The sequence below is a fragment of the Callorhinus ursinus genome, unplaced genomic scaffold (assembly GCF_003265705.2).
Source record: "Callorhinus ursinus isolate GAN/ISIS: 27379988/994484 unplaced genomic scaffold, GSC_fseal_2.0 scaffold72, whole genome shotgun sequence".
Taxonomy (NCBI): Eukaryota; Metazoa; Chordata; class Mammalia; order Carnivora; family Otariidae; genus Callorhinus; species Callorhinus ursinus.
The window spans coordinates 81335-198592 of record NW_027397134.1 but is presented as its reverse complement, the minus strand read 5'-3'; the positions used below and the strand labels follow the sequence as shown (position 1 = coordinate 198592).

Sequence of the window (117258 nt, the reverse complement as noted above, 5' to 3'; positions counted from 1 at the left end):
CACGCTCAAATCCTTTTTTTTTAGGCAGCAAGCAGTATTTTGGTAAAATAATCACATTTACTTTATAATTATCTTCTGTTTATATGCAAATGATACTGGCCTCCCGTGGTTAGACGTCTAAAAAGTGAGTTGGTTTAAAGAAAACTAGTAGAGCTCCCATCGTGCAGGTGGTGTGCAGACATGGTCAGAATCAGAAAGGCCAACTGCAGGTGCCCTGGGTTGGAAATGCTATTACAGAATGTGCGAGAAAAGTTGGCGGTGGATGAGTCTGCTGTCTCCCAGACTTCAGAGTATCAGAAATTGGAAGGGCCTCTTCCCAGCGTCCTTGACTGCACCCCCCTCCTCCCCTGGCTCCTGGGACCTCAGGCCTGGGAAGGAAGGACAGCAGGGGGAAGAAGGAAGGGGGCACCAGATGCAGGAATGCCTGCCAGGCATCCCGAAATGGGATGGTGAGGGCCTCCCAAACTCTTTGCACACGAGATATGCTTCTCAATTGCCTCACGGCCCCCACCACAGGCCGAAGGGCAAGCTCTCGGTGAAAACCCAATGGGCATGGTGGCTGAAGTACGGCATAAGGAGCAGCAGAGGAGCTGGAAGGGCCCGGCCACTGTGGGCTTGTTGTGAGAGACAGCATCATCCGATAGAAACCGGGGGTTTCTACCGTGAAACATGCTCTCGGCTACAAGGGGAGAGAGGGAACCCTGGGGAGGAGGCGGGGGACAGAGGAGAAAGAACCAAGGAGGGCTAGGAGGAGGAAAAGATGGCGGAGTCCAGCCACATCTCTGCGTCCACAAACAGAGAAGCAGAGAGCACTTCTCCATCCCGCCACCGAGTCGTTAAAACGGGTCCCGGTGATCCAAGACTCGTTCTTTTCACATCTACGCAAAGCTCAAATGCACGCATTTAGGACAGTCTTGACAACAGCAGCAGTACTCTCTTAAGATTTCTTTTCCTGTAACATACATCACCAATGACCGGAAGTGAAGTTGGCGGTGTGCCCGTGACCAGGCATTTGTGCACCTGGGCCTGGGGGTGCCGGGCAGCGGGCTGCAAGCCATAGTGGGGGTGCTCCAGAAAGACAGCCATATGTACCAAGTGATGGCTGGAGTTGGGGAAATGAGACGAGGGGCTCTAAAGCCCGCTCAGAACATCAGGACTCGTCTTTGCTCTCAGAAACGTCCCCCAGGATGGAGCAGGGTTTCCCGCTAAGAAAGCCCCCATCTGCGTTGGCAAAGGACAAATCCCCACCTGCCCACTGCTGTGTGGCTTCAGACTTACCCCTGCTGGCAGTCTTCTGAGAACGTGGTGACCAGGCTTCCCCAGGCTGCAAACTCAGGCTCTACTTTGCTGGCTTATTTGGAAACCTAACTTTTTCTATATAAAACCTGCAGTTTTGATGGGTGCTCATTAGACTGAATCAAGTTTTGCTTCTGCAGCTGAAAGTTAGTTGTTTCCCTTGGCCCATGTTTAGAGGCTGCGAGGGGTGGACATCCATGAGAGGTCCCCGTTGCTTGATGGCTAAGGTTCTAAATGGTAGCCCCGAGGGGGGACTGTGGATGTCAAGGGGGTCAAGCTGCTCGTCTATGGGAGGGAACGTCAGGCATGAGAGACGAGCTCTCTCAGCAGGTGCCAACGAGGAGGTATTGACCCCGAGTCAAATGGCTGACCATCTGGGGACCCCTCCTGTGCACTGGATCTTAGGGGATCCCCCACCTTTGAATCTGCACTCAGCCACGTGACTTACCCTGAGCCACAGAACGTAGAACAAATGCTTTCATGCCAATTCCAAGCTGAGGTCTCAAAAGGTCTTGCACACTTCTGCCTGCTCTCTTGAAGACTGCCACCATGGCCACATACACAAGCCTGAGCTGGCCTGCCAGGGGATGAGAGACACGTGGCCCAGTTTCCCCCAGTTTCCTGGCTGACAGCCAGCCAACCATCAGAAGCGGAGTCGCCTTGGTGGCCATCAGCGGACCACAGACACGTGAAGAAGTCCACCTCAGACCAGAAGACCCTCTCAGCCCATGCGGTCAACCCACAGAACTGCAAGCTAAATAAATGGCAGTGCAAGGCCACTGAGCTTTGGGGTGCTTTGTTATGCAGCATTACTCATGCTGACAGCTAACCGATACAAGGGAGCGAGAAGTGTTTCGCCTGCCTTGAACCTCCTGGGGAAAGACCAGGCAGCTACCATGAGACTCGGTCTCCGTCTGGGTCTGGGTCACTGGGGTGGGGTTGGGAGGACACAGTCTTCCACAGCGAATATCTCTCTCCTTCGTGTTAAAAAAAATTCCTGCAGCTCAGAAATGAAAAAATAACCCATATCCACACATTTCTCTGTTTATATGTATTTTCTCTCTATATAGACACAACTCTTCAGGAAACAGTTACAAGAAAAAGAGGAGGGCACTCCATAGACAGAACGACTTCCCACACACTCAATTTCCAGGACACAAGGACGCACACAATGTACAGAGACCGAAAAAAGCACAGTAAAGCCGAATAAATAGGAGTTGTTCCAAATCACAACCACGGACACTTCTCTGGAACACCACGAGAGAGAAAGCGGAGAAGGGACTGTGTGCTATACTCTGTGACTGGTCTGGCGAGAAAATAAATAAGAATCGGAAGGTCTAGGACCTGGGTCTTGCTCAAACAATGTCCTCTGTAACGAACAGCTGAGTGACTGGATAGCCTTTGATCCGGAGGGGGCTTTTGCACATTTCCTGCCCCCAGCCCCCCGTCTTGGGAAGGCAGGGGACCAGAGCAGGGAGATGCAATTGTCGTGGAGCATACTCTTCGGAGGCAAGGGTCATTTAGGTCTCGTCCGTCCTGCTCAAGGGGCCCCCGCATCAGGGACTGCAGCGGGTGGATGCAGCTGAAGGCACTGGGGCCAAGGGATTAGCCTTCACAAGCACGCAGGGCAGCGATTCCTCCCCCTCCTGGTTTGCTCAGGACAGAGGACTAATGTACTCTCTCTCTGAAAGCTTCCATGTGCTTTGAGTCTCCTCCCCTCTCCAAAATCCTCCCTGCCATTCCGGGGAGGAGCCTTCCAAACGGACGCTATTTCTCCCACGTCCCGTGCATTCTCAGAAGAGGGTTGGCAGGACCGCTCGAGCAGAAGGACAGGTAGGCAGGGCGAACCAGCTAGATCAGGGTCTGTCTGTGATTGGCAACCCTCTGTGTGAAGACACGGAGGGGACCATTCCCAGACTTAGCCATGACCCTGGCGCCAGGTCAGCGGCATGTTTTCCAAGGGAAACACATGCCCCAGGCTTACCCTGGCTGACCTCAGTCTCCGCTGGCCGACCTCTGCCTTCCTTTTCCTCCTTTGTCCTGAGCGAGCCAAGGCACCTAGAGAAAAGCCAGCCTCCCTGACTTCTCTAGAAGAGGCTTTCGCCAACACATACCTTCCAAACTTCTGGACCACCAGACCCCACGTGCAGAAGGAGAGGTGAGGTCTTCCCCAGGAAGGGAATAAAGGGACATGTACTCTGCCCTGTGGGGGGGGGGAGGGGGGGGGCCCGGGGGGGGGGACCCCAAGTAGCCTCAGGCTGTCTCACACCTACAGACATTTCTCATGCTCCATCACCCTTCCAGGGAGAGGCCTTTCTTGAAAAGAAGAAAATTAGTCTCTCCTGGGGTCAGGAGAAAAAAAATGAGAGAATACAACAAACGGCATCCAGCCCCTGAAAGGGATGTGCACTCCCGTGTGCCTTTTCTGAACAGGAAGGGGCCTCAGGACACAGGCCCCGTAAAGAAAAGGCGAGGAGGGAGATACATCGGTATCCCCTCCTCGATGTCAGTGGTTCTCAAATGGGGACATTTGGCAATATCTGGGAACGTCTTGGTTGTCACAACTGGGTTGGGGAGGGGGCCCTACTGGCATCTAGCAGGTAGAGGCCAGGGATGCTGCTCAACACCCTACAATACACGGCCCCTCTCCGAAAAGAACTACTACCTAGCCCCAACGACCACAGTGCGGAGGTGCAGAAACTGCTCCAAGCCAACCTTCCAGCCATGTTCTGGAACACCTCCAAAGGCCCCTTTCGGAGCACAGAGGTAGCCCCACAGACCTCTCCTACACCAATTCCCCCCAAAACTCCCTCCCCAAGTCTCATCTGACAGAGCAGCTTGGAGGGACCGGGACAGAGTAAGAGAGATGCGCCTGTTCTGGAGGCCACCCACGAAAATGCTCCCTCCGTCTGCTGATGCACCCCAACTCCCACAAGGGAGGAAGCCCAGACTCGGACAATCTTTGGTCAAACGGAAAAACGTAAGGCTGAACTGAAGGGGCAACCCCTCGACCCCACCTGCCTGGGTGGCCAAAGTTGGGGTAGTTTTTCTTTGCACAGAAGTCCATGCTCATGAACAGACACGGGGACCTCGCGCCCGGGGCGGCCAGGAGGAAAAGCGGGCGGGCAGCTCGGCAGACACGGCCCAGGGAGAGCAGGCCCTCACTTGTTCTCGATCAGAGTCTGCACCTTGTAGACGAGGTCCCGGGCCAGCTTCAGGACGTGTTTGGTGTTGTGCCGCTCGGCCATTTCTGAAAGAGCGGAAGGCAAGAGCTCATGAGCCTCCTTCTCTGTCCACCCTGGGGCCCCCCTTGCACCTTCTAGTGGAGGGGTCCCTGGGGCATCCCCATCATCATCATCTGGCATCATCCCCAAGCAGAGACCTTGGGGAAGGCCTGCCCCTTTGGACCCTGGTTTCTGCCTCTGTAAAATGGGGGTTACCACAGGTTCTGCCTTATGAGGCTACTGTGAAATCAAACTAGAGGATGTGGGTTCCCAGTGCGTGCTTGAAGAAAGTTAGGTCTTCCCACCCACCTTGTATAAACACCACGACTGGGGACCTTTCAAGAAAGCAATGCTGGGGGCGCCTGGGTGGCTCAGTCGGTTAAGTGTCTGCCTTCAGCTCGGGTAAGGATCCCAGGGTCCTTGGATCCAGTCCCACATCGGGCTCCTTGCTCAGCGGGGAGCCTGCTTGTCCTTCTCCCTCTGCCTCTCCCCTTCCTCATGCTCTCTGCCTCTCTCTCCAATAATAAGAATCTTAAAAAAAAATACCAGGCAATCAATCAAAATCAAATAAAGACTATAGGTTAATTAACAGTAATGTACCAATGTTAACTTCTTAGTCGTGAAAATGTTCCAGATCAGGTAATGTAGAGACATCAAGGGCAGCTGAGCGGAGGGTATCAAGGACTCTTTGCACTAGCTTTGCAACTTCTCTTTAAATCTGCAGTTATTCCAAAATAAAGTGTTTGATTTAAAAATAAAAATAAAATAATGTTTCTCGGGTGCCTGGCTGGCTGAGTCGGGAGAGCATGTGACTCTTTTTATTTTTTATTTATTTTTATTATTTTATTTTATATTTCATTTTATTTTTTTAACTATTTTATTTATCTGAGAGAGAGCAAGTGCAAGAAAGAGCACAAGAGGTGGAGAGGGGCAGAGGGAGAAGGAGAAGCAGGCTCTCCGCTGAGCAGGGATCCTGATGCAGGGCTCGATCCCAGCACCCCGAGATCATGACCTGAGCCAAAGGCAGACGCTTCACCAACTGAGGCACCCAAGTGCCCCAGAGCGTGTGGCTCTTGATCTCGGGGTTGTGAGTCCCAGCTCCACGTTGGGTATAGAGATTACTTTAAAATAAAAATCTTAAAAAAAAAAAAAAAGCGTTCTTGGGGTAGGGTCAAAGGTGGCTTTTCTTTCTTCTTTTGCTTTTTTTCCAAAATCATCTTCAGTTTTTAAAAATTTTTAAATAGTGATAATAGGAGCAAGAACTTGCAGTTATGGGGCTCCTCAGATGAGCAAGGTATTGCATAATAGGTTTTATCCATGTTGTCTCATTTAATCGTCCCAACATCTCTGTGAGGGAGGGGTTAGGACCATTCTATCCCCACAGAATCTGAAGCCCAGAGAAAGGAAGTCACTTGCCCAAGGTCACACAGCTCCCAAGTGGCTGGGATCGGAATCCCATTTTAAAGGCTGTGCCTTTCTGACGTCACTTCAAATGCCTTCCTGGGGCTGCTTTTGTGCCCATCAGCCCTCTGAAGCAGACACTTTTACCCCATTTTACAGATGAGGAAGAGACGTTTAGAAAGAGGGGAAGTGACTTATCCACGGGCACAGATGCTTAGTGGCAGAGCCAGGGTTTGCCCCCGAGCCTGATTTCAACACCCATGCTCCTTCTGCTAGATTCCTGAGAAAAATGCATTCTCCGCGTTACAAGATGTCAACTCATCCGTTTGGAAATAGACCCAAGAAGCGGATGGAAACCACCCCCCATCCCCTTCACCGCGTGTCAATCTGAGCACATCTCCCACCCTCCAAGGCCCCAGGAAGGGGCCCGTCAGAAGCCCGCACCCCTCAGAGGACAGCCCGGTCCCATGGGTACCGTTAAAGAATTTGATGATGTCCGTAAAGTCCATATTGTTCTCCAAGATGATGTCACGGTAGACCTCCACCAGAGCCAGCGCGATGAAGAGGACGTAGTGGGCGGACGAGACATGTTTGGCTGCCCAGATGGTCTCCCAGACAGAGAAGACGTCATCGTAGACGAGTTCTGCCAAGGCACCGGCACGCACACGCGTGGGGAGAGGGTCAGCCACGGACCTCCCGCTGCCGCCCTCCCTCTGGGAAAATCCCAGGCCAGCTGTGCCCTACGCTTCTGTCCTCGTGCAGCCGATAGAGCTCAGGTCAGGAGACAGGAGACAGGAGACCTGCACTCTGCCACGTAACCATCAGAAGCCTCAGTTTCCCTATTGGGAGAAAAGGCTGCGCGGACTAGGGGATTGTGAGTTTCCAGCTTCTGTAAGGGAAGGAACTGAGCCTGGCCGGGTTTCATTTACACGGACCTGTCCCTGCTGTCTGTCCCTTGACCAGTGTCCCCCTTTCTCCCTGCACCTTTCAGCTCCTTTAGCACCCATGGGGGTACCGCCTTGCTTCTGCACACAGGCAGAGCTCGCTGCTGCCTCTGGGGCTGGTCAAGAAACGAGAGCAAGCGATGGTGGAGAGCAAGGCTTCCTGTGTCCAATAAGCTCAGTCTGAATCCAGCCCCACCCCTGGCAAGGTGACCTCCCCTCCATCATCCTCTCCCTCTCCTCCTCTGTAAGTGGGGTGAGGCTTGAAGAGAAAATACATAGAAATGGCTCAGCACGCTGCCTGGCACACAATAAACACCTCCCTGCAGGGTAGATACTCTTATCAGCGTCACCCCCACCTTGCAGAATACCAGGGTGCTGTGCTATACCCCATTTCTAAGTCACATGGGCCACATGCCACACGGGACAAGGGGTGCCTTGCCTCTGATAAGCAGCATAACAGAATGGAAGGGCACTACCTGGGCTTAGGAGGTGGACAGAGGTGGCCTAAGATTCTGGCTCCACTGGTCTGACCTCTGAATTGAATTCTTAGCCTTTGTTTCCTCATCCGTAAAATGGGGACTGTAACAACAAACTGTCATTGCAAAATAGGGCAGGTGAGCCAATAGTCAGAACTCGATAAACAGGTGTTCCTCACTTCCTCTGGCTTTGCTCCAACATCCCCAGCCTCACCTCCATGGTTCCTTTCTTCCCCCTGAGGTTCTGCTGCAAAGAGTCTGGGAACCACGCCCTGGTCTGAAGTCATTACCTCGCTTGAAATCCAGTAGGAACCAGCGGTAGCAGAAGTAGAAGTGAGTATAGTCCCCGTTCTGATGCATCAGCTCAAAGAGCTCTGAGTCCAGAATCTGCCCACGGGAGAAAAGATTGGCATCAGCCTCCCGGCAAGAGGCTGGCCCAGAGGAGTCCGCTGAATAGAGGCTGACCCTCTTACCGGATGCCACACAGCCCCATGACCAAGTGGAGTTAGGCAACGGGCAAAAGATTTGAAGTGAAAATCGACCCAGCTCAGGTCAACCCAGTTGTTTCTCCAAAGATACGCAAATAACCATAAAGCACGGGAGAGATGCTCAGCATAATTGGTCAGGAAAACGCAAATCAAAACAGTAACGAGGTACCACTTCACACCCTCTAGGACATGAATCCAGAATCAAAATGACAGACAATGAAGCATTAGTGACAATGGAGAGAAACTGGAGCCCTGATATGCGGCTGGAGGGAATGTAGCCTGAGGCAGGTGAAATGTCAGCCCTAAGGACATCGTCGAGAGAAATGCAAAGAGACGGCCACACAGAGACCTGTACACGAATGTTCATAGCGGCACAATTCCCAAGAGCCGAAGCGTAGAAACAGCCCAAGTGTCCGTCAGTGAATGGCCTGATACATAAAACACGGCAGAGCCCGCCAGTGGAGAATCATTTGGCAATAAAAAGTCATGGCCTCCTGACACCTGCTACCACACAGATGCACCTTGAAAACATGTTGCTGAGTGAAAGAAGCCAGACACAAAAGGCCACATGTCATGTTACTGCATTTCTGTGAAATGTCCGGAATCGGTCAATCTATGGAGACAGAAAGTAGATTAGTGGTTACCAGGAGCTGGGGAGAGGAACTGATGTTACCATGGTTACTAGGGTTTCTTTTTGGGATGCTGAAAATGTTCTGAAATTAGTGATGGTTTCACCACTGTGATTATGCTAGAAACCACAGGACTGTATATTTAAAAAGGGTAAATTGCATGGTATGTGAATTATATCTCAATAAAGCTGTGTGTGTGTGTGTGTGTGTGTGTGTGTGTGTGTGTGTGTGTGAGAGAGAGAGAGAGAGAGAGAGAGAGAGAGAGAGACAGAGAGAGAGACAGAGAGAGAGAAATATACCCAGATGTTACTTTGAGGAAAAGGACCAATACAAGCAAACATCTTTTTTTAATTTAAATTCGATTAATTATCATATAGTGTATTATTAGTTTCAGAGGTAGATGTAAGTGATTCATCAATCTTATACAACACCCAGTGTTCATTCCATCAAATGCCCTCCTTCATGCCCATCACCCAGTTACCCCATCCCTCCACCCCTCCCCCCTCCAGCAACCCTCAGTTTGTGTCCTATGATTAAAAATCTCTTATGGTTTGTCTTCACCTTGTTTTATTTTTCTCTCCCTTCCCCTATGATCCTCTGTTTTGTTTCTTACACCCCAAATATGAGTGAAATCATGATAATTCTTTCTCTAATTGACTTATTTCACTCAGCATAATACCCTCTAGTTCCACCCACGTCATTGCAAAAGGCAAGATTTTGTCTTTCTGATGGCTGCATAATATTCCATTGTATATATACCACATCTTCTTTATCCACTCATCTGTCGACGGACATCTAGGCTCTTTTCACAGTTTGGCTATTTGTGGATGTTGCTGCTATGAACATTGGGGTGCAGGTGCTCCTTCGGATCACTACATTTGTATCTTTGGGGTAAATACCCAGTAGGGCAATTGCTGGGTCGTAGGGTAGCTCTGTTTTCAACTGTTTTCCAGAGTGGCTGCATCAGCTTGCCTTCCCACCAGCAGTGTAGGAAGGTTCCACTTTCTCCGCATTCTCGCCAACACGTGTCGTTTCCTGACTTGTTAATTTTAGCCATTCTGACCGTTGTAAAGTGGTATCTCAGTGTGGTTTTGATTTGTATTTCCCTGACAAGCAAACACCTCTTTAAGGGCTTGTTCATTATGTAGCCATGTCTTGTTCATTACGTAGCCAGGGGGCCTGGACTGATTAAATGCTCAGTGAGAATGAATCCAGTGGCATTGATTTGAGCTAACGGAGTTGGAATGAACTGAACTGAGTTAGACTAAGCATGGCTAGTCTGTTGACCTGAGGACCATTGGGCTGAGGTGGAAGAAGTTACATTATCGAGTAAGACCGGTCCTACCTGGATCAGCGACCTCATGTTGGCAAAGTGCGTGTCCATGGCGCCTCCGTGGGGGAAGTTCTGGTTCATCCTCTTCATGAGCTCTGTGAAGCAGCTGAAGGCGAGGGCCTCTGGGGAAAGAGCACAGGAGAAACAGCTGCCACTGCCCGGGGAACCCGAGCTCCCATGGTGATCCCAAGGTCGAAGGCCCCGAGCTGGTTCGTGAGGCCCACAGTCAGAGGAGACACACACAGACAAGGGAGAGTCCGTGGATCCCACGTCAGGGAATGCTCTGCAGTCTTAACCATATGCTTTCCACCTTCGAGGGGTCGAAATAGCCTTTCTTTTAGGAAATGATGATGACACAAGATCCTCTTTTTATTTACTTTTTTAAAAAAGATTTATTTGTTTTAGAGAGAGGGCATGTGCCTATGGGAGGGGCAGAGGAAGAGAGAGAGAGGAAGGGAATCTCAAGCAGACTCCCCGCTGAGCATGGAGCCCGACGAGGGGCTTGATTTCACAACCCTGAGATCATGACTGGAGCCGAAACCCAGAGTTGGATGCCTAACTGAGTCAATGAGGTGCTCCCGCATACTCTTTCTAAAAGATCCCTGTTTGCTCTAATAAAAATTTGTTGATGTTTTGTTGGTCCCAAACTTTTTTTTTCTTTTTTCAAAATTCTACCAGTTCATGGATTTCTCAAGTCTGGGAACTGCTGAATTAAAATGGCGATTGTCAATACTGGAAAGGTTCTAACAGGCATTATGCAGAGAAAGGGTCCAATAACTTTGAGAAATGCTAGAGAGGAACTACATATAATTGAGAAAGTAAAGGCTCTGAGAAGTCCCGCAATAAAGAAACCTGTTTCATACTGTTTTAGCCAGCGTTTAGAGAACTTTGTTTGAAAATGGTACCTTTTTTTTTTCCTCTTAACACCTGGGAACTTGGGAGAAAGTTACACAAGACTGGAAGGTTTCCCAAGGCATAGTAAGATCTTCATTTTTAAAAAGACTTTATTTTTGGGACGCCTGGGTGGCTCAGTCAGTTACAAGTCTGCTTTCAGCTCAGGTCATGATCCCAGGGTCCTGGGATGGAGCCCCGCATCGGGCTCCCTGCTCAAAGGGAAGCCTGCTTCTCCCTCTGCCTGCCACTCCCCCTGCTTGAGCTTGCGCACGCTCCCTCTCTGACAAATAAAGAAATAAAATTAAAAAAAAGCAAAAAGACTTTATTTTTTTATTTATTTTTTTATTTATTTATTTATTTTTTTTTAAGATTTTATTTATTTACTTGAGAGAGAGAATGAGAGAGAGAGAGAGCACATGAGAGGGGGGAGGGTCAGAGGGAGAAGCAGACTCCCCGCTGAGCAGGGAGCCCGATGTGGGACTCGATCCCGGGACTCCAGGATCATGACCTGAGCCGAAGGCAGTCGCTTAACCAACTGAGCCACCCAGGCGCCCAAAGACTTTATTTTTTTAGAACACTTTAGATTTATAGAAAAATTGAGAAGAGAGCAGAGACAATTTCCATATACCCCCACACTCAGTTTCCCTTATGAGGAACATCTTAGCATGGCCCATTTGTTACAATTAACGACCACTGATGACACATTATTAACTAAACTCCATAGTTTTGTTTATTTTCTGTTCAAGAACCCACCGGGGATAACACATTACGTACAGGTCTTCCCTCTCTCCTCTCCTCTCTCTCCAGGACAGTTTCTCAGGCTTTCCCTGTTTGTCATGACCTTGGAAGTTGTGAGAGCAGTTGTCACGTATTCTAGGTGAGCCTTCTCTATTGGAATTTGTGATGTTTTTCTCACGATAAAGACTGGGATTTGGGGTTATTGGGAGAAGGAACACAAGGGTAACGTGCCATTTTAATCACATCATGTCGCCAGCACCTGCTACCCACGATTATGACCGGTAATGTTGATTTCGGTCACCTGGCTGTCGCAGTGTTTGTCATGGTCTCTCTACCAGAGTTTCCCTCCTGCCCGCACCCCCTTCTATACTGAACTTCTGGGAAGGAAGTCACGATGCACAGCCCGTGTCTAAGGAGGAGAGCGTTATGCTCCCTGTTTTTTAACAGCCTTATTGAGATTCACACAGCATAAAATTCACCGTTTTAAATGTAAGGCTCGGGTTTTTAGTAAAATTCACAGAATTGTGCAACCATCCTCTCGAAGGTCAGAACATTTTCAGCACCTCCAAAGACAACCCCACACATCAGCAGTCATGGCCCATTTCCCTCTTCCACCAGCCCGTCAGCCCTTTGTTTTCAGTCCCTATAGCTTTGCCTCTGCTAGACATTTCTAATAAATGGAATCATGCACTATGTGGCCTTTTATGTCTGGCTTCTTTCACTTAGCATAGACTGTTCAAGGTTCATCCACATTGTAGCATGTGTCAAGTAGTTATTTTTTCACCAAATAGTATTCCATTATAGGGCTACACTACATTTTATGCATGCATCCCTGATAAACATTTGGGTTGTTTCCACTTTTTTGGCTATTGTGAATAATGCTGCTGTGTGCACATTCCCGCACAGAGTGTTTGTGTGAACATATGTTTTCATTTCTCTTGGGGTATACCTAGAAGTGGAATTGCTGGGTCTTACAGTAACTCTATGTTTAACATTATGAGGAACTGCCAGACTGCTTTCCAAAACATTAGACATTTTACAATCCCACTAGCAAAGTACAAAGGCGCCAATGTCTCCATATTATCACTAACACTTGTTGATAGTTTCCATGGTTTTGATTCTAGCCATCTTAGTGGGTGTGCAGTGGTATCTCTTTGTGGTTTTCATTTGCATGTCCCTAGTGACACAAAGATGTTGAGCATCTTTTAATATGTTTACTGGCCACTTGTATGTCTTCTATTCTGTTGAGAAATTCTATCCAAACCTTTTGTCCATTTTTAATTGGGTCATTTACCTTTTTCTTGCTGAATGGTAAGAGCTCTTTACATATTTTGGATATAAGTCCCTTATATTATACATGTGATTTGCAAGCATGTTCTTCCGTTCTTTGGGCTCTCTTCATTTTCTTGATGGTGTTCTTTGAAGCACAATAGTTTTTAATTTTGTTAGGTCCAATTTATTTTTAATTTTGTCCCTTTATTCTTTTGGTGCCATATCTAAGAGACCACTGCTTAACACCCAAAGTCATAAACCCAAGGTGACCAAGATGTATGCCTATGTTTTCTTCTACTAATTTTACTGTTTTAACTCTTATATTTAAGGTCTATGATCCATTTTGAGTTAGTAGTTTTGCATATAGTATGAAGCAGGAGTTTGACTTCAATCTTGAGCATGTGGACACTTGGTTGTTTCAGCATCTTACGTTGAAAAGACCCTTCTTTCCTTGCAGGGCTGAAATATCTTGGCACCCTTGTCAAAATCAAGTGATGTAAAACTACCAGAAACACTTATTTCTGGAATTCCTTTTTTTTTTTTTTTAAAGAATTTATTTGTCAGAGAAAGAGAGAGCAAGCACAAGCAGGGGGAGGGGCAGAGGCAGAAGGAGAAGCAGAAGCAGGCTCCCCTGCTGGGCAAGGAGCCAGAAGCCGGACTCGATCCCAGGACCCTGGGATCATGACTTGAGCCAAAGGCATATGCTTAACTGACTGAGCCACCCAGGCGTCCCTATTTCTAGACTTCCAATTTTATTGTACTGATCTACATGTCTATCCTTGTGGAAGTACCACACTCTCTTGATTACTGTAATGTAGTAGGTTTTGAAATTGGGAACTGTGGGTCCTCTAACATCTGCTTTTTCAAAATTGATTTTGTTATTCTTGGTCCCTTGCATCTCAGATGAGTTTTAGGGTCAGCTTGCCCATTTTACAAAAAGTGCAGCTGGGATATTGATAGGGATCACACTGAATCAATTTGGAGAGAATGGCCATCTTAACACTACTAAGTCTTCTGATCCATAAACATGAGGTGTCTTTCCATTTATTTAGATCTTTAAATTTTTTAAAGATTTTATTTATTTGAGAGAGAGAGAATACGTGAGCAGGGGGGAGGGGTAGAGGGAGAGGGAGAAGCAGGCTCCCCGCCGAGCAGGGAGCCCACCAGCCTCAACCCCAGGACCCTGGGATCATGACCTGAGACGAAAGCAGGCGCTTAACTGACTGAGCCACCCAGGCGTCCCTAGATCCTAAATTTTGTTAACACTGTTTTACAGTTTTGGTATACAGGCATACCTTGTTTTATTGTACTTTTCTGATACTTTTTTTTTTAAATAAATTGAAGGTTTGTGACAATCCTGCATCAAGCAAGTCTGTCTATCGGCATCGTTCTTCCAACAGCATTTGCTCACTTCATGTCTCTGTGTCACATTTTGGTAATTCTTGCAATGTTTCAAACATTTTCCTTATTATTATATTTGTTACGGTGATCTGTAATCAGTGATTATGACTCACCCAACTCAGATGATGGTATTTTTTTTTTAGCAATAAAGTATTTTTAAAATTAAGGTAGGTACATTATTTTTCTAGACAATGCTATATTGCACACTTAATAGACTACAGTGTAGTGTAAGCATAACTTGTATATGCACTGGGCAATCAAAAAATTCATCTGACTCCTTTATTGCAATATCCACTGTATCACAGCGGTCTGTAATTGAACCTGCAAATCTTTCAATTCTTCTGTTAAATTTATTCATAAATGTCTTGTTTTAGATGCTATTACAAATGGAACCGCCTTCCTAATTTCACTTTTGGATTGTTCAGTGCAAGTGTAGGCAAGTACAACTGACTTTTGTATATACAACTTGTGTCTCGCAACCCTGCTGGACTTTATTAGCTCCAGTATTTGGGGGGGAGGGGCGGTAGGAGTGGGGAGGACATACTCACCATCATCCAGAATGACCAGCAATGGAGCCAGGAGGTCACACATGCCCTGGACATAGCCAATCTCAATGTGCTGCCAGATGTAGCTGCAAGAGAGACAAGGGGCCCATGGATGGCGCTCATGACCTGTCTCTCCAATCCATTCATCCTCTCCCTCCTCCTTGGCGCGGTCCCCCATCCCTCACCTGGACCACTCATTCCTTCAGCTCCCACCTGCATCCCCTACCCCGGGCTGACACTCTTCAAATATCCTATTCTCAGCCACCACAATGGCCTTCCTAAAGCCCAACTCAAGAGCACCACATACTCACAGGCTCCCCACTGCATGACATGACAATGTGCAAACTCCTTCACTGGGGGTACAAGGCATTCAGTGTCTCCTCCCCATCCATCTTCACGGCCCCCCCCCAACCTCCTGGTACTTCTTCCTCTCTGGCACATATTCACGCCCCTGGGCTTTGCCCTACCAGTTCTGTGCCTGGAGTTCCCACCTGCCCCTTAATAATAAGAACGAATATTTACTGAGGGTTTACCGTATACTCAGGCAATAAACATGTATAGCACCATGAAATTCTCAAAACAATCACGAGAAAGGTATTATCATATCCCATTTTACAGATGAGGAGACTGAGGCCCAGAGACATAAGTGACATGCATAGAGTCATTCACCTAATAATAAATGGCAGAGGCAAGATTTGAACCCAGGTGGCCTCACTGCAGGGTATGTGTATGCCAAGTGGTTTCTTGAGTCTCTCCTAATTTACCAAAGGCCATCTTGAATGTCACCTCCTCTGTGAGGCCTTCCACGATTTCTCCCAAAGCCATAACCCAGAAAAAGTTGGTCTATCCTTCCTTCTTCCCCAGCACCTTTTCATTTTAATGTAATATACTATATTAAAGTTCATTATATTTGTATCCCCTCAACTCAATTTTGAGAGGCAATGATTGCTTAGGAGATTGTAAAATAGAATAGTTAAGAGATAGTACTTATTAATAAAAATGAGTTAGAGCAGGGGTTGGCAAACCTTTCCTGAGAGATAATAATTATTTTCAGCTTTGCACACCGTACATTCTCTGTCTTAACTACTCAACTCTGCAGCAGCAATCATAGATACTATGCAAACAAATGGGCATGGCTAAGTTCTAAGAAAACTTTATTTGCAAAAACGAGTGGTGGGCTGCATTTGGCCTATGGGCTATACTAATCGTTTGTGAACCCCTGAGTTAGAGTAGAATGGAGAGATGTCCAGGATGCATTATTAAGTGCATAAAGCAAGTTGTAGAAAACACAGTATTAATCCCATATAGGTAAAATACAAAAAAAAAAAAACCATTAAAACACATATGCACGCATGTGATATTATACAATATATACAATCTGTTGTGGTTTTTTACGCATATAATACATATATGGCTTGGGAAGATGTTCGCTCAATTGTTAGCAGGAGTTTCTTCTAGGGGAGGGGCGTTATGACTGGAAAGGGAAGCAGTTTCTCTTTGGACCTTATGAACTTCTGGTTTCGCTGGTTGATTGAGGTTTTTAATAAGCCTGAGTTGCTTTCATATTTTGAGAAATAAAATATTCAGTATGTAGTGAAAAGTAATAAGAAGCTTGGCTTAAGGAAATAAAGCACAAGATTCTAGAACCTGAGAGATGGGAGTATGAGCTCCCATTCAGCCAACTGCCCCGCTGGGGGACTCCAGCAATGTGGTGGCCCTCAACCTCTGTTTCCTCCCCTGTAGATGGGGGATGGGTGGGGCAGGGGGGTGGGAGGTAACACCCCCCAGGCTTGCTGTGAGGACGAGGCGAAACAGCTTTTAGTAAAGGGCTCAGGAGAGAACCTGGTATACAGTAAGGGCTTAATAAATGCTCCCTGCTATTATCATTGCTCTGATTGTTATCTTGTCAGTGTGGGCTGGCATAAACGCCAGGTGGGCAAGGTGCCAGGAGCAGAGGTGGCTGTCCAGCTGGGCTCCCTGGGGCCCCTGTCTCTGCTACCCTCTTCTGCACCCCTGCAGACCCCCGCCCCCCACCCCCAACCACCTGCACATGATGTTGCGCAGCTTCTCCAGGTTGGCGGGCGTGAAGTACCAATAGTTGCGGTCACACCTCTGCACATCCTTCTCGATGCGGTGCAGGTTCACCGTGTACAGGTCCAGGAGCTCTGGCTGCAGGGCCCGCGGAGGGGAAGGAAAGAACAGTTACACCCCCACTCCTCCCAGACGTCAGATTCCACAGGTTCTCCCTCCTCCCCCCTCATCGGCTCCAGGTGCCACTGAAATGCACATCCTCTCCCTGGACCGCGTGGGTGTTTGGTCTCCTTTCTGTTGTTGCCCCGGAAAGCCTCTTTTTACTTGGTATGACGAAAGTTCTTTTTGTTTTTCTCCCTTCTATGAAACAAGACAATTCTCTAAGGTGCACAGACTAACTATCCCCGTTGAGTGCAGGAGGGTTATAACTAGCTGGAGGTGCACCCCCACCCCCGGAACACCGGACAGGAAGAACGGAGGAAGCGAGCGGGAGTCCAGTTCTGGCCATAAGCTGGACTTGCTGCCTTGACCCCACCTGATGAAAAGGTGCAATGATATGGCAAGAAAAGTATGGAATAGGGTGCCTGGGTGGCTCAGTTGGTTAAGCGACTGCCTTCGGCTCAGGTCATGATCCTGGAGTCCCGGGATCGAGTCCCGCATCGGGCTCCCTGCTCGGCAGGGAGTCTGTTTCTCCCTCCGACCCTCTTCCGTCTCGTGCTATCTCTCATTCTCTCTCTCTCAAATAAAAATAAATAAAATCTTAAAAAAAAAAAGTATGGAATATTTCAAGGCCAAAATTTAACCCAAAAAGGCAAGAAAATACCAAATCTGGCTTTTGCCTTGAAGGAAGCTGCCAAATTGGCAAAATGTAAGCTTGGATTGAATGGTTTTGGGGTCCTTCTCCCCTAAGGTCAGGAATCAATATATTAAGAGACTTTCCTACATTAAGGTGGGACCCCCAAAGAGCCCCATCCCTGGTAAGAGAAGCCCGGAAGAAAAACTAACATTTGGGGTCTCAAGGACAAATGCCTGTCTTGAATAGAGGTGCCAAATGAAGTGTAAAATATATCTCCCTGGATAATTAACAGCTTTGAATCAGGTTTGCAACGTATGCAGGTGGATAATCCAAAAGCAAGAGTAACTTCTACATGAAGGTGAAGAAAAATCTAAGATGACAGCTATCTCTCGGGAGCAGTGGACGGGGAAAAGCCACTGGAGAGACTTCTTGAGACATAAAAGTGAATAGAAAAGCCGATGTGTCTGAATGTTCCAGGAGAGATTTAGAAAATTGGCAGAGTTTGGAGGTTGGGGGCTGAACTGCTGGTGCATATGTGGCAAACGTAGGAAAGGAAAACAGAGACAAGGAAATGAAAACGCAGCCAGGGAAAACGGAATTTTTTTGATAGGAAAGAAAAAATAAATACAGCTTCCTACATGGTGTATACATTATGTTGTTATACTAGTATAACATATAACTAAAATGATTATAACTGTAGTGGAGGGATGGGGCTGGGAAGGTGTCACCCATGGGGTGAGGGTGTGGGTGTGGAATGTCCGGAACTGAAGAAAAAGGAAAAAAAAAAGATCAAGAAGTAGCAATACAAGTATGTTATTTACAGACATGGGGGTAAACATCAGAAAATGTGGGCAGAGTAAGTAACCTTCACTGCCTCTGGGAGAGCTCCACGTGGGTGTGCTCCCTGCGGGTGGGTGGGGGCGGCACTTCTGGTTCCCTATTTAGCCTTGTTTTGACTCTATAAACTATGGGCAAGTGTATCTTAGATAGAAACAACAAGCTCTTTAAAGGAAAATGGAAACACCACGCCTGGCTCAGAAAACCTCCCATTCAGCTGACATCCTTTGGCTTGGACTTTTTGGCAAGAAAGCAAACTTGAGTATTTAAAAGATGCTGGACCTGAGTGTACGCCAAGATGCTCATCCTCAAGGCTGCTATTGACGGGAGAGCTCACCACACGTTAGGCACGAAGGACCAGACTCACTAATTCTGAGCTCAAGAGAGAAGGTACCCAACTGATAGGGAAACCGAGGCTCAGAGAGATAGAGAGACATGCCTCAGCTGGGATTGAATCTGGGACGGTTTGAACTGCACAGCCTGTTGATCTTGAAGTAGGATAGCCCCCTCCCGAAGGGGCTTCTCCAGGGCAGCCTCTGTGCTGGGGAAAATGTTAACAGACCCGAGGTCGTTTGTGCTGGGAAACTGAGGTTCGTGGGACACGCCCAACCCTCCCGCAGCTGTTAGGTGAGAGAACCGAGTGGAGGAGAATCCTGGCGGCTTACAGAGTAAGTGACACCGCTGGAAGACACGGGGGACGCCTCGTTGTTGGCAGAAGTGACCACGGCCAGAGAAGCCAGGGCGGGGAAGAGACTTTCCATCTCGGGCTCTTCTGAGAGGTTGTCCTCGCTGTCCACCTGGCTGTGCTTCTCCACCTCGCCACCGCCCCAGCCCTCCATGGCGGCCCCCTCCTTCTCGGGCAGGGCCACGTCCATGCTGCCGGTGAGGGACATGAACTCGTCCATGCTCTCGTTGGCGAGGAGGTCGCTCTCCAGGCTGTCCTGCACGGCCAGCTGCTCGCGGGGGGCCTCCTCCCGGGAGGTGGTGGCCTCGCTGCTCTGCCCATCATCCGCGCTGCTGTCCCCAGGTCGGAGCGCCAGGGGGGCGTTGCGCTGGGCGTCCATGACACTATCTTCTGTGCTCAGGCTGGGCTCTGAGTGCTCCGAGAAGCCCGAGGAGAAGTTGTGGGAAGAGGGATGGCCAGAGTCCGGGGAGCAGGTGCCATTCACCAGGTTCCCATTGGGGATCTTGGGCTGTTTCTCCTCCAACCTGCCTTCCGTCTCTACCTGCTCTACTTCGTCCACAGACTCAAACACCTGAAGACAAGGTGCACAAAAACAGATGAGGATGTCCACTGTGGCGCTGCTTCCAGCCGCAACCTTAATCCCCATCAGCGGGGGACAGGTTCAAATATGGAACATGCATACGCAATACTATACAGTTGGGAAAAAGGGTGGGGTGGAACCAGGTATAATATCTGCTCCTGTGGTAAAAATTAAAAAGTGACCTATTGCATGGAAATGCATAGAATAATCCAGAAATAAGGAAGCACTGAAATTGTCTGAGGAGGGAGTACTTGGGAATTCAAGCGGCAAGAAGCGCACCTTTCATCACACAAAATGATAGGCACGTAGATTTTTTAAGTAAAAAATTAGTTAAAAACATAAGGAACAGGCTAAAAACAGCATATTATATCCACGTGGTTGGCTATTACAGATCAATTTTGAAAAGTAGTTAGATATGTATGAACCACTATGGAAAAGCCTCCAGGATACATCTCAAAGATTTATCTGTGGTTGTGTCCTGAGATCATACCCTATTAAGGAGATAAGACCACGTTCCAAGGGGACATGAAATATTTCTTCTCTGTGTGTTTATGTCACCAATCTGATTTGATTTGCTGTTAAAATCACATTTTTGGTTTTTAAAAGTTTCTTCTAGATTCAACTGTTTTAAATTATGTAAAAAAAAAAAAAAAGTACCTAATTCCAAAGTTGGAACTAGGAAACAAGGGGTATTCATGGAAATGTAGCTTCTTTCCCTGTGCCCCTCCCCTGACTCCTGTAGGTAACCATTCTGATTCGTTTCTGGCTTATTCATCCACTGTTTTTGAAAATAGGTATATTAATATTAGTATTTCCTCTTTTTATGCAAAAGGTGATACTGTGCATATTTTGGGGGCTTTGCATTTCTATTTAATATCCAGTGAGATGAGTTAACATTTCACTGAATAAAATGGAAAGCTGTGGACCCACACATACGATGGCATTTATGTAGAAATTTTCAAAAATTATCAAACATTGCAATATATCCTTTACATACTGTGTACATACGTCTGTGTATGTACAGGCAATCAGCAGGGTGACAGGGACACACAGCAAAATGCTATTTCTAGGGAGCGCCAGTGGGGATTAGGAATGGTCAAAGCCAAATTTAGCTTTCTCTGCAATATTTTAATTATTTACAAGAAGAGATTCATGTATTACTTGTGTAACTAAAAACTCCATTTTTAATGCTAGTATAAAAAGCTAAAACAAACAGACCATAAGTGACCTATAGATGATAGATGTCCAATGCCTTTACTCCAGGTTGGAGGGAGGGGGTGGATGGGGGAAGGGGAGAAATGGGGAAGGGGCGGGGCCTCTGGAAGTTCACCTGTGTGCTGTTGCTGGAGTCACTCTGCAGGCGGACATGCTGCCGGCCGGAACTGCAGCTCTGGGAGGACTGATAGAAAAAGGGGCAGAGACAGCAGGGGTGAGGCTGCAACCCAGCTCTGGGCCCCTGCCCCTCAGCTCAAGCAGGGATTCTGCAAGTGTGGTCTCATCTCTATTCCTGACTTGGGCAAGTCCTATCAGGGCCTCAGCCTCCTATCTGTATGAGAAGGGGGGGTCTCCCTCTGTTCCCTGGAGCCTTGGGGGCCGCACAGCACCCACAGGACCCCACCTCCCACTCCTGCAACTGGAAAACCCTACCTTTAACTGCCCTGTACTTGAGACTTCTGGCTAATATATAAGTTCAACTCCGAGTGACTGGTTGGCACTGTTGGCCTGATTTTTTGTTATTCCCCTGTCTGCATGCTTTTGCCCTATAACTTCTAACTCCTGCATACTCGGTTGCAAGGCTGGGCCCTGTCACCTGCTTCGGCCAGGGGGAATGTCAGCAACCTCGCCAGGGCAGGGGTTTAACCAGCCCTTGTGTGTATTTCCGCTTTGTCTCTTTATGATCTGCATTCACTACAAGAACGTGCCCAGCTCAGCCTGCTGGGGGTTGGGACATGGGGCGCACAAGCCGGTCACCCCAGACGTGGGAGAGAGCCCAGCGAAGATCAACAAACCATTTAGCTAACCAGGCGCTGACAGTGGGCACAAGAGTAAGCCCAGCCAGCCCCGCTCAGAGGTGCTCGGCTGAGCCAGACCCATGCGTGTACGTTCAGTGTTTACTGTTAGAAGTTGCTGACTTTGGGTGGTTGCTTGCAATGCTATGCAACGTGATTGCTGGCAACCTGATGAGGATACATCGCTGGGGAAGAGAAGTTAACTTTCTTCTCAGCTCCTTCTTTGGGCTGCTGAACTGGAGGCTCTGTGAGAGCCCAGAGGTCTGACTTGGCCACTGGATTATTCCTGACATTCCAGAACATTCCTGGCACGCGGCAGGCACTCAGTGAGCATTTGCTGAATACATGAAAGTCTAGCACTGTGCTAGGCGCTTTGTAGGCACTATCTCACGTGAGCCGCACACAAACCTCCCCTACGCAAATGGTTGTTCCCATTTTGTAGATGTGGAAACTGAGGCCCAGAAGTAAAGGTGCTTGCTTGAGGCCCCACAGCTAGGAAATGGTGAGGTTGGATTCAAACACAGGTCTGTCAAACTCCATGTTTTGACAAATGCCGGGGGTGACGGCTCCAGACACCCAGCCGTCACCATTCCTACAATAAACAGCACAGATCCTGGCCTTTACTGCCCCGCTGTGCTCCCAGATGGGTGCCGCCCATCACCTCATTGCTGATGGTGGAGTCCCGGTGCATCATCCGGTGCAGGTGGCTGTCCAGGCTGGCCCCTGACGAGCATTTAGCCAAGGCAGCCGCGTGGGACTCCCGCTCCCTCTGCCGCACGATTGCTTCACAGCCCAGCCATTCGGCCATTGTCTGCGTGTAGCACGCGTGAATCTGCTCGTCCACCTGCCGGGGCAGAGGCAAGGTCACCCCTGGGGAGAGCCAGCCCAAGCCAGAAGAGGATGCTAGCTCTGGCCTGGGACCCTGAGCCCCAGAGACACCCAGCCATCATTCATGAGACATCCGGTGGATATTAAATGAACGCCTACTATGCGCAGGGCACTGGCTAGGCCCTGGGGATACACACATGTGTGCAAGGCTACTTCTTTCTTTCCATGTTCCCTTCCTCCCTCCCTCCCTCCCTCCCTAGTCGATTCATTCATTCATACATTCAAGTATCTGCGTACTAAGCCTAGGGGCTTCGGAAGTGAGAGGACTGTTTCTTTCCTTATTACCTTTTCTTCTTCTTCATTCGCTCATTTACCCATAATTCGGAAGTACCTACACCGTGCTAGGTACCACACTAGGCATAGGGGAAACAAGATGAGCAGGATGCCCCACTCCATCTACCCATCCACTCCCTCCACACATTTACTGAGGACCTCCCATGTGCCCAGTGCAGGGCCAGGAGCAGAGGATACAAAGATGAACACAGCTGACCTCTCCCCTTTACTCCTGCAATGGCCTTACGGAAGGATTACAGATTTCAAGCATTTCCCTTGTGGCATGTCAGCAGACCAGAGGGCAGCTTGCGTTGTTCCTGATACACAGCCCAGGAAACTGAGGCTCTGAATCTGTCAGGCCTCTGGGCACAAGTGGGGGCAGGCGAGCTGATCTGAGTAAGGGTGTGGAGGGGCACAAAGAGAGAGGGCAGAGAGCCTGAACCGTGCCGGGCTGGGAGGGGTGGGGAGTGTCCTTCAGCCATTCAGGGCTTCCAGAGAGAGGCTGAGGGTCCACCCTGGCCAAAGGCCTTTCCTCCCGCCCACTGACCTCCAGAAGATTCGTCCCAGCACACCTCCCCATTCCCACTGCCTTTCTCGGCTAGGTTTCCACGGCCCTGCCCCAGGACGACCCCGGTAGCCTCCTTCCCGGTGCCTGCTTGTCCCAGCCTGCCCCGCCAGCGCGTCTGCCCCTCGGCAGCCTGTCTCTCTCCTCCCCAGCCCCACCTCTCACTGTCACCCCCACTGTCCTGCCCTTTATGCTCCAGCCACCATGCCCACCATGCACTTCCCACCCTCCCCACACAAACCCACACAGATACACACACACCCCCCGCATCATGCACGAGTCTCCCCTCGGGCTTTGCTCTTGCTGGCCCCTCTTCCTAGAGGCCCTTCCTCACCCCTCTTGCCTGGAAAGTGAGCAGCTAGCCTTCTGCCTGGCAGAGGTACCTCCTGTGCGCTCTTACAACCCCTGGGTTTGCCTCCATCGGACTCTGCACAACCCCCACTAAACTGGCAAGGACCTTGTCTAATGCACCGTCGGGTCCCTGGTCCCAAGCACGGGGCCTGGCACCCCAGAACGCCGTTCCTGTTTGCCAGGAGCCCAGCAGGCAAGGGGTGAAGCATGGCGGGGGCCTTCTGCTCTTCCCGAGACGATTTTAGACAGTTCACTGGCACGGGGGTCTTATCATATGGAATCACAGTGTGATTTCTATTTCTAGCTCCCCTTTAACTTTTCCGATTATGGGAAAGGTCAGTCTGGTGCTACAGTGTCCTGACACCTCCTATAATGCTTCATAATCCCCCTTTCTGACAGCGAAGGAGCAGGCCTCAGTCAGGCTACGGCATCTGTGTGGAATTGAATTATACCTTCTTGTCATATCCTATTTATTTTTACGGTTTCCTTCTATTATGGCAAGTCATGGCAGTTTTCCACTGAATGCAGGGATATCAACTATCTTTTTAAATAAGCTCTACACACAGTGAGTCAACTTATTGACGAATATACAACAGCACAGGTGGTACATGGATATGGTTTTAAGAACTTAGTATGAACAAAAAAATGTAGAGGGGCGCCTGGGTGGCTCAGTTGGTTAAGCGACTGCCTTCGGCTCAGGTCATGATCCTGGAGTCTCTGGATCGAGTCCCGCATCGGGCTCCCTGCTCGCCAGGGAGTCTGCTTCTCTCTCTGACCCTCCCCCCCTCATGTGCTTTCTCTCTCTCTCTGAAATAAATAAATAAAATCTTTAAAAAAAAATAAAAGAATGTAGAGTCTCTCAATAATTTTTATATTGATTACACGCTGAAATGGTAATATATTGGCTATGTTGGGTTAAATAAAGTATATTAAAATTAATTTCACCTTGATGAAATGATGTAGACACACACACACACACACACACGAACACAAGAGCTAATGCAGAAGCCAGTGAGATCCTAGTGAGGTCTGTAGTTAAGTGAGCACTATTGTGCCAGTGTTAATGTCCTGGCCCTCGGTAATGGGCTACTGTTCTAGGTGATGCTTCCACTGGGGAAAGCCGATTGATGGGTACGGCAGGACCTCTTTATTATAGTTTTTGTAACTTCTCAGGAACTTACCATTTTTAAAAGTTTTGTGGGCATCTGTTTCTTTCCGGTTTTCAAAACAGGACTACTAAAACATTAACTGAACATTTAAGATTAACATAGGTGCTCCAGTGTGGTATCAGCTGAAGGTGACTCATTGCAGGGTGGTATTAGATCAATGGAACCTAATGGAGAATCCACACTAATATGCCCAACTGATTGCTGAGAGGGGCACAAAAGCAATTCAATGAGGAAGGATAGCCTTTCTGTCAAATGGTGCTGGAACCACTGGACATCACAGGCCAAAAAATGAATGTTCTTGACCTAAACCACTCACTGTATACAAAAATGAACTCAAAATGGATCACAGATTGGGGAAAGCAGCAGCACCAGATCCAAGATGGCGGCCAGCAGGAGGCTGATGACGGAGCTTGAAGAAATCCGCAAATGTGGAATGAAATGTGGAACTTCCATAACATCCAGGTTGATGAAGCTAATGTATTGACTTGGCAAGGGCTTATTGTTCCTGACAACCCTCCATATGATAAGGGGGCCTTCAGAATCGAAATCAACTTTCCAGCAGAGTGCCCATTCAAACCACCGAAGATCACATTTAAAACAAAGATCTATCACCCGAACATCGAAGAAAAGAGGCAGGTCTGTCTGCCAGTCATTAGTGCTGAAAACTGGAAGCCAGCAACCAAAACCGACCAAGAAATCCAGTCCCTCATAGCACTGGTGAACGACCCCCAGCCCAAGCACCCACTTCGGGCTGACCTAGCTGAAGAATACTCTAAGGACCGTAAAAAATTCTGTAAGAATGCTGAAGAGTTTACAAAGAAATACAGGGAGAAGCGACCTGTGGACTAAACTCTGCCGTGATCGATTCCAGCGAGTGTGAGCGGACACCCCGCAAAGCAGGACTCTGTGGAAAATTGACACGTGCGGCTGCCTGGCATTTGCTTGTGGCAGTTACTAACTTTCTACAGTTTTCTTAATCAAAAGTGGTCTAGGTAACCTGTAAAGAAAGGATTAAAAGTTTAAGATGTTCTAAAAAAAAAAAATGGATCACAGACTTAAATGTAACATGTACAACTATAAAACTTTGAGAAAAGAAACATAGGAGAAAATCTTTGGGATCCAGGGCTAAGGAAAACATTCTTAGACTCGACACAAAAAGCACAATGTATATGAGGAAAAATTGATAAACTGAACCTCATCAAAAATTTAGAAATTTGTCCTGCAAACGATCCCACTAAGAGGATGAAAAGAGAAGACACAGACTGGGAGAAAATATTTGCAAGCCATTTATCCAACAAAGAAGGAATATCTAGAGTATATAAAGAACTCCTAAATCCAACAGTAAAAACCCAAACAATTCAGCTAGAGAATGGACAAACAACGTGAGCAGACACTTCACCAAAGATACTCAGGTGGCAAGTAAGCATGTGCAAAGATGTTCAATATCACTGGCCCTTTGGGAAATGCCAACTAAAACCACAATGGAACATCATTTACACCTGCCTGAGTGGCTAACATAAAAAAAAACAGCAATGAGACCAAAACTCCAGGGAGGATGCAGGTGTGGATCACTTGGATATTGCTGGTGGGAACAGAAATTGTTCAGCCGTTGCAAAAGCTTGCCAGTTTCTTCCAAAACTAAGCATGCATACCGTATGTCTCAGCAGTTGTACTCTTGAGCATCTAATGATGACTTACGCTCCCACGAAAACACGAATGTTCACTGCTGCTTTATAATAGCCCAAACCAGGAAACAGCCCACCTGCCCACCAACAGGTGGATAGTCACACTGTGATGCACCCAGGCCATGGAACACCATAGAACTCTTGGCCATGGAAAGGACAGACTGCCAGAGGATTACGCTCAGTGAAAAAGTCAATCCCAAAAGGTTACATACTACATGATTCTATTTGTACAACATTGTCAAAAAGACAAAACTGCAGGAATGAAGAATAGACTGGTGGTTGCCAAGTGCTAGGCTGGGAGGTATGGGTAAAAAAGAGTAACAGGAAGACCCTGGTAGCACTGGAAATGTTCAGTATGTTGACTGTGGTGGTGATACACACACACACACACACACACACACACACACACGTCAATGCCCTGGTTGTGATACTGTATTATACTTTTTTTAAGATGCTACTACTGGGAGGAACTGGATAACGGATACACGAGTTTCTTCTGCATTATTTCTTGTAACTCTGTGAATCTATAATTATGTCCCAAAATAAAATTTTAAATAATGGTATCTGTGTCTTGTATTGTATTTCTACTGGACAGCCCTGCCCCAGAGCTTCCTGGCTCCCCCATGTTCCCCTGTCCCATCTTGGTCCAGCATGAAACCAGAGCACCCCCAGCCCCACAGTACCTGGCTCCTTTTGTTGCCAAAGACCCCACTGCCCATCAGGGGCAACCAACCTCCTTCCTTTCTGTTTCTGTCATCCCGAACTGGTAGTGGCCCAGGAGGAAGGGCCACACGGCCTTGCGGATCTCCGGCTGGATGCCCCCATAGTAGATGAGGCGTAGCAACTCCTGCTCCTCGTAACTCTGTGGTAGGCGGGAGGAAGTAAAGGGTTTGGTCAACAGAAAACCAGAAGGAGGGCTCTGTGAGCTGGCAGTCCCACTTCTCAGACGTGGCCTTTAGAGATCATGGTGTGAATAAGCAAAGCCGTGTGTACCGGGATATCCATCCTGGCAACATATGGGAAAACCCCCAACTACCCGCAGATGGGAATACCAACAAAGAGAAGAAAGGGCAGGAGGTGCATCCATGAGAACTTACACAAAAAGATGTTCAAAGTGTATTGTGAAGTGGGAAAAAAACCAAAATGCGGAACATATCTGGTGTGAACCCATTTTGTGCAAAAAACCCAAAAGGTCAGTATAGAATGAGTTAACATTTCTACTTAATTTTTAGTCAGTTTTGTGCATTATGTTGATGTGGCAACATTATCTCAAAGTTATTAATCTTGACTCAGCTCAAAGAAAATTATTTAAAAGCAAATCAATCCAAAATGAACATTTCCAGCTGGTTCTTCATGCACTAATAACTTCTGGGCACACTAGGGTGACTTTAACAACTGTTTGCTGTACTGTCCAATAGATTTGCCCTCTTTTTAAACATTCATTTTCAGGCAAAGGCTTTGCAGTTATAATTAGTCGCACTGGGGGACCAGCAGGTTCTATCTGTTCGTGTGTGTGTGTGTGTGTGTGTGTGTGTGTGTGTGGAAAGCACCAATGACTACTAGAAAGTTATCCTGAAGGGTAGTGGGGTTCTGTTTCCTCCTCTCTCTTAATATTCCAAAATTACAAGCATATTTCACATTTTTTACAGTAAGCTCAATGCCCAATGTGGGGCTTGAACTCACAACCCTGAGATCAAGAGTCGCATGCTCCACTGACTGAGCCAGCCAGGCATCCCACTGATTTTACATCTTAATGCTCATCTTAGATGTGCCCGACGACAATGGCAAAACCAGCCACTCTTTTGTCTTTGTTGGAAATTTTAATTTGTATTCTGCAGACAGCTTTGTCAAAGCTGTTTAAAAATCAGAGAACTATTTGTGGCTGGGGTTGTAAACTCTTCCTCAAAAATCCACCTGCTTGGGTCCTGGAGCCCACAGCTGGACTCCATTTCCCAGCCTCCCTTGCAGTTAGGGGTGGCCATGTGACAAGGTACTGGCCAGTGGGATGTGACAGGATGTGATATAAGCCATTTCCAGGCCAGGGCTTTGAAGAAGCCGGTATATTCCCTTCAGACTCTCCATTTCCCCTCTGCTGCCTGGAGGCAGATGACCATGAGGCTCTGGAGGATGGTGGGGCCATGAGACCCCTGAACCTCTGGAGGGAGGACAGATGCCCACTCACCAGGAATGCCCACCTAGGACTCCTCAGTGAGCAAGAAATACACCCCATGATGTCAAGCAACTAAAAAAGTGTGGACTATTTGTTACTGTGGCTCAGTGCACCCTAATACAACAATGCAACCAAGAAAGGTAAAAATATGGCCGGTTTGTGAAAGGGTTGCAAAAGTGTTAGACGAAAAATATTCATTTTTGACTGATTTTTCAACCAACTTGTCCCTAGACTAGTATCTCCCAAATTGGGGAGATCCCTAGAAGCTTTTGGGGAACTTTCAAAAAATATAAATTCTTGGGCTCCACTCCCAGAGATGCTAAATCAGCAACGCTGGAGTGGAGCCCAGAAGTCTATAAATCTTTTGAATTCCTCAGGAAATGTGCACTCTCCCAGGCTGTCGGGGATTATGAACACTATGACTTTTTTTTTTGAGAGAGTAAGTTGGTATGTCTATTTAAATTTTAAATGCATATCAATTTAATTTCTAGGAATCTACCCCTGAATAAAAGCACTGGTCAGGATGATATGTGCTTATAAAGATGTTGACTGAAGCATTGTTTGAAATAATTTTTAAAAAGAGAAAGAGCCCAGTTGTCTATCATTAGGGGAAGATTTGAATAAATTATGGGCTACTCATCTGTCAGATGCTAAGGAGCTAGCATTCAGTATTTCACCTAGAGATCTGAAAGATGTCTTTGATATAAAATGAAGTTATTGCTTAAAATACAAACACAATTGAAAAAGAATAAGAATTACAGATATACCTACGTAGATGTATCTATGGATGTATAAGCAGAAGAAATATATGGCAGGGTCTCTACATAACTGACACTGTTCATTAACTCGGGATCAGAACAAGAGCTCTGTGGCAGAAAGAAGGTATCTAAACAATTTTTGTTCTATCCACCTGCATTCTTCATTGTTTGAGTTGTCACAGTAAGTAGGCATTCCTCCTGTCGTTTAGAAAAACAGCTAGTTTTGGCAAAAAAACAAGTCCAACAACCCTTCTGTTTGTCCAGGTTTGGGAACCAGTTTGTTTTTCCCAGAGTCCCCCAGCATTCCCAAATTAATACACAGAACAGCACCTTTCCCCAGCATGAGGAAGCCAAGCTGACCCAAGTGCTTACCAGCCTGGCCCTCCCCAGGGCCCGGGTGGGAAGGCACCCAGTGGACTGAGCCACCGCGTTCATCCCGCGTGTAGGAATCAGGTTATTTCTTCTGAATGCCTGCTCCTGGTGGTGGTTAGACTAGTGTCTATCAAAATGGATTCTGCCTTCCACACCAGCCATGGGAGGTACTTTTCCAACAAAGGTACCTTGTGGCCCCATACATTTGAGGGACTGTTCCATATGCTCTCCCACCCCAGCCACCCCGTTTCTTGAGAGCGACAAAGCATATCAGCCTAGGCAAGGTTCTAGGAAGTTCTGGATACAAAAAAGGTTGACTCATCTTGTTTCCCACTTTGACCAGGACACTTTTTTCAAATGTAAACATCTTCCTTTTGGGGACATTTGCCTTCCAATAAGAAAATCTTACAAATCTGTCTCCAGGTGGAATATCTAATGGGAGGATTCTCAGGCCTGAGGCAGAGATGGGAGAGTTCTGCGGGATGGTGGACTTTTCTCGTCCCAGCTGCCTCCTCTGACTTAGCTACTTTTGTCATTTTAAGTAGTTCAACTGCACTGTAAGTCCCTTCCTCCTGAGGACTCACAGCATCCCTTGCAGCACTGAGCATACAGCTGGTGCTTGGTGACTGATTCATTCTTACTCCTTCTAGACGATCATGCATACTTTCCATCCTCCTGGATCCTCAACCCCTATGGGCAGAAGCAGGCTGTGGGTCTTGGAACTCTCAAGAAGGGAGGGGTCTTTGTGTTGTGTACGCAGAACCCAAAGGTGTCATAGCCTCGAGTCCCTGTAAGCAGGTGGGTCTATTGCTCAGATGACCAGATGGTCCCCCCACTGGCTCTGCCCCACCACAGGCTGAGCCAGGCTGAGCCAGGCCGAGGCTTACTGTGCTGTCCTGAAGGTACTGCTCCCAGATCCTGGCCGTCAGCCCGTGCCCAGCATCACAGGGAGAGTCCGGAGACACGATCATGTGATTGACCAGGGCTGACAGGTGGGTCCTCACAGTGGACAGGTGTCTGCAGTAGGCAAGCCCTGGAGAGGGAGGGAGGGAAGCCATCATCCACCATCCAACCTACCTTGCCCTGTCTCATGGAACACTTATGACCTAGAAAATCCCATCATCCCTCTCTTCCAGACGAGGAAGAGGCTCCAAGGGGCAAAATCCTTGCTGGTTTGACCGCTTAATAGTTGTGTGAGCCTGGGGACGTCCAATCACCTTTCTCAGCCTGGGCCAGGGTGACATTACCTCTTCTGCCAGAAACCAAGGCATTTAATCCAGGGGCAGGAGGCAGTAAGTGACCTCACAGGCTCACTGTGCCTCTGGGTGCCTCCAATCCATCCCAAGAGAGAAGGAGAATGGCAGAGGTGGACAACTTTTGTTCAAAGTACAGCCGGATAAAGAAGGCCCTGGGAGATGCACCTGGTTTGCTTTCAGAGATGGCCCTGCATTCTTAAAGGAATGCCTGCCAACCTGCTGCCCTTCAGCTGGGCACATGGAGGACATAGTGCCTGGTACACAGGAGACACTCAGCAAATGCTAGCCTGTGTTTGCTTTGTGCCCCCTCCCTCTGGCTCTCCCTTATCAACTCCTAGAGAGGACCCTGGGCCTTCCGGAGCCTGAGGACTGGCCCCTACCAACAATGTGGAGGACAAGGCAGAAGAGGAAAAGGAGGGGGAGGAGGGGGAGGGGGGAGGGGGGGAGAGGGGGGAGAGGGAGTAGGGGAGGAAATGGCTAACACACAAGCACGTACTACGTGCCAGGGAGCTGCCCCGAGCTCACATACTTAACTCACTAAATTCTCATGACAACCATATGAAACAGGTACTCCTACCTTCTCCATCTTATAGATGGGGAAACTGAGACACAGACTGCTTCTGTCTCTTGCCCAGGTCACACTGCTAGGAAGTGCAGAGTTGGGATTTGAACCCAAGCTGCATAGCGCCAGAACCTGGGCTCTCAACCACCATCAGGGATGAGCCACTGAATGCACTAACACTGTTCAAGATCCATCTCGACCCCCACCCCATCCTCCAGGAAGCTCTTCCATTTGGGTCCCATAAATATGCATCCAGGGCCTGCTCCACGCCAGGCCCTGCATTAGGCACTGGGGATGGGTGATAACAGGCAAAAACCCTGATCTTGGGAGCTCACGCTCCCCCTGCCTCTCCAGGTACTCAGGCACACACGGCCGGCACTGCTATTCTGCAGGCCCACGCAGGATATATTAACACTTTTCTAGAATCTCTGACATATTATCTCCCCGACCCAGGCTGGGAGGCTGGGAAAATAAAACGTGCTAAGAATCAACACAGCAGAGTGGAAAACAACAGCAGCAGCAGCCTTTGGGTCAGGCAGGCCTAGGTTTGAGCCCCAGCTCTGTCCTGTATTAGCTGTGTGACCTTGGACAAGTCACTTTGCCTCCTTGTGCCTTAGTTTCCCCATGTGTTAAATGGAAATAATCAGAATACCTGTATTTGTTTTAATTTTTAACTTCTCCTTACTCTTCTGCTTCTGCCCATAGGTGAGGGGAACTGACTTTTACTGAGCACCTGTGACATGTAATGCCAGGTGCTAAGGGCTTTATACATGCTTCTCATTTAATTCTGAGAACAAACCCTCTAAGGTGGTCACCGAGGATGCAATGGTGACTAACCACACCCCTGCTACCGAGGAGCCTCGTCGTTGGCTGTCCTGAGAGCCCAGAGATAAAATTTATGCCTAGTCTCTGGTTGAGGAAGTTCAGGCTCTGAGAAGTCCACGTAACTTCACTAAAACTAGACACATCTGAGCTGAGGTTCACGTGCCAGAGCCAGGCTCCTTCCCCCGATATGGATGCCATACAACAGGCATTTGAGAAATGCGCCCGTAGACCACAATGGCAAATGAGGCCAATACGCACATCCATAGAAGGCTCTGGAAAGGATCTGGTACTTCATGTTGTCACAGAGGAGCTTCAGCGGGGCCCTGCAGGTGGAGGGAGAGAGGACACTTAGAAAAGATCACCCAGAGCCCACGTTTGCTGGAGGAGGTCAGCTCGTTACCTGTAGGGGGCAGATTAAAACCAGCCAGCCAAGGGGACTCTGGGGGGACTATTGTTTCTACCCATACCGCCACTTCTCCTATCAGCTTTGGGGTCACTCTCTCCCCAGCTCTCTGCGGTTTGGATGGGGCTGATTCGACCCCGTACGGGACTCAGGCTGGAATCACAGGCACTGCGTAAGAGGTGGTCATGTGATCCAACCTGAGCCAAGGAGAATGAACCCCAGACTAATTTTGTTGGAACTCCAGGGAAATACACACTCTTCTCTCTGCTTGAGTTCCTAAGCCAGAGGGATGTAGGGCAGCAGCTGCTGGGATCCAGCTCTGCCCCTGCAGGGGACCTGGCCTGCCCGAGAATGAAAGTATCACAGCGGCAGTCAGAGGCAAGAGCTGAAGAAACAGAGATTTGTGTTCTGAGCGTCTGGAGCCCACGGTGCCTGAAGTCATCGCACCTCTAGACTCCTCAGTTCTGTCGAGATTTTCTTTTGTATTTGAACCAGTCTGAAGTGGGTTTCTGTCACTTGCACAAAGAGTTCGGAGTTCCGAAGTCAGCCAGCTAAACCAAACTGAGCCAAACCAGGACTCAGAGTCTGGCTGACTGTGAGGCAGGTGATGCCTCAGAGCTCCTTCTTGTGTGGGAATTGGAGGGGGGCTGTTTTGGCTGAAAGAGGAGAGGGGAGTAAAGGCCCCAGCACTGTTGGGGAAATCAAGGACTGCTGATAGGAGTGTTGTGCGTCCTTGCAGAGAACAGAGTGGAGGAATATCTGCATATTTTTTTCTCAGGACATCTGGGGGACACCCAGGAAATCTCAAAAAGACAAGAAGGAGGCATGGCTAAAGTACTCCAGTTACACACATGGAGGCATTAAACATTAAAATCACCCTCATTGTGCCCTCAGGTTGGTGGGACTCAGGCTTGCTCAGTTTACTTAAGAACAGCCTAACACAGACAGCTGTCCCACAGTGGACTTGGCCATTTGAAAGGTGGTGAGCTCCCCGTCACTACAGGTGTGTAAGCAGATGCCATGAGAGGGCGTACTAGGTTAGAACAGCATTTTTCAATGGCCCATGGACCATAGCCCAAGAATCACTTGGAATTTCTCCAATGTGCAGATTCCTGGGCCCTGCACAGACCTACTCAATCAGGACCCCTAAGGAAGTTGTCTCGGAACCAGTGTCACCTCCCCCTGGTGATTCTGATGCACACAGACATGAGAGACTCTCTGGTTACAAGAGTGCTTCTCAAACTGAAAAGTGCACACATGATCTTAGGATCCTGTTAAATGCAGATTCTGCTTCTGGACCACATGCTGAAAGCTAGGCCTTAGATCACTGCAAAAATGTGATGTCAGCTCCCACCCCTTAAGCTCTTATGGCTGAAGACTGGACCACCCATTGGGCCAGAGGCCCGGCATGGAAAAAGGGATTCCATTATCCCCAGCCAGGCCATGTGGCGTCAGTTGGGAAACAAGACCAGTCCTATTATTGCACTGCGCAGCCCTGAAGACACACGAGATCTATGGGCCAGGAAAGAGATGATCTGGGGATCGAACTTTATCCAATAAAATAAGAAGCATCACTTACTGAACATTGCCAGGTGCTGGGTCCCACCTGCTGGCCATGTTAGACCAGTATCTGATTTGTCCTTACGATAGCTATACAAAGCAAGCATTTGTATCCCCATTCAGCGGAGGAGCAAACTGAGGCACGTGTGGTTAGCAGTGAGTAGTATTTCTAGTTTCTGCCTTCCAGGAGCATGATAGGACTGCGCTTCATGGCCTGTGGTGGATGGGGTCAATGAGGTGTGAGCAGAAAGAGTATGTGCTGCATTCAGGGTGGAGCATTTCATTGTCATCCAGGCACCCCAGAGCTGCCTTTCCCTCTGTCACTGTGACTGGGAATATTCGAGATGGTGTGGCTCCATCAGCCAGGCCCTTTAATGTGGGGCAAGCAGAGCCCCCAGCCGACCCACGATAGACACACAGTATGCACGATGAATCAACCTTTGTTGTACTGAGCCACTGAGATTTCAGGACTGTTTGTTACTGCAACATTACCTTGGTTATCCTGACTGATACATGGAAGGGAGCTCCGATAGCTAGGACTTCACGAGGCTAGGATTTAACCCAGACCTCGAGGAGTCCATAGCCTATGTTCCTCCTCTGAATTCAGTGCTGGGCAAGAAATGGGCATCTATAAATCTTTGGCAAATCCTTCCATACCCTCCACCCACAGATTAAGGCCCTCATACCTCTCATGGTTGCACCCATTGGATGAGCCACCATCGGCCAAGCCACTCTGTGAACAGGATGAGCAGGAGGACTTCCGGGGGCTGGGTTGCCATAGGGGCGGTAGGTTGCTCACGGAGACATCCATCAGGTCCTGGGGGACTGTGATGGACACGAGGGATGGAGCAAGAGCCCCGGTTAAGCCCGTGTGGGTCACAGAAACCTCATCCCAAAGCAAGCAGCTTGCCCCTAGGCCAGCACAGGGACAGGGAAAGACCCTGAATGTGATAGTCGGAGACAGCGACCCCAATCATCATCTGACCCAGACCTTTGAGCCCATCTGATCCAGTGAAAGCCACCACCGAGATTTGGGGCCCTCGGCAGACAGGCAGAGCTGACGACAGCTAAAGAGAGAGGAATAAGTGGGGCATGGGGGGAAAGAGAGAGAGAGACAAGAGCCAAGGAAAGAGACCCAGTCCCAGAGCAGGAGGCCGAGCCTCACCATGTTGTCATTCAAGTGTCCTCACGGGAGGCTGACAAGAAGGAAGAGGAGCCTGCTGGGGGCTTCTGGGGAAGGCTGATGGTCCTGAGTCCCCAGAGATAGACTCTCTGGGAGAGAGAGTCTCTAATGGGGAGACAGAAGGGAGCCTAACTCAACACATGAGGCAGGGCACCCAAGGGCAAGGGACTCAATGGAGTTCCTGCTGATGAGGCCACCTGCACTGTCCATCATCCTGAGCCATATGGCTCTTCCACCAACGGGTCTCAAGCAGGTGGGCGACTCCCACCCAGAGTCATGCGGGGGTGGGGAGGGGCGCTTGTTAAAAAGCCATATGCCTGTATCCCACCCCCGACCTACTGAATTTAAACCTCCTGGAGATACAGGCCTTAAGTCTGTATAGCAAAAAACAATGCTGATAACAGCACCACGTTCGAGAACCAAGAGGGCATGACCAATCTCCTAACACGCATACTGGTGACTCCTGATCACAGGCTCCCAGGATACAGCACCTAAGAGTTTCCCTCACTGCCTTCTCTCCCAGCTCCATGGAAACCACCCCGTCTGCAGAGCTGCAGGACAAACACAACGGTGACTCACACATTACAATTTCTGCCGTTAACTTCCTGGCCTCTTGGCAGTTCCAGACAGGTGCAAACATTTTATTTTCTCCAGGACAGGGTTCAGTAAACATATTCCGTCACGGGCCAGGCAGTAAAGATTTTAGGGTTTCTGAACCACTTGGCCGCGATCACAAATCACTGAACTTTGCCGTCAGAATGCAAAAAGAGCCATCCACAAGATGCAAACACGTGAGCATGGCTATGTTCCAATAAAACTTTCTTTATGGACACTGAAATCTGAGTTTCATATCATTTTTCACAGGTCGCAAATATTACTCTGCTTTGGATTTTTGTCAATCACTAAAAAAAAAAAAAAAAAAAAAAAAAAGTAAAAACCGTTCTTAGCTCATGGGTCATACTGAATAAGGTTGTCTCCGGCCTGTGGGCCCTAGGTTGCCAAGCGCTGACCTAGGAAATTGAGAAGGGTGCGCATCTGCCCCATAGGCCATCCCCCCTCAAGGACGACTGGCAATCCCTGGCCTCTTCCCTCGGGCTGCAAGGTGGGGGGAGCTGTGGACCCAGGGCCACTTGTCATCAGAGCTCAGTAGCTGACAGGGCAGTTCTACCCATGGGTAGTGCAGAAAGCTCCTCCCCAAGCTGACTCACTGATGAGCTGGCCAAGAAAGACCAGTGAGCCCCTGTAAAATGTTCTAGAAAAGCATCCCCAGTTCTCTGCCAATCTCAGGGAAGCACTGATCAGTTTCAGCAAGGTGTGGCCAGTATGCCTTGGCCCCAGCCCCTCACACTCCACCGGCATCACCAGTGGACCCTTTCCTTACGGATCCCACAACACTCCAAGCTGCATCCTGCCACGTGGAGGCTGGACAGCGTGACGGCATCATTTGTCTCCCGCCCCGGGGAACCAAGACTCAAATGACAACATGGCAGAGGTGGCCAGCACCCGGCCCCAGGCGTGGGAGGAGCCCAGACGTTACTGGGGGGCTGTTGCTTCAGGCTCGGCCTGGGGAGGGTGGCGTCCCATCTGGCTTGCGCCCACTGACTGCCCCTGGCCACCACCAGCACGGACCGGCCGGCAGGAACCACCGTCCAGGCGAGGCTCTCGGAGTTGGGGGCAGTGCTGCCCAGGGGGTCAGGAGCAACTTGAGACAAAAAAACAAAAAGTACCAGTGAAATGAAATGTCTGGGGTGGGCAGAACACTGAAACAGCCAAGGAACCCACTCCTCGGGGCTTTACCTCTCCTCTGCCCAGCTCTGCACAGTTCCCATGTACTGTGTTGGCTTCGAGGAAGAAAGAATGCCTGATGTTTATAAAATGCCCTACTATGTGCTGGCTGTTGTGCAGGCATGGGATTGCTTTATCATCCTACCCCGTAAGGGATGCACCTCTTCTCCCATTCTGCAGAAGGGGAAACGGAGGCTCAGAATGACAACAGTACTTAACCACCCACAGCCCCAGCAGGTGGTAATTGGCGTTAACAGCTCTTTCTGACCAAGGTCCCCTTTCTCTTTCCGCTATCATTTACTGATAGCAAGTACTATTATTATCCCCTTTCACAGATTTGGGAACTGAAGCACAGATGTAAGCATCATGCCCAAGACCACCCATCGAACAAACAGTGGAGCTGGGATTCCGACCCAGGGCATCAGACCCCGACCTTATTCATACTCCCCTCACTGATACCCCCGCAACATCATCCATGCTCTATCTAGACCAGCAGTTCTCAACTGGGGCAATTCTGGCCCCTCAAGGACATTTGGCGATGTCTGGAGACATTTTTTTGTCATCATAACCTGAGAATTTGCTAGATGTAACTGGCATTTATCCAGTGGGTAGAGGCTAGGGATGGTGCTTACCTTCCTATAATGCACAAGACACCCCCCCCCCCCCACCAAACACACAATTATTCAGTCCAATTTGTCGACCCTGCCCTAGACCAGCTCTGTTCAATAGGAATCCACCCTGAGCCACATGCTTAATTTAGAAGTTTCTAGTAGCCACACTAAAAGGGGGAAAAGAAACAGATGAAATCAATTTCAACAATATATTCTGTTTAACCCAGTGTATCCCTAACATTACCATTTTAATACAGAATCAATATAAAATTACTGGTGAGATTTTTTTGCATTCTTTTCTGTTGTTGCTGCAGAATCTTCAGAATGCAGTGTGTCTTTTACACTTAAGGCACATCTCCATTCGAACTCACTGCATTTCAAGTGCTGGGGAGCCACACGCGGCTCACGCCTACCATGCCAGATGGTACAGACAGTCCCAGCAACACAGGAGTCTGAAAATGCCCTCCTCTGACTCTGAACCTGTCTCCATGTTTCAGAACTCGTCTCTGCCTCTGTGCACAAGGACCAGGTGGTGACGACAGAGGCCAGAAGACACTGAGAGGGGGTTTAGAACCGCTTATGGCCACGTCATCCCTCCCCACAGGGCCAAAGTCTTCTCTCTTATTACTTAAAGCAGGCATCTGCAAAGATTTTCTATAAAGGGCCAGATAGAAAATATTTTTGGCTTTGTGGGCCACACGGTCTCTGTCACAATAATCCCACTCCGTTGCTATGGTGTGAAAGCAGCCACACACAATATGGATATGAATGGGCGTGGCTGTGTTCCGATAAAACTTTATTTACAAAAATAGGCAGTGGGCCAAATTTGGACGACAGGAAGAAGTCTGCCCATTTCTGATTTAGGCACTTCTTCAGAAAGGACTTCCTTGTTCTCAAAGATGAAAACCATACATGATTGATTGTGTTAGCTCTGAGGGGCTCAGGCCCCTAAAAAAAAATCAACCAAGGATGGATGGGGCACCATTGCCATGTGGGCTGAATCTGAGCTTGGGGCTGAAGCGGGTGAAACCACAATATCCCCGCATCCGGGTGAAAACAATCCGCAAGGAGTGGTTGTGAGAGGCACAATCTCTGGAGCCAGGGCGCCCGGGTTTAAATTCCAACCACGCTGCGGATTAGCTGTGCCACTCTGGGCCAGTTTCTTAACCTGTCTGGGCCTCAGTTTCCTTTTCTGAAAAACGGGGGTCGGTGAGGACACTGGCACCTGCCTAGGAGGGCGGTGGTGAGGGTTAAATTAGTTACAACTTTGGAGAGACAAAGGCAGGCTTGGCACACAGTGGCGCTCCACACATGGTACCTATTACTCACTGAGCATCTGTCAGGCATTTCACATGAGGTGTCTGACACACCATCACACGGACTCCTCAGAATAAGATCCTGGCTGGGGAGGTGCTGTTCTCCTGATTCTACAGACAAGGAAATGAGATCCGGAGAGGGCAAGTCACTTGGCCACACTGCAGGGGCGGAGGTGAACGCAGGGATGTGTGCTTTTCTCAACCGAGGGCGATTGTGCTCCCAGATGGCACCTGGCAGTGCCTGGAGACATTTCTGGTTGTCACCACTTGGTGGCCAGGGTGGGGGCAGATCTGCTACTTGGCGGTTAGTTGGGGGAGACCAGGGATGCTGCCTGACGTCCTACAAGCCGCCAAGCCTGCCCTGCACCCCTGATCCAATTCAGCGGTGGATGAGAGCCAGAGCATGAACTGGCCTGGCACGGTTAGCCCACCCTTGCCAGGAGGACATCTGCTTTCAAGAGAGTCTCTCACGGCCCGGCTGTGGTCACTAAAGCAAGGGGAGGCTCAGAGCTGTTACCCATCAAATGGAACAACAGGGCCACCACAAAGGTTAAATAAAATGGGGTGGACAGAAGGAACCTACAGCTTAATATTGAGTTGCTGAACAGACATCCATACGGTGCCTAATAAATGCCAGGCCTCTTTTGGAGAACTTTTCAAACATTAGCTCATTTAACCCTCATGATGACCCCGTGGTAATGATGACCGTGAAAGCAACAGTCTGCGTTGACCAAGCATCTACACCAAGGCAGTTGCAGTGCAAAGCGCTGGACATACATCAGCGTCCCGTGTGCCGCCTCCCGGTGCTTTGCTTCCCCTCTGCAGTTTTCACGGTCATTTACTGAGGGCCTACTGGGTGCGGGACTTTATTCTACAGACTTGACGTTGGTCAGCTCTTTAACTCATCGAATCCTGACAATATAGCTAAGTAAAAGAACAACGGTGTGGTAGCGGCTAAAACGTACGTGTTCTGTGCCAAGAGCCTTATCTCATTTAATCCCCACAAGGGCCCTACGACGCAGGTGCTGTGAACATCCCCATTTTGCAGATGGGGAAACCAAGACACAGAGGGTGAAGTGACTTGCCCCTCTGGACCAGGATTCCAGAGCCCACGGCCAGTACCCCACGCCACCTCCTGGTCAGGTGCATCTTTATTAAGCCAAGTAGCACGTGGTTCTCATTTGGGGGGAACCGAGATACTAACTTCCCGGTTTCAGGTCCTCCCCCCGCCCCCCGCCCCGTTGGCCCCAGAGTCCAGACCACTTGTCTTCTAATCCCGGACACTTGGAATCATTTTCATTAACAGCTAACCGGTGGATCCAGGGGGCCCAGAGATGGGGCAGCTTACCGAATTCAGACTGCATGCCGGGGTAGATGATCCTGAACACGTAATCTGTGGCCTCATCATCTTCCTTGTCTGAAGACGTGGACTCGGCGGAACCCTGAGGGCTTCGCTTGCGCAGTTTGGGAAATACCTTGCCCTGAAAGAACGTGTCCCATTGCATAGTCCTTGGGATATACCTGTCCTCACAATCTGCACAGCCTGAGGGGTTCAGTGGGGTACGTATGTGCTCACAAAGCCACATAAGGATCCACGGGCAAGAAAGGTCCACTCCCCAGGCGTCTGGGTGGCTCAGTCGGTTAAGCCTCCGACTCTTGATTTCAGCTCAGGTCATGATCTCAGGGTTGGGAGATTGAGCCCCGAGCTTGGGATTCTCCCTCTCATCCACCCCTTCCCCACCCCACTTGTGCACGTGTGCACGCTCCTCTCTCTCTCTCTCTTAAAAAAATGACCACTCCCCATGGCTGACCCCCACTCCAGCCTCCCTGGGTCCCCCGCGATCACTCACCTTTCCCCGCTGAGACCAGAGTGGAGGGTCCAGCTGCCCATGAGGGAGCAGCCCATTTTCCAGGCACGAGAGGAACTGCAGGAGGTGGCCTCCCTTGGGGAAGCGGAAGGGCGGCCTCTGGATCCCGTCCTGGCTGACCAGCACCACTGTCCCGCCGCTGTCCACTGCCACCATGACCCGGCCAGAGAAGACCCAGCGGGAAGTCACTATGAGGCATGGGGATGGGGCCCTCCCGGCACACACATCCCCCCAGGCATGCCAAGCCAGACCCAGGGACCTGCTCCAAGGCTCTGGGAAAGGCCTGGGCAGAAGGTCAAAGGCAGTTTTTACCTCCCCTGAGCCTATTAAATCCCACCTGCCATGGTTGCTGACCGGGTAGTATAGGACGTGGTCCAGAAGAGTATGGTTGGTCTCCGTGAAGTCACCCACCAAAGAGAAATGATGTCCCTAAACATCCGATGTCCCTCAAGCACGCTCTATGAATCAACCCGACCTATTTTTGTATGGAGGCTTTCAGACCTATCGCTTCTCAGAGCAATATGTGACTTGCTAGCACGTATTGAACACTTACTGTATGTAAGCACAGCACGTTAAAGGCAGTGTCTTATTGGAATACTCAAAATAGACCTATGAGGTTTATCCATTATTGTCTATTTTACAAATGATGGAACCACGGCTCAGAGAGGCTATGTAATTTTCCCAGGGCTGCACAGTAGGGCCTGGATCTGAACCTAGGTGTGTCTCACTAAATAAGCTTAATATTTTGTGCCTTGGTGGGGCATGGATCCCTTGCTTTCTACAGCAGGATGGCCTTCTCTGTTCCAAATGTACCTTCTCTGAGCTTTAAGGGAGAACCCTATTCATTAATCCCAGATCTTCAGAGCATAGGCTTTGGAATGACAAAGACCTGATTTCAAGTCCAAACTCGGGAGCTTCCAGGCTGTGTGACTTTGTGCCAAGCTGTTTAGAGCCCTGCTTGGCACACCACAGGAGCTCAGTACGTGTCAGCAGCTAACACCATGGGTTTGGTGCTGAGCTCTTATCATACGTCGCAGGAGGTTCACAACAACGCCAGGAGCAGGTGCTGTTGTGATTACATTTTACAGATGGGGAAACCGAGGCTCAGCGAGAAGTCACTTGTTTGAGGCTGCACAGGTAATAAGGAGGTGGGGCCAGGCAGGGGAGCCAGAAGGAACACCCCAGCCCCGTGCTCCCCCCACGGTCCCTACCTTGCTGGTGGCAGTGCAGGTACACAATCTCCTCTAGGCGGATGGTCATGGCATAGTCCCAGTAGACGCTAGAAGGGGAGGGATGGTTAGGTCCACAGGATGCTTGCTCACCTCATCGTGGCAAAGGGCCCAGGAGACCAGAAGACCACACCCGTGGGCTCCTGCACCCTTCTCACTAGGACCCATCTGTCTCTAACATCTGTATTCCAGGCTTCCCAGAATCTCTCTCCCCTTCTTCTGGTCCCAGCACCCCAATTTTCTAAGGAACACTCCTCCCTTCCCCCCCAGTCCATGTGGCTGAGGCTGAGTCCACCCACCCACCCTCTATGCCAGGATTCCAGAAATGGCCATCTGACCCCGGCATATTCCACTGTTCTAGCCACAGTGATTGGTTCAGGGATGTCCCCGCAACCCAAGCAGAACCCATGAGGCTCAACTGTTGGAGTCATGTTAGAATAAACTGGGGAAAGGATGCTCCTTTCTGCTAGCAGAGTAGGGGCAAAGATGACAGAAGTCTGGAAATGGAGGGGGCCGTGGCAAGAAAAAGGCTGCCTGGCAATGGCATCCATAGGAAAGCAGAACCGAGAGATGGGAAGAGTTCAGGTCCTTATCATTTGTGTCCCTGGATCCAGCCATGCCTGAAGCCACAACCCCAGAACTTTCCAGTTCATGGGAGCCAATGCTTAAGTCAACCTGAGTTTGGTTCCCTGTCACTGGTACCTAAGAGTCTTGACTCAGACCCCAATGTGAGGCCACCGTGCGCCCATATGGTTAGAATAGCCATTCAACAGCTTTGATCCTACAGGTCCCAGCAGTGTGCCTTGAGGGCTTCTATGAGCCTCAGTTTCCTTCTCTGTAAAATGGGTGATAATAATTACCCACCGCAGAGTGCTGTTGTGATGATTAAGTGGAATCATGTATTTGAAGGGCTCAACATAGTGCTAATACGTTAAAAAAAAGTACTGGGTAAATGATCTCTGTGCTGACATACTTAAGGTTTTCCCTTTGGAGATCAAAGCCTACTGCTGTCCTGAAACAGATCACTTTTCCCCTTAGATGACCATGGAGGTGGGGCTCACAGGAACTGGGGTTTTGTGTGGTCCGGGGAATGCACTGAGCAGGTATCCTTCAGATCTTGCTGGGGGGGGCGGCGGGCAGAGCTGACCAACAGCTTCAGAGGCCGCCCCCTGGATCCACCAACACATTTGCACCAAGGCCACGCTTCCCTTGGGATGCTCTCAGCCAGGGCTGAGCACATGGGGGTGTTAGTGTGGGCCTATTCCCACAGGATAGGGGTACCCCAGAATAAAGGTTAACTTTAGCCCAGGGACTCCCAATGGATCTGGCGGAACATTCTAAGAACGGCAGCATCTGAGACTCTTCCCACCCCTTCCTTCCTTCCCCTCCCTGTTCACAGGGGTCAGACCAGCTTCGTGGTCTGAAGGTCCTGCCCGCCTCCTCTGCTCCTCCCTTTCACTCTGCACAGATGCCTCCACATTACAGCTCTCTCGCGTGTCTAACTCTGTCCGCACCCGCATCTTGAAAGGACCCGAACCAACACAGGCTTCAAGGTCAGACTTCAAATCCTACTTCCACCAACTACACAGAATCAGTCCCTTCTCCTCTCTGGGTGTCAGTTTTCCTAGCTGGAACATGAGGAAGTTGGAAGAGAAGCTCTCTAAGGGACCTTCCTGCACTGGTCTGCACCAGAGTCAGCCTTGCCAGGGCCCATGGAGGGAATGTCCTCGGAGGGCAGCCAAGCACACGAGGGTTTTCAGAGTAGCAGCCTCTATGGAGCCCCTTGCATGTGAGTCTTGGCCAGGAGGTCCTTCCCCAGACTCCCACATCGTGCCCATCACCTAGGGTGGCAATGGTCTGTTTTCTCCTGTCTCCCCGAGAGGTGCTGAACTGGACAGCGACTGGGTTTTGCTCACATCTGCAAGATGTTCAGAGAATATTCAGAGTTAATGGTGAATACCCTAGGGCGCCCAATAAACAAAGCAACTCTCCAACTACCACCAGACACCAACGAAGAGGAGCTGTGGCCCCAGTTCCTTTGGAGCTGTGTAACTTGACACCAACAGCCTCCAGGTTCCAGCCTCCCGCCTAAAAGCTTTACCTGCATTTTCTAAGGGACTCTTTCCTGTGCGCGGAGGTTCCACTACCACATCCCCATTTTACATCAGATGAACAAACTGAGGCTCGGGAAGGTGAAGCTCACTGTCCAAGATCACTCAGCTGGGAAGGAGCAAGAGCTGAGCTTCCGTTTTCATTTTACGTATTTTTAACAGCTTCCTAGAGTAGAACTGCTGGGTCACGTGGTATTTAGCACAGCGCCTAGCACACTGCAGGTGCTCCATTAATATCTGATGAACGAATCCAGGTCCCCTGACTTCCCTGCTTTGTTTCACAGAGATTATCCGAGCACTGGCTTCGTGCCAGGATGGGTGGCAGGTGCTGGACAGAAGACGTGAGGACTAAAGATTACTTGCCTTCATGGAAATGAGGTCTAGAATGCAACAGCAATAGGTGGGCACAATGTATTACGTGAGCACGATTTTACAAATGCTACGAAGGAGATTCAGGGCTCCGTGTGATCCAAATTCAGCTGGGAAGTCAGGGAAGGGCTAGGGTTTAAGATGAACAGGGCTGAAATAACCGTCCCGGGCCAAGGGCATCTCGGCCTCGCACTGTTCCTCGGGGAGAGTTCCTTGATCAGAAACTCTGGAGTCTGGCAGGAGCTGAGTTATGTGGCCCAGCCTAAAATGGACTGTACCTCCCATTGACTGTCTCTGCAGACAGATGGCCACCTCTGCACAGGAAGTGCTCAGCTTAGAGAACAGCAATAATCACATCAAGCCCTGAGGTTCCTCACACTGAAGCCTAACATGAAACAGAACACGGTAATGGTGTTCTGCTTCTGTTCCGTGAAAAGAGCCCTTATTTTGTATCTAGCTGCCAGGACTCCTCAAGCTGAAATAATCTGGCTGGCCACACTTGGCACAGTGCCTTCCCTCTGCTTGTGTTCCTTCTAGGGCCCTTCCCTAATTGTGCAGGAAGAAGGGGTTGCAGCAGGGAATCCGTGGTTTCTGAGTTTCTTCGGAGCATGACCCCAAAGCCTTTGCTGAGCCTTAGAGATTGCAGGATATCACAGGGAGACGCAGCCCTGGACCAGATGCCCACCAACCAACGCCTCCCGCTTCCCTTCTTGACTGAGTGATGAGAAGGGAGGCTGCAGATGGGGGAATATTTGCCATTGGCAGGCTTCCCAGATCTTTGTTAAGATTTCTCCCTCTGGGTGTTTTGACCAGGGTTTGCCTAACTCCCATGCCCTAAGATTTTTCTAGCTGGTTTCTAGATCTTCCCAATGAGCTACCCAAGCAGCTGCAACAACCAGACCGAGCAGTGGGCCAGGGCACGAAGGACAGAGCACAAACTTCCCCCATGTCAAGGGTAGGAGAGGGACACAGAACCCTACCTCTTCTCATAGTCCAGGTCCCCCATCGACCCGTTCATCAGCTGGTTAGGCGTCCATTTCAAGGTCATGACGTCAGCTGTCTGGTGCAGGGACAGGTACCCTGGCACAGCCTCCATATCATCCCTCTGCAGAGAGAGGGCGCAGGCTTGGTCAAGGCGCCAGAGTCACAGGGATCACGGACCCCAGCCCATCTGACTTAGGAGGCATAATCAGAACCAAGAGGCTGGGGTCACGCCCTCCAAGGCCATGGCCATTTGGAAGATCCTGCCTTCCAGGCGGCCATGCTAAGCAAAGCAGTTTGTAACCAACCCCCAGGATGGGTTCTGTAGATCCAGCTATGAAAGCTCTCTGCCCGCCTCCCCTCACTTTCATATTTCCACCTCCCCCCCTCAACCAAGGTCCAGGGGCCCTGCTGCAAGGGCGGGGTTGGCGGCTCTTTAGAATCAGGAAGGGGCTCTACCCCTCTACAATACCACCCTCTCCTTCACAGAAGGCATTTATCTGGCATCATTTTGGCCAGTCTTAAGGGAGAAAAAGAGGGCAGCTGAGCTCTATCCCATCCACAGAAATTTTCCAGAATCCCCCTCCCCAATACCCACACCATACTCCCTGACCAGCAGCCTGACCCTTTGTCTTCCCAACTAGCCTGCAGAACTTCTCACCTGCTCACTCTGCTTTATCCCAAGTGGGGTGTAAGGGAGGGAAGTCAAGCCTCACACCTAGAGAAGGCAACTTCTCCACCAAATTCACCCAAACAACACATGGAGATAGACAGCTGACATTTACTGAGCACCTAGTGCGTGCACCAAGCATGGCTCGGCATCGTACGCATGGTCCCCATTTAACCACACATGCCCACAGCCCCATGATGGAGCACTACTTCATGAATGGGTTTCACATTTTAATGGACCTGAAATGGGGATGCGTCTCCTAATGAGTGGCATCTCACGATCATGACATAGTGGCCACTGCCCAATCTCATGCAAACTCAGGCCTAGCTGTTCAGACGCCGTTACTTCAATTCAGTTTTTTTTTTAAGATATTATTTATTTATTTGACAGAGGGAGAGAGAGTGCACACGCAAGCAGGGGCAACTGCAGAGGGAGAGGGAGAAGCAGGCTCCCCGCTGAGCAAGGAGCCTGACTCGGGGCTCAATCCCAGCACCCCGGGATCATGACCTGAGCCGAAGGCAGACGCTTAACGACTGAGCCACCCAGGTGCCCCATTTTAGGACTATCTTAACTAACAAATGTCAATTACATGTTCCCTTGGGGCGCCTGGGTGGCTCAGTCAGTGAAACACCTGCCTTCTGCTTAGGTCATGAGCCCAGGGTCCTAAGATCGAGTCCCACATGAGGGTTCCCTGCTCAGCGAGGAGCTTTTCCCTCTCCCTCTGCCTGCCACTCCCCCTGCTTGTGTGCTTTCTCTCTCTGTCACTATTTCTGTCTCTCTCTCTGTGTCAAATATATAAATAAAATCTTTTAAAATAATTATATGTTCCTTTGTGTGTAGTTACAAGTATAATGCATGATTTAAAAAAGAAGTATATCCAGATAAAGTCTCAAAGAGCTTTTTCAAAAAGTGTAAAATACAATCGAGGATCACCACATCAAAAACTAATGATGTACTGTATGGTGACTAATATAATAAAATAAAACTTTTTAAAAAGTGTAAAATAAAATTTCCAAGTAGTGAGAAAACATTTTATATAACCTAATAGCATTTTTTACTTCCTGATGGTTATGTTTAAAAATGGGGCGTGTTAAATTCATAGCTTCTTAGATCTGAGGAGATAGGATCTTGTACCCCCTGTGATGAGGATTCTAAGGCTCAGAGGGAGAAGTGACTTGCTCAGGGTCACCCAGTGATCGCAACTGTGACCACAGAGCTGGAGTGGCCAGCAGCTCTCCCTCTGTTTCCTCCTAACTGAGCCCAAATACCACACTGATCCAGGTGGTCTCAGGAAGGGAAGAGCAAAGGGGATATCTATCGCTTGAGGGCAGGGATTCATGTGCCTTGCTCACCACCCATCTCTGGGGCCTGGACCAGTCCTGGGGCAGAGAAGGTAACTGATAAATGATACAGACTCTCACAGTGGGCAGCCTGAATTCAAAGCATAACTTTGCCCCTTCCTCCCCACTGTGCACACCTCAGTGTTATCACCTTTGATAAGACTCTTTGCCTCAAATGGTTGTTGTGAGCTTTAAATGAGTTAGTACAGTTAAAAGCACTTAGCATGGTGTCTGACACATAGGAAGTGCTCCATAAATATTAACCATGAAGATGTTTATCTTGATATCCTAAGCATCTAGTTCATAGAAGGTTCAGTACAAATATCTGCTGAATGAGTGAGTGATAACAAGAGAGAATGGATGGATAGACAGCTGGGTGGACAGGTGAGTGGAGAGATAGATTGGAAGATAAATGGACAAATAGTTGGATAGGTGGGTGGATGCATGTAAAGATGGGTGGGTGGATGGATGGATAACTGAATGGCTGGATATGAAGATGGATGGATGAACAGACAGATGTAAAGATGGGTTGATGGATGGATATAAAGATGGGTGGATAGATACGTGGATGGATGGATGGATGGATGGATGGATGGATGGATGGATGGGTAGGTAGAAAGAAATGTCATATGGATGAATGGATGAGAGATGGAGTACTAGTAGATGAATGAAGAGACAGGTATGTGGGTAGGTGGATGGATGAATGCATGGATGAATGACTGAATGGACAGATGTAAAGAGGGGTGGATGGATGGATGGATGACTAAATGGATGGATATAAAGATGGATGGATGGATGGATGAATAGTTGGATGGATGGATGGATAAATAGAAGGAAATGTTGTCACATGGATGAATGGATGGAGAGATGGACTACTCGTAGGTGAATGAAGAGACAGGTATGTGGGTAGGCGGATGAATGAATGGATGAGCAACCTGGAGCCAGAGGAAACTCCTCCTCTGTAACCTGAAGACAGACCCCCCCCCCCCCGCTGCCTGCCACCCATGGAAGATCTGGGCCCAAGACCTCTCTCACCGGCTGAACCAGAACATTGTTCTTGCCATAGAGCAGCGTGGCCCGGGAGTTCTGATGCAGGGACTCTACATAGTCACGGGCAGAGAGGGATGGTCGGTCGTCCATGCTGCCACTCGAATGCCTCTTCTGGATCTGGCCGTGATAGAGGGGGTGGAGGATGAGGCCTGGGCTGACCCTCAGGGCCCCACTCCATTCCCCACCTCCACACCAAGTCTGGAACCCAGCCCAGCTCCCTCCCAGGGCCCTGCAGCCCACCCCTACTCACACAGAGGGCCGGACGCTTGGTGGGGGAGTCCTGGCGCAGGTGTGAGCTGTGGATGCGATGCCTCTGCACCAGCTCATCCGCCGAGGGGTCAGTCCAGAAGTGGTCCGCAGTCTTCATCTTGGTGTACTCCAGGGCACAGGGCCCCACTGCGGGGCATACGGGGGCTGGGAATCCAGAGCCCCGGGCAGTCCACCCTCCCATCTACCCCCCCACCCCTCGCTGATGGGCCACCGATTTCACCGCTTCTCCCCTCCAGCTGGTGAGTATGCCTCACGGTCCTCCTAAGGAGAGGCCAGCACCAGACCCCAGGGAGTCAGAGCCAGGGAACAGGTACGTTTTGATGGAGGAGGCTGGAGGGAGATGATGCACCAGTGAGCGGAGCCCAGAGGCCCAGAGGAAGCTCAGAGCACTGGACCACTTACCCAACAAAGACGCAAGGATGGGGCCGTCCACCGGGTCCATCAGGAGGGCTTCCTTCTCGTAGTACTTACTAGCAAGAGAAAAGGACAGGCAGGTTTGGATGGCGACCGGCAGAGGGCGCACAATGGACTCTGACCTGGTGGTTAAGAGCAGGTCTCCCTCTTGTCACCTCTCTGAGCCTCAGATGCTGCATCTATAAAATGGGTGTAATAAAAGTATATCTCCTAAGGCTGTTGGAAGGCTTTCTGAGAGAGACAACAGATGTGAGGCACTTGGCACCATGTTTGGCCCGTAACTGCTTAATACATGGCTGTATGATACAGCCCGAATGCGAGTAACAGGAATAATGATTACAAAGTGGCTCCTGGCTGGTTCTATTGACTTCGACCACATCTTCCATTTCAGATGGCAAATCGCTTAGGGGCTTGGATGTTGTCTGCCCTTCTAATGTTACTGAGGCAACAAGATGCTTTTTAGCTGTGGTGTGCCCCGGAAAGCTGTCTTAATAGGACTTCCTGCCCAGACAACTAATGTGGATGCTGCTGGCCTGATGTGCTCAAGAGTGCCCCCTGGCTTCTGGCTCTTCAAAATAACTTGTGATGCGGGCAATAATACAATGTTTGTGCTGTTTTTGCTTTTTGTTTCTTTGTTTGAGTTGTTGTGTAGTGGCTTCTAATTCTTCGTCAACTCATACAATCTAGAAACAGAATTCTAGAGTTGGAAAAGACCTTGTTCTACCCTCCTGAGGGGTCTCAGGCTCAGAGAGGGGAAGTGACTTGTTGGAGGCCACACAGCAGGTGAATGTCGGTTACATCCAACCAGCCTGCCTCTTCCCATTCTACAGCAGGGGGTGAAGAACACAGCATCCGGAGGGAGACAGAATGAGTGGGCGCCCGGCTCAGCCATTCCCACCCTCGCTGTGTGTCCCTGGGCAGGTGACTACCTTCCCTGAGCTTCAGTGTCCTCACCTGTAAAATGGGAAGAATGACAAAACTCACCTGCCCAAGTTGTTGGGAGGATTAAATGTTGACCTGCTTGTACGGCAACAGCACAGACTTTGCCACCAGGAAGTTCTTGTGAAATGGTGGCAATATCATTGTAATTTTACCCCAGAGGAATCTTCGATCCACCAGAATATTGGCTGAAGCAGAACTGACATGCCCTGTACATGCTCAGCAGCAAGCTTATACGTTTTGGCGTCAAATCTGAAGATAAGGCTTCAAGACACTTTCCACTCTGCCACGCAGTTTCCATTCCAAAATTCAGCCCAGTTACCTGATCATAAACCTTGGGAATACTGCCTTTAAAAATAGCAGGTAGAATTGGGAGCAAGATGTGACCCATCAAGGGTGGTCCAAGGGAGCTCCTTAGGGGTGACAGGTTTTGCTGGAACAGTTCCGTGTCCTGACTGTGGTGTTGGTTATACAAAACTATACGTGTGTTAAAATTCCATAGAACTATACAGAAAAAAAACTGAGTGTATGTAAAAACTAGTGAAATCCAAATAAATTCTGTTGTTCAGTTAACAGTATTTTGCCAATGGCAATCTCCTATTTTGATCCTTGTACTATGGTTATGGAGGATGTTATCACCAAGGGTAGAGGAGACTCTGTACTAATGTTACAACTTCTATGTGAATCTAAAAAAATAAGTTTGATGAAGAAAGAGGTTGGCATTATAGCTGAAATAAACCGCTAATTCCTTTTGACTGACTTATTCAGTAGAAAATACAAGGTCATATGCCAAAGGCAATAACTACAGAGGCCCTGAATCCATGCTAGGGCACAGGGCAAAGATGTGTCACAATTTACTAGAAGATGAAGAGATTAATTGGACTCCAGGGCCTGGATTTCTTCCAGTTCCTCTCCTGCCTCCCGGCCTTTGCACCTGCTGTTCCCTCTGCTGGGAAGACTCTTTTCCCCACACCCCTTTTCCTGGTAATGCCTACACGCCCTTCAAATGGAAACTTATGTCTTCCAGAACACTTTCCCTGACCACCCAGAGGAGATTAAATACCACCCACCTGGCTTGGAATACTCATCATATCTTATCCCAGTTACTAGTTACCTGTTTTCCCTGCTACAATATGAGGTTCATGAGAAGCACTTTGCTCTATGCTTTCACGCATATTTTCCTAGCAAACAGGCAGAGAATAAAAGATAATCATAATACCCATTGCATGTGAAGATGCGGTTAAACAGGCACTTTCACACACCAAAAGATGAGGAGATTCTCAGATATTTCCCTCATATTCTCCCTCCCTCCCTCCTTCTCTCTCTCTGGTTGGAAAGGAGTACTGGCCATGAAGAGTCTCTTCATTCTTCACTGGCTCCCCCATGCTCTTAGCATTACATCCAAGCTTTGAACATGACAGTTGAGACCAATGTATCCCCAACATCTAGGTTAGTGCCTGGCACATGGTAGGAGCTCATTAAATATTTACTGGATGAATGAATGAACGTATGGGTAAATGCTTGCCAAGAGGGCTCATACTATAAAACCTTTATACCAGGTTGGTCTTAGCTGGAAAAGAAAATGTAAAAAGGTATCATTATTTCTAAAATGCTGTGTACTCACTAAAACTCCCCTTCTCACTTCTTCTTCAGAATGGCCAGCAATCCCTGTCCCATTTGCCAAACGAGAGCAGAGACAGAGGAGCTAAATGACTCCTCTAGGGTCACAGTTAGCAAGAAGACCGTAGGCTTAATTCATGGAAGAAGAAAGATGCCTAGGATTGCAAGATCCTACACTCCACTCCAAATCTGAAGATCCTGTATTGACAGTAAGTACCTGAATTGTCCCAAGGTTCTAAACTAGGCTAATTCAGAGGCAAACATCCAGAAGGCCTTTACTTAATCTCTTTCAAATCAAGTGCACATCAAGGGGGAGAAAAGAAAGCGGCTTTGTGCAATAGGTTGCAATTCCCAAGAGGGCCAGCAGGTGGCGGCAGAGCACACACAGGCGTCTTGTCTTTCTGGCTCACCTGCTGTTTTCCACCAGGTAATGCACAATTTTGTCCAGCACCTTCTCAAACAAGGCAGTGCGAATCCACAGGTGCTTGATGGCGAGTGGGGACAGGTTGGGTAGCTTCGGCAGCTTCCGCACATTCTCCTGGAGGCCCTGGATCTGGTTTCGCCTTCAAGGCCAGTAAAGGAGGATGAATATTCGTAAAAGAGGAAATCCAACAGGACCAATATGCAAACAGCAAAACGTTCAACCTCTCTAGGAAATGAAGGAATGGCAACTAAAACAACAAGAGCCCTTACTGCTCCTGGCAAATGGGTAAAGAGTTGGAAAAAATCATAACACCCAGCGAGTGTGAAGATGCAGTGAAACAGACACTCTCATAAACTGCTGATGGGCAAGCCGGATTCTCACAGTGATATTTCTCTTCTCTTCCCCTCTCTTTCTCTCCCCCCTCTATCTGCCATGGATGAGCAACTGCATCAATGAATGAATGGTTCTCCCTTACCACCTGGCATGAGTATCTCTAATTCCTCCTTTAGAAAGTCACTCCCAATATTATGGAAGGCCCATGGAAATCCATCCCTTTAAGAAGTTATCAGCAAACACCTGGGAATTTAACAGGTGGATTGGAAGGCACCTGAAGACCATGTGGCCGAGGAGTCAGATTCCAAATGGGACTTGGCAATGCCAAAGCCACAGGCTGGCCCATCATGCAGTTCTGGCCAGGGGCTCTGGGCTGGCATGGCCTGAAAGGCAAGGCAAAGGCCATTTCCCATCCAGTGAAGTGAAGTGATCACCCGTGGCAGAGAAGGCAAACACGGCACGCGTGCCTCTCTCTATTCTCTTCCCCAGAACAGACATGGCTAATCAATCCACACATTCTTTCCCACAAAACCTAACAGCAGCTCCAGAATCTTTTACAACAAGGTCCTTTGGGGCAGCGTCTAGCACGAATTGGAGCTGAAACCTATGTGTCATCCCTGACCAGGCCCCAGATGGAGGCTTTGGCTGTACAGTCGGGACTCTGGGGGTGACCCTGGTGGAAGGCGCTCATGTGCATACACTCAGGCCATAAGCCTCCCCCCAGTAAACACAATCATCCCTTAAGACACGTGAGTGAAGTCACTGCTCCCCTTCAATGGTTGCCTCAATGTCACACCTGATCCATGCAGACAGTGACCATATTGGTTTCATTAAACTTTTGTCTTCCTGCATTCAGAATGGGGTCTGGCTCCCAAGGGGCGCTTATTCATTCAACAATCATTTCTTAAGCTTTTACCAGCTGCTGGACACTGTCCAGGCACTGGGGACATAATGGGGAATAACAGATTTTAGTTGTCTGTTCTCATGGAGTTCAGAGTCAAGTGGGGGAGATAGACAAGAACCAAGTAAACAAATGAACAAGTAAATACAGGTGGTGATAACCAGAGGGAAGTAAATAGAGGGAATGATCTAAAAGACAAATGGGGTGAGGGCTGGAATTTATCCTTAACGGAGGGAAGGCCTGAATGATGACAAGGAACTAGCCACGGAAGATGAGGTATGTGAACCAAGTGGTGGGTACAGCATGTGCAAAGGCCCCAGGGTAGGAAAGAGTCTGGTAGGTTTGTGGAGCAGAAAGGAGACTGGAGAGAGTGCCAGGAGGTGCAGGCTGTCGCACAGCTCAGGGAGGAGCATGGACCATCCTCCGCAGGCGTGCCCTGCCCATACCCCATGTTCTGCACTCACGCGTTCTCGATCAGCTGCTCCAGGTCCTGCACCTTGCGGCTCAGCTCCTCAGCCGGCGGGAAGTTCTTGCCCACTTTCATGAACAGAGCTGCAATCTTGTTGCTACGCAGAAAGCCAGCCGCCCGCCGCCGCAACCCATGCAGGACGCAGGCCTCCACAGCCGCTGCAGGGACACAACCACCGGTCAGCAGGCCCTGCTCTGCCCACGCTCCCCTGCACCCAGCTCAGCACTCCAGTCATACAGAGAACTGCAGGCCCCAGAATCACAAAATTCGTGAAAGCCTCATAGGGAAAAGCACATATGCCTCCTTACCTTACGCTCCCACAAAAGGGAGCAAGAGAGCCTAGCAGTTAACCTGTGCTCGCTGCCCAAGGTCAGGCTGTCCGTGTTCATGTCCTCTCCAGTGGATCTGAACCACACAACCAGTTGTGTGACCTTGGGCAACTACTTCCCCTCCCTGTGTCTCAGTTTCCTCATCTGTGAAATAGGGATAGTATGAACCTGTGTCTTAAAAAGGTTGCTGTTAGGGCGCCTGGGTGGCTCAGTCGTTAAGCGTCTGCCTTCGGCTTGGGTCACGATCCCGGAGTCCTGGGATCGAGTCCCACATCGAGCTCCCTGCTCGGCAGGGAGTCTGCTTCTCCCTCTCACCCTACCCCCTCTTGTGCTCTCCCTCTCTCTCTCTCCATCTCAAATAAATAAAATAAAAAATCTTATTTAAAAAAAGGTTGCTGTTAGAATGAGGTGGAAAGGGGCACCTGGGTGGCTCAGTCAGTTAAGCGTCTGCCTTCAGCTCAGATCGTGATCTCGGGGTCCTGGGATCGAGCCCCGCATCGGGCTCCCTGCTCAGTAGCCCTCCCACTCTCCCTCTGTGCTCTCTCTCTCAAATAAATAAATCTCTTTTTTTTTTTAAAGAATAAGGTGGAAAAGATGCATGGAAAGCACTTCATGAAAAGTCAGGCACATAGTAAGTGCTTTAGGAATATTAGCTATTACTCCTGCCGGTGAGGGAGGAGGGACTGGAACCACGGGACTGTCGAGCTTTATCTGGCTTAAAGAATCACATCAACGTCATTACTGTGATCCCGGTAAGAGCTGACATTATGGATCTCATTCTATCTCCGCCACAGCCAAGGAAGAAAAAGAAAAAACCACCCCCATTTTTCAGATGTGAAAACTGAGGCTCTAAGAGGTGAACTGAATTGCCCAGGGCCACCCGGCAAATAAGTGACAGAACCAGGATTCAAACCCAGGCCTGGGCCCAAGGTGTGCTCACAACACTGTGCCTCCATGAAGAATTTGAAGAGAGGACTCAGTCATCATCTTCCAGTATCTGTGTTTCCCCTGGGTGGTAGCCTGGGCTCTACCACTAACCTGCTGTGTGACCTCAGGTAAATCGCTTTCCCTCTCTGGGCCTTAGTGGTCCCTCCTGGGAAACAGTCCCTGTGTAGGCCATTCTGATGGCCCCAATCCTATTTCTGGTACTTTCAGCAGGCCTCTATTAACTATTTTCCTGCCTTCTGTCTTACACAGCAGACTGGGAACTCACTCTGGTATGTAATAGGAGCATAATCAATGTCGATGGGAAAAGTGAGTCTATTGTAAGAGCTACTTCTTATTGGGTATCTGCCTGGTGTCGGACCAGTGTTGAGGTTTACCTTACCTAATCCCAGTGGAAAACCTGGGATTTCTCCATGAAGTGAGTGTTCTAGTTGCCGTCCCTCCACACAAGGAAAATGCCAGAAGGCCACGGTGAAGAGCGTGGCCGGGGTCATGTTGTGCACGAGGAGAAATACTGAGAAGTTTTGGTTCAATTACTTGTTTGGGGGTATTTTTGTGGTCGTTGTTGTTGTTAGCAATTACTTAGCCTTTTTTTTTAATTACAATTTTTTTTTAGATTTTATTTATTTATTTGACAGAGAGAGAGAGAGACCGCAAGAGAGGGAACACAAGCAGATGGAGCGGGAGAGGGAGAAGCAGGCTTCCCACCCAGCAGGGAGCTCAAAGCAGGACTTGATCCCAGGACCCTGGGATCATGACCCAAGCCGAAGGCAGACACCCAACGACTGAGCCACCCAGGCACCCCTATTACAATTTTTTTTAAGTAGGCTCCATGCCCAACCCCGAGATCAAGAGTTGTGTGCTCTACCGACTGAGCCAGACAGGTGCCCCAGTGATTACTTGGCTTTGAATGAATGCCCACTCTATTGCCTAATTTGCCCACGGGCTTAAAATATGCTGGGTAAGCATCTCCTAAACACCTTCATTTTTGCTTACATGCACAACACTTTTCATTTGTCTATACTGCAACAAGTTAATTATCTAGGCATTGGAGACTTGGTTGATTCTTTCCGGCAACAGCTCATAAGGAACAATGGACTGGAGACACCTCAGGGAGACCCTGCAGGCCTTATTCAGAGCCATCACATTTCTTCTCTCAACCCAAAACTGTGGTTGAAGTTAGACGATTACCATGATTTTTATCACTTTCTATTCCTCTAAGTCTTTAACGGGTAGGTATGGTCGCACATTCTGAAATGGGCATGCCTTTACATGCCCGTTTTCTTTACAAAGAGAGATGTCCAAGAGAAAAAAAAATAGGTAAATAAATTCCCATATTCACATTTATATATACATACACATATATATACACATATACATGTAAGTGTGTATATATGCACCCTTACATACACACAAGTATATAAATATACATATATATGTAATTTAAACAAACATATCTCACTAAAAAAATAAAATTTTGCCAAGGTCACCCAACAAACAAGTGGCAGAAAAGGGACTTGAACCCAGGTCTGCCTGGCTGCAAAGGGGCTGAGCTGACATCATGAAGCTCCCAGGTCTCGGCGTGCGCTCCCATGGGTGGTGCGCCCAGCCATCGGGATGAAGCTGAAGGGCTGGCCAGGTGTCCTTGCTCAGGCCTCTCCAGGAGGCCAAGACTGGGAGGAGAAATTACAGCACGTCCTTCCTCCCAAGACACCCCAGTCACGAAATAAAAAAGGTTTCCAGGGAGAAAGAAACACCCCCACTTATACATACACGCTGAATCCTGACTCTGGGGACACGCAAAACCTGCGTCTATAGCCATGGTGGAAATACGGTAAGAGGGGCGCCTGGGTGGCTCAGTCTGTTAAGCGACTGCCTTCGGCTCAGGTCATGATCCCAGGGTCCTGGGATCGAGCCCCACATCAGGCTCCCTGCTCAGTGGGGAGCCTGCTTCTCCCTCTCCTTCTGCCTGCTACTCTGCCTACTTGTGCTCTCTCGCTCTCTGTCAAATAAATAAATAAAATCTTTAAAAAAAAAAGAAAGAAAGAAATACGGTAAGAACCTGACAGCGTGGTTATTTCTGGAAACTTTGAGAGCACAGCTGGTTCGAGGAGAGAAGTCTAAGTCATGCTCCGAGCCCCGGGCCCGCCTCCTTTGCTGAGCCAAGCTGGACATGATCCCGCAGGAGGGGTCGATGGCTCCTAATTCCCTATATTTTTAAAGCCCATTCATCCTCTCCCTTTATTTATTTATTTATTTAGGCAACAGCTGTAGGCAGGGCGAGGAAGGGGTGCGGAGCCCGTTCGTCAGAGACGAGACCAGCATCACTAGGGGTGTGGGTCGCCATGCACCGAGCCCACAAGAGGGGAAGGCAGTCAGTCCCTCCAGCGTCAGCAGTGATGAACTCCTCATGGGGTGCAGAGGCCAGGCCCCTCATTTCTTCTCTAGACTTTTCCGTATTTCCAAATTCCCTAACGGAGCTCCTTGGGAATCCAAAAAATAACTTTGGAGTCACAAAGCAAAAAAGTGGCATGAGAAGGCTCGCTTGCCAAGATGCCACTCCCCTGAGGCAGCCCACTGAGAAAGAAGCCACATTCAAGGCCCACGGGCCACGGACTCACCACAGAAGGAGATGATGTGGCTGCTATCCTCATGGACAAACTTGCGTGTGACGGCCTCCTCCATGATCTGCTTCACCTGGAAGGCAGAGGCAGCTGGAGGGGGGTGGGGAGACCCAAATGCACCCCAGGGTGAGGCCACCCCAGAGGGCTGTGTCGCCCCCTCCGAGCCTTCTCAGGCCAGCTGGGGTGTTTGGTTAACTGCTTTCCTTCCACACCTCCTCACCGTGTCTTCTGTAAGCCTCAGGCCTGCAGCCCGTCAGAGCTCCACACTTCACATTTTATAGAATTATTTTTTTGGGTGCTCTCCATGGGTGGGGTTTCTTTTCAGGTGTCCCACGAAATGTCATCTCCTTTCTGGACCCCATTATCTGAGAAAGCCCTACCTCCCCACAAGACCCATCCACACCTTGCTACAGCTCCTTCTGGGTACTTACGCTCTCCCCGTCCTCTGTATTTCTTACTGTCTCCCTGCTCTAGGATATAAATTCCCTGGGGGCAGGGTCTCATCTGCCTTGTTCACTGCTATATCCACGGAGACTAGAACAGTGCCTGGTGCATAGCGGGTGCTCAGTAACTATTTTCGGAAAGAAGGAAGAAGGAAGGAATGAAGGAAGGAAGGAAGGAAGGAAGGAAGGAAGGAAGGAAACAAGTAAATAAAAGAATCAGAAAGGTACAGTTGACAGATCGACCCTGGAACCTAGCAGACCTGGGTTCAAATCCCTGTTCAGTCACCTACCAGTTGGGTTTGTGATCTCGTTTTGGAAAACCGAGGCTCATCGAGCTGAAACAACTTGCCTAGAGAAGTAGAGCTGGCCAAGAGTGGAGACAGAATTCCTGGCTGAGTCTGACTCCCCAGCTGTGTGCTCTTCCTACCATCCTCACATGCTCAACAGATATTTTCTGAGCACCACTGATGCGCCCAGCAGGGGGGACCCAGCGCTAAAAGGGCAGCCGTGCCTCTCTGCTCACAGAAGGGACCCTCTGGTGGTCTGAATACCCTTCTGCTTTGCTGGATTCTGGGCCCTACTCTGCCCAGAGTCATTACGGGGCTTTAGCAAAGCATTTCTCTTCTAGGGCCTCAGTTTCCCCACCTTGAGGTTGAGGACGTCAGAAGAGATGACCTCCAATGCTGGTCCCAGCTCCACATCACCAGGGCTGTGATGTGGGGGTGACAGGAGCAGTTCTGAATCCAACCCCCTCCGTGGGCTTCCTGGCTGCCCCGTGGCCCACTCAGCCTCGGCTTCGGCCGGGCCAGCTCAGCAATGCCCCCATCGGAGAGTGATCTCAGGCTCTCCATGCCCCTCTCTCCCTTCCTTCTGCTTGCCTCCTGGAGGGGAAGACAGAACTCAGAGCACCCCAGGTCCCACTCTGTGGGCAACACATGGGGGCCCGCCCCACACGACCAAGTCAGCACTCTCCCCGTGAACGACCCCCAAGCTGGGCTTGGCCGGCTGCATTTCTCAGTCTGAAAGCTCTCCAGCCAAAGCCGTGGAACTGGTCCTATTCACGGGTGTGGAAACTGAGGCTCAGGGAGGCCAACTGGCCTACTCAAGGCCACACGGCTAGGAAGCAGCTACCGGTGGACTTTGGACTTAGGCCGGTTTCTTGGCTCTCAGCACCAGCTGCCGTAGCCTGTGGCCCCTTTAAGCTTCTAGCTGTGTTCCCTCAGGCGAATCACATCACCTCTCTCAACCTTAGTTTTCTCACTGGGTAAAGGGCATAGAGGAATAGCACCTGCCTCCAGGGGCTATGGGAAGACTGAACAAGGTCACACACACCGTGTGCGGAGCACCGAGCCCCACGCAGAGGGTGCCTGCGCTAAGTGTCAGCGGGACGCATGCGTCATTCTGCCGCAACACTCACCTGGCCTCTTCTTACTGTTATTCTGGTCCCGACTGAAATACTGCTGGCTCAGAAGAATAAATTCCCCTGCTTTCAGGGCTCCCAGGGTGGCTGCTTTACTAACACCCATCAGACTGATACAGATTTCATCCTCCCCACCAGGCTGTGGACCTCCTGAGGGAGAGCACTCGGCCGGATCACTGTGGCTCGCGTACCTCACAGGTGCCCGGGAAAATTCGGTTAGAGGAACAAGTGGCTTGAAAGATCTGGCTTCTGCATTGGGAGACTATTTTAGCTGAAAAAACGCTTTCCTGTCACCATATTTGTGGGTAAATAGAGAGGCAGCAGCATTCACATCCCTGTTTGTCAAAGGAGCAAACAAAAGCACAGAGAGGTGGGATCATCGGCCCGGGGTCACACGGCTGGTGAGGAGAGTCAAGGCTTAGACAGACCTAGGTTTGTCTGATTCCAGGGGCTGAGTTCCTCTGCAACATGCCATTAAGCGCACAGGGTCTCAGAACATTTACCCACCCCCCGCCCCCAGGTACCTGCCTCCTTCTTTCCTTTGCTCTCCTGAGGCAGGATACAGTGATGCAGGCCTACAACCCAGTGTTTGAGAACCTGCCAGGGGGGCTTGCCAAGCACCCAGACCCGGACGTCCCTTGGGAATAGAAGCGGGGGAGGGGTCCAGGCAGCTGGGTCGGGAGTGCTTTTGGAGAAGTGCAATGGTTCATTAAGAACTAAGAATTGGGGGCCAGATAGGCCTGGATTCAAATCCCGGCCCAACCACTTACTAGCTGTAGGATCTCAGGCAAATTCCTTTACCCAGTACCAACTCCCAGAGCCAATAAAATCCATTGGCTCTGCCAACCCAGAGCCTGACCATTTCTCATCCTCTCCATCAGTACCTCTCCGGTCCAAGTGGCCTTGCTCCAAGTCACGTCCCTCCGGGATTCACACTGTAAACTCTTGCTTGTCTCCCTGCCTCGTCTTAACACAACCAGAAGGATCTTATTAAAAGGTAAGTCAACAGAACCAGACAGAAGATCAATAAGGAAATGGAAAACCTGAACAACATTATAGACTAAGTAGACCTAAGAGACATACAGTACCCTCGACCCAACAAGAGCAGAAAACACATTTTTCTCAAGTGCACATACAGGATATGGCATATTACAGATAGGGCACAAAACAAGTCTTAACAAATCTTCAAAGACTGAAATCATACTAGGTATCTTTTCTGATCACAATGGCGTGAAACTAGAAACCAACCCTGTGAGTGGAAATTAAGCCACACACTCTTAAACAACCAATGGGTCAAAGAAGAACTCACAAGAGAAATTTGTAAATACCCTGAGACAAATGGAAATGAACACGCGACATACCAAAAACCATCAGATGCAAAGAAAGCAGTGATAGGAGGGAAATTTATAGCCAGAAGTACTTATATTAAAAGACTGGGAAAGATCTGAAATCAACAATCTATCGTTATACCTAGAGGAACTATAAAAGAAGAACTAACCCCAAAGCTAGCAAAAGGAGCAGAGATAACAAAATAGAAAGCAGAAATACGATGGGAAATTTTAACAAAATCAAGAGTGGATTCTCCCAAAAGATCAACAGAACTGACAAACCTTTAAGCCAGATTAACTAAGAAAAAAAGACGACCCAAATAACTAAATCTGAATTAACACCAATCCTCCTCAAACTCTTCCAAAAACAAAAACAAAACCTTGAAAATGAGGGAATACTGGGCGCCTGGGTGGCTCAGTCGTTAAGTGTCTGCCTTCGGCTCAAGTCATGATCCCAGCGTCCTGGGATCGAGTCCCACATCGGGCTCCCTGCTCCGCGGGAAGCCTGCTTCTCCCTCTCCCACTCCCCCTGCTTGTGCTCCTGCTCTCGCTATGTCCCTCTCTGTCAAATAAATAAATAAAATCTTTAAAAAAAAAAAAAAGAAAATGAGGGAATACTTTCATTGTATGAGACCAACATTACCTTGAAACCAAAGCCAGGCAAAAACTACAGACCAACATCTCCCACGAATATTGATGTCAAAAATCCACAACGAAATACTAGCAAACAGGATTTGGTGGTATCTAGAAAGGTCAGCACACCATGACCAAGGGAGGATTTACTGCCAAAATGCAGGGATGGTTCAAGACACAAAAGCCAACAGATGTACTATATACCACATTAACATAACAAAGAGGAAAAAATCCAAGAGCAACATCGGGTGATGCAGAAAAAGAATCTGACACAATTCAACACCCTTTCCTCAGAAAACACTCACTAAACTAAGAATAGCCAGAGACTACCTCAACATAATAGGGCTACCGTCCCATGCAGTGGTGGGAGGCTGAAAGCTTTCCCTGCAAAGTCAAGGACAAGAAAGACAAAGATGCCTGCTCCCGCCTCCTGCATTTCACATAGCACTGGGAGTTCTAGCCAGATGAATCAGGGCAAGAAAAAGAAATCAAAGGTATGCAAATCAGAGAGAAAGAAGTAAAATGATCTCCGTTGGCAGACGACATGATCTTATGCACAGAAAACCCCAAAAACTCCACAAAAAGACTGCCGGCGGTCGTAAATACATTTAGCTAAGTTGCAGGATACAAAATCAACATGTGAAAGTAAGCGGTACTTCTATTTTTTTAATTTATTTTTTTTAAGATTTTATTTACTCATTTGAGACAGAGATACAGAGAGAGAGAGAGAGCATGAGCAGGGCAGAGGCAGAAGCAGCCTCCCAGCTGAGCCAGGAGCCAGACGTGGGGCTTGATCCCAGGACCCTGGGATCGTGACCCGAGCCGAAGGCAGACACTTCACCATGTGAGCCACCCAGGCGCCCAATAAGTCGTATTTCTAAACACTGACATGGAACAATCCAAAAAAGAATATCAATGTTCCATTTACAATAGCGTCAAAAAGAATAAAATGCTTAGGAATAAACTTAACTAAGGTGGTGAAAGACCTGGGTGTTGAAAGCTCTAGCAGACCTGTTGAGAGAACTTTGTAAAGAGGCAAATAAATGGAAAGGCAAACGTGTTCAGAGATCGAAAGACTCAATATCGTTGTCAATAAAACCCAAAGCAATCTACAGATGTAATGTAACCCCCATCAAAATCCCAATGGCATTTTGTTGCCCTCTATTGTTTCTGGGAGGTTTTTTTCCCCAGAAAACAGGGAAATCTATCCTAAAATTCATATGGAATCTCATGGGACCATGAAAAGGCAAAATGATCGTGAAAAGGAAGAACCAAGTTAGAAGTCTCACACTTCCTGACCTCAAACCTTATTACAAAACTGTGGTAATCAAAACAGTGAGATATGGGCATAAAGACAAGTGGAAAAGAATAGAGAGCCCAGAAATAAACCCTCACGTCTATCAGTATATGTGAAATGATTCTGACATGGGTGCCAAGACCATTCAATGGGGGAAAGGACAGTCTTTCCCACAAATGCTCTTGGGAAAACTGGATCTCTACAGGCAAAAGAATGAAGTGAGACCCTCACCTATTCCATACACAAAAACCAACTCAAAATGGACCAAAGACCTAAGCAGAAGAGTGAAAACCACAGGACTCCTCAAAGGAAACATAGCAGAGAAATGTCATGACGCTGGGTTTGGCAATGATTTATTGGCTGTGACACCAAAAGCATAGGTGGCAAAAGTCACATGAAATAAACTGAGCTACATCGAAGTAAAAACCTTCTGGACATCAAAGGACACAATAAACAGAGGGAGAAAGGCAAGCCATGCAATGGGAAAAAATGTTTGCAAATTGTGTATCTGATAAGGAGCTAATGTCTAGATAGATGATGAATTCTTAACAACAACAAAAAACAACCGGATCCCAAAATGGGCAATGTCTTTCAGAGAAGATCTACAGATGGCCAACCAGCACATGAGAGGATGCTCGACATCACTCATCATCAGGGAAGTGCAAATCAAAACCGCCATGAGATACCACCTCACACCCGCTGAGAAGGGCTACTATCCAAAAACAGAAAATAAGAGGTGTGGGTGGGAACGCAGAGAAATCGGAACCCTTGTGCATTGCTAGGGGAATGTAAAATCGGGCAGCTCCTAAGGAAAACAGGACGGCAGTTGCTGAAAAAATTAAACAGAACATTACCTTAGGATCCAGCAATTCTGCTTCTGGGTACACACCCCAAAGAACTGAAAGCAGAGTATCAGAAAGAGATTTGCACACCTGTGTTCACGGCAGCATAATCCACAATGGCCAAAGGTGGAAACAACCCAACTGGCCATCGCTGGACGCATGGCTAAACAAGATGGAGTGGACACATTCAAGGGAATGTAATTCAGCCTTACTAAAGAAGGACATTCAGACACCTGCTCCAACATGGATGAACCTTGAGCACATCATGCTAAGTGAAATAAGCCAGCCACAAAGAGACACGGTCTTACAGGAGGCGCCTGGGGTAGTCAAGCACACGGAGACAGAAAGAAGAATGGTGCTTGCCAGGGGCCGGGAGGAGGAGAGCGTGGGGGCATTCTTGCTTTAATGGAATTATTGTTTAAAGGGTACAGAGTTGTGGTTCTGTAAGATGGAGAGAGACTGACTACACAACAATGTGAATTACTTAACACTACCGACGAACTTAAAAATGATGAAGGTAAATTCTATGTTCTGTGAATTTTACCACAATTTTTAGAAATGTGGATATTGTGTGTTAATACAGTGTAAATAAATGAATATTTTGAATTTCTCTTAAACGTAAGTTAGACCACATCCCTCCTCTGCTTAGAACCCCGCAGGGCTCTCATCTCACTCAGAATGGTAGCCCCAGTCCTCATGATGGGCCACAAGGCTCTGCATGACCTGGACCCACCACTGACCTCCGGCCTCCTCCCCAGCTGTCCCCATCCCTCAGGCCACACACCGCTTCTCCTTGCGGTCTGCCCAACTCGGCGGGCACAGGCCCATCTCATGGCCCCCTGCGCGTGCTGTTCCGTTTGCTGGAACACTCTCTCCCCAGAAATCACCACGGTTCAACTGTGTGCTCAAATGCCACCTCCCCAATCATGCTATTTACAACTGTCAACCTCACCCCACCCAACACTCAGCGTACCTGTTCTCTGCTTACTTCTCTCCATAGCACTTCTCACCTCTAACCTACTATGCGGGGTGCTTATCTTGTCCTGGGCATCACCAATTTCATGGGCTTCTATAATCTACGAGGTCAGGAATTCCACGTACGTCCATCACTGCCCTATTCTCAAGACCTGAAGAACGCCGGGCATATGGTAGGCACTCAGGATCTGTGGGATGAATGCATACCTCCCATGGCGACATTTACACGAGGCGAGAGAGAGCACTCAGCATAGTGCCTGATACATATAGTATGTGTTCCATATAAACAGTAGCATTTTAATGATGATGAGGCAGACATCCTGCTGCCCAAACAAGTCACACCTGGTCCTTGCACCCCGCACCCCGCTCCTCTGCTCACCCAACACATTTATGCAGGTAAAACCAGGTTAAAAAGAAAGAAAATCAATCTTGCAGAGGGAAACTGCCACCAAAGGCAGCCTGCGGGGCTGCAGGGGGTGTGGCAAGAAGGGGCTTTGCTTTCAAGATGCGGAGGTGGAGGAGGTTATAAGCAGGTAGAATGCAGAGAACCAGAACTAGTAAGTCCCAAGAGGGTCACAGTTTGTCAAGTGCTCTCCTGCCTGCTTTGTCTCATTGGATCAACCCAACAATTCAGGGTAATGGTCTGCCCATGTACAGAGGGAGAAACAGAGACTCTGGAGAGGAGAAACTGAGTGTTTACGTTTCCCCCAGAATTCCTATATTGAAACCCTAAGCCCCAGCATGATGGTATCGGGGGGGCGGCTATGGGAGGTGATGGGGGTCATGAACAGGAGTAGTACCCGTATGAAAGAGACCCCAGAGAGCTCCTTTCCCTCTTATGCCAAGTGAGGACACAGAAAAGACAGCCGTCTATGTACCGGGAAGTGGTTTCTCAGCAGACACCCAACGACCAGCACCTTGATCTTGGACTTCCCAGCGTCCAGAACCGTGAGAAATAAATGTTTGTTGTTTAAGCCACCCGCTCCATGGTATTTTTGTTACAGCAGCCCAAATGGACTAAGACACTTCTCCAAGTCGGCCCAACAAGGAAGTTCCAGGGGCACACCCGGGACCCAGAACTACAGACCCCAAAGCACAAGAGCAGGGGTCTGCAAACTTCTGTAGAGATCTACCGGGTAAGCATTTGTGGCCTTGCTAGCCACCTGGTCTCTGTCTCAACTAGCCACCTTCACCCTTGTACCGTGGGGGCAGCCGTATGTAAATGAATGAGTGTGGGTGTGTTCCAGTAAAACTTTATTTACAAAAAGAAGTGGAGAGCCGGTTTGGTCCTTTGGGCAAGAGTCTGCTGACAGTGAAATAATAAAAAATATGTTATCTATTAGTCTCGGCCTCCAGTTTCTGGCACAGAGCTCGTAAAACCCTGATAATTTCCTAAGTGATAATAGCACTAGGAGCATCTTCTGGTCTGATATTTGACCTTTGACCCCAGTTCCTGACACCGAATGAACTGTCCCTAAATCCCTTGGCCTAAACCCTTGGCATTTCCTCGGTGATAGGAATGTCTTTTGTTCTAATGAGGCGATGCCGGGTGGGCTCCTGGATCGCTTCAGGGTGGGGACTGGTCACCAAAAAGACCAAGCCATGATGAGAAGCTTGGAACCTTTGGCCCCATCCCTCATTCTCCGGGAAGGATAGTTAACTGAGTTAACTATCGATCACGTCTGTGTCATGAAGCCTCCATAAAAGTCCCCAGAGTGCGGGGTTTGGAGACAATCTGAGACTTGTATCTGAAGTGGGGGAGCAGGCTTGCAGGACTGGGCCCCGAACCTGCGGGATCTGACAATGACTCCAGGTAGCTAGCGTCAGAATTCAGTTCAATGGCAGGCCACGCAGCAGGGGCCAGAGACCTGCCCGATGACATGTAGCAAACCCATACCCCTCTGGGTCCGACGTACCGTGCAGTAAGAGTGTGAGATAAAGGAGGGATGCACGGGAGTGTGTTGTCCCAACTCACCAATCCCGCATGAGAATGTCTGACAGCATCGGGCTGGCCCAGGCTGCCTGTCCTAGCATCACAGTGGGGACAGCCCTGGGGTGAGCCCTAACGCGGCTGACCACCCCACTCCCAGGGACGGCCCCAGCTCTTCCCAGGGGCCAGCCCTCTCTCAAGCAGCTTGCAGCCCTCCTGCCAATGTCCCCCGGCTCCTCAGAAGTGGCCATCTGCCTGTCGCCTGCCAGAGCCACTCTGACGCAGAGGCCCAGCCACCTCTCCGTGCCCTCCCCCGTGGCGAACGCAGAGACTGCCAGGCCCCATCTGCTCCATCCACACAAGGAAGCCAGGATAGAAAATCCCTCAGCTTTACTAAAGTTCTGGCTGTGCTAACCAACTAGGAGGCACCCTCAGGCTGGCACTGTCCCTTGGGGCGTCAGTTCACCCCTCTGGGCTCAAAGACCCGCCCAGCTCCCACTTTCCAGGATGCCCTCACCTCCTTTGTTTTTTTTTGTTTTTTTTTTTAAGATTTTATTTATTTATTTGAGAGAGAGAATGAGATAGAGAGAGAGCATGAGAGGGGAAAGGGTCAGAGGGAGAAGCAGACTTCCTGCTGAGCAGGGAGCCCGATGTGGGACTCGATCCCGGGACTCCAGGATCATGACCTGAGCCGAAGGCAGTCGCTTAACCAACTGAGCCACCCAGGCGCCCACCCTCACCTCCTTTGTGTCACGTCTCCTCTATCCACATTTCAGATCCCGCAGACGGTCATCTCCTCCACTGCTACGGGCTGAGCTGTGTCCCTGCCCCCGACTCATATGCTGAAATTGTCACCCCTAGTACCCTAGCATGAGATTCACCTTTGGACGACAAGATCTTTACAGCGGTAATTATGTTAAAATGAAGTCATTAGGGTGGGCCGTCATCTGGTACCACTGGTGTCCTTGTAAGAGGCAATCTGAGCACAGACGGCTCCAGAGGGAAGACCACATGAAGATTCCCCCACACAGGCAGAAAAGGGCCATCCACAAGGAACACCCGGAACAGAGCCTTCCCTCGTGGACCTCCGAAGGAGCCAAACCTGCTGATGCTATGATCTCCTACTTCCAGACTCCAGAACTGTGAGAAATCAAATTTCTGTTGTCCACGCACCCCGGGGTGTGGTACCTTGTTGTGGCCACCAGGAGTGACTGACAGACCCACCACCAGCATCCTCACCATCACCCTCATCTTCATCCTTCTGACTGAGCACTTCTGTGCCAGAGAAGGAACAAATAACAAGTGAATGAATTCTAGGCTTACTGGTATTATTAACTCACTGTACCCTCTTCACGGCCCTGTGAGGGTTGGTTCTACTTTTATGAGAACCAAGATCAGAGAGACTAAGCAACCAGCCCAAGGTCACACGGTGGACGGGAGGCAGAAGCAGAATCTAAACCTAGGCTCTTGGTGCTACCCGAGGAGTTTCAGCCAATGGCTTGTCTCTGAAAATAATACTAAAGCTCTAACTTACTCTGTGCACAGCACTTAGCATAGTGCTATGTGCTAAGCATACATGGTGTTATGGACCAGATGCTTGTGTCCCCTGGTCACATGCTGAAGCCCTACCCCCCACTCCTGGTGTGATGGTATTTGGAGGTGGGGCCTCTGAGGGGTAATTAGGGTTGCATGAGGTCATGAAGGTTAGGCCCTCAGGATGGGACTGGTGTCCTTAAAAGAAAAGGAAGAAATCAGAGCAGAGTGAAAAGGTGGTGGTCTACAAGCCAGGAAGAGAGCCCTCGCTGGGAACCCAATCGGTGAGCACCCTGACCTAGGACTTCTCAGCCTCCAAACTACAAGAAATAAATGTCTGCTTAGGCCACTCCATCTGTGATCTTCTGCTACGGCATTCTGACCTGAGATGCATGGCAAGCCCCACGTAATCCCCACAACACGATTCCCAGGTGGCCCCTACCACCCATTTACAGACAAGGAAATTGTGAACTTAGAGGTATCCGTTACTACCTAGCCAAGGCCATCAGAAAAATCCAAGGTCACCCTGATGAGGTTTATATGTTGGTCAATCTGACTCCAAGGGGAGCCTCTACCCACCATACTTTGCCCCAGAAACAGGGGTCAGATGCACTCACTGGGGTAGCCGGCCTCAGTGACACGACAGAAGAAACAATCCCTTCCCTTTCCTCTCCCTCTCTCCAGAAGGCCTGGGGGACCCCTAACCACTGCATGTGGTGGGTAACTACACTAATGAGGTTATTCCGCATCTCAGCACAAGCCAGGATGGAGTCTGGGGGGCTTCTGTCGCTCTGTGTCTCAGGATGGCCTGGCCCAGCAAAACAAAGATTTGGAAGCCAGTTGTTGGCAAAACACACAGGCAGGGGTCTTCATTGGGGGTTCTGTGTGCTTGAGGGATAGTGAGAGGGTTTTTCGGTTTGGGGCACGGGGGCCACAGGGCTCAGGGATAGGGAAAGGAGGTCTTTGGTCCCTCCCTGGCTCCTCAGACAGGTCCTGATGATGTAGAAGGTGCCACACTATGCCCCACAGACCCCTTTGGGATTGAAGGCTGCTAGGAGGGCTGCCGGAGAACCCTTGGCTACCAGTCCCTTAGGGGACAGGGGATCATTTCAGCCACTGGGAGGGCCTCCCCCAAGGCCTCACTGCTTCCCAGGGTGGCCCCCACCTAGTGGCTGGAACATGTGGGCTGTAAAGAAAGACCCTCCTCACCCCAGCTGGGGACAGCTTTAAAGGGCCATCCCGGCTCCCTGTGGGGGTCCCTGTGGGGCTTCCATGGAAGCCCCGTGGCCCATCTTCTCCCTTGGCTCCCTCCTGCTTGCCTCACTTTGCTTCCCTGGGTGTTCATCCCAAAGGCACACCCTAACAAGCCTGCGTGCTGACCTCCATCTCAACAGTGGCCTCCACTCGGGGACCGCCAAGCTACAGCATGGAGGCATCTGGCAACAGTCAACAGGGACAAGCTGCAAACAGTTCACATGCCAGTGAACTCAGTTCGGCAGGAGGCAAGAGGCCCCCATACCCTGAGCACACAGAGCCGCAGGGATGGAGCCGGGCAGTCCTGCCCTGGAAGACCTTTCACTCCAGTGAGGCAAAGGAGGGGCCAACTAAGACAGGCACGGGGCAAGTGTGATGTGGCCAAGCAGAGCTGCTAACAGAGGGCCCAGAGGCACCGGCCCCAGGTGGGAACTGGCTAGAGATACAGATGGCTGGCCTCGGACCCATGGAATCAGCTACTCCAGCCTGTTTATCAAGCGCTCCAAGGGATTCTCATGCATGCTCAGATTGCAGCAGGGGATTTGAGGGGAGGACAGAAAACAAGGAGCTGTCCCAAAATCCTCAGGAAGAGACTGAGCAGTCACGGCTTCTGTCCCTCCCGGGACCTTCCCCACACAGCTAGTCCCTCTGGCCGCCTCTCCCTGCCCCTATGTCAGACTAGGGGAGCTAACAGTTCCTGGTTCCCCACTATTACGACCCCGGGGTGCTGCATCCTTCCCCCCACCCTGCCTTGGTCAACAGCGCCTTTATTAAATTCACCTTACTCCACTCAGTTTGGGGGAATCATCTGTTTCCTATTGTTACCCAGACTGTACATGTTCATTGTCTCGTGTCCAAACTCTGCTGAGTAGAGGAGGTTGTCTGCTTATCGCTGTGGACCCTGAAACTCAGAAAGCATCATCGCCGGGGAAGGCTGGATCCAGGCCTCTCGTCCTGGGGATGGATCTGGGGGCAGGGTGGGTGGCGGAGGGGGGAAGGCAGCACCAGTGGGTAGTACTCAGCCTAGGGAGGGGTTCCGACAAGTGAGGTGCCTCCCCACTTCCGCTGGCTCCCAGCTGTGGGCTAGAACCTGCCCCCAGAAGTTAATAACAGGCTGACAGCCTGAGGCCAGAAGAGGAAATTAAAAAGGCAGTGGGGTGGAAGCCTCCCCCGAAGGTCCCTGAGAGCCTTACAGCAGAGGAAGAGGCTGTGCCCATGCCTGCGAGGTGGTGGTGGGGGGCCACCCTGGGGGTCTGGCCCCAACTGCAGGCACGCAGTAGAGGCCACAGAAGGCCTCGGAAATTCAGCTCAACCACCTTCCCTCTCTCTCGGGCTCCCAGGCACGGGCTTGCACTTGGGCCACTGTGGAGGCTGACAGATTTGAGGGACCTCGGGGTGGTCTGGGGATGGTGGTGGTGGTGGCTCCCCGCAGCAGTCCCTGTGAGTTCTCTAAGTTTTGCCCTGGAATCATGCCCAATTCACGCAGCACAGTGGCTGTGGTTGGTGGGACTCTGGGGGCCACACAGACCTGCGTCTGCGTCCCTACTCGGCCCCTCATGTCCAGGGGTGAGGATTAAATGGGCCGTTATTTGCAAAAGGGCAGGGCCTGGCTAGCACATGGTAGGAGTTTTATGATGTTGAAGCTTGCTGCTCATTCTTTTTTTTTTTTTTTGAGCACTCACTGTGTTCCTGGGACTGTTTATAGCGTGACAACCCAAATGAAGTAGGTAACTGAATTATTCCCATTTCAGATGGGGAAACTGAGGCAGAGAGCTATTAGATAACCCACTCAAGGTCATGCAGAGGAGGCAGGATCAGACCCAGGGCCTTTATTCTAACAAATACTTTGTCTCATAGCAAAAGCTGGAGGCCATTTTGAACAAAATGCTTTTGTTATAGCCCAGCTTAGAGTGAGAATATTTACTGAGCACCCACTATGTGCCAGGTACTTTGTATAGAATACCTTATTTAATCTTCACAGGAACATCATTATCCCCGTTTTAAAGATGGATAAATTGAGGCTCACAGAGTTTATGGAATTTGCCCTAAGGATACAAAACCAAGAAAGGGTGCAGCCAGGACTTGAACTTAGGTCTGATGGTCAGCAATGCCTCCAGCCCCGCCCAGAAATGGGTCAGGCCCTCTGAAATCCCAAAGTGCTGAGAAACCCATAGGTTTCTGAATAACCGGTGGGTTATTCAGAAGGGGTTCCTCAGTCTCGCCCAACGTGGGGACCAAAAAAGCACAGAACTGGGAGTCAGGAGACCTGGGCCCCCTGGACCTGACTCTGCCAACCACATCCTGTGGGGGCCTTTTAGGGGAAGGGGAGACCTCAAAGGTCAAAGTGGTCAGGAAGCTTTCATCCCTGCCATCCATGCTAAGGAGTCCTCCAACATCTGCTTGCACTCCTCCAATGATGGGGAGCTCACTTCTTTTGAAACCAGCTTATTAGCTCTAACAACAGGATGTTAGGAGACAGTTGAGAGGCTAAGAGCCAGAATGGGGAGTCACTGACTTGGTGTCGAATCCTTGACCACTCATGATTCTGGACAAGTTTCCCCACCTGTAAAATGGGGTGGATGATTGTAGTACACCCATCTCATTGGGTAATGGGGCCTTGAATGAGCCTGTGGAGACAGCGCCTAGCACACAGTAGGGATTCTATGAATAGGAGCCAGTCTTGGATGACAGCGACTGCCTGGTTCACGGTCCCGGCCCACAGCAGGTATTCGTGAGTGTGAGTTCAGTGAATGTGCAATTGCTAAGGGGCCCTTCGCTGTTATGCACTTACCCCAGCTTCCCATCCACGGGTTATTCAGGACCCAACTGGCCTCTGGGGCAGTGGCCTGGCCCCACCCCTCCACGTGGGACCTCGGAGCATCAGCCCCTGCCCACCTCCGGCCCCACCCTGCAACCATTCAGAAACCAGCCCCGCCCTCCCACCCTCCACCTGCAAATATTTAAATAGTACACAGGAGGAGTAATCTCCAGAGGGAGTCAGGCAGGGAAATCCAGGCCAATCTGCAAATCTGGAAGAGGGGGCTCCCGGGGCTCCCTGACCTGCCTTGTCTTCCCCCTTCCTCATTCCTGCCACCTGTCCACCCATACCCAGGTACTCTCATGTTGCCCACCTGGAACCCTGCCAGGTTCCAGATCAACTCACTATTCCCCCCTGCCTCTCCACGCAGTGCTGTGCTCACCCCTTCTATGCTTGGAGAGGAACAGTCCAGCCCAGTGTGCAGGGCTGTCCTAAGGACTATGGAAAAATATTGGCAGAGGGCCCCCAACAGGACCCAGCACACAACTGGCACCATAGAAAGGGAGGCGCCCTAGTGAAGTCGGTAAAAACATGAGCTCAGGTGTCACCAGGCCCAGGTCAAATTCCAATTCTGCCATTAGCTGGGTGACCTGAGGCCTCAGCTTCGTCATCTGTGAAATGGAGATGATACTCACCCCACCTGTCAGGGCTGCTATGTGCAGATTTCATGAACAAGCCATGCATAGCACTCAGAATGGGGGCAAGGGCTCGGGACCACCACCCTGTGCAAAAGACAGTTTCATGCACGTCACTCGCTACCCCCTTCTGCCATTGTATACTTTTGCTTAGAATTTATCACGGCCTGACTTTCACTATAGATCTGTGGGCTTATCTGTTTAGCGTCCATCTCTAGGATGGTGCTGGGTAAACAGTAGGTGCTCAATATATGTTGGGTGATCACTCTGATTATTTTAGCAATGCTAACGCCAGCAGCTAGGGCTTATCAAATTTGGTTCCAGGCAGTGTCTTTAAGTCCCTCTGACACCTGTTCTCATTTGTTGTGTGTTCAAGGCTGGGGTGGGCAAACATTTTCCATAAAGGGTCAGAGAGCAAACACATCAGGTTTTACAGTAGGACTGCCAGATAAAATACAGGCTACCCAGTGAAATCTAAACTTCAAATATGTAAGGAATTTCTTTTAGGGTAAGGATGTACCAAATACTGCATATAGACCAGATCCACCCTAAAAGATGATCTGTTGTTTTTCCGAAATTCACATTTAAGCGGGCAATCTGAATTTTTATTTGCTAAATCTGTCAAACCGACTTGCAGGCCACATACAGTCTATGTCTCACCGTCTCTTGTTTTCACAACCCTTTTTAGGATGTCAAAACCGTCCTTAGCTTAAGGGCGGTGCACGCACAGGCTGGATTTGGCCCACGGGGACCCCTGGTATAAAGCACCCAGCACTGTGCCTGTGGCGCACCTCAGGCCAAAATGAAAAACCAGCCGGGTTGCTACCTGCTCTCTCCAAGGCCCGCTGCCTCGGTCCTGACTCAGAGCACACTGCACCCCAGCTGGGGTCTCAGGTGGCTGGCACCTGGAAGTGCAGGTGGGTGAGTAATGCTGAGCCCGCAGTAGCTGACGAGACGGAGGCCCCCGGACCCTCAGTCTGCGAGAAACTCACAGTGGGAAAGGCCAGTTAATTTAGGATGTCTGGAGGGCCTTTACGGTGGCTTTAAAAAATAGCTCCCAGCCTTTGGGCAAAGTGAGGAGGAGAGGGCAGTGAGCAGAGGGCCGGCTATGCCTCCCGTGCAGGCACCCCGGATGCTGAGGACAAGATGCAGATGCCCTAGCAGGCCAGTGTCTCCAGCCCTGCCTCGGACCGTGGGCCCTAAGATGCAGTTCTCCCAAGGCAGTGTCGTGGGCTCTTCTGTGCCTATGCTCACACATGCCGTCTGCCAGGTGCCCCTCCCTACGTGCTCCAGCTCGCTAAGTGCAACTCAGGTTTCAGCCCGGATGTCACCTCCTCCTCCTGGGAGCCTTCCTGGACCCTCCATACCCAAGCAGGGATAAATGTACCTCTTCCATGTTCTGCTAACACCTGCCTTCCCACCACTTGTCACAGGAACCAAAACTGTCCCTGGTTTACTCAATGTTTATGGAGAACCTCCTATGAGTTTGGTATAAGGTGACAAGCAGATAGAATCCCTGTCCTCCTGCAGGTGACAGTCTTATCAAGATTCACATGAACCAAATCCAACAAATGGGGACATTACAACAAAAAGTGAGGCCAGTTCTCTGCAGCAAAAGAATGTGGTTCTATGAGAACAAATAACAAAAAAAACCTGACCTGGTGAGGCAGGCCAAGAGGTCAGGGAGGGCTTCCCGGAGGGGGCGATGCTCAAGATCTAACGTACAAAAAGAACTGAACTCTCTGGTCCGTGGTTTCTCCAGCTCTAAGGCAGAGGGAAAAAAGCTGTCCCCTGCAACCGCCCCCGGAGAACCACTTTGGAGCTCAAAGGAAGGGACAGATGTAAGGACAATGTGGCAGGGAAAAGCACTACATGGAAATCGCTGGTGGCTTTGTATTTTTTAATTTGTTATAGGTGGGGCGCACAGGAGGTGAGCTGGGCGGGGCTGGAACAGGGCTGCAAGCTGTGACTGTTTCCACTGTGTGGCCCTGCCTCCCTTTCCTGCCAAATCCCGTCCCTTCACCCAAATCCATAGGTCACACCTGCCATTCTTCCCGTGTGACTCACCATTCCCACCCCCCCCCCTTTGCTTTGTGCAGGCTCCTCCACCTGATATCTCCACCTACTCCTACCTCCATCTCCAGCTCTGGAGAAACCACCCCATCCTCCGGACTCACTGAGGTGCCCTTCTCCTCACTCCCTCCCGAGAGCCCCCCAAAGTTGATGTGACTCCCCACTCCTTCTAAGCTCCTATGGTCAGCTATGAGCACTGGGCTCTCCAGTCAAACTTCCAGAATTCACACCCCAGATCTTGCACACATGATCTTGGGCAAGTCATGTCCCTTCTCTGAACCTCGGGCATTCCCATCAGTAAAATGGGTCTCAGTTATTTGCCTCACAGTCATAAGATAATACATCAAAAGCATTTAACACGGCAGCAGCTGCATAGTAAGTCTTATCGAGATAGACATGAACCTGCATATATTGACAAGGTGTTCACCCGTGCCTGGCATGGTGCCTGGGGGCATTATTTCATTTAATCCTCAGGGTAATTAGATGAGATGGATATGAGGACTTCATTCCACAGATGAGGAACCTGAGTCTTGGTGAGGTTAAATACTTGCCCAAGAGCACATGGCTTTTGAATGGCAGAGTGGGTACTCGAACCCATGACTAACTGCCCTCACACTGAGCCAGGCACACAGTAGGTTCATTTATTCATTCAACACCGACTGGTGCATCCCTCAAGCTGCATGGGTGCCTCGCATCCATGCACCCAAAGATTCATAACAAGCGTGCAATGTGGGTGTCACTGCTATTATTCGATTTTCCCAATGAGGCAGCTGACCTAGGAGGGATGGAGACCACCTGGCCTGTGAAGAGGCTGGGATCTGAATCAAGGTCGCCTGCTCCGGAGTCCCAGGTGGCCAACGCACCTGCTCCCTCAGCCCAGTGCAGCCAAGTGTCACGGTCATGGCCAACTCCCAGTCCTGCAACACCAGCTGGCTCCACCTCTGCCCCACCATGACCCTTCACCCCTGACCTCCCCCAGGTGTGCCCAGCGCCTCACAGCTCCCTCTCCCCACTGCACATCAGCTTCCAAAGAAGAATCGTGGTCACAAAAGGAAAACGTCCAAACTGAAATGCTTATTACTGAATGAAAGAAGCCAATCTGAAAAGGCTACATGCTGTACAATTCTAACTGTAGGACATTCTGGAAAGAGCAACACTATGGAGACTGTAAAAAGATCAGTGGGTTGCCAGGGGTTGGAGGGAGGGAGAAAGGGATGAACAGGCAGAGAGCAGAGGATTTTTAAGGCAGATAAAGAGATGTATAGGAAATCTCTGTACTTTCTGCTCAATTTTCACTGTGAACCTAAAACTGCTGTAAAAAATAAAGTCTATTAAAAAAAGAAGAAGAAGAGGGGCGCCTGGGTGGCTCAGTCGTTAAGCGTCTGCCTTCAGCTCAGGTCATGACCCCAGGGTCCTGGGATCGAGCCCCACATCGGGCTCCCTGCTCCGCGGGGAGCCTGCTTCTCCCTCTCCCACTCCCCCTGCTTGTGTTCCCTCTCTTGCTGTGTCTCTCTCTGTCAAATAAATAAATAAAATCTTTTAAAAAAAGAAGAAGAAGAAGAAAGGAAAAAGGAAATATCCTTTCTGTGCTCAGGGGCTATTGTAGGATGTCAGCAGGGATCCCAACGCTCCGGCACACAGGGGAAGGGCCTCCTTCCAGATGGGGTCCTCCACGCCCTCCGCCCACCGTGGCCTGCACTGGGCTGGGGCCTTCTCAGAGAAGGGGTCTGCAGGGGTCTGGTCAGTAGGAGCTCAGTGGCCACTGGTGAATGGATCAAAGCTTCCTCTCCTGGACTCTCTCTCTCCCTCTCTCTCATACACAGTTCCAGAACAGACCTGCCCCACCCTCCCACCCACACACTTCCACTCTGCCCTCCACATGCACACAGATGGATAATGAAAACAAAGACCCAGGACGGTCCTTCTGCAGCCCCATCTGTGCGGCGGAAGAGAGCTGGGGGTGTGTGGGGCGGGGCACATAAGTGATGACGCCATGGGCATGTGGATCTTCAGAGTGCTAGAAAAGTCCTTCCTCTCGCACCTCCCTCTTGACCTGCCCTAAACGTGGCTGTGGGCCTTGCTAAAGCCTCTCTCTCACTGGGCTAGGCTGGCCCCAGTTAATCATTTACTGGGATGCTATAAATAGGTGCCACGCATCGTTCCCTCACGGTGTAGGGACTGGCCAACCTGCTCTGACCTGGAAGCGAGGCGTTCTGGGCACTGAGGATGGGTTTCCCACACACAGGCTTCTCATCGCTGCCCTGCACAGGTGTTCAGACACCCCTTGACAAGGGGGTCCCCCACCTCCCCCTGCCGTGCCTGGTTCTGGGGCGTTCACCTGGGGGCATCTTGGCAAAAAGGTCCTTCCAACCACACTCCCTCCCGCACACAGCCACTCAGGGAGATGATGCGGCTGTGAAGACAATCAGCCCCCCGCCGCCCCTCCATTCCGTGTCTCACATGCCCAGCCCACACCCTGGAGACAAGCCAGCACTCTCCTGGGGGCTCTGCCTGCCGCAGGGGGGTGGGCAGCTCCCCTGGCAACGCCCCCACTGCCACAGCCCCATGGGCCTCGTGCATGAGGAAGGCATGCACAGACTCTGGAGCAGCCTCCATGCTCTTTGGGGGTCTGAGCAGCTGCAGGAAAGAAGAACCGGTATATTCCCAGACGGTTGCTTCAAACATGCACAGGGCACAATCAGGAAACAGACTAACTGCCTCTAGCCTAGGTCAGGAAGACGAGCCTCCCAGGACTGCACCCACGGGCTGGGTTAGGACCCTGGCTCCGCCCCCTCACCAGCTGTGTGACTTTGGGCAAGTCACTTCACTTGCTTCCTCCATGATTCCATGTACTCACCTGTAAAATGGGATAATAAACAGGACCTATCCCTCTAAGGTGTTCTAAGGATTAGCTATGTTAATGCATGTAAAGCACTTAGCACAATGTCTAGGGCACAACAGAACTTTCCTGAAATGTTCTATGCCTGTGTTGTCCGAAGCGGGATCTCCAACCACATGTGGCTATTGTGCACTTGAAACTCGGCTCATGTGACTGAGCCACAAGATTTTTTATTTAATTGAGTTTTATACTTAATTTAAGTGTAAACAGGCATATATGACTAGTGGCTCCCATTGGATGGCACAGGCCCAGAACACACAGTAGGTGCCCAAAAAATGCTAATTATGATTATTATTAGGGGTGGTTGTCATTGCAGGGCTCACCAGCTTAGAAATTAGGGAGCATTTCATTTCTGAGTAAGCCGAGGTCGGGTAAACAGTATTCATCTTCACATCCCAGCATCTTGCAGGGCGGTTCTGAACTGTATCTGGGTTTGGGGACTGTGGACCCCTTAGAGGCACTGGGGATACAGTCTCCCTACAGCAAGTACAGAGTGTCTGCACAACTTCAGGGTTGTGCACACTGCTAGAGTAGAATCTCTGATCTGGCGGACACCTAGCACCCAGCTGGTCCTCAGGCAGCACTTCCAGCAGGACTGGGGCAGCCGTCCGCACGTCAGGGCTGGACTCCAGATGCTGGCCCCCTCACCTTGTCTAGGTGGACATCTGTGGCTCGTCTGCCTGGTTCCCATGTCCCTGTCTGGTCATTTCACCTTGACTCTCCTCTCGGTCCCCCCCCCCACTCTCACTGGGCTGAAGCCACACCGTCCCTTGACCGACTGGACCAATGTGCCCCACGGTGATTGGAACCCCTGGATAGAGCTGCACCTGAAGCTGGCATCTCTCCAAACTTCCCAAACCCCTGAACCAATAAATCTATTGTTTGAGCCGCTCTTTCCCTTTTGGCTAAAAATACGCTGCTGTGCTGCGTCTCGGTTGTGTGACCTTGGTCCAGTTTTATTTTTTTAGATTATTTACTTATTTATTTATTTGAGAGAGAAACAGGGAGAGCACACAAGCAGGGGGTAAGAGCAGAAGGAGACAGAGAAGCAGACTCTCTGCTGAGCAGGGAGCCCGACACAGGGCTCAATCCCAGGATCCTGAGATCATGACCTGAGCCGTAGGCAGACGCTTAACCAACTGAGCCACCCAGGAGCCCCACCTCGGTCCAGTTTCCTAACCTCTGTGAGCTTCAATTTCCCTCATCAGTAGAGTTGCTGTTTGAAACTACTCTAAAGGAAGCTTGCTTGGTGCATTAAATAAGGTCAAAAAAGCAATTTAGAACAGCATTTAATAAATGGTGGTTGTAAAGATGTCTTTATTTCTAAAAAAAAAAAAGGAAAAAATGCATGATAGTTGCTATAATTCTAACTTACTAATTAAACATAATTTACTAAATAATAAAAATTAAAGGAGAATCCGTTCAGGGTCCCAGTATCACCACGTCTCTTAACTCCTGGGGCTTCTATTATCTGATTTTTAAACGGGGATTCATGGCTAAAGAAACTGTTACTGTCCTTTATAAACCTGAGTTCCTTCAAGGTTCTCCAAAGAAAAAGCACAAGAATCTATTCCTGTCTTTCTGTACTACTAAAAGAAAAATACACTGCCTTCCATTGGAGTTCAGCACTCTTAGCTGCTCACCCAGGGGCTCAGAGCCGCTAAGTGGCGGAGCCAGCAGGCTTACGAGCACATCGGTCCTTTCTTGGCTGAGGGATTACCTCGATGAGGCCAATGAGCAACCAGACCCAGAGGGAAGATCCAACTGCCTACCTCAGGATGGCGAGGCAGCCAGGCGAGATTCAGCCTTCCTGACCCCCGTTCCAGGGCTCATTCCTCTGGACCCCAGGAAATGCCCCCTCCCCAGTCTATAGCACTGCTCCCGTGGCTGCAGCACCCCCAGCCCAGGGCTTACCCACGGGGCATAAGAGCAGGGCTGCGTGGTGCGGGATACGCTTGCCATCTGATGCACGAGGACACGAGCCAGAGAGATTCATGCATCCACTAAATGACAGGGCCAGCACTTGAACTCAGGGCTGTCCGTTTCCAAAGCTTGGACCTTTCCCCAACTCCACATGCTCAGGGTAGCTCATAACCATAAGTAGGTCATTGGTTTCAGCTCCGGAGTAACGCAGAGCAGGGTTCTAGGGCCAGAACCCCATGCTGCACTACTGACAATGTCCATGACCTATGGTAACTTACTTGCCATCTCTGTGTGTCTACATCCTTATCTTTAAGGGACAGCGTTTTAGCCACTTCATGTGGTGGCATCGGGACAACTAAATGAGGTCATCGATATAAAATGCTCAGTAAATGCTGTTTAAGAAATAAAAAAATCTTTATCCTATTAGAATGCCTTTAGTTGAGCCCTTGTTTTCCCTGAGTGAAATGAAGGCTCCCAAATAGTCTCATCAGCTACTGAGTTTGAATAGGTCTTAAATACAGGCTTGGCAAATTCGGAGTTGACAAATTGCGGGGAAACTTGGCTCTCGGAAAGTGATGCTGGCCAAATTTGATGGCTTGAGGTTCTTAGAGTCCCGGAGCTATCCAACCTTGCCCACTTAGAAAGCAGAAGGACACAGGGCAAAGGGATCTGTTAGGAGGCCACAGGTGGTTAGGGGCAGAGTTGGGCAAGGGCTCTGGTGCCCTTGCTTCCTGTCCTGGGGTCTGCTGGCCCACTGGGGTGACAAAAATGCCCTTTCCTACCTGCCAACCAGTGACAAATGCTACCACCGGAGCCCCTCCTGAGGTTACTGCAGGGGAAGACCCAGCCAGGCTGCACAGGAGACGTAACCAAGCCAGAAGCCCTTCTGCCACCCTCTTTACATCCAACCGGGGTGCTGAAACCCAGGCCCTGCACTAGCAAAGGCTCCTGGAAGCCGTATTGCCAGAGCCCCGAAAAAAGCATCAAAATGCACCACACGGATGTGACTGCATTATTCATGAGCAGAATTTCTGCCATCTTAAGCCTGAAAACACGACACATGCAAACTGATCTGAGTCAACCCTATAAGCATCAGAGAGCCCAAAAATATCCACACCCAGTATTCCTATATCCATTCGACCGGCAAGCACTTCTGGAACCCCTACTTGGCCAGTGGGGGAGCGGGGCAGAGTTGGGGGGGGCGCTGTGGTTTCTAGCCTAAGAATTGAAAGCTCAGGAAAGAACAAGGTAAGTTTCCTCTCTTGCCTAATGGCCTTGTGCCCCACATTCGTCCCCTGCATTTACCACTGGCCCACAGCCTGAGCAGTCTACAACATGGGTGAATTCATGCCCCCCCATCCCCCCCTTGTTCAAAATCCTCCCATGGCTGTCATCTCACGTCCGAGGGCCACAAGACCCTGCAGAAGCAACCTCCTACTCCCTCTCTGACCGCGTCTCCTCCTCTTCCATTCTGTTCACTCTACTCCAGGCTCCTTGCCCTCTTCATTCTTCATTGCTCCTGACTCTGGGTCTTTGCATATGCTGTTCCCTCTTTCAAGAACACCCTTCCTGCAGACGTCAGCAGGGTTCTCTCCTTCTCTCTAGGTCTCTGCTCAAATGTCACCCCATCAGAGAGGTCATCCCTGACCACCTCCTCTCCACCCACTTTCCAGTTTTATTTTCCTCACAGCACCTGTGACTTCTAATACAGGCATACTTTGCTTCATCGTGCTTTGCAGACACTACTTTTTTCTTTTCTTTTTTTTAACAAATTGAAGGTTTGTGGCAATCCTGCATCGAGCAAGTCTATATTAGCACCATTTTCCCAACAGCGTTTGCTCACTTCCTGTCTCTGTGTCACAATTTGGTAATTCTAACAATATTTCCAAACTTCTCTTTATTATTATATTTATCACAGTGATCTGTGATCAGTGATTATGACTCACTGAACACTCAGATGATGGTTAGCAATTTTTTAGCAGTAAAACATTTTTTGGGGGAAGTCCGCACCTCCGACTTAAAATGTGTAGTATATAGGGCACCTGGGTGGCTCAGTCGGTTGTCTGCCTTCTGCTCAGGTCGTGATCCCAAAGTCCCAGGATCGAGTCCCACATCGGGCTCCCTGCTCAGTGGGGAGTCTGCTTCTCTCTCTCTCTGCCCCTCACCCCCTTCTCCTGCTCTCTCTCTCTCAAATAAATAAAATCTTTAAAAAATGTATATATTAAAAATGTATGCAATGTATACAATAAGGTAAAAATATAATTATAATATATAACAGTATTTCTAAGTTAAGATATATACCTTGGTTTTTTGAGACACAATTCTTTTGTACACTTAATAGACTACAGCATAGTGTAAACATAACTTTTATATGTGCTGGGAAACGAAAAATTCCTCTGACTTGATTGATCACAATATTTGCTTTCTTCTGGTGGCCTGGAACCGAACCCGCAATATCTCCGAGGTGTGCCTGCGTCTATTTATTATTTGTCTGTTCCCCAACTAGATCATATGCTTCATGAGAGCGTGTGAACAAGGATGCTGCTTTGCTCCTTCTCTAAACTCCTAGAGCTGTACCTGGTACCCAGCAGATGCTCAATAAATATTTGTGGAGGAAGGAAGGCGGGTAGAGAGAGAGGAAGGAAGGAAGGAAAGAAGTGGCAAGTTGGAAGTTGTACTTCCAAGAAGTGGCAAAAGGTTCCCTCCTGGCCCCTGTTATCAGCTGAAACTTTCTGAAGTCCAAGGGCAAGCAAGACCCTCCTTGCTCAAAAATCTCCCACAGCTCCCCACCATCTGATGGAGCAAACGCTACAGCCAGGCATTCACAGCCCCGAACAAGCTGCCACTAACGGACCTGTCCTCCCTCATCTCTTCCCCTACACACACTTGACCCCAAGCCACATTTCCAGGGACTACGCTGAACCTCTGCGAGGCCACCCGTCAGGGCCTGACGACAAAGCAGGATTTGAATCCTGGCTTCTCCACGGCCTGGCTGTGTGACCTTAGAGGGAGCTGCTTAGCCTCTCTGTGCCTATGGCTCCTCCTTTATCATGGTGAAGCAGATAATTATTCTCCCTCTCAGGGCTGTTGTGGAGAGTGGAGGAGGGAACGTTTGGGGTGCACTCAGCACGGTGGCCGGCACAGAGGTTTCTCAGTCTCAACAACAGTGCCATTCTGGGCTGGGCGCTTCTTCGTGGTGGGGAAGGGGGGCTGTCCTGTGCATTGTGGGAAGCTGAGCAGTATCCCTGGACTCTCCCCCCTAGATCCCAGCAGCACCCCCAGTTTTGACAACCAGAAATGGCTCCAGACATTACCAAATGTCCCCTGGGGAAGGGCTGCCAGATTTAGCAATACATACACCAAAAAAAAAAAAAAAAAAAATTCAGTTTATCTGGAATTCCAATTTAACTCTATGACCCATATGTTATCTGGCAACCCTACCTGGCGGGGGGGGGGCAAAATTGTCACCCCTCTTTCACTGAGTACCACTGAATTAAAGTGGAAGCACCATGGGGGTCTTAGTAGAAACATGGGTTGATTCTCTCACTTTCCTCCAGTTTTCTTAGGATGTGGCACCCTCCTCCCCCATCCCATCACCCCCCCCCCCCGAGGGCTGGGAGGCGCGGAGCAGCTCCCCAAACACGCCCAGCTCAGGCACTAAGGGCTCAGGCACTACAAGGGCTCCCCACAGCAGCTCTCACACCAGCCCCAGTTTTCAGAGGTACACGGAGCCTCCTCTCCAGCACCCGCCTCGTCCCCCTGCCTCCTTCCCAGGGTCTCTCCTCCGGCCCTCCGGCCGCAGCCTTCTCCCTTCCAATTAAGCGGCCTCCCAGGCCCAGCACCAGGCAAGAAAACAAGGCAGTTAGTCACTCCACTTCCGTTATCAACTCGTGTCACGTGGCTGGCTCCTTTAAGGGCAGTCGTCATGGCAACGAGAAGCCAGTCCCCGCTGCTCAGGGAACCAAAACAAAATTAAGGGGTGGAGGCGGGGAGAGGAAAGGAGGGGAGGGCAAGCGAGCCAGGAAGGAGCCAGGACGAAGCTGATTGGGTTTAACTGGAGGAAATTATGCCGAGGCCACCCTGTCTCCAGCTTTCCCTTGGCGACATTGGGGAGACAGAAAAAAATAAGACGTCTGCCCAGAAGCAGCTCAGGCTCACGTGGTGGGTGTTTTCACATGGCTTATCCTGAGAGGTGAGTAATCTTCAGCCTCATGATGAGTAAACTGAAACTCAGGACCCTTGTGAAGGTAATGACAGATGCTTGTCTACGACTGTGCAATTTACAAGCAACCAAGTTTAGCTCCACCCTCTACCTCCATATAGTTCATGTCCTCCCTGCTCCTTTCCTTGTGCTCTTAGGATAGGACCACGTGCTCTGCCCCTCTGCAATAGGCACCATGGTGCTTTCTCTCTGTACTCCAGCCCCTTCCCAGTCCTTTCATCCCTCGAGTTCACAGTGCTCCCTCCAGCCACAAAGCCTTTGTATATGAAGTTCCCTCTGCCAGGAAGGGTTTTCCTCTGTGTCTTCCCACCTCCTACCTCCAACTAGAAGGTTTACTCATCCCTCACGTATCTTAAACATCATTTCCTCCAGAACGCCTTCCTGGGCCACCTGCATGAGGTTACTTCCACCCTGTTATGTGTTCTTGTGGTGCCACGTGCCTCTCCTTCACACATCAGTGCAAAGCCTGTCATGATCCCTTGAATTACACTCAGAATGGCTCTTGGGGTCTGTCTACCATACTGGGATGTCAGCCCCAAGCGGGCAGGACTTATCTTGTTCACTGCTGTATCCACAGAGCCCAGACCGGTGTCTGGCACACAGACGCCCCTCAGTAGATAAACATGCCAGAATTTGAACCCAGCTCTGGGTGAGCCCAAAGCTCCTTCTTGATCCGCTTCATGGTACTAGATCATATTGGCTCCCAGAGTCAGCACTGGACAGAGCTTCCAGCCCCACAGCCTTCGCTGGCCTTTGCGGCTTCCGTGGCCCAGCCTAAACTTGCACACCTTGTCTAAGGAAACGGATTGTTAAGCCACCCCTTCCAGAAAGAATGATGGGAGGTGCCTCTGGACGAGGCTGTGACAGGCAGGGATGTGGCTCCTCTGAACCCAGAAGATGGGGGAGGGGGAAAAAGGAAGAGCAGACTTGACTCCCAGGTTTCTAGGCAAAGAGCTTCCCTCCACCATTCCACTGGAGACCAGGTCTCTGATACTGGGGGGAGATGCTCCCCAAAGAGGTGCGCAGAGGAAGGAGAGAGGTCTGCCTTGGGGGTGGGGGATGGACTTGTTGCCATGCCCTTAGGGGCATCCACGCTGAACAAAGGGCTCATTGAAGACTTGAACTTGTCTTCCCTTTACTGGTTCCATGCCCTTGAGGCATCATTTATTCTGTCTGGGCCATTTGTCACCTCTGTATGATGGAAATCATGCCACCCACATGCTGAGACTCATCCTGTGCCCTGTAGCCTGGATGGGCGTATTTGGCATATAAGAGGAAAGAGCCTGGCTCTGATGTCAGACAGACCTGGGGGTTAAGTCTTTGGCTTTGCACCTTCTTGGCTGTGTTCTCTTGAGCAGCTCACACCTCCACTCCAGGCTTGGTTTCCTTGTGCGTAAAATGGGGACAACCTCAGTCACCTCATAAAGTTACTGTGCACACAGGGTATAGCACAGAGTAGCCTCCACTATACGGAAAATCTCATTACTGAAATGACGTGCCCCAAGAAATGCAGAATTTAGAATCAGCCACCAACTTGTGAAGATAAGCCTTGCCTTCTGACTGCAGGTAATGGGGTGCTTGAGGCCCTTTGCCCAAACTTGCAAGGTTCTGTCCCTCACCCCGTCAGGCACCAAGCAGGGTGCCAGGGGGTCACTCTGATCAGGTGATGGCCTCGGCCTTATGCCAGTCAGAAAGCTCATTACAAGCCCCAAACTCGGCTGCTTCCAGGACAGAGGATGCAAGCCCACAACTCCGGTCCCCAGGGGCAAAGTGTCCCCCACACCCTGCCAATATCCCAAACTAGACTAACATGGGTGGGATCTCTAAGAACAGTGGACCAGTGCCTCTTTCTCCAGATGTGGAAACTGAGTCGTTGAGAGGAGAAAAGACTTGTCCAGGGCACCGAGGGAGCTGCTGGTCGAGCTGGTACCAGGGCCCCAGCTGAGCCCTGCCCGGAGGCACTGTCCTCCCCAGATGTCTTGCTCACGCACTCTTCTGCCTGTAGACCCCTCCCAATTGAACCAGCAAACCATTTCCTTAAAAACATAGCCATTCTAAGTGAAAACATCTGGGAAGCACAAATTAACCTAAACTAACTAGGTTTAGTCAAATGATGAACACAGAGACTGCAGGTTTTAACCTGAAGGCTTTTGGGGAAGGTTCTATGGACACCCTCCCCCAACATAGTCATCAGAATATTGTAGGTCTGTAGGTTCTGTTGGAAAGATGGTCTATCTAGATAGAGCTTTCTTCAGATCTGCACAGTGCCTCTAAGAGGGCTAAAGTGAAAAGTTCTGGGCCTTTCTGAGGAATTCCACGTATCCTATTGTGCATCCTTATTCAGAAATGCTACAGTGTACAACCAGCCCTGGAGCTGACTTCTTTCAACAACGCAGGACTAGCCACACACAGAGACCTATACACAGACATACGCCCATGCTTTCTGAGGAGGGCGGGGCAGCAACAGGTCCCAGCTTCAAGGCTGTCTTTGATGGCTGTCTGCCACCATGTGGGGAGGGCCTTCTCGGTGCTCAGTGCTGACACCAAAGGCTGACACCCTCAACACACACACACACACACACACACACACACACACACACACACACTTAAAGGCAAAGGAATCAGGCCAGCCCCCAAGGTCTGCAGCCATTCATGGTCTCAGGCTGAGGACTCAAGATAGGTGATCAGCTCAGCAGTGATGGGGTCCCAGGGTGAGGGATGTGAGGTGACATAAGGAAGGCAAGATATACACATACAGTCACACATACATGGTCACAGCCTCACTCATGCACACAGAGACTCATGCATCACACAGATACACATCATACTCCCAAAAACAGATAAACACACAGACACATGGACACGCAATATGGAGATACACTTGGATATCTCCGGACAGATGCACAGATGTTCTCAGACACACACACTCACATGTCCTCGCCCACACAGGCGTGAATGTGTTCTACACACACGCACACACGGTCCAGGCATCTAAATGCTTCCCAGGAACCCATCACTATAGATTCACCCCTCTGCGGGAAGTCAAGCACTATTAACTAAAGGCTAGACTGGGCTCCCCAGCTGGCCCCAAGGAGAGTGAAGGGGCAGAAGGGCAGCTGAGCCCTACCTGATTCTCACCCTACTGCGTGTTGCGGGTGGGGAGGGGTGGGTGAGGGGAACCCACCTGCCAAGACGCCCTGGTACATGCCCACAAATGGAGTAACCCACTGACCAGGGACTTTCAGGGAGGGAGTCCCCTGGCTCCCGGGGGGTGGATCCAAGGACTTAAAATTGGGGGGAAAAGGAGACGGGGAGGGGGTTGTTATTTTCCCAAAGTGAATCTTTCCCCTTTTCCGAAGTCTGGTCCTCCTTCTGCAGCCCCATCCAGACCCCCACCTCCCAATACGTCCAGTCGGCTCCCCCAGGTGCTTGCCTCACCTCAGTGAGACCCACCCACCTGCTCCTCCACAAGAGGGGGTCCTACTCAGACACATCCAGGTGTGCCCCACACCTGGGGGGCCCTCCCACTGCATCCGCCCCTGCACACAGCATCCAGAGCCCCCCAATACCTGAGGCCCCCACCCCCAAACTCACCCGCCTCCAGGGCTGCAGGAGGTAAATACCTACCCGGGTGAGCCCCGCACCCGAGGTGGTCGCCCCCGCTGCCACGAACCACTACTCCTTTAGAGACCCTTCCCCGGGGGGCTGCGACAGCCCCCTTCCCCAGGTCGCGCCCCCCGCCCCTGCCCCCGCCCCGGCACCTACCTCCTTCTTGACGGTGCGCAGCAGCCTCTGTCGCGTGTCCGCCTCTGTGGGACGAGACGGGGGGGACGGCCGGTCAGCCCAGCGCTGGGGGCGGGGGCCCGGGGCTGTCCTCCCGCCGCCCCCGCGCCCCGCGCCCAGCGCCCGCTTACCCGCGGGGCCCGAGGCCATGGCCGCGCGCGCTGCGATCCCAGTCCGGGCGGCGGCGGTGCCTGCTCGCTGGCTCGGCTGCAGCAGCCGCGGCGGGGCGGGGCCGAGCGCCCGGTGACGTCAGGACCCACCGCGCGGCCGCCCCGCCCCTCCAGAGAGCCGCCACTGCGCGGCCTGGCTCCGGGCCGGAGGGTCCTCTGGGGCCGGACGCCCGCTCGGGTCCCCGTACGGCCAGCGCCCCGCCCTCCGCGGGAAACCCCGCCCCCCACGCCCGGCGCCCCAGGTCCCTCACAACCTCTACTGGGCTGGGCAGGGAGGCATCATTTGTTTGAGGTCTGCTCTGTGCCAGGGTCGAGCTTCAGTATTCTCATCTTTAAAATGAATATAATATGATAACATCATAGGGCGCCTGGGTGGCTCAGTTGGTTGGGCGACTGCCTTCGGCTCAGGTCATGATCCTGGAGTCCCGGGATCGAGTCCCGCATCGGGCTCCCTGCTCAGCAGGAAGTCTGCTTCTCCCTCTGACCCTTTCCCCTCTCATGCTCTCTCTCTATCTCATTCTCTCTCAGATGAATAAATAAAATCTTTAAAAAAAAATATGATAACATCATAGGAATGATATGAGACGTAAATGTGATAGTGAATGTAAAGCACTTAACCGAGACCTGGGAAAAAAGGCCAGCAACCGTAAAAGATAGCTGCTGTTTATTATTATTATTATTGTTATTATTTTATTATTATTATTGAGAGTCTTCCAAGATATGGCCTTGAGTGGCTCCCTTCCCCACATGCAGATCACTGGGAGAGTGGGGTCCTCCCAAGGACCTCAATAGGGCACCTGTCAGCCAGGACCTCCAGGGCCAGGCAGGCAATGGCCTCTTTGGGACCAACGCTTGTTCCACCAAATTCCTGACCACGGCCACCCAGACTGCAACTCGGGTCTACAAACATTTATTGAGCACCTACCCTGTGCCAGGTTACTGTGCTGCTGATACCGAAGTGAGCAAGTCACACAAAAGCCTGCCCTTGAAGGGCTTAGGAGGTAGACAACAAAATAAATAAGCAGATGATGTGGGATGTTGGAAGTTTCTAGAGAAAAATTAAGTAGGCAAAGGAGACAAGGAGGGCCCACACAGGTAGGGTTTGTATTTTAAAGTAGGGTACTTGAGGGAGGTCTCACTGAGGAGGTGACATTTGAGTGAAGAAGAGAAAGAGTAGACTGTGGGGATTTCTGGAGGAAGAGCATTCTAGGCGAAGGGAATAGAAAGTGCAAAGACTGAGGTGGGAGTGTGCCACTGGGTGTGACAAACAGCTTGGAGGCCAGTGGGGCTGGAGTGGCATGAACAAGGAGGGTGGTGGGAGGCCAAGGTCCTGTTAGGGCCTTGAAGTCCACATTGAGGACTTGCATCCTGCCCTCAAGAGCCCCCCGCCCCCAGAATTCAGCCCTCCTGTCACAAGGACTGAGGACCGCTCAGAGTGTGTCCTCTCCCTGAGGGGATTCGGAATCCCCTCTTTTCCACTTGTCAGTGTCAGTTGTCTTTGGCCCTAAGCCAGAGAAGGTGATTTTGGCTAACCTAGGGAAAAGGGAATAAACTGGAAGGATAATGGGCATTCCCAGAGTCCAAGAGAGACTGGGGAACTGGGTTGAAAGCAAGGCAGCTCCAGAAAGAGAGACCTTTGGGAATAGTCACCTGGTGAGGACAGCGTGGTTAGGGTGCCACCACTCAGGTGAAACAAGCTACAGCTGTTGGAGGCTCCTGTTCCAAGGAGGGAGCATCCCACTGGCTAGCCTGAGACACACACCTGCTCCTTGCTAGGGAAGGGGACTCTCAATCACAGTCCCACCCACCCAGTATCTCCAATGAGAATGGGGCTAGTCCACGGGGGGCCCAGAGAATGTGAAATAGTTGCTTGGTGGCCCCCCCCACCCCATATATTAGAACCATAAATTGAGAACCTACTATATGCTATTGTCTGCTTGATCTTATTGGCTCCCCACCCCTCAACACTGACTTTTTTATATCATAAGAGAAGAAAGCCAGGCCTGGAGAGGGCTTTGTCCAACTTCACACGGCAAGTGAGCCGCAGCCAGAATTATGACCTCAGGATCCAAGAGATTGATTCAGTGGTTCTTCCCCTTGACTGCACCCTTAAGTTAACGAGGGTACTTTAGAAAAGTAGGGTGCCTAAGCATCACTCTGGGGAGCCATTTTTCAGAGCCCACGTTTCTCCCTTTCCTGCCAAGCACTAAGTCTGGGAAGTTGACCTACTCTGCGCTGGTCCTTCCTTGAAAACTTGGAGATTTTCTCCCAAGATAAAGGATTTGGTAGTTTTTGGTTTAATAGCAGCAGGAAGGTGGGCATGGATGGGATCAAGCAGAGCTTGCTGGGGTTTCTTAACAGGGTCTGCTGCAGTTGGACCACTCACCACTAGGGGCGCCATCACTTAGAATCAGCTTGGGAAGTGTTGGCACTCTCCCCAAAGCCAGAGCAGAAAAACCTTTGGGTGCCAAAGCCTTCCCCAGGGTCTGAGAATCATCTGACACATGCTTCCCAGGCTATGCCTCATCCCACGCCACTGCCCGATGGTGCAGGAGCCAGAACCAATGGGAAAGCCTCTTTCTCCTGCCTTGTCCCTTCTGTGGTCTGTATTTGAGAAAGCTCAGCAAGGTGCTCAGTACAAATTAGAAATGCTCAGGAAGTCCTGCCTATTATAGAGGAACAATCATTGGAGGAGCAATTTGGAGCTGAGAGGCAATACACTGATAGCTGGCAGAAAGAATGACCTCACAATTCATGATATAATAACAATGATAATAATAACCATAATTTTTAGAGCACTTAAATGTGTCTGGCACTGTGCTATGAACTTCTCACATATTAGCTCATTTAATGCACCAAACAACCCCATGATGTAGGTCCTTCTCATTATCTGTATTTTATACTGAAACTCCCAGAGAAGCTAAGTAGCTTAACCTAATGCATGTAGCTAGAACATAGAGAGGCTGGATTCAAGCCAAGGTGCTCTTAACCAACTTACTATAGAGAGAAAGCCTAGTTCTCATTGTCTTGTGCGCCCCTTGCAGCATTTCCTTTTCCTTGCTGTGACAGTTAATTGTATATGTCAACTTGATGGGGTCACGGGCTGGCCAGATATTTGGTGCAATTTTACTCTGGGTGTGTTTGTGAAGGTGTTGCTAGATGAGATTCACATTTGAGTAAAGCAGATGGTCCTCCCTAGTGTGGGGAGGCCTCAGCTAACCAACTGATGACCTGAATAGAACAAAGAAGGCTGAGTTAGAGGGAACTCTTCCAGCCTGACTGCATGAGCTGAAGCATCTGTCTTTTGGGGCCTTCAGATTCAAAGAAAAACCTCTGCTCTTCTTGGGTCCTGGGCCTTCAGACTTGCAGTAGAACCACACCATTAACTCTCTTGGGTCACCTGTTTGCCAGCAGCACGTCTTGGGATATTTCTTTTTTTTTATTTATTTATTTGACAGATAAGAGACATAGCAAGAGAGGGAACATAAGCAGGGGTGGTGGGAGAGAGAGAAGCAGGTTTCCCGCAGAGCAGGGAGCTCCCAGGACCCTGGGATCATGACCCGAGCCGAAGGCAAACATTCAATGACTGAGCCACCCAGGCGCCCCGTCTTGGGATATTTCAGCCTCCATAACGCATAAGCCAATTCCTTTTTTTTTTTTTTTTTAAAGATTTTATTTATTTATTTGAGAGAGAGAGAATGAGAGATAGAGAGCATGAGAGGGAAGAGGGTCAGAGGGAGAAGCAGGCTCCTCGCTGAGCGGGGAGCCCGATGCGGGACTCGAACCCGGGACTCCAGGATCATGACCTGAGCCGAAGGCAGTCGCTTAACCAACTGAGCCACCCAGGCGCCCGCATAAGCCAATTCCTTGTAAAAATTGATAAATAAATCCAGTTGGTTCTGGTTCTCTAGAGAACATATACTAATATAGTTGACACTTCAGTATCCATTCCCCTCGCCATCTTCCTGGTGAAACTGAATTTGTCCAGGCATTCACCCTCCTTCCCTTAGCCACATGCCCCTTCCCCATCCTGGGTAGGTTCTTTTTTTTAGAGCAAGAGAGGGAGAAAGCTCGTGCCTGCTGCACAAATGGGGGTGGTTGCTGGGTTGAGGGGCAGATTTCTTATTTTGCAAAGTACATTTCCTCATTGCAAAGTCATTGACTTAGGGTTTTCTTTTACTTGCCGTTGAAAGCGTCTTCCTGATACAATTATTCTGTGTAATGTATTCATCCGTTTCCATGAACATGAAGAGGAAAAAAAAGATGTGACCTGCTTTTCCACTCGAAAAAATGGACATCTTTCTATGTCAATAAATATAGATCCAGATCATTAATTTTCATATCTATGAAAGGATTTCACAAGTATGGACGTTTCATAATTACTATCCTTTATTATTGCATATTTAGATTGATTCCATTTTTGCTATCATAAACAATATTGTAATTGGAAGGCACCCTTAATTATTTCCTTAAGCTATAATCTCAAAGGTTGGTACCAGGTTTTAAGTTGTAACAGGTAAGGGTTAGAATACATAATGATGCAGCAAAGCATTTTCTGGCTAGTTAGGCACTAGGACATTCTGAATGGCTCCGGTGGATAGCAGGTCGCTGGAAGAGATGATCTCACCATGATACATTTCTAAAATTGAGGCCAAAAAAAAAAAAAATCTCATTTCCTCCTATAGACAGATAATAACTCCTAATCTCAACTTTGTCCTGCTTGATTTTCCTTACAGAAGCCTGGATTTTTTTCCTGATTTTTCCAAGGCAAGTTTCATTCATTCATTCATTCATTCAGTCAGTCAGTCATTCAACAAGTTTTTATTGAGAGTGCACTGTGTGTCCTTATTGGGAATATGGTGTGGATAAGCCATATTGTAACCGAACTAACAGGAATTCACTCCTTGGTGAGTCACACATAGAAACTACACCAGCTAAGGACTCCTGGGTGGCTTAGTCGGTTAAGCATTTGTCTTAGGCTCAGGTATGATCCCAGGGTCCTGGGATCAAGTCCGACATCAAGTTCCTTGCTCAGGGGGGAGCCTGCATTTCCCTCTGCCTGACTCTACCTCTGCTTGTGCTCTCTTTCTCTGACAAATAAATAAATTAAAAATCTTAAAAAAAAAAAAAAGAAAAAGAAACTACATCAGGCAGAGATGTCCCACAAAGGATACTTTATTTGCAGCAAATAAGTTGATCACAGGGAATAACTTCCAAAGCCATGATTCCCTGAGCAGTGGTGAATGGATTCCTTTTGTTTAGGGTGAGGATGAATATTTAGAAAGGGGAGATTGTCACACATGCTCCTTAAGGAAACGTGCCTATACATACATTGCATGTTATGTTAATGAGGTTTGTGCTCCTCCTCGGGTGGAGACTTCCATATTATAATGAAGTAAAGGTAACTGCCCATCACTCTGTGGGTCATTCCATGGTCCATCTATGCAGGCATGAGTTGGGGATTAAGCTCAAACTGGTCTGGGTGGTCCGGGCTGCCAGAGCTCTTCATCCAGGAAGTCATTATTGCTTGAGAGGTAGTTTTGGTTTTCCATCATGGGATGTTACGCCCCTGGGGTCTTTTGTCTGAGTTAAGAGATAAACTAGAGGGTGCCTGGGTGGCTCAGTCGTTAAGCCTCTGCCTTCAGCTCAGGTCATGATCCCAGGGTCCTGGGATCGAGCCCCACGTCGGGTTCCCTGCTCAGTGGGAAGCCTGCTTCTCCCTCTCCCACTCTCCCTGCTTGTGTTCCCTCTCTTGCTGTCTCTTTCTCTCTAAAAAAAAAAATAAAAAAAAATCAAAAAAAAAAAAAGAGAGCGATAAACTGGAAAGAAGAGCGTAAGGAAAACTGTAGGACAAAGGTCAGTGGGTACAAGCAGGTGAGTAAAGTTAGGTCTTGGAGTCTAGCTGGTGACAATATGATGTTATTTTTCTCATGGAACTCATATTTGAGCTGGGGGAAGACAAACAATAAGCAAGTAATCAAATCCATAAAATAACAGATTGTGATCAACGCTGTGAAACATGTGAACTGGATGGCATGACACTGGGGACCTTGGGGTTGGGGACATCAGGAGGAGTCAGTCAGGCTTGTGGAAGAATGTTTAAGGAGTGACAGCACAGCTGAGACATGAGTGGGGATGGCAGTAGCCAGGCCAAGAGTTGGAGGAAAATCATTCCAGGTGCATGGAAAAGTAGGTGCAAAGGCCCTGGGGTGGGGTTGAGTGTGCCTAAACAAAGAAGAGAAAGGATGCAGTAGAGTCTGAAACCCAGTGAGTACTCAGGGCTCCTCCAGTCCATAACTCCCTAGAGGAAACCAGGAGACTCTGACACTTTGATCCCACCTCTGTCCATCAGCAAAGTTTTTTGTGTTTTTTTTTAAGATTTTTATTTATTTATTTGACAGAGAGAGAGCACAAACAGGGTGAGCAGGAGAGGGAGAAGCAGGCTTCCCGCTGAGCAGGGAGCCTGACACGCGGCTCGATCCCATGACCCTGGGATCAGGACCTGAGCCGAAGGCAGACGCTCAACCAACTGAGCCACCCAGGTGCTCCAGCAAGCTTTTTTTTTTTTAATGGTGATTACAGTCACCATTTTAACCATTTTATTTTATTTTTTTAAGATTTACTTATTTATGGGGGGGGAGGGGAAAGGGAGGGAAAAATCTCAAGCAGACTCCCTGCTGAGTTTGGAGCCCCACTGTGGGGCTGGGTCCCAGGACCCCAAGATCATGACCTGAGCTGAAACCAAAAGCCAGATGCTCAACTGACTGGAGCCACCCAGGCACCCCTCCCTACCATTTAAACCATTTTATTTTGTTTTATTTTATTTTATTTTATTTTATTTTATTGTTTTTTAAGATTTATTTATTTATTTGAGAGCGAGAGAGAGAGAGAGAACTAGCAGGGGGAGGGGCATTGGAAGAGAAAGGAAGCAGACTCCCCACTGAGCCTGGAGCCTAATAGGACATGGGGCTTGATCCCAGAAAGCTGGGATCATGATCTGAGCCAAAACCAAGCATCGGGTGCTTAACTGACTGAGCCACCCAGGCACCCCTACCATTTTAACCATTTTAAAGTGGATAATCCAGTGGCATTTAGTACATTTGCAATGTTGTGAAACAATCACTTTTATCTAGTTCCAGAACATTTTTTCCACCTCAAAAGGAAACCTTGTGTTCATTAAGCAGTCACTCCCCATTCTCCCGTCCCTGCAGCCCTTGGCAACCACTAATCTGATTTCTGTCTCTATGACTTTGCCTAATCAAGACATTTCATGTAAATGGAATGATACCACATGTAGCCTTTGTGTCTACCTTCTTTCACATACCACTATTTTTTTTCACCAGGCTAACCCATCCCCCCACCCCCTACCCTCTAGAACCCTCAGTTTGTTTTTCAGAGTCCATCGTCTCTCATGGTTCGTCTCCCCCTCCGATTTACCCCCCTTCATTCTTCCCCTCCTGCTATCTTCTTCTTTTTTTTTTTTAACATATAATGTATTATTTGTTTCAGAGGTACAGATCTGTGATTTATCAGTCTTGCACACTTCACAGCGCTCACCATAGCACATACCCTCCCCAATGTCCATCACCCAGCCACCCCATCCCCCCCCCCCCCCCACCACTCCAGCATCCCTCAGTTTGTTTCCTGAGATTAAGAATTCCTCATATCAGTGAGGTCATAGGATACATGTCTTTCTCTGATTGACTTATTTCACTCAGCATAACACCCTCCAGTTCCAACCACATCGTTGCAAATGGCAAGATCTCATTCCTTTTAATGGCTGCATAATATTCCATTGTGTATATATACCACATCTTCTTTATCCATTCATCTGTCGATGGACATCTTGGCTCTTTCCACAGTTTGGCTATTGTGGACATTGCTGCTATAAACATTGGGGTGCACGTACCCCTTCAGATCCCTACATTTGTATCTTTGTGTCACATACCACTATTTTTGAGACTCATTCATGTCATAGCAAGGGTCTGTACTTCATTCCTTTTTATGGCTTTTTACAATATTCCATTGTACTGATAAGAACACATTCTGTTTTTCCATTCATCATTGATGGACATTTAGATTGTTTCCACCTTTTGGCTATTGTGAATAGTGCTGCTATGAACATTTGTGTGCATATTTTTGTGTGGGAATATGTAATTTTACTTAACTTGGGCATATACCCAGGAGTGTAATTGCTGAGTGCTAAAGACTGGATGTTTATATCCCCCCAAATTCATATATTGATATCTAATCCCCAATGCATTTGGAGGTGTATTGGAGGTGTATTTGGAGGTGGTGTCTTTAGGAGGCTATTAGGTCAGGAGAATGGTGCCCTCGTGAATGGGATTAGTGCCCTTATGAAAGAGAGCCCAGAGAGTTCTCTTGCCCCTTCCACCATGAGGGGACACAATGGGAAGATAACTGTCTATGAATCAGGAAGTGGGTTCTCACCAGACCCCAAATCTGCCAATGCCTTGATCTTGGACTTCCCAGCCTCCAGAACTGTGAAAAATAAATTTCTGTTATTTATAAACCACCCAGCCAATGGTACTTTGTTATAGCTGCCTGCATGGACTAAGTCACAGCTCATAGGGTAATTCTACATTTAACATTTTGAGGAGCCTTCGAATTATTTTCCATAGTGACTGCATCATGTTGCATTCCTACCGGCAATGTATAAAGACTTCAATTTCTCCACATCCTTGCTTAAACTTATTTTCCTTTTTTTAAATTATAGTCATCCTAGTGGGTGTGAAGTGGTATCTCACTGTGGTTTTGATTTGCATTTCCTTAATGACTAATATGTTGAGCATCTTTTCATATGCTTGTGAGCCATTTGTATAACTTCTTTGGAGAAGTTCTGTTCAAGTCCTTTGCTCATTTTTAAGTTGGATTGTCTTTTTGTTGGTGAGTTGTACAAATTCTGTATGTATTCTGGATACTAGACTCTCGTTACATATATAATTTGCAAATATTTTCTCTTACTCCATGGGTTGCTTTTTTTCTTTCTTGATAGTGACCTACTGAGATAGTACACAAAAGTTTTAGAATTTTATGATGTCCTATTTATCTTTTTTTCTCTTATTGCTTGTGGTTTTGGTGTCATATCCAAGAAACCATTTCCAAACCCAAGATCATGACTATTCGCTCCTGTTTTCTTCTAAGATTTTTATAGTTACAGATTTTATATTTAGGTCTCTAATCCATTTTAAGTTGATTTTTGTATATGGTATGAGGTAGGGGTCCAACTTGATTTCATGTGGATATCCAGTTGTCCCAGCACAATTTGTTGAAGAGACTATTGTTTCCCCATTGAATGGTCTTGGCAGCCTCTTGAAAACCAATTGATCAGGGCACCTGGGTGGTTCTGTCTGTTAAGCATCTGCCTTCGATTCAGGTCATGATCCTGGGGTCCTGGGATCAAGCCCTGCATCAGGCTCCCTGCTCAGTGGGAGTCTACTTCTCCCTCTGCCGCTCCCCGACTCATTCTCTCTCTCTCAAATAAATAAATAAAATCTTAAAAAAAAAAAAACAAAGAAAACCAATTGATCATAGTTGTACGGGTTTATTTCTGGAGTCTCGTTTTATTCAGTTGATCTAATTGTTGTTCTTAGTCCAGTATCACAATTTTGATTACTGTAAGGAAGCATGAATCTTCTAATTTCATTCTTCTTTTTCAAGATGGTTTTGGCCATTTGGGGAATCTCGATATTCCATATGAATTTTAGGATCAGTTTTTCCATTTCTGCAAAAATAGCTTTAGAGATTTTTATAGGGATTGCATTGAATTTGTAGGTAGTTTGGGACAGCATTGTCATCTTCACAATGTTACATCTTCCAATCCATGAACACAGGATATCTTTCCATTTATTTGTATCTTCTTTAATTTGTTTCAGTGACATTTTGTAGTTTTCAGCAGATAAGTCTTACACCTCCTTGGTCAGGTTTATTCTAAGTTACTTTATCCTTGTTGATGCTATTGTAAATGGAATTGTTTTCTTAATTTCCTTTTCAAATTGCTCATTGTTAGTGTATGGAAATGCAACTAATTTTTGTCAATTCTTTTTTTTTTTTAAAGTAATCTCTACACCCAACGTGGGGTTCAAATTCACAACCCAGAGATCAAGAGTCACACGCTCTACTGACTAAGCCAGCCAGGCACCCCAGAAATACTACTGATTTTTGTATGTTGATCTTATGCCCTGAAGCTTTGTTAAATATGTTTATTAATTAGCTGTAATAGTTTGTGTGTGTGTATATTCTTTAGAATTTTCCCTATGTAAGACTGTGTCTTCACAAATAGAGATAAATATTGCCTGATGGGTGTGGCTAAAACTTCCAGTGCAGTGTTAAATAGAATTGGTGAAAGTGGGCATCCTTGTCTTGTTCTTGATCTTAAGGGAAAGCTTTCAATCCTACACCATTAAGTATGATTCCGCAAGCCTTGGGGGTCTTGAATCCGTCCCCTTCTCGACTCCCTGTTCCTACTCCTTGCACTCTGGCCTATACTCTCACCACTTGCTCGGACCACCGCAACCACCTTCTAAAGTGAGTTTCCACTCTTAACCTCCATCCTGAAACCCATTCAATCAGTTCTTGCATGTGTCGACCTTTTTTCTCTCTCTCTGGAGTTCAGGGGATCAGCGCCATCCCGGCCTCCCCTTCCCGCCTTGCTTTTTTCATAGCCCTTATCCCGATTTTGCTCTATATTTTTATTCGTACTTTTATAAAGTTTATTTCTGTGGCTAGACTATCGATCGGTTCCGTGTCTGCCAGTCCGACACAGCAGCTTTTCCTAGCCTGTAAGGTAAGCGTTACAATCGGTGTGTTTCCTATTCCGCACACAAGGAAACTGAAGTCCATGACATGGAGTAATAGGCCCAAGGACTGGCCGCCCTGAAGTGGCAAACCGAGGGAGGACACAAAAGCAGGAGGAAGAACACACGAGGCGCTCAGAGGTGACAACCAGCGTGATGCATTTGGGGGAACTGCATGTTGTTCAGTAAAGACTTGAATATTGGGGTATGGGATATTGGGGTGCCTTAGGGAGAAGTGGGGTCCACTAAGAAAGGCAGCACCACATAAGAAAGGTTAAGACCACAGTCTCTGGGGCACCTGGGTGGCTCAGTCAGTTAAGCGGCTGCCTCCAGTTCAGGTCATGATCCCAGGGTCCTGGGATCGAGCCCCACATCGGGCTCCCTGCTCGGCGGGAAGCCTGCTTCTCCCTCTCCCAGGCCCCCGGCTTGTGTTCCCTCTCTTGCTGTGTCTCTCTCTGTCAAATAAATAAATAAAATATTAAAAAAAAAAAAACACACACCACAGTCTCTTGTCAGACATACACATAATCGAACTTCAACCCTGCTGCTTACTAGCTGTGTAACCTTCATCACAACCCTTAACCTTCCTGAACTTTAGTCTGCTCGTCTATATTTTTTTATTATATTTTTATATAGTCTGCTTGTCTATAAAATGGGGGCAATAATTATCAATCTAAGCTGGTCGTGAGTACGAGATGGACACCAGGTGCTCGGTGCCTTTCCTGACACTTAGAAAATGCTCGGAAAATAGTAGCCTCTGGTTTGCAGACTTCAAAATCTGGTTGGCTTAGCTCAGCCAATCAAGCGAGGCGGTTTAAGGTCACGTGGCCATGCCTGCTCCAATCAGCTGCAGTCACAGGGCTGAAGTTATTTGCTTGTTGCGGCCATTGTTGCTGAAAGGATTGGGGAAGGCCAGCAGGTTAAGGGGTGCGGAGCCCTAGGTGTGTGCCTATGCGGGAGGCCTAGAGAAGGCGGGAAGAAACACGTTTCTTCCTGTGGACCTGTGGGAGCTTCAGGGTGTCCCAGCTGACATGGTCCTGGCTTCTGTTCCATAGCCATTGCCCTCTGAACATCCTTCCTTACCGTCCACGCCTCAGCTTTTGCATCTGCAAAATGGGAGAGGTGTTAATTCTGCCTGTCTTCCAGTGCACCTGTGAGGACGAGCATCCAATGACATCGTGTTTACGGAGACTCCTGGTGTAAATGCCATGTAAATATATAGCATCATTCATTTACCGAAGAAGTGATAAAACTGTTCTAGTGAGCTGCTAAAGCAGATCTTAATCAAGGCTCTTGGGACAGAGAAGACACTCACTCTGAGTCACTTAAGTCGATGGAAACATATGGGGGGATATGATAGAAAAAAAGCAAGTCAGACAGCCTCATGCCTCTTCTCTGTGGGCTGCATGAGGGCTGTTGATTTTGTCTACCGCTCTGTGTAACTTTTTTTCCTCTTTGCCGGTGGGTGTCTCTCCCTTGGCTAGTGTATGGGAGGGAGACTTACTTTTAATTGCAAACTCTTTTCGGTAGTGTGCTTTTTTTTTTTTTAATATTATGAACATATGTGACCTTTTCACAAAATATAAAATAATAACGATAATGATACAGATTATGGGTGGGGGGTCTCAGCCGGCGTTGAAAGTACTGGCCCGTGTTGGATCTTGTCTCCTTGTGAAACAGCTCTTTCTCCAGGGAACCCTGGTTTCTTATTTTGGAAAGTGATGTTAGAAACCAAGATCTGCGCGCAAGGTGTGGTTGTTTCTCCTGGGGTGTTGCTGCCTCTAGGTCCTGTCTGCTGGCAGAGGCAGGAAATAAGTGTGTGTGGGTGGGTGGGTGTGTGTGTGAACCTACTTATCTTCATGAAGCTAAACATGAGTTCACACTGATATCTCTAATCCGTCCCCACGTGGGTCATTCCAGCCTCCTCCCCTTGCTTTGCTCAAACCCCAGCCCTGAAGAACCTGGCTCCACCCTTCTGCCATACCTGTACTTAATGCAGGTGGATACTCTCTCCCCACTTGATGTATACAGCCAGGACACCCTCGGTGAATTATGTGAAGGAGAAATGGTGGGAGGCGTGGGTCTGTAGGAGCAGCACCCTTGGCTCCCCGGGGGACTGTTCGCAGAGTTACGCTGGACTTCTGAGAGTCTCCCTTGATGCTTGACCAAGCACCCAGTGAGGAACACTGGCCCTGAGCACCACACACAGCTACGGGGGAGGCTTGGGTCTGAACACCCGGGCCCCTCTTGCCAGAGTACCCCCATGGCAACCACGGAACCCAGCATTTATTAAGAATAACCCAGTGTTGGGGTGCCCGGGTGGCTCAGTCAGTGAAGCATCCGCCTTCGGCTTGGGTCATGATCCCTGGGTCCCGGGACCGAGCCCTGCATCGGGCTCCCTGCTCCGCAGGAAGCCTGCTTCTCCCTCACCCTCTGCCTGCCGCTCTGCCTACTTGTGCTCTATCTCTCTGTCAAATAAATAAAATCTTAAAAAAAAAAAATAGCGCAGTGTTTGGAGGCACTACTGCCCCTACCTTAAGTCAGAATCCCAGAGGCCCATCCAGGCAGAGGAGGCAAGTAGAGGACCCAGCACCACCCAAAGCAAGGCTGAGCGTAGACGCATGTGCACCCTTGCCTCCAGCCTAGCAGCCCTGCCTCCGCAGTGAGCACAGTGAGGAGCATCCCCGCCATCGAGGAAACAGACCATGGGGGGCGGGGGGTGCAGAGGAAGGAAATCTTTTCTGTATGAGGTCAAGCAAGGCAGAGGTTTAGGGAGACTTGTGCCCTCCTTACAATGATGCGAGAACAAGAATGCTGTCCCTCCTGCCCTCCAGCCAGGGTGGCCTCCGGTGACAACCAAGAAATGAGGCTCTGACTGGGTTCCCGCAGGAGGGAGGGTCGGGGCAGGGTAGGCCAGGGTGACAAGATGGACAGGTCGCTTCCTGGCTCCACGGTGGGATTCACACTGCAAAGGGCACACTTCCATCTGGCCTCATCTGATTCCTCCTCCTGCCTCACACTCCCTCAGAGGTCTTGGGTCTCCAGTTTCCAGGAGGAATGCAAACATGAGAGGTAAGTTTGTGCTAGGGCCCTAGAAAAGCCGAAACAAGGTCCGGGACGCGGGAAGCTGGACACCGGCTACCTTGCAAGCCAGCTGAACTTTCAGGTCAGCTTTGGCTTCCCAGCAAAACCCCCAGGGTTGCGGGTCTGGAACCAGAGGGAAAGTGAGCTGGTTGATGGACAGTTCTGCGTCCAGCCTGCACCCTGGGCAGGTGATAGGGGGACCTCGATGGCGGGGATGTTCCTCACTGTGCTCACTGCGGAGGCAGGGCTGCTAGGCTGGAGGCAAGGGTGCACATGCGTCTACGCTCGGCCTTGCTTTGGGTGGTGCTGGGTCCTCTACTTGCCTCCTCTGCCTGGATGGGCCTCTGGGATTCTGACTTAAGGTAGGGGCAGTAGTGCCTCCAAACACTGCGCTATTTTTTTTTTTTAAGATTTTATTTATTTGACAGAGAGATAGAGCACAAGTAGGCAGAGCGGCAGGCAGAGGGTGAGGGAGAAGCAGGCTTCCTGCGGAGCAGGGAGCCCGATGCGGGGCTCGGTCCCGGGACCCAGGGATCATGACCCAAGCCGAAGGCGGATGCTTCACTGACTGAGCCACCCGGGCACCCCAACACTGGGTTATTCTTAATAAATGCTGGGTTCCGTGGTTGCCATGGGGGTACTCTGGCAAGAGGGGCCCGGGTGTTCAGACCCAAGCCTCCCCCGTAGCTGTGTGTGGTGCTCAGGGCCCTACTCGTCTCTGCTGTAATGCAGAGTGCTCCAAAGGTAGAGCTCACAGACAAAATGAAAATCACCCAAAAACAACAGCTTCCTCTCCAAGGGGCCCAGGTTGGTGACATCTGGTGTACCTCCCCCAATGACTTATTTGTAGGCGAGGGTCCCCTTCTCTCCACCATTATCCCACCAGGGAGATGAAGTCCTTAAGAATTCTGGAGCTGGAAGGGTTCTCTCAACAACTGGATTTAGAAAGGCAAAGCACAGGGAGCCTGGGTGGCTCAGATGGTTAAGCGTCTGCCTTCGGCTCAGGTCATGATCCCAGGGTCCTGGGATCGAGTCCCACATTGGGCTCCCTGCTCAGCGGGGAGCCTGCTTCTCCCTCTCCTTCTCTCTCTCTCTCTCTGTCTCTCATGAATAAATAAATAAAATCTTTAAAAAAAAAAAAAAAGAAAGGCAAAGGACAGTTTGGGGGAAGACACAGTGTCCCGAAAAGATCTCAGTGTGAGTTTTGGAGGCTTAAAGAGGGAACCCTATGAAATCAGGAGAACAAACAGTAAAGAAATTAAACTCAGTGAGCAGTTATTTCTGGGAAGATGGACTTCTGGTTGCATGGATGGGCGGGGTACACAAGTGTGTTTACAGCTATTTGAAGGAAGAACCCCATAGTGATATTGTGGAGGTCGCAAATATACACCTACAGGATTAATTTTTTAAATGTCCTAATGCCACACAATGCCTCACTGCTATTTGTCAGAACTCCCTGACTCAAAAAGACCTATCTTTCTTTCCATATAGATGGAAGATAAAGTGCCGGGCCCTGGAAAACTGGTTTAAAAGATTTTAAAAACTCCTTTGTAGGTGATAAATAAATAAATAAATAAATAAATAAATAAATAAAACAAAAACTGATATTAGAGATACCTGTAAAGCATTTGAGTAAAAAGAATCATTTTCTAAGTGTGAAAGTGGAAAACAGCAATACTTATATGTTACACGACATGTAATATAAATATATCATTGCATCTAAACTAATAAATATCATAAGTACACATTTGATCTCCCTAAAAGTTTATATTATTAAGACGAGCCCAAAATCTTTATTCTCTCGCTGAGCAAATATTTTTTATTACAGCATTGGAAACTTGACTTAGATTTGGGTTCAGCTTACATTTGGGCATTAAGAAAAAATCTGGAGTATCTGGTACCTATGCTCTCATAATCTACTTTTTTTTAACTTAACGTACTTTAAATATACTACTATTTATGTCCACCAACATCCTTAAAATGGACTGGAAGTGGTAACTGTCACAGAGGAATTTCCATGAATACACGGATGCTCTTCCCCGGAAAAGGGGGGCTCTTTGCTTCTCTCACTGATGATGTTCTTGAAGATGCAGGACTTGCTTCCGCTTCTGGAATGCTCCCCATGTGCCTGTGCATGCACTTCGTGCTTTCCACGACTTCTCTCATTCACCCCTCACAACCCAGGGAGGTGGTCTGCGGGCGTCCCTGCTCTTGGCTGCAGACAAGGACAGGGGAGAAGGCTGCTTTGTTCTGGATTCTTGGGCAGAAGGAGGAGGAGGGAGGGCTGTGGGCAGAGGTGCGAGGGGAAGCCGGAGGATGGGGCAGGGGGAAGGGACAGTGTGGTGAGCGTCCCTGCAGAGGCCAGCAGAGCCAGAAACCCAAGGACCTGGGGTCAGAGGGACACAGAGCCCGGCGGCTGACGAGTGGCCCAGAGCCGTGGAGACGGCCTGGCTGTGCCCTGCACAGAGCCCTCCTCCGCCCTGGTGTCCTGAGTGCTGGGGACTTGGGGACAGTGCAGGCGGCACACTTGGACGCAGCGCACCTGGGGCAGAATATGAGAGACCCGGAGACCCGGCACTGATCGACGCCGGGGGGCGGGGGGTGCTCTCCTCCATCCGCCCTCCTGGCTCAGGCATGCAGGGTCCTGGGTCCTGTTCAGGGGACCTTGTCTGACCTCCCCTGCTGAGGACACCAGCACAGGCCGGTCACTTCCCTGGCTTCTCTGCCAACCTTTGTCCCAGCCTTTAAAACTTTCTCTCCCAGAGGTCCTGTGACACCGTCACTTTTCCTTCCCTTCCACCAGATGCGGCTGTACAGCCACCCGACAACAACCCGCATTTCTGATTCCGAGGTCCCGGGTGGACGAGGCAGAGAGGGCATCCGCTGAGTCCTCCCGGTTCTCCAGAGGCAAGTGGAGATCCGAGGGTTTGCCTGGGCCCTTTGACGTTATGGTGACAGTTTTGACTCCAATAGTTGTGGCCTGATGAGCACTCAGCGTGTGTCAGGCTCTTTTCACTGATTAGCTGCTGCTTCTTTTTTTAAAAAAGATTTTATTTATTTATTTATTTATTTACTTGAGAGAGAGAGAAGAGCGCATGCACACATGGAAGCTGGGGGGTGGGTAGGAGCAGAGGGGGATGGGGGGAAGAATTTCCAGCAGACTCCTCGCTGAGCATGGAGCCCAATGCGGGGCTCAATTTCACGACCCTTAGATCATGACCTGAGCTGAAACCAAGAGTCTGACACTCAACAAGTCGGACCACCCAGGTGCCCCTTCACCAATTAGCTTCTTCACCGCCCCCAGGCCCCTTGAAGTGAGTTCTTACCCTACATACCAGGAAATTGAGTCTCAGAGAGATGATGTGACCTGCCCAGAGTCACATAGCACATAAGTGGACAAGCTGTGATTCCAACTGAGGTTCCCAGATTCCAAATGCCAAAGACTTAACCACTATCTTGTCCCATTGCCTAAGGCCGTTGCTAATTATTGAATATCTACTATGTGCTGCACACCAGCCAAAGCTTGGAGAATACAGAGATGAGTAAGACAGACTCACTCTATGGATAGTTTGTCCTGTATCCACTCTCCTGGGAAACTTGTCCCCATGCGTCCCCTGCATCTAGCACAGAGCTTGGCACAGAGTAAGGCCTCAGTTAGTACGGAATAAATGAACTGCTCTTGGTTACACAAGCACTTTTTGCGGTCCATCCCAGGGAAAGTGGAGGACAGAGGATGTCCTGTGACCTCACATTTGTCCCATCCAGGCATCTGTTTGGGTCCTCATCTTTGGGTCTGTTGGCTCAACCACACTGGGCCACCCCAAAGGTCCCTTCTAGTCCTGGAGTACCACTGTCTGTAAGCCGGTGGTTCAGGATGATCTTTCCAGTGGCTTCTTCATTTTCTCCATGCTCTTTGGTTTCTTTGGAGCCTTAAACACGGTAGAGAATATGTATGGTGAGTTCTCTAGATGCTTTCCCCTGAAAAACACATTTAAGCCTTATATTTTACATCCAGTTTCAGGAGCTTCCTAGACCCTAAGTTAAGAGTCTCTGTTACTGGGCGCCTGGGTGGCTCAGTTGGTTAAGCGACTGCCTTCGGCTCAGGTCATGATCCTGGAGTCCCGGGATCGAGTCCCGCATCAGGCTCCCTGCTCGGCGGGGAGTCTGCTTCTCCCTCTGACCCTCTTCCCTCTCATGCTGTCTATCTCTCATTCTCTCTCTCTCAAATAAATAAAATTAAAAAAAAAAAAGAGTCTCTGTTACAGAGGATTCTTAAAAACCACAGACATCCCCAATCAACAGAATCACATCTCAAATGGTGCAATTTATTCACTCAGCAAATTCTTACAAATTCCCGCCATGTGCTGTGTGTCCTGCCGGGTCCTGGGAACCACAGGGAACAGCTGCAGCATGCAGGTGGGTCAGGAGGCAGCTCGTGGGAAGGAGTCCAGTCAGCAGCCTCTGGACTCGCAGGCCTCACCTGCAGAGGCTTCTGTAGATTCTCACCTCTCTGGGGTGCCTGGGCTTTTCTCCCTCCTGGCGCCTCTCATTAGAGTCCTCTAGAACAGGCTTATCCAAGATAAGCATGGATAATTCTGAATCTTCTCTGATGGGTAGCCATGTTCTCTAGTGCTTCTGCTCCAGAGGATAATTCCACAGGTGTGCAAACTCAGCTGCTCTTAGTGTTACAAGTTCAAAGCCACCCTCGCCCTAACTTCCTCAACAAAATGTCAGAAACATTTTCCTCCCCTTTTTGTTGCTAATAATAATAATGACAACAACCAATAATAACAAAAGATTTAGCCATTCATCAGGCCCATATGGATCGAGCACTTTGGGGGCACCTGGGAATGTGGGGTGAACAAGATGGCGTCTTTGGCTGAGGCGTGTGGGTGGGGCCAGGATGAGCTGATGCCTGCAAGTGCCAATCCGCATTTCACAGGGTCTGAAACTTCCCCAGTTTTGTGGACCGCTTTAAGGAAAAAATAAAAACTGCAAAAACAAATTTTGGTTCAAAAGTGACAACCTGCAGAGTTAAGAACACTTCAAAATATTGATGGCATCATAAACCCCAGAAAATAAGGTTTTCCTGTATTGCCTGCCATCCATATACCACTTGCTCCTGGTTTATTTATTTACGTATTTTGCTGGCATGGTCTTTGATTGCTTCTCCATAGGACAATGCTTTTTCTTTTTCTTTTTTTTTAAGATTTTTTATTTATTTATTTGAGAGAGAGAGAATGAGAGATAGCGTGAGAGGGAAGAGGGTCAGAGGGAGAAGCAGACTCCCCGCTGAGCAGGGAGCCCGATGTGGGACTCGACCCCGAGACTCCAGGATCATGACCTGAGCCGAAGGCAGTCGCCCAACCAACTGAGCCACCCAGGCGCCCTTTCTTTTTCTTTTTTTAAAATATTTTATTTATTTATTTGAAAGAGAGAGAGAGCACACGGGGGAGGGGAAGAAAGGAGAGAGGGAAAAGCAGACTCCCTGCTGAATGGAGAGCCGGACGGGGGCTGGGGTGGGTGGGTGGGGGAGCTCGATCCCACAGCCCTGAGATACGACCTGAGCCCAAATCAAGAGTTGGACACTTAACCTACTCCACGACCCAGGCACCCTGGGAGAGTGCTTTTTCTAGTATGTTTTGTAGAACAAGTAAAATAAATTTCAGTCTTTCCTCTAGCATGGAAGATAGAAATTTGTTCTTTCTTGGTGATAGTTTAGAAAATGATGTGTCATGTGTCATCAGTTGTGACACCATCTAGATTTTTGAGATTGTTGTCAAATCTGGGAAAGACTTTACTGAGCTTCTATCAGCATGTGATAATGTCCATAATCTGGGCACTTTGAGCTTTCTTTGTGAACTGATTAAATTTTTATACTCTTTGAAGTAAGGACACTCATTAACTAATTTGTCACCGATGTAAATTCATAAAGAGTTTTCTATTATCTCAATTTCTTGTGAAAGCAGTCAGAAACTTCTTGTATTCTTCAAGATGTTAAGATTTACTCCTCTTTCTAAATTTAGTTATCAAATAATCTGAGAACCCAATCTTTGATTCTATTTGCAATTTATCTCTTCTTCTTCATGAATGATCGCTTTTGATATGATACAAAAACTTTTTGTTATAATTCTCATTGTTTGGTGCATTTATAACTATATATGTTGCATTATTGAGTGTGTTCCAGTAGGAATGGATTACCAGCACAATTCTCCTGGCTCTACAATAACCTGAATGTCCTAACTGAGCACTCCAGCTTGTTCATTACAGGAAGTGGTCCGCAATCTTGCATATTTGGCGCCTGAAAGTTGGGGGGAAGAGGTGTTGGACAGGAAATGTTTTCTTCTGGTGATTATGGACACCCAAACCCACACACAAAACCACTACATATCCATTTTCTCCATCATTTCCTAAAAGGAAGACCATCTTAACTCATAAAGAGTAGGAAGGATGTGACTTCAGAAAAAAATAATCATAGCCCTTCCCAGGCAGGGACAGTTGGTAACTTCTGCCACTGGTTTATGGATTTGAGTCTTGTGTCCATTACCGCCTAGCTGTGTGACCTTGGGTAGGCCACCTGGCCTCTCTGCCTGCTTCTCAGGGTGGTTGGGAGGATTAAGTGATCTAATCCACGGAAAGCCCCCACTCAGCCGGCTCCAGGAGCTCCAGCAGCTGGGAGTGATCTTCGTCGTTATTCACAAGGCAACAGCGCCACCGAGTGGCTCTTCCTGTCGCCACGAGTGGCTCTTCGTCCCGCCTGCAGACAAGCCGCCTCCGCGCAACAATAATGAGACTTGGCGGGGCACCTTGTGCGGGGAGCGGGGAGGGGGCGGGGGCAAAGCTGAGGCAGAAGCAGGGAGAAAAGCCACAAATATTCATGGAGTCATGAATGAAGTTGGACCCTCACCTGACACTATATGCAAAAATTAATTCAAAATTGGTTAAATATCAAAACATAAGGCAAAACCCATAAAACTCTTAGAAGAAAACAGGGCAAAATTTTCATGACACTGGATTTGGCAATGATTTCTTGGATATGACAACAAAAGCACAGGCAATAGAATAAAAATAGATAAATGGAGGGCGCCTGGGTGGCTCAGTTGGTTAAGCGACTGCCTTCGGCTCAGGTCATGATCCTGGAGTCCCTGGATCGAGTCCCGCATCGGGCTCCCTGCTCAGCAGGGAGTCTGCTTCTCCCTCTGACCCTCCCCCCATCTCATGTGCTTTCTCTCTCATTCTCTCTGTCTCTCAAATAAATAAATAAAATCTTAAAAAAAAATAGATAAATGGACTCCATCAACATTTAAAATTTATATCCAGGGGCGCCTGGGTGGCTCAGTCGTTAAGCGTCTGCCTTCCGCTCAGGTCATGATCCCAGGGTCATGGGATTGAGCCCCACGTCGGGCTCCCTGCTCAGCGGGAAGCCTGCTTCTCCCTCTCCCACTCCCCCTGCTTGTGTTCCCTCTCTCACTGTGTCTCTCTCTGTCAAATAAATAAATAAAATCTTTAAAAATAAATAAATAAATAAATAAAATAAAATTTATATCCATCACAAAACACAATCAACAGAGTGAAAAAGGCAGCCTGTGGAATGGGAGAAAATATTTGCAAATCATTGATAAGGAGTTAATATCCAGGATATACAAAGAACTCTTACAACTCAAGAACAAAACATAAATGACAAAATTCAAAAATGGGCAAAAGACTTGACTAGACATCCCTTTAAAAACGATATACAAATGGCCAACAAACACATGAAAAATGCTCAACATTATTTTATTATTTTTTTAAAGTTATACATTTTTTAAAAGACTTTATTTATTTGAGAGAGTGCAAGAGACAGCAGGAGTGGTTGGTGGGGGGGAGAGGGAGAAGCAGGGTCCCTGCTGAGCAGGGAGGTCCATGTGGGGCTCAATCCCAGGATCCTGGGATCATGACCTGAGCTGAAGGCAGACCCTTAACTGCTTAACCGACTGAGCCACCCAGGGGCCCTGAAGATGCTCAACATTATTGATCATTAGAGAAATGCAAATCAAACCCACAGTGGTTGCCACTTCACATGCATTAGGATGGTTACCATCAAGAAACAAGAGAGAGTGTGGAGGAAGTGGGACCTCCGTGCACTGTTGGTGGGAGTGCGAAATGCTGCAGCCTCTATGGGAAACAGTGGAGTGGTTACTAGAATTAAAAATAGAATTGCCACATAATCTAGGAACTCTGCTTCTGGGTATATACCCAAAAGAATTGAAAGAAGGGTCCTGAAGAGATATTTGTACACCCATATTCATAGCACTATTATTCACTGTAAGCCAATATATGGAAGCCATCTAAATGTCCATCAACAGATGAATAATGGATAAAGAAAATGTGGCCTGTACATACAGTGGAATAATATCCAGCCTTAAAATGGAAGGAAATCCTGTCACATGTTACAACCCGGATAAACCTTGTGGACCTTATGTAAGTGAAAATAAGCCAGTCACAAAAGTACAGATACTGTATGAGTCCACTTATATGAGGCACCTAGGGTAGCCAAATTCACAGGGAGAGAAAATAGAATGATGGTTGCCAGAGGCAGTTTTGCAAGATGAAGTGAGTTTTGGAGATTGGACACGCAACAATGTGACTGTATTTAACACTACTGAGCTGTACAGTTAAAAAGGATTAAGATGGTAAATTTTATGTTACGTGTATTTTAGCACAATTTTAAAAAATTAAAGTGTCAGCACCACAAAAGACAACACAAAGCTAAAAGTCAAGACACAGACTTTAAGAAAAAATATTTGCAACTCATATGCAAATAAGCATATAGACTATATAAAGAATATTTTCCTATGAATAGAAAATGGTGGGGCACCTGGGTGACTCCGTTGTTTAAACATCTGACTCTTGATTTTGGCTCAGATCATGATCTCAGGGTCATGAGATCCAGTCCCGTGTCGAGCCCCACGTTGGGAATCCATGCTCAGCAGGGAGTCTGCTTGGAATTCTCTCTCTCCCTCTTCCTCAGCCACTCCTCCCTCTCAATAAATAAATAGAAAATGGTAGAAGATCAAGAAAGAAAGAGAAAAACAGAAAAATAAAACAAATGGTTAATAAATCTATGCGAATATACATAATCTCACTAATCGTTTGAGAAAAAGGAGGTAAAAAGAAAAATTATTTCTCAATCACCAATTTGACTAATTATGATTGATAATATTCTCTGTAATTAAGGATGTAGGTAAATAGGAACTCTCATATACTGATAGTGATGATATAAATCAGACTTCTTTTTTGGAACACAAATCTTTCATTTTTACCAAAGTATTAAATATCCATACTATTTCCTTACTATTCTATTTCTAGGACCAGTCATTAAAGAAAAAAATCTAGCTCATGTAACAACTGATGAATATACAGGTATGTCCCATTCAGTATTATTATAATAGCAAATAATCAATACCAATGTGAATGCTCCTCAGTGGATAAAGTATGATAAACCATCCTATGGAATAATGGTACAACTATTTACAAAAATGATCCATATGGCGGCGCCTGGGTGGCTCAGTCGTTAAGCGTCTACCTTTGGCTCAGGTCATGATCCCAGGGTCCTGGGATCGAGCCCCGCATCCGGCTCCCTGCTCCGCGGGAAGCCTGCTTTTCCCTCTCCCACTCCCCCTGCTTGTGTTCCCTCTCTCGTTTCTCTGTCAAATAAACAAATAAAATATTTTTTAAAAAATGATCCATATGTTTTGTGTAAAGTCTGGCTATGAGACAACACATAAAACCAGGCTGCCTTATTTAAATATATGTGTATGTTCATTTATAACTGGCATTTCTAGTGTGCACATACTCACCTATTAGAAATATTTTTATTTTCCAAAGCTTTGAAATCAAAGATGATCACTGTTTTATAGATGAGGTGGTTACTAGGTGAGGCAGAGCTGAGAGAGGCAATTCCTTCCAAATGGAAATCTCTGGAAACTGCAGAAAACAAGTGCAAAGTAGGGTAACCTTCATGGAGAACAGGGAATCAAACAAAGAATTTAGACCAAAGCTCTTTGCACACTGACTTGACCCCATTCCACTGACTTTCTAAATTGTACCCTCTTTCCTTACTGACACAGAGAAACAAAGGCAAAAATTCTAATCTGTGGTCACCTCATTAGACAAAATGGCCAGCTACTCATCTCCCTGTTGCAATACAACAGCCAAACAAAACAAAACAAAAAAACCCAAACAACAATAACAACAACAACAAAACCCCCCAAAACCCAACAACAACAAAAGAAACTATGAAAGCAAAAATCTGTAAAATTATGTTTCATTTAATAAATATTCTCAGAATCTCAGATAAGAGTTTAGGCCAAACAGACATGGATGAAGGCATGCACTGCCAGGAGGAAGATGACCTTGATGTTCACTGTGGTCCCTACACAAGGGCTTCTCAGATGTGTCCAACAGTTTCCTCTTGGGCTGCTTCCTCCTCTTTGCTCAGCCTGGGGCCTTTCTTTTGCAAACTGCAGAATAAGTCATAAGCCCCTTTGAGACAATCCAAATTCCTCAGGCTTATGCAAAGCAAAGGGAAATAAATAAATTATCCTAAAACATGAGAAATAGAATTCTTATTTCAACTGACAGCTGGCTGATCCTTGTCGATGCAGGAAAGATCACTATAAAGAGTGACTATAACCACTTGTAAGTGTTGGAAGAACCCCTGAGAACATACAGATGAATTTGATTATATAAAAATAGAAAACTTTTGCATGGCATAACATTCAATAAACAAAGTAAAAAAGATAAAGCACAAAACGGGAAAAATTTGTATCATATCACAAAGTTATGTTATATTTCCTAAGTATAAGGAAGAAAAGACTACCAACAGTTCCAGCAGAAATGCTAGAAGCATGAATAAACAGTTCAGATAAAAAAGAAGACAAATGACTCTTAACCTTGTTCAAAAAAGACAAATTCAAATGCAAATTACACTGAGATACTGCTTCTCTTCCACCAAAAATTGAAAAGTTTCATAATATACTATGTTAGTGTGGTTGTGCTGAAATAGGGTCTCCCATACATTATTACTCAGAAAGCATCATTCAGCCCAAAATGCAGGTGATTTTGGCAATACCTAGTAAAACTGCACAGGCGTTAACCCTTTGATTCAAGAATCTTCTCAAAATGTATCCCAAAGACATACTGGCGAAAATATGAAAAGATTTATATACATGATCAATTGTTGCAGTGTTGGGAAATTTAAAACATACTTCTAAACTCAAATGTCTACAAAAATAATAATAAAATTTGACAAAGCTTGGTAATAAATATTAAGGAAAATTCTAGAGATTAAAAACTGTGAGGTGCACCAAAAGCATTACTTTAAGGCAAATTTATAGCATTCATTATTGATATTAGAAAATCCAACTTAAGTTGGAAACTATGACGAGCACACTATGAATGTGCATACACTAGTTGTATCTTTCCACAATGCCAATTTATTCGATTATAAAACAAGGTTAACATAATTGCAAAGCAGGTTCAGGATTCCAAACTCAGTGACATTTCACTCCGCATTTAACTTGGCTTCACACAGGTCACACAGAGCAAAGCACAATACAAAGTCACAACCAACAAGCTAGAACAAGTGGTTAGAAGTTGACAAACCAAACACAAAGTCAGTCCGTGAGCATGCAGTTGTGATGAGGATCGGGTCTGGTATGGGTCAGCTCTGGGCATTTCCTGCTCATTCTGTTCAAGCCGTGGAAGGTCTCTGTTATATTCAGAGATCAATTACGCAGAGACTTTGGTGGTATTTGCCTTTCAAATGTAGTCAGACATGGAAGGGTCAGCATCTGGAAGGTCTGACCATTTACTGCCGAAGTCTTCCCATTTTAAGGGAGTTTAATCAGGCCTGGGACTTTGCTGGCCACTTCTGGTTCTAGTGATTATCATCAGCTCTATGTCCTTCCAGGCTCTTTTGGCTTTGCTAGTTATCAGTTCTGAGCGCCGCCATCCTGTGCTCGTTTCAGTGATGTCCGTACCTACCTGCAGGGCCCTGGGCAACTTACATCACAGCTTGACATGAGTGACTCCATCTCGCTCTCTACAGAACCAATAACAGAATAAACTCATAGAGTGACAGTGGAAGATACACAAATGAGAACAGATGTAATGAAATAGAAAATAGGGATGATAGAAATAAAGCTAAAAATTGGCTTTTTGAGAAAAGTAAAAACATTATTTAAAAAAAATTTTTTTAATTTTATTTATTTGACAGAGAGAGAGAGCACACAAGCAGGGGGAGCTGCAGAGGGAGAGGGAAAAGCAGGGAGCCTAATGTGGTGCTCATTGTGGGGCTCGTCATGGGGCTTGACCCCACAACCCTGGGATCATGACCTGGGACAAAGGCCGATGCTTAACCGACTGAGCCACCCAGGTGCCCCCAGATTAAGTCTTAAATGAGATTTATTAAGGAAAAAAGAAATCACAAAAAATTATATTAAGAATTAAAAAGAAGACATAACTATAGTTACAGCAGAGATAGAAAAGATAGCAAACGGATCTTAGGAACAAATTTACGCCAATACATTTGAAAAATGTGTACCAAATGTACAGAGTTCTAGAAAAACATCACTTTCCAAAACTGATTTGTGGAGAAATGTAAACTCTAGTTTTATAGCCATTGAATAAATTTAATCATAGCTTAAAAGCTTCCCTCTGTCTCTGTCCATCCATCCATCCATCTGTCTGTCTGTCTGTCTCTCTCTCTCTCACACACACACACAGCAGGTCCTATTGGTATTATTGGCTAAATACCAAAATTTCAATGGAGATATCATTCCAATCTTATTGAAGTATTTCCATGAAATAGTAAAAGGGGCTACTTTCCAATCCATTCTATGAGAACTCTGTGATCTTAATACCAAAATCAGACAAAGACTAAGTAGAAGAAAGGAGAACTATACGCCAGTCTTACTGTGGATTGCTGATATAAAAAATCAAAAGGAGAAGGCATTGACCTTGTCTTCAAGTCAAAGAACCCAACCCAACCCAAACCAAATCAGTTAGTGTGCAGTTCAAGACAACATGTCCTGAAGTGCTAAGTGTTGTGCATGGCGTTTAAAATATTAGATAAACAAAGACTAAGGTAGGAGGTGGCTGCTGGAGAAATTGTCATGAAGGAAGTGAGCTAGGAAATAAATGTTTTAGAAATAAATCTTCTTTTTAAAGATTTTTATTTATTTATTTGAGAGAGAGATAGTGAGAGAGAGCGAGAGAGCACAAAGGGAGAGGGAGAAGGAGAAGCAGACTCCCCGCTAAGCGGAGAGCCCGATGTAGGGCTCGATCCCAGGACCCTGAGATCATGACCTGAGCCAAAGGCAGATGCTTAACCCGACTGAGCCACCCAGGCACTGCAGAAATAAGTCTTTAAAAGCAATCTTTTTTTCTGTCCACAAGGAGGTAGAAATAGGGTACAGTACATGTGGGGAGCTTGGTATATGTGGGTAAAAGTGAAGAAATCTGCCTGCTTGGAACAGAAGATATATTGGGGGAAAATAGAAATAAGATAGGGGGAGAAGATAGGATTGCTTAATCACAATCAATCAAGATTGACTTGTTGAACACAGTCGTGGCTAGGGAAGGGACATTTGGAACTCTCACCTCAGCAGCTGACACACAGATCCATGGATGGTTGATGGATGGACAGACAAATAGACACACAGATGAAAGGATGGATTTCACATGTAACAACTCGTCCAGGCTGTTGGGAAGGAAAAATTTTAAAGTTTCAGTTAGGAGCACCTGGGTGGCTCAGTCGGTTAAGCAGCTGCCTTCAGCTCAGGTCACGATCCCAGAGTCCCGGGATCGAGTCCGGCATCGGGCTCCCTGCTCAGCAGGGAGTCTGCTTCTCCCTCTGACGCGCCCCCCTGTGCTCTCTCACACTCTCTCTCAAATAAATGAATAAAATCTTAAAAAAAAAATAAAGCTTCAGTTAGCCATAAATCTAACAGATTTGTCAGAAGCTAGATTTAGTGACATTAAAAGACATAAACCAGATGTCCATCGACAGATGAATGGATAAAGAAGAAGTGATATATACACACAATGGAATATTATGCAGCCATCAAAAGGAATGGGATCTTGCCATTTGCAATGACGTGGATGGAACTGGAGGGTGTTATGCTGAGTGAAATAAGTCAATCAGAGAAAGACATGTATCAGATGACCTCACTGATATGAGGAATTTTTAACCTCAGGAAACAAACTGAGGGTTGCAGGAGTGGTGGGGGGTGGGAGGGATGGGGTGGCTGGGTGATAGGCATTGGGGAGGGTATGTGCTATGGTGAGTGCTGTGAATTGTGCAAGACTGTTGAATCACAGATCTGTACTTCTGAAACAAATAATGCAATATATGTTAAGAAAAAAAAAAGAAGAAGATAGCAGGAGGGGAAGAATGAAGGGGAGTAAGTCGGAGGGGGAGACGAACCATGAGAGACGATGGACTCTGAAAAACAAACTGAGGGTTCTAGAGGGGAGGGGGGAGGGGGATGGGTTAGCCTGGTGATGGGTATTAAAGAGGGCACGTTCTGCATGGAGCACTGGGTGTTATGCACAAACAATGAATCATGGAACACTACATCCAAAACTAATGATGTAATGAATGGTGATTAACATAACAATAAAAAAATTTTAAAAAAATAAATAAAAGACATAAACCCACACCAGGCACACAGAACCCCTACATGAAGACCAAATGGGAACCAAATATTCTTTCCTTCAAGGCCATCACCAGCTTCCTCCTGTATTTTCCCTTATGCTTCTAAATTGATTTGTTCCTCTGAACTGTCCTAAAGAGCCCACCTGGCACAGGCGATACAGTTAACCCAGAGACCACAATCAAGTCTATGGGTAATGGGCAAATTTTCACATTTCTACCCTGTAACCTTTTTTTTCTCTTTAAATTTTTTATTGTTATGTTAATCACCATACATTACATCA

General features: G+C 48.6%; 2 protein-coding genes and 1 pseudogene across 6 annotated transcripts in view; 2 read left to right on the top strand and 1 right to left on the bottom strand.

The window, feature by feature from the left end:
* Positions 1-2332: 2332 nt before the first annotated feature.
* SGSM1 (small G protein signaling modulator 1) lies at positions 2333-88443 on the bottom strand. 5 transcript variants are annotated; one of them, XM_025858106.2, is made up of 27 exons: positions 88337-88443; positions 88188-88231; positions 58195-58270; positions 55956-56087; positions 54295-54457; positions 52583-52735; positions 49602-49669; positions 49180-49325; positions 48915-49046; positions 45869-45993; positions 42391-42458; positions 41162-41325; positions 40660-40792; positions 37137-37301; positions 35103-35241; positions 32712-32776; positions 30698-30843; positions 27244-27372; positions 22241-22423; positions 20901-20969; positions 18971-19561; positions 16686-16810; positions 14645-14727; positions 9804-9913; positions 7632-7728; positions 6397-6564; positions 2333-4546 (listed from the first exon to the last, which is right to left on the bottom strand). In XM_025858106.2, exons 1-27 carry the CDS (start codon positions 88353-88355, stop codon positions 4458-4460), a joined length of 3582 nt encoding a protein of 1193 aa, XP_025713891.1. In that variant the 5' UTR covers positions 88356-88443; the 3' UTR covers positions 2333-4457. The 5 variants fall into 5 exon arrangements, with proteins under 5 accessions (XP_025713891.1, XP_025713892.1, XP_025713894.1 ...); XM_025858107.2 differs by having other exon boundaries at positions 48915-49040; XM_025858109.2 differs by lacking the exon at positions 37137-37301.
* On the top strand, positions 25190-25680 carry LOC141371459 (ubiquitin-conjugating enzyme E2 L3 pseudogene; annotated as a pseudogene).
* A 13814-nt stretch (positions 88444-102257) lies between the features above and the next one.
* Positions 102258-117258, top strand: part of PIWIL3 (piwi like RNA-mediated gene silencing 3) — a 56765-nt gene continuing 41764 nt past the window's right edge. The window contains exon 1 of the mRNA XM_073886873.1: positions 102258-102264. Coding sequence (XP_073742974.1) covers positions 102258-102264 — 7 coding nt within the window. The remainder of the gene's footprint in view (positions 102265-117258) is intronic.

Coding starts and splice junctions, on each gene's coding strand:
- SGSM1 (XM_025858106.2), bottom strand. Junction 49,047..49,179: donor CCAAGCGTCCGGCCCTCTGT/GTGAGTAGGGGT, acceptor TATCACGGCCAG/ATCCAGAAGAGGCATTCGAG. Junction 32,777..35,102: donor AATGGGTGCAACCATGAGAG/GTATGAGGGCCT, acceptor CTCCACCTGCAG/GGCCCCGCTGAAGCTCCTCT.